The sequence below is a fragment of the Macaca nemestrina genome, chromosome 12 (genome assembly GCF_043159975.1).
Source record: "Macaca nemestrina isolate mMacNem1 chromosome 12, mMacNem.hap1, whole genome shotgun sequence".
Lineage (NCBI taxonomy): Eukaryota > Metazoa > Chordata > Mammalia > Primates > Cercopithecidae > Macaca > Macaca nemestrina.
Window position 1 is genome coordinate 38,016,261 of NC_092136.1, and position 120,718 is coordinate 38,136,978.

The following is a 120,718-nucleotide window of genomic DNA, read 5'->3' on the forward strand; positions in this document are numbered from 1 at the left end:
TTTACAGAACATGGAGTCTTCCCTCCACATCCTACCCAGTATTTCTCCTTGGGTCTACATTTAATTTCCTCTTTCTTTTCTAGATTTCTTTCACAACATGTTCCTGTAGACAAAGAAGAGCTTTTCAGAACATTTTAGCACCACCACCACCACAGCCCCCTACTCCACCCTGAGTGCTGGTTTTCTGATTACACATCAGCGTGGTATGCGCAGATTTTGCATGTAGTTTCTTGAAATAATTGTGTCATGCTAATATCTTTCTAAAATGTTCAAAGTTTCATTTGGGATTCTGAGGGAGTGAAAACTACCCAATTCCATGGCTAAACTTTGTGTTGGTATTTCGGTCTTAACAAATTATCAGTTTGACCAGCTGGTAGTGTTCCTGCCTTTCTATTCTGATTTTTTTACCTTTACTTTTCTATCTCTTATAACATCTGGTTTCTTGAACAATCATTTAATTTTTGACTACTTCTATTTCTCACCAGTAGTTTATGCATTCAGACTTTGGAACCCACACGTGGTTCTGTAATTCAGAAGTTGCTCCCTTGAGTCTCATTTTCCTCTTGTGTTAGAATTGAAAGGGAAAGATCAGGAAAAGAAAATCAGATTTAGAAAAGATTAGGCGGCCAGGCGCGGGGAGCTCACGCCTGTAATCCCAACACTTTGGGAGGCGGAGACGCGCGGATCACGAGGTCAGAAGATCGAGACCATCCTGGCTAACACGGTGAAACCCTGTCTCTACTAAAAATACAAAAAATTAGCCAGGCGCCGTGGCAGGCGTCTGTAGTCCCAGCTACTCAGTAGGCTGAGGCAGGAGAATGGCGTGACCACGGGAGGCCAGAGTTTGCAGTGAGCTAAGATCGCACCACTGCACTCCAGCCTGGGCGACAGAGCGAGACTCCGTCTCGAAAAAAAAAAAAAAAAAAGGAAAAGAAAAGATTAGGTATGGCCGGGCACGGTGGCTCACGCCTGTAATCCCAGCACTTTGGAAAGCTGAAGTGGGCAGATCATCACCTGAGGTCGGGAGTTTGGGACCAAACTAACCAACAAGAAGAAACCCCGTCTCTACTAAAATTACAAAATTAGCCGGGTGTGGTGGCACACGCCTGTAATCCCAGCTGCTAGGGAAGCTGAGGCAGGAAAATCACTGGAACCTGGGAGGCAGAGGTTGCGGTGAGCCGAGATAGCGCCATTGCACTCCAGCCTGGGCAACAAGAGCAAAACTCTGTCTCGGAGGGAGGGAGGGAGGGAGGGAGGGAGGGAGGGAGGGAGGGAGGGAAGGAAGGAAGGAAGGAAGGAAGGAAGGAAGGAAGGAAGGAAGGAAGGAAGGAAGGAAGGAAGGAAGGAAGGATTAGGCATTTCCATATTTCTGATATGTATCCAAATGTTTTGACATTTTGGGTCAATATGGGAGGAAGGAAGGAAGGAAGGAAGGAAGGAAGGAAGGAAGGAAGGAAGGAAGGAAGGAAGGAAGGAAGGATTAGGTATTTCCATATTTCTGAAATGTATCCAAAGGTTTTGACATTTTGGGTCAATATGGGTCTTCAGAAGTATTGAAAGGCTATCTGACCCCGTAATATCCAACCAGCTCAAGAGAGTAAGATTCCTTTAGGTGATGTTTTGAAAAAGGGCTGGCTTCAAGAGTGGCCTTCAGCCAGTCCTGCCAGAAGCCTCACTACCAGCCCTCACTTCCCAAAGGTCCCATCAGTTCTACACAAATGGCATGTGCTGCTGTCAGCCATCTTTCACCCTCGCTCCAGCTCTAGGTACAGTTAAAGAGGGCCAAGAAGCCCAAATTTGGTCACATGTGTAGCTTAAAAGGATGTTTAAAATTTGTTAACAATTTTACATTGTTATTTTTTGTTCAAAAAAATCATTGTTTTCAATTAGCCCAAAAAATTAGATGCTGTTTCCTGTGCGTAATAGGACCACTCTAGGAATGTTGATAAGGTGGGTAAAAGTACCTTGAGACCATGATAGAATGACTGCAAGCCTCTGGGGCCTAATGTGAAAGCTCTTCCATCCCAAAGCTCCCCATGCAAATATGGAGGCATCAGAGCCTAGAAACTATGCACTACCTTGAAGATTTACTCACTAGAGTAGGTGCATATCAGATATCTGATCAGTAGGGATTAGACTTGATATTCTCTCCTTTATTCCCTAATCCTATCATGTTTTGAAATATGTATGTATGTATATTTATGTATTTCTGTATACAAACCTATATACACACACATAGTTTTGTTTTGTTTTTAGACAGAGTCTCACTCTATTGCCCAGGCTGGAGTGCAGTGGCATGATCTCGGCTCACTGCAACCTCTGCCTCCCGGGTTCAAGCGATTCTTCTGCCTCAGCCTCCCAAGTAGCTTGGACTACAGGGGCACGTTGCCACACCTGGCTAATTTTTGTATTTTTAGTAGAGACGGGGTTTCACCATGTTGGTCAGGCTGGTCTGGTTTTAAACTCCTGACCTCGTGATCTGCCCGTCTCTGCCTCCCAAAGTACTGGGATTATAGGCATGAACCACCACGCCCAGCCAACACAGGTATATTTTTAATGTATAGCCAGCTTCTCACTTCAGGTAGCTTTTTTGCACTTATGCTTTTATTTAAGCTCTGTAACTATTTCTCACAGGTTATGTTATTATTTGGGTCAAAAATATTTAGGGTGCCTTTTACACAAAGGGTAAGGTAAACTCTAAGTTCCCAGGACTCCCTCTGTGTCCTTCATTCTAGAAAGCAGGGCATTTTAAAGCTTGCACTCTTCATGGCTCAGTCTTCAATATAATCTTCAGCATGAGGTCACCATGGAGACTGCAATTTTGAAAGTGCTTGATCTTAACTTGCAATAAAAGATCGTTACCTTTGAGGTGTGTCCCTCTGAATTTTACATAATCATGTAAATTGTTTCCAAAACAATCAGTAGGCTGGGCGTGGTGGCTCACTCCTATAACCCTAGCACTTTGGGAGGCTGAGGTGGGAGGCTCCCTTGAAGCCAGGAATTTGAGACCAGTCTGGGCAACATAGCAATACTAGGTCTCTACAAAAAAAGATAGTAATAATGATAATTAGCTGGCATGGCGGTGCGAGCCTACAGTCCTAGCTACTCTGGAGGCTGAGAAGGATGGATCCCTTGAGCCCAGGAGTTTGAGGCTGCAATGAGCTAAGATCATGGCATGCAATTGGGTGACACAGGAAGAGCCTGTCCTTTAAAAACAAGCAAGCAAACAAAAACAAACAGAAATAATGAGTATATTTTAATAAAGGATTAACATCCTATAAAACAGGGTTAGCAAACTATGACCTATGGGCCAGAACTAGTCCAACACCTGTTTTTGTCAAAGAAGTGTTACAGGAATACAATGACATCTATTTTGTATTATGGTTGCTTTTGTGCTGCATGGCAGAGTTGAATAGTTGTGACAGAGACCATATGGCCCACAAAGTCCAAAATATTTACTACTGGGCCCTTAACAGAAAACCTTTGCTGATCCCCACTATAAAACCATAAAAGCAAATATAAACAACTCAACGGAAAACAAACAGGCAAAGGAAATGAATGGGCAATGCATAGAACAGCACACAAGAATGTCCAATAAATACATGAAAATACGCAGTTGGAATCAGGGGAACTCAAATTTAAACCACACAGATTTCATTTCCTATGCATTAGATTCGTAAACTTTTAAGCCTTACAATATCAGGTATTGGTAAGATGTTGAGTAATAGGGGTTGTTATTCTCTTCTGAGGGAAACATAACTAACTGCAGTCACTTTTGAGAACAATTTAGCAACATCTAATAATGGTAAATGCACATAATCTACAACCTAACAATTCTGCTTTTTTTTTTTTTTTTTTTTTTTTTTAAGACCGGGTCTTGCTCTTGTCCTAGGCTGGCGGGCAATTGTCCAATCATGTACTCCCAAGCTAGAGTGCAGTGGTACAACCTTGACCTACCGGACTCAAGCCATCCTCCCACCTCAGCCTCCTAAGTAGGTGGTACTACAAGTGTGGACCACCAAGCTTGGCCAATTTTAAAAATTTTTTGTAGAGATGGGGTCTTGCTATGTTGCCCAGGCTGGTCTCGAACTCCTGGACTCAAGTGATCCTCCCATTTTGGTCTTTCAAAGTATTGGGATTACATGCATGAGCCACAGTGCCCAGCAGCATTCCACCTCTAGACACACACACATACACACATATACACATGAGTATTTAAAGAAAATATACACATTTTAGAGAAACTGTTACATGTATGAACAAACAAATATATACAAAAATATCCATAGTCGAATTGTTATTAGAAAAAATAAAAATAAACAATATTAACCCAGAGGATGGATAAATAAATACTGAGAATAATGATGAATTTTATGTGTCAACTTGACTGGGCAAAGAATGGCCAGATAGCTGGTAAAACATTACATCTTGGGTGTGTCTGTGAGGGTGTTTCTGGAAGAGATTCAGTAGACTGAGTAAGAAGATGCCCTCGTGTCGGTTGGGCACGGTGGCTCACGCCTATAATCCCAGCACTTTGGAAGGCCAAGGCAGGCGGATTACCTGAGGTCGGAAGTTTGAGACCAGCCTGACCAACATAGAGAAACCCCGTCTTTACTAAAAACACAAAATTAGCCAGGCATGGTGGCACATGCCTGTAATCCCAGCTACTAGGGAGGCTGAGGCAGGAGAATCGCTTGAACCTGGGAGGCGGAGGTTGCAGTGAGCCAAGATCATGACATTGCACTCCAGCCTGGGCAACAAGAGTGCAACTCCATCTCAAAAAAAAAAAGAAGATGCCCTCGTGCAATCCATTGAGGGCCTGAATAGAACAAAAAGACAATGGAAGGCTGGGCGCAGTGGGTCACACCTGTAATGCCAGCACTTTGGGAGGCTGAGGTGGGTGGATCACTTAGGCCAGGAGTTCAAGACCAGCCTGGCCAACATGGCGAAAACCCTCGTCTACTAAAAATACAAAAATTAGTTTGGTGTGGTGGTGCATGCCTGTGGTCCCAGCTACTTGAGAGCCTGAGGCAGGAAAATCACTTGAACCCAGGAGGCGGAGGCTGCAGTGAGCTGAGGTCATACCACTACACTCCGTCCTGGACCACAGAGAGAGACTCCATCTCAAAAACAAAACAAAACTCCGTTAAAAAAATAATAAAAAATAAAAATAAAAAAACAGTGGAAGGATGAAAAGGTAAATTTGCTTTCTGCTTGAGCTGGGACATCTGTCTTCAGCTCAGACTTCACTGCTCCTGATTCTCAGGCCTTCAGACTTGGACCAAAACACCATTGATTCCCTTGGGTCTTAGGCCTTCGAGTTTGGACTAGAACAAATCCACCAGCTTTCCTGGGCCTTCAGCATGTAGATGGAAGATTGTCACTTAGTCTCCATAATTGTGTGAGTCAATGCCTCACAATAAATCTCTTTCTGTATTTCTATATATATCCTATCGGTTCTGTTCTTTGGAGAACCCTAACACACTGGGCATATTCATTAAGTGGAATATTATATAGTAATGAAAATGAAGTTACAATAGCCATGTAGTTCATGAACATCGATTATGCTCACAGGTTGAGTGAAAAAGCAGGTTGCAGAACAGTATACAATGATGTTGATTTATATATGCAAAACAATAGTGTTTATTGTTTAGGGATACATGCATAGGAAAAGCATGAAAATATGCATGGGAATTAATTACAAAGTTTAGGAAAGTGCTTCTCAGGGAGAGGAAGAAAAGGAATATGATTGGGGAGTGGTACAAAGGGAATATAAACTACATTTGTAACATTATTTCTTAAGCTGATTGCCATTAACAATTTCTAAGTTGAAATATTTCATAAAAAGTGAAATTCTACATGTTTGAGGACTTTTATCCAGTCAATCATGATAGCACTTCCTGAGAGCCCCCACTGTCTCTGAGCTGTTATTGCTGTAACAGAGCACCTGGAACCATTCACCCAACAGGTAGGGACTCTGCATATACTTGTTCAGGTTCTATGTTTATAAGAGTTCTCGGGTAAAGGGGTGATAGAAGGGAAGTCCAGCTTATCCACCAGTCAACAAGCCCTGTGTGCTCTGCCCAAAGACACCAAGGCAAGCATCACTACCATAGGGTACTTTCTTCATGGCCCAAAAGCTCCATGCCACGTATACAGAGGGGTTGCAGCCCAGTTCTACTTTTTATCTAGCCTGTGGATGCTGCAAATTTACTTATCCCAAACCAGCGAAAACTTTTTTTTTTCTTTTTTTCTTTTTTTTTTTTTGAGACGGAGTCTCGCTCTGTTGCCCAGGCTGGAGTGCAGTGGCCAGATCTCAGCTCACTGCAAGCTCCGCCTCCCGGGTTTATGCCATTCTCCTGCCTCAGCCTCCCGAGTAGCTGGGACTACAGGCGCCTGCCACCGCGCCCGGCTAGTTTTTTGTATTTTTAGTGGAGACGGGGTTTCACCGCGTTAGCCAGGATGGTCTTGATCTCCTGACCTCGTGCTCCGCCCGTCTCGGCCTCCCAAAGTGCTGGGATTACAGGCTTGAGCCACCGCGACCGCGCCCGGCCAACCAGTGAAAACTTTAAGAGGAACTAGTCTGTAGACAGAGACCATATTATTTTTTGCTTGCCATCAATTTTTATTTGATTTATTTCAGTATCTTTTCAGTCCTTATGGTTTATTTAAGAGCCGATCATTTTTCTCTAGTTATCTGAGGTAGTATCTTAATCATTAGTTTTTTGTTTTTTGTCTTTATGCTCTCTTGGGACATCTTATTCAAGAGATGGAGACTAATTGACCAATTGATCTTTAATGCAAAGCACACAAAATGTAGCAAATAAGAAATACAAACACTTTAATATATCGTATCTTTTCTGTTCCCTACCCAAGTCTTTTGTTCCTGATCTTTTATCTTCCTGGCTAAGCTGCAAATTTGAATCTTCCTTTCTTACAATTGTCATCTAATAGACAATAGGAATTTATTCTTTAGTAAAATCTGCATCTTTCCTTTTTTCAAAATCTGAAACTCTCCTTTCACCTAAGTTTTCAGCCATAAGACTTTATTATTTGAAGACAAAGAATAAAGTTCTCCAAGTGTGGTTCATGAATCACCTGTGTCACTTTCACTTGCTGTGCAAAAAAATGCTGGTTTCTGGGCCCCACTTAGGCCTACTAAATCATTCTCCATTTTTAATCAAGATTTGCATGTAAGCCAGGCTCCATGGCTCCTGACTATAATCCCAGCACTTTGGGAGGCTGAGGCAAGTGGATCACTTGCGGTGAGGAGTTCGAGACCAGCCTGGCCAACATGAGAAACCCTGTCTCTAGTAAAAAAAAAAAAAAAAAAAAAAAAAAAAAAAAGGAGCTAAACACGGTGGTGGGCACCTGTAATCCCAGCTACTGGTGAGGCTAAGACAGGAGAATCACTTGAACCTGGGAGGTGGAGGTTGCAGTGAGCTAAACTGTGCCACTGGACACACTGAGACTCAGTCTCAAAAAAAAAAAAAGGCCGGGCGCGGTGGCTCAAGCCTGTAATCCCAGCACTTTGGGAGGCCGAGGCGGGCGGATCACAAGGTCAGGAGATCGAGACCACAGTGAAACCCCGTCTCTACTAAAAATACAAAAAATTAGCCGGGCGCGGTGGCGGGCGCCTGTAGTCCCAGCTACTCAGGAGGCTGAGGCAGGAGAATGGCGGGAACCCGGGAGGCGGAGCTTGCAGTGAGCCGAGATCGCGCCACTGCACTCCAGCCTGGGCAACAGCGTGAGACTCCGTCTCAAAAAAAAAAAAAAAAAAAAAAAAAGAGACATCTTAAAGAACCGATTACAGAAACTAACTTTACAATTTCTTCCTTATTTCATTTGTTCATGAAATTTGCTAGAAAATAATGGAAATGATTTAGACGATGAAAGCCAACTTAGGGAAGGCTCCAAGAGCACCAGATTGGGAGCCAGGAGCCAGGAGCCCAGGAGCTGTTCCGTGACGATGATGGGCAGAACACACTCTCTTGAGAGCCTCAGATTTCTTATCTATAAAACCAGAGTTGTCCGGGGATCTTTAAGTTGTCTTTCAGCCCTACAGTGAGAGGAGGTATGTCATTCCTAAAACTTGAAATGAAGGCATATTAAACTCTCTAGCTTCTACACATATTTACTGTATGTGACTTGTGTGTCCAACTTGACATTATCTTTTAGATAAACTCCCAAATACAAAGATGATAGAAGTTTTTCATTTTAAATTTATAGGTCTGCATCAACCTGTTTCCATTGTTCTAAGTTTTATTTATATACGATGGCTAGTCAACTTTATATGATAATTATTTTTAAATCCTGCTTTTTTTTGTTTTGTTTTGAGACGGAGTTTTGCTCTTGTTGCCCAGGCTGAGTGCAATGGCGCCATCTCCAGCTCACCGCAACCTCCGCCTCCCGGGTTCAAGCAATTCTCCTGCCTCAGCCTCCTGAGTAGCTGGGATTACAGGCATCTGCCACCACACCCGGCTAATTTTGTATTTTTAGTAGAGATGGGGTTTCTCCATGTTGGTCAGGGTGGTCTAGAACTCCCAACCTCAGGTGATCTGCCCGCCTCGGCCTCCCAAAGTGCTGGGATTACAGGCGTGAGCCACTGGGCTCGGCCCGGCGAATCCTGCTTGTTTTAATGTATTCATTAAAAATGTCTCCATTATAGAGTAAAACAATGCCACAGCAGAGAGCAAGAAAGGAAGTACCCCTAAAGCAGTAGTTGGTACAGATAATGTGGGGTCCACAGATTCTGTGGGGTCTATTAGGCCACAGGGACTCAAAATCCAGCAGAGGAGGGAATGCTGATAATTACCTAACACCAATGTTGCTGCCGGCTTCTCAGCCGTAGTCACCTCCCACTCAGATGTTTTGGAAATTGTCCAGTGTTCAGAAACATCATTTTCTCTGACCTTTACAACATTCCTGTGTTTCAGGATTTTAAAGTGTGTGCGAAAGGAGTCTGATTTGCAGTCACCAAAAACACCAAATACAGAGAGAGAACTGGGGAGAATGAATTGCTAAGTAAGACTTAGCTACCAAATGCATATCAAGATAGGTGTAAAGATCCCAGGTGAAGTGACGCACTGGAGAGGGTACACTTTTAGCTTAGTGTATAGCTAAAATCCAAAGATGTGTGTCACATCGAGGGAAACTTTTTTCCTCCTCTTCAAAATCTTTTTTCCGTTTACAGAGCTCCAGACGTCCTCGCCCTTTGGAACAGCAGAGAGTCATTTGAAACTTAACTGAACGCTGAAGGGAAGTTCTCCTTTCCAGGTCATCCAATTTAGGAGATCCAATTTCTGCGGAGGGAAGAAAAAGATGGCTGGGGGAGGGAAAAACTAGACCCCTTGTCCGCTTATCCTTCTACCTTCAATCCACAACCTGCCACACAAATCCAGCCAAGTCAGGGATTTTGCCTTGAACCACTACCACCACCACCACAACCACCACCACCTTGTCACTCACACCCGAGAAACACGCCCCTCTGGTCCTACTCTTGGCCAATGGCGGCTCTCTTCTCTGCATACTAATGAGCTCGAGACCTCCCCGGGCCAATGGCGCTCCGGGAGAAGGGGTAGTTTTGCATGTACCTAAGTGATTTGCATAAGCCAGCGGCCGGGGGCTTGGGAACCAGAGCGTGCAACCCTAGAAGGGAAAAGGACGGGAAGAGATTGATCCGCGGCGGGGAGAGAGCGAGTCAGAGTCTGGGTGTTTGTGCGAGAGCCGCGGCGGGGGCTGGGGCGAGTGGCCGGCATGGCTGAAGGCTGCGCTCTGCAACCTTGAAGAGCCGCTGCATTGGGAGGCCGGGGACAGGGAGGCGGGTGCGATGGCAGAGTGCGGCCCCCGCCGCTGCGCCGGGCCGGCCCTGCTGGCCTGAGCCGCCGGAGGAGCGGGGCTGCCTCTGCGCGTCCATGGAGCAGCGGGAAGGGCGAAACTCCGGAGCTCCGCGTCCCTGCGCCGCTGCGGCGGACTGCTGAAGGGGCCGAGCCTGCGCGGACCGCCGAGGAAGAGACCCCTGCCCCAGCCCGCAGGCCGGCTGCCCAGGGGCGGAGGGGGGCGTCGGAGGGCAGCGGAGCAAGCGGCGCCGCGGGAGAGGCCGGCGCGGGAGGCGGCCGCAGCAATGCCGGGCCCGCTGGGGCTGCTCTGCTTCCTCGCCCTGGGGCTGCTCGGCTCTGCCGGGCCCAGCGGCGCGGCGCCGCCTCTCTGCGCGGCGCCCTGCAGCTGCGACGGCGACCGTCGGGTGGACTGCTCCGGGAAGGGGCTGACGGCCGTGCCCGAGGGGCTCAGCGCCTTCACCCAAGCGCTGTGAGTGCGGGCGGCGGGGACGCGGGGGAGGGGGCCCAGCGGGGGGCGCCGCGGGGCGGAGCCAGGGGTCAGTCCCACCCCACCCCGCCCCGCCGCCGCCCGGGCCTGGGAAGGGGGTCCGCCGGTCACCTGCGTGCGGGCTGACTGGCACCCACTCCTGCGCCACGGGCTTTCCGCACTTTGCCAGTCCGTGTTCGAGCCAGCAGTAGCTTTCGTTCCCAGACTTTTTGGGCACAAGCACCCTCCCACCCCACCGCGCACACCCCCAACTCACAAGGGCATCTGGGGCCAAGGAGGAGGAAGGAATCTAAACACGCTTGCCCCGGACAGCCTGTCCACGCGACCTTCCCTTCTCTTGCGGGCCCTCGCTCAGCTAGCAGGAGTTCCGCCACCGGCGGGGCTGAGGGCGCCGAGAACTTGGCCTCAGTCTGCAGACTGAGGCACGTCTCGTGGGGAAGCACCTGGAGCCTCCTGGGTTCCAGCATGTGAGGAGAAGAAACACCTGTACCTCAGTCAGGGCGAATCTCCTTCCAATTTGGCCCCATCCAGGTAGTGCGTCCTGGCACCTACTTCCCCCCAGTTCCACTCGGGACTACCCCTCTAACGCCCAGGCTTCTGCAGCACGCAGGGGAGTCCGAGAAAACAAGGGAGAATTACAGGGTTCTCTTGGTGGAAATGATGTTACCCAACAAGGTCTTTTAAAGAAGGAATGCTGACTTGAGGTGCAGGATGTTGGAAGAGAAGCAAGTTCCGGAGCATATGCTCAACCCAGGCTGCAAGGTAGCAGCCGGTTTCTAATGCACCTTCGCGCAACCAACAGATCTTTTCTTTTGAGCTGTCTGAGATCGAAAGACACTCAAATGTTTCAGACTTCCAAAATCTCCCTGTTCAAACGGGGACTTGAGAGCTTTAGATGTTCCCTTGAGAAAAGAAGAGGAATCTGAACTAGGTTGTGAGGTGGTGGCAAAGGCCACGGATAGAGGAGGAAGAGGGTGACTGAGGGCAGGGCTTGCGTGTTCTTATTGCTTCTTATGTTGCGTGGCCAGCTGAATGCTTAAATCAGGAGCAGTCAAAGAAACGTGTGAGAGAGGAAGGGCTCCTGAGGGGCCCTCGGGTAGACGGAATTTCCTTTTACCTATTGTGGAAGGGACCTCTTAGAAACAGAAAGTTTTAAAGGACCCTGTGAAGAAATCTTTATGCAGGCAGGAGCATTGCTGTATTTCCAGGTCGGTGGTGGCAAAGGCGTTCTCCCTGCCCTCTCAGAATGGACTTTTAGTGAGCATCGAGACCTGTTGTCTTGGAACCTGTTTCATTCTTTCACCTTCAGCCTTCCCCTCCCCATTTGTTATTTTTCCTGTCTCAGGTTAGTTTTAGTTATGTATTTGAGGTCTTTTTTTTTTTTTTTTTTTTTTCAGTATAGTGAAGTTTAACTTATATTGAAAAACAAAAGTTAACTTTGCGGTGAAGAGCATTTTGTTCACAAAGTTACATTAAGTGGGAAAGTTTGAGCAGGAATGAATTGAATCAAGAGAAAGAAGACCTGTGGAGAGGAAATGGGGCTAATTTTTCCCCAAGTTTTCTACAAACGTTTAGGGAATTTGTGCAGAAAGAAAGGTCCCTCTACCTGAACCTCTTGCAAGGCTCTGCATAGAACAGAAAAGCATGATTTTACTATTTTGACTAGTTGTAAAGACCTTGTTTAGCAGATTCCTCACATTTTAGTGAGTAGACTTGTCCTATAAGGAAAAGGGCTGTTTTACATTAGTATCTAAAACCACAAAGAAATAATCACATTTTTATAGGAACATACTCCTCTCTCCAAAGCATCTTCTGGTAGAACTCACTGAAGGTAGTGAAATGCTGTATCTTCAACTTTGGGCCTTAGATTAAGTTAGTGTTCATGGCTTAGGAAACAAAAATAATTGGTACCAGTCTAAATTGGAGTGCCTAAACTAGCATTATTTTAGCACTTTCTGAGCTTTGGTGCTGTGAAAATGTGTTTTATTTTCTTAGATTTGTGACCCATAGGTAGAGTGATCATACATTCTGGTGACTCCTTATTTCTCCCTACTACTCATTTCACCCTCAAAAATATATATAACCACCCTCTCTAAAAGGGTTTTCAAGAGCAGCATATTTGCGTTTTACTCATGGGGACACTAGCTCATTCAGTGATTCTCAAAAGCCATGTGTGAAGCGAGGCCAGCGCTGCAGGTCTGCACACTCCAGTCGATCGTATATAGGACATGTTGTGATCAGCTAGGGTCTTTTTCCAAGTACTTCCAGTCTGTTCTCCCATCGCAGCTTTACTTAGCTACAGTTACACATCAGGAGACTAGTTCCGTGGTCTCTAAGCGTTTGTTCACCTATTCTTAATTTCTGGAGCATGTGAACCAAAAACCTCTGTAGTTATACAGAAAATTACAATCATGAAAGTAGAAGTTAAAAAGATGAGACTATAATTACTAATCAGAGTTCTTCATTTTCTTCTCATTGCTCAATGGCTTGTCCTGGAGTAGTGCTTTCACCTCCCCTGGGGACAGGGGTGGAGGGTGCATTCCACTTTAGAGATCCTGGGACTGACAGAGCAGTGATTTTATTTTACTCAACTTGGGGTCCCCAGAGCCTGGTATATAGGAGGCACTTAAAAATGCTGGAGTGAATAAATAAGGATGCAAGGCCACACTGAGAGCAGAACCATGGCATGGAATTCAGACACCATTCCTACAGGGGATTTTCAGATGCAACATTCTCAGCACTTAGCCTTTTGTCCAGATTTGAGAAGGTCCCAGAGAGAGAATACCTGCTTCTTCTCCTTGAGGCTCGTTGAAACTTGTTCAGTCTAACAGTGTCTATTTCCTGGTGAAAGCTGCTTTACCGGAGTCTGGGGACAGCGTCAGATGTAATCCTCAGTACTGTGAATGGGATTCCTGTGTTCACACCATTTGCTGCCCCTGTAGTGACTATTTATGTTTTTGAACGACAGTGTTCAATCTTGTGTCACAATGGACTGACCTGTCACAATTCACCCTGAAGAGTGTTCAAGGCCGTAATCTTACTAATATTAAAATTCCAAAGTTTAATCAGAAGGATTCAAGGTTATTACCGTATTTGTGGTAATAACTCAATCACCTACATTCCAAGATTGGGAGAAAGAGATGAAGTCATGGGGAGGGGAATGTATATGTGAGTCCTCTCATTTGTGTGTTATTGCTATGGTGTTTGAGAAATGTAGACCTTGAGCACAAATTTGCACGTCCTAGGTTATGTTTGGCATATAGTTTTAAGATTAGCAAGGCTATTTCTGTGACTTCGTGAAGAAAGTGGTGGACCTGAGTACTTGATCACAGCCTTACTATGCCACTGAATAATTGTATGGCCTTGGGCAAGTCATTCACTTTTTTTTCTTTTTTTTTTTTGTGACAATATCCTCATCTGAAAAATGAAGCAATTCACTGACAATTTCCTCATCTGAAAAGTGAAGCAATTGGATTCACTTGATCACCTCTAAGGCTGCTGCTTACTTCCAGAAGTTTTATGACTTTATATTTTTTATGCAATTTTAGGATGGCAAGGTGACAATAAGGTTATGATCCTCTCATAAAAGTATCCCAGGAGTAGCAGAATATCCTTTTAGTTGAACTCACACGAACCTGTTTATTACTTGGAGGAGTTCTTTGTGTTTAGAAGTGTGTGTTAGGAAATTTGCCATGGAGACTTGTTGCAGAATGCATGACTAGCTAAGGCACTCTGCTAGGGTAGAATAGCCTTGGTTGTTTCCTGTGGGTAGGCTTAACACTTGGAAAAGAAAATCACTCTGTTTCAGTAATTTGGATACTGTACAAAAAGTTACTCAACATCTTCACTTCCATATAATTAGTCATAATCTCTCAAACCTTCACAGTATGTATCCTGTACATGAGCAGGTTGTCCAGCTTTTTATATAGAATTGAGTTACCTGAAGGGCTTTAGAGTGTTTTTAAAGAATCTCCTTTTGCAAAGATCATCTCAGATTCTTCCCTAAGGTGTATTTTTTTTTTCACTATTCCAAGCACCTTTCTTCTTTTTACTAATACCATTTGAAAGTATTTTTTTAAACATATTTTCTGATATCTACTGTATATTCTCTGGCAGGTCTGGTTAGTAATCAGTGGCTACATGTTTGTATTTATTGATGGTAGAGTTTTGTCATCTTTTGATTTCTGAATTACAGAAATCAATTGTTGGCTTAGTTTGTGTTGTGTGTCTTTCTAGAGATGCGTTAGTTTATTTATATACAAGTGAACTTTGTTCAAAACAAGAACGATATATGAATATCTTTAAGTATAGGTCCTTTATTTTCTGAACTAGTGAACCATGGATTCTCTTTAAATATAAGCGAGGAAAAAATATTCTGCCAGGCATAGGGAGAGCTGGGTTCCAGATCTGTCAATAATTCACAGGAGTGACCTTGAATGAATCACATGCTTAACCCTTCAGGACCTTATTTTCCTCATCTGTAAAACAAGCCAACAACTCTCACTGCCAAAAGTTTTTTTGTTGTTGTTCTCTATTTAATTAAATTAATTAATTAATTTTTTGAGATGGACTCTTGCTCTGTTGACCAGGCTGGAGTGCAGTGGCACGACCTCGGCTCACTGCAACCTCCGCCTCCCAGGTTCAAGCAATTCTCTGCCTCAGCCTCCCAAGTAGCTGGGATTACAGGCACCTGCCACCACACCTGGCTAATTTTTTTGTGTCTTTAGTAGAGTCGGGGTTTTACCATCTTGACCAGGCTGGTCTTGAATTCCTGACCTTGTGATCCACCGGCCTCGGCCTCCCAAAGTGCTGGGATTACAGGTATGAGCCATCATGCCCGGCCTTAATTTGATGTTTATACATTCTTTGGGTCCTCTGTATTGTCTTAAGTGAAGTATAGGTGTCTAAATTGTAGACTGTCTCACCTACCCAGGAGACTCCTCCAGTTGTCCAGTACACCTGAAACATTTCCACTGAATGGGGAACTCATGCCTCACAGGCAAAAGTGTACTGGATATGACCTGAGCAATTCTTAAGACTTGAGGCCAGGCGTGGTGGTTCACGCCTGTAATCCCAACACTTTGGGAGGCCAAAGTGTGTAGATCCCTTGAAGTCAGGAGTTCAAGACCAGCCTGGCCAACATGGTGAAACCCGTGTCTACTTAAAATTTTAAAAGTTAGCTAGGCATGGTGGTGCACGCCTGTGGTCCCAGCTACTTGGGAGGCTGAGGCAGGAGAATCTCTTGAACCCAGGAGGCAGAGGTTGCAGTGAACTGAGATTGTGCCACTGCACTCCAGCCTGGGCAACAGAGCGAGACTCCTCTCAAGAAAAAAAAAAAAAAAGAGAGACATGAACCAGTAATTCCCTCACTTAGGGGTCCTTAAGGCTTATAGTAACCAATAATGTTTTATAATTTCCAGTCAAACTAAATGCTGTGCCGGTCATGGTATCATAAGTGATTTTTAATGTCCAGGCCCTTGGCTCTTAACATTAGGATTGTAAGGTAACATTTGACAACTTAATCTCTTAGGAAAGATCAAAGTTCTGTATTAGTAGGTGGATCCAGGCAAGTTTAGGCATATTCTTGGCCTCTGTCTCTGTCAAGTCTATCTGTCAGCTTCTTATTTTAGTCATCTTTATAATAATGGAAAGTACTGGCAGCTTGCAAGTTTGGAGTTTAGTTTCTGGTCTCCTTGATGGTGCCGTTTATTCTCATTCTTCTAATCAATAAATAATGGACATTTGACTAGATGATGGCTAACGCCTCTCTCTTTGCTTTGAATTTCTGTGAATCTGAGTAGAATATTAAGTAAAGTTGTAAGAATCGTTTAGTAATTCATGGAAATATTTTTAAGACTGTCTCCCACCTTTTCTCTATTAAAAAATGATAATTATCTTTAAAAGTACAGTATTTGTTGATATACTTGGGTTAAAAGTTAAAACCCTGCAAAATGTGCCTTTAACTCTGAAAAATAAAAGTAATGTAACTTAGAGTATTCTTTATAAGACAGCTTTGCTCTTTTAATGTTTTAAACTTGATCTCAAGGTTTTGGATTGAGAAATATGTTACCCAGCTTGCTATTTAACCACCCTGTGCGGCCTTCAAGTTGTTGGCAAGGTTAAAGCTTGTTTTCCTATATATAAAAGAATATGGATGACTTTTTTCTTTTTTCGCCCAACTTTGTTCGGTGAAGTGTGGTTTTTTAAAAGCTTGATTGAAGATGATAAAATGCTGTAATTGTAAATCCTGTCAGTGAAAAAAAAAAAAAATCTAGGACATTTAGCAAATCAGTACTCTTACACAATGGCTAATTTGTCTGCCTCTCTTGACATTTCTTTTGTGCCTTTCAGCACCTGATGGTCACACTGTATGCTAGGTGTCAACTCTATTGTCTACAATTGGGTGAGTTAAAAATTGAGTTTAGAAATCAGTCTTAGCATGAGACAGATCATGATTTTTAGCTCATGTACAGTTAATAACTTCTCAATTTTCCAAAGACTAACAAGTTAGTATTCAAACACTTCTTTTAAATTGCAAGATGTAATTGTGTGGTAGTATACTCTCAGTTCACTCACACATAGACAAATATTTGTTATTAAACTTTGTGTATGGCTGAGCTATTTTTAGCAAGATTTTTAAAGCATACTAAAATATTCTGTGTCGTGTCCAGGCAATTAAAACTCTGAATAATTGGGTTGGTTGATTTTAATCTCTAAAATGTGTTTTTTATACCATTACATATTTTAATTGTCAAAAAAGCTCACCAGCCTGGTCTTTCCCCAACCACAAGATTTGGCATTATGCACCTCTTATTTTAGATGCAAGTGACCGAGGTTCAGTAATACCCTTGTAATAGTCCAGGTCCCAGAAATGAATATTTAAAAAATATATACTTCGGCCGGGCACGGTGGCTCAAGCCTGTAATCCCAGCACTTTGGGAGGCCGAGACGGGCGGATCACGAGTTCAAGAGATCGAGACCATCCTGGCTAACACGGTGAAACCCCGTCTCTACTAAAATACAAAAAAAAATTAGCCGGGCGAGGTGGCGGGTGCCTGTACTCCCAGCTACTCGGGAGGCTGAGGCAGGAGAATGGCGTGAACTCGGGAGGCGGGGCTTGCAGTGAGCTGAGATCCGGCCACTGCACTCCAGCCTGGGCAACAGAGCCAGACTCCGTCTCAAAAAAAAAAATAAAATAAATAAAAATAAATAAAAAATATATACTTCTTAGCTTTCTGTCATGAAAGATCTTATGGGTAAGGCATTGAACCACCCTCCTGTGGCAACATGTTGGTACATAAGTATATAAGCATATCCTTGTAAGGAAATGTAAACCATAGATATTTTGGGAGGCAGCTGGGCCAAGATTGGGTATACGTTTAGATCCCAGGCTGGCCTGCTGTTTGTGCTAGTGAGAAAATGTGCAGAGGAAGCATATTTAATATGTTACAAGACATTTAGTGGTTCTTTATTCTTTATATTTAATTTGTAATTAAGTATTCTGAATCAAGATAAGCCTTTTTAAAAGGCCATGTAAACCCCTTTAGCTGGTTGTATTTTCTAGATTTACACTAAGAGAATGTAGTTTTTTTTTTTTTCAAAGTTTTAAAAACAAAATTGACCCTTGAAAGAGTGAAAATCTCATTGTACCCTGGCAGCAAAGTATTTTTGGTATTTGAATCAGGATGTAGAACCCAATATCCAGAAAAAATAACAAGTTAGATTCTCTCTATCCCCTTATATTTTTAAAGTTCTATTTGGGGAAATTTTTCTTCCCAAGAAGAGTGACATAAATTTGGCAGGGAGATAGCTCCTTACCTTGGAGCTGTAATAGGCATAGCTAAGGAATGTGCCTGGGATTGCTTCAGGTCGCACTTCTCCACTCCCCTCAGGCTTTGAGGTTCCTTGTGTAGCTCTTAGTGTAAACAGCAGAGTCATTTAGTACAAGTGGTGACATCAAAACTCCCCTAAAGAGCTTTATTAGAGCTGTTTTCATGTGAGGGGTGATGAATTTTATAATTCTCACTCTTCAAGTGTCTGGTTTTGAAGTTGCTGAATGGGAGGTGTGTTTGCAAACTGGCAATCTCTTCTCTGAAACTCTAGGGAGTAAGGCGTGGGCTATACCATGGCTAACTTCCTGGTTTTTCCCATTTCCGTAAGGGATCAGCTTTATGTTTAGAAGCCCTTGAAGAAACCATAAGGGTCATATATGAAGGGCTTGGCAGACCAGATATTTTCAGGAGGGAGGAAATTCATGGTTGCCACTCCATTCTAGATTATCAGCCTTCTTCTGTGTGCAAACCATCTCAGAGAGCTGGATTTTTGCAGAATAATTCTCCAGAGAAGGAGAGAACACTCTTGAGTAACTTAACAGGAACTCTTAGGCTAGCCTATCAACTCTTTTCTGTAGTAGGGGAGAGAAAGCAGATATGTTAACTGTGGACCTTCAGATTTCAGTTCGTGGAAACTGTTCATGTGCTCTTCAGCCTTCTGTTTTAGATACTAAATTAATCCAGTCTTTGCATATTTTAAATGTGATAATTGCTCTTTAGTTGCCCTTCAGGATCTCCTTCTCTCACACAAGTTGAAGTGTACACAGAATTCTTACGTAATTTAATCTGAGTTCATGAGAAGGGAATATTAAATGAATTTAATACATTTCAAATATCTTTCTGTCCTGTTTTTGTTTTGTTTTGTTTTGAGGTGGAGTTTCATTCTTGTTGCCCAGGCTGGAGTGCAGTGGCACGATCTCAGTTCACTGCAACCTCCGCCTCCTGGGTTTAAGTGATTCTCCAGCCTCAGCCTCCCAAGTAGCTGGGATTACAGGCACCTGATACCACACTTGACTGGTTTTTGTATTTTTAGTAGAGACAGGGTTTCACCATGTTGGCCAGGCTGCTGTCGAACTCCTGAGCTCAGGTGATCTGCCCGCCTCAGCCTCCCAAAGTGCTGGGATTACAGGTGTGAGCCACTGCGCCCAGCCAAGTGTCATGTTTTAAATATTCTACATTATAGGTTTATTAACTGATATTTAGCAGTTTATCATAATCTCGGTTTTCATCCCTTCTCTGCTATTTCTGCTATTTATTTCATTTGATTAATTTTTAAACATCTTAATGTTTTTCTACAAAGAAAAATTTTCTGGTTGGCCTTCCATTCTCCAAGTTCATTTTGAGTCCATGGTCATGTCATCTAGCTTTTTAAGTTACTATCAACTCCCCATTCTTTTTATTTTTGAGACAGGATCTCACTGTGTCACCCAGGCTGAAGTGCAGTGGTGCAGTCACGGCTCACTGCAGCCTTGACCTCCCAGGCTAAGGGCATCCTCGTACCTCAGTCTCCGAAGTAGCTGGGACTACAGGTGAGCGCCACCTTGCCTGGCTAAGTTTTGTATTTTTTTTTTCCTTTTTTAGAGACAGGGTCTCACCGTGTTGCCCAGGCTGGTCTCCAACTCCTGGGCTCAAGTGATCTGACTGCCTTGGCCTCCCAAAATGCTGGGATTACAGTTGTGAGCCACTGTGCCAGGCCCTCAGGCTTCTTTTATAGGCGTATTTTTATGAATAGATTTTCCAAAACGGTTTTTTTTCTTTTTTCTTTTCTTTCTTTCTTTCTTTTTTTTTTTTTTTTTTGAGGAGTCTGAAACAGGACATGAAGACCTCTGAGTTCAGAAAGGCATTGTAGAGCTTGGGCAAGTCACTTAACCACTTTGGACTTAGCATTTCCCTTGTGCAAGAAGAGGGAGCTTGCATTATCTTTAGGGTTGCACCAAGGAAACGCTTCAGCATTACTTTTTTTTTTTTTGAAACAGAGTCTTGCTCAGTCGCTGGGCTGGAGTGCAGTGGCGCCATCTTGGCTCACTGCAAGCTCCACCTCCCGGGTTTTACACCGTTCTCCTGCCTCAGCCTCCCGAGTAGCTGGGACTACAGGCGCCCGCCACCACGCCCAGCTAATTTTTTGTATTTTTAGTAGAGACGGGGTTTCACCATGTTAGCCAGGATGGTCTCGATCTCTTGACCTCGTGATCCGCCCATCTCGGCCTCCCAAAGTGCTGGGATTACGGGCGTGAGCAACCACACCTGGCCGCAGCATGACTTTTTTGAGTGACACCGAGTGAAAACTCAATTTGTTATCATTTCTTGTGGGAGTGACTAAGCCGTTTTGTGTGTGTGTGTTATAACAGTGACTTAAAATTCTAACCGTGTTTCTTTGGTTCTTTGAATATATATTAGGTTCAAAGCCCATAGACTTCACAGGTGAGCCACTGTGCTAATGGAAAAAGGCTACTCATCTGGTAGATTTTTCGTGCAAAAATCCATAAAGACCCTGTTAGAGAAACAGTAGTACATCTGATTTTATAAAGATACCTTCTTGTAGATGGTGCTACTTCCCTCTAACAGGAAAGCCTTATGGAGGAGAGGTACGGTTTATCTGGAGGAGGGAGCTCAAGGGAAATCTTACATTTTTTGCCTGGGTCTCTGTGACTTGTTGCTGCTTTCCTGAGACGGCTGGTCAAGTAGAAAGTGCTGTCCTAACAGGCGAATGTAGGGTTTCTCTTCAGAGCAAATGGGTGTGTGATAGCCCATCCTTTAAAGACAGTGTCAAAGTGATCTGTAGATACTGACTTTCTACTTCCAGACTTTGTGACAATGAGGACTTTCATTAAAAATCCTAACTCAGTGGCTGGGGGCGGTGGTTCACGCCTGTAATCCCAGCACTTTGGGAGCCAAGGCGGGTAGATTACCTGAGGTCAGGCGTTCAAGACCAGCCAGGCCAATGTGGTGAAACCCTGTCTCTACTAAAAATACAAAAAAGAAGTTAGCTTGGCATGGCAACGGGCGCCTGTAGTCCCAGCTACTTGGGAGACTGAGGCAGGAGAATTGCTTGAATTCGGGAGGCGGAGGTTGCAGTGAGCCAAGATCCGGTCTGGACGACAGAGTGAGATTCTCTCTCAAAAAAAAAAAAAAAAAAAAAAAATCCCAACTCAGTCTTTGGGAACCTTCATGCCAATGAGAGCCCACTGTAGTTTTTCAGATCACTTTCTTTCTTTCCATGTGGACGTAAGGAGCACGGGTGTCCAATCTTTTGGCTTCCCTGGGCCACACTGGAAGAAAAATTGTCTTTGGCCACACATAAAATATACTAACAGTAACGATAGTTGATGAGCTAAAAAAAAAAAAAAAAAAAAAAAAAGTGCAGAAAAATCTCATAATGTTTTTAGAAAGTTTATGAATTTGTGTTGTGCTGCATTCAAAGCTGTCCTAGGCTGCATGTGGCCTGTGGACTGTGGGTTGGACAAGCTTGATGTAGAAGGTGGGTAAGATTTACTTATCATGGACAATTTGGCTGCATTCTTATTTTTCACATCACTTTGTTCTAGAAATGTGCAGATTACAAAAGAACTTTTTAAGTATTTTGAAAGTATTTCTTTTACGATTTTACTGGTTATTGGATACCTGTGTGTTTTTTATTTTTATTTTTTTAATTTATGGAGATATGTTCTCATTTTGCTGTCCAGGTTGGCCTCGAACTCCTGGCCTCAAACGATCCTCTTGCCTCAGCCTCTGAAAGTGCTGGGTTTACAGGTGTCAGCCAGCGTGCTCCTATTTTTTTTTTTTTTTTTTACATTTGCAATTAATGCTTGGTTTTGTGGCTAAAGAAAAGCTTATTATCTTAAAAGTAAATTTAAAACTAAAATCCTTTCTTTAAAGTATTACATATTTTTAAAAAGTTATCTGACATTCTTAAGCACAGTTAAATCTTTCTCAGAAACTTTAAAAACTTTTCTGAGTTTTGATTCAGACCTGATTTGAACATGAATTATAAAGCCAGAATAGTAGCTAACATATGCAGTAGCACTCACAACCTATTTAGATTGGCTGAGTGTTTCAAATACAGTTGTGCATTTTCTACCCTGGGTCTCTTTCTTAAAAAAAAAAAAAAAAAAAAAATGTTTGAGATGTTTTTCCCATTACCATCTTGACATCTGCCTGGTTACACATGAATAGCTTGACCCAGTCCCTCAGCAGGGAGACTACCGTGGCCTTGCTTTCAATAGCCATGTCACTGACAAAGAAAACATATGGAATATTTCATTCCAATCCTTCACACACAGAGTCTGGGGCTGTGAGGGCATGCAGCAGAATGTTTCATACTTTATGGTAGGTTGGCAAATCTGTGCACAAACCACAGGCTCTGCTGTTAGTAATCAAACTGTGTTTTCCAGAGCCTCATTATATTCTGTGGAAAGAAAATCCCTTGTTTTGGATAAATCAATTTCTAATATCAATTTGAATTAACTTAGGATGGCCTGCTTCCATAATGGGTTTTCTACCTAATCATGTATTTCACCAAAGGGCATTTGGGTATTGCTGTCCCACATTTGATATGTGGTGTGTGTTGGGATCACAGATGCTTGAATTCCCAGTAGGATAGACCTTGAAGACTGCCTGCCTTTATGTTTATCTTCTTGTCAGTCCACAGAAAGAGATCAATTGATCATTGTCCTGCTAGCCAAACACTGCTGCAATGACCTTTAAAAGTTTCTGTTGCATATAGTACTAGCCTTCTACTTGGGGGCTCGATTTCAGCTCAGCTAGCATTGAGGACTTTTGTCTGTGGCATCTAAATCTATAGTATTGAGGCTCATCAGCAGGTGTGATAGGAGACGGTCAAGAACATAAAATTGAAGAGTAAGTTAATTCCTGTCTTTCTCAGCTCTTATTCTTTTGTTTGAGACGGAGTCTTGTTCTGTTGCCCAGGCTTAAGCATAGTGGCACCATCTCGGCTTACTGCAGCCTCTGCCTCCCAGTTCAAGTGATTCTCGTGCTTCAGCCTCTCGAGTAGCTGGGACCACAGGCACATGTCACCATGCTTGGCTGATTTTTATCTTTTTTAGTAGAGATGGGGTTTCACTATGTTGGCCCCGCTGGTCTCGAACTCCTGACCTCAGGTAATCCACCTGCCTTGGCCTCTCAAAGTACTGGGATTACAGGAGTGAGCCATTGCACTCAGCCTCTCAGCACTTATTCTGTGTTAAAAGAATTTGCCAGCCAGGCACTGTGGCTCATGCCTGTAATCTCAGCACTTTGGGAGGCCGAGGTGGGTGGATCATGAGATCCGGAGTTTGAGACCAGCCTGGCCAAGATAGTGAAACCCCGTCTCTACTAAAAATACAAAAATTTGGTGGGTGCGGTGGTGGGTGCCTGTAATCTCAGCTATTTGGGAGGATGAGGCAGGAGAATCACTTGAACCCAGGAGGTGGAGGTTGCAGTGAGCCGAGATCGCGCCAGTGCACTCTAGCCAGCGTGACAGCAAGACTGTCTCAAAAAAAAAAAAAAAAAAAAAAAGAATTTGCCCTTCACACCATCCTGGCTGAGGTGGCATTCCAGAAGTAGGAAAAAACGCCCGCTGTGACATCCAAGGATAAGAAGATTTATGATGTTGGCAGAGGAAGTAATGACATCCATTTCATCAGGGTCCTTCCCAACCCTCAAGTTACTCCAGCCTGAATTTCTAGTTTCATTGTTTTTCAGACATGTAGACTGGTTTTGACAGAAGTTGATGATTTATCTAAAAGGCAGTGAGCTCCCATTGATTATTTTATCCCTGATATAGCCAAATATTTAAATTTATATAGACATCTCTTCTAGAAGTTATTTCTGATGGTTCTTGGTATCATTACTGAACATAAGCTGAATAACAATATGCTAATAGAAATGATTGGCCTTCACGTTTTCTCATAAGAGTGATTCCTTTTGTAGTTCTTGATTATAATAGATTTCCTTTAAATTTATTGGCTCTTTTAAGGTTAAATTTTTAAAAGTTTCTGTTTTATGGTTCTTCATAAATGAATCTATTTGTGGTTCCCTTTTTATTTATTGCCTCCGTATTTTTATCCTAAAATAAATGGTTAATCTTAGATGTTCCATCTTCCTTACTTTGACTGCTTCCTTGACTTTCAAAACTATAAATTAAAGGCCTGGCATGGTAGCTCACACTTGTAGTCCCAGCACTTTGGGAGGCCGCAGTGGGTGGATCACCTGACATCAGGAGTTTGAGACCAGCCTGGCCAACATGGTGAAACCCCATCTCTACTAAAAACACAAAAATTAGCCGGGCATAGTGGCAGGCGCCTATAGTCCTAGCTACTTGGAGGCTGAGACAGGAGAATCGCTTGAACCCAGGAGGCAGAGGTTGTAGTGAGCTGAGATCGTGCCGTTGCATTCCAGCCTGGGTAAAAAGAGCGAAATTCCATCTCAAAAAAAAAAAAAAAAATTAAAAAAACAAAACTATGAATTCATAGAGAAAACTTCCCCAAGCTCCTCAAGTTTAAAATGCCTCCTTTTTAGTGTTCAGTTCTGTGAGTTTCAAAATGTATACAGTCATATGACCACAGTCACTGTGAATATATAGAGCATTTCTTCACTAGCTGAATTTCCATGCCTCTCTGTAGTTATCTCCTCTCTTCACCTCCAACCTCTGACAACTGCTGAACTGTTTTCTACCTTGGTTTCCTCACATTATGTAGTTTTGCCTTTATTAGGATGCCATAAAAATGTAATAGAACAATGTAGCCTTTTGTGTCTGGCCTCTTTTACTCACCGTACTGCATTTGAGATTGTAACATGTTGTTACATATATTAATATGTAATACTCACTTTCTTTTCTTTTTCTTCTTTTTCTTTTTGAGATAGGGACTTGCTTTGTTGCCCAAGCTGGAGCACGGTAGCATGATCACAGCTCACTGCAGCCTCTAACTCCTGGGCTCAAGCAGTCCTCCTACCTCAGCCATCCAAATAGTTGGGACTACAGGCATGTGCCACCATGCCTGCCTGATTTTTTTATTTTTTTGCAGAGATGGGGTCTTGCTGTTTTTCCCAGACTAGTCTTGAACTCCTGGCCTCAAATGAGCCTCCTGCCCTGGCTCCCAAAGTGCTGGGATTACAGGTGTGAGCCACTGTGCCTGGCTAGTACTCATTTTCATTGCTAAGGAGTGTTCCATTGTATACATATACTATAATTTGTTTCTCCATTCGCCGGTTGAGGGACATTTGCCCTATTTCTAGATTTTTGGCAATTATAAATAAAGCTACCGTAAATATTCACATAGAGGCTTTTGTACGAACTTAGGTTTTTATTTCATTTGCGTAAATACTAGAGTGAGATCCTGGGTCATATGCTAAATGTATGTTTATAAGAAAATCTCAATTTTAATGTCTTGGACTGTGGTGAGGTTTGTTATCACCAATTCCTTATAGTCACAATATATTGTTAGCATGGTGTGTAGTATTAGCAAAAGCTGTTAAAAACTGATTTTGTTTAGATGTCTGCTTTCTTTTTTTAAGTTCTTTAAACTCTTCTAAACTGAGAATGTCTGCTTTTAAAATAATTCTTAGCTTGCTTTATGATACCTAGCAGTTACTATAATACCCGCCAGAGACTCCTGTAGAAATTACCCTAACGTGAAGCATTTTGCTTACAGTGAAAAAAGTTTGAATTATTAATATATTCATATTTGGAATGTCTGATTTTTTTAAAAACGGAAATTTAATGAAGAATTGCAGGGCCTATTATGCATCTTACATGTGCTAATGGGAATTTCCACAGTAACCATCTTGGTCCATGGCAGGATTCCCATTTTGTCACTGAGCAAACTGGGATTTAAAAGGATTAGGTAACTTGGTCAAATATCCCACAGTTAGTGGATGGTAGTTTGTGAAGCTCAGGTGTTCCATATTTAAGTTTGTTCATCCCTGTAGTTTGCTTAGATATTTGACAATTTATCAGAAGAGGAAAAGGTGAAATGAGAAACAAAATGGTGAGAAGCTACAGGTTATTACAGGAAAAAAAAATAAGAACAGAAAAAAATGTGCATCCAAAAAGCACACACACATCTGTATGTCTGTATACACTGGGAGACTATGACTTGATTTAGATTCAAAATCTATTGTGTAAAATGAAGTTATCTGTTATTCGTAGCAGAACTTTTAAAAAGTATCTCTAACTTAGTCTTTTTGCTTTTTATACATACTTGTTTAAAAACTTTCACATCATTTCCCATGTTAATAGTGTTTTTTTGTGTGTGTCTGGAAAGTATCAGTCATACGCTTTTTGACTTGCTTTTTCTTTCTTGCATGAACTTCACTTACATGGTATATGAGGATCAGATCTGTTAGTGGACTCACTGTTCTGTTTCTAAAGAAGCAAATTTCTGAATATGCTGCTTTAAACCAAAACCTTGCAGTCGATTAAAAAGCAAAATGTGCAGTATGATGGTTTCCATATAGCTGCCCCCATTCACTCACTGGAATTTCCTGCCTCTCCTGTTGAAGATGTTTTTATAGGGAAGTCAGCATAAAAGTGAATCACCCATGAGCCTTTTTTTCCCCCAAGGCATTCATTTAGTCAACTTGGTATTAATTTAGTTGGTACTCTTTCATTGACTCGAACACCGTGTGTGTTGATGGTGTGAGCTGATGTTTATTAAGCTGTTAATGTTTTACAGACTTGATGGGTTTCCATTTGGATCTGTGTGCTCTTTCCTTTAGCAGCAGGGCTATTATTCATGATTGAATCTGTGGCCACAGTTTTAATTTTGAATGTACTAGTGATAGCCAGCCTCATCCTAAACAGTCATTTGCTTGGTGATTCTAAAGGTTGTCTTCTTCCCCTGGAAGCATTTTGCTTTCTCATTTCACTTATGTTGCATTCTTACTCATGAAGAGCTCTCCGGTCTGTCCTGCCATTCAGATAATATCATCACCATCCTCTTGTTATTAACTTAGATGCTCATAATAATGTTATTGAGTGCCAGGTACTAAGGGAAATGCTTAACACATATTATCTATTTAAGCCTCCCAATAGGCCTCTAAAGCAATGCTGTTATTATTCTCCCCATTTTAGAGATGGAAAAACCATGGCAAGTGAGGACTTACTACCACTAGTAATGAGAGGTTTTGCAGGCAGGGTGTTGGATCTTGCTTTTATAGACTAGGGTTATTTGGTTGAGTGGGTTGTATAACAGTGTCTTTCAGTGCTCTTCCTAAATGTAGGCGTTCATCCATTGTACATGTCTTAGGTATCGTAAACTTCTCATTATGTAGATGGGGAATTAATTCTGGAGAGGTTTTGTTTTGTTCTGTGCTTGAAGTGTTCTCAGCTCCTTAGAATGTAGATTTGGAAAGGATCTAGTCATCTAGTGCAGTGGAGCTAAAACTCTTGTGTATTATGGTCCACCCATCAAAAAGGCTATGTCGTTCCATGGGGAAAGCAAAAAATCAATTTCTTCCAATGGCGTATATTTGTTTATAGACATGGTAGTTATTATTTGCTAAACTTTTCAGCCACGTAAATCGTAACACCAAATTCTCCTGTTGATTTTTGTTTTTAGACTTTTCCTCCCTTCTCAGTATACTTCTGTTAGGAGCTGGCAGTTGCTCTGGCCCAAATTCCCCATTGAATAGGGGAGAAATTCAGTTACATTTAGTTGTACAACATGACCAGAAACATTTATAGTGCTCCAGGGTATGTTAAAAATGAAACACCCCATCTCTACAAAAAATAAATTAGCCTGGCATGGTGGCACACACTTGTAGTCTCAGCTACTCAGAAGGCTGAGGCAGGAGGATCACTTAGAGACCAGGAATTTGAGGCTGCAGGGAACTATGATGTTGTCCCTGCACTCCAGCCTGGGCGACAAAGTGAGACTTGGAAAAAAAAAAAAAGAAAGAAAGAAAGACAAACAAGGCAAGTGGAAGAGCATTATCAGAAGAGATGGTCCTTTGACTGTGTTAATCTTTAACATTTAATTTAATATTAACATTTAGTGAGACTTTTGACTTGTATTGCTGTGGCTTGTGTCTGTTGGATGACAATATAAAATTTCCTGTGTGTCTTCCTTGTCTTCCCAGTTTTCCATGGGCTCGGTACTTTGTTGAAATTGTTGGAGATAATTTGTGGAGGTAAATAAAAATGTTTAATGCAAATAATTTTACTTTTTTTTTTGAGACAGAGTCTTGCTCTGTCATCCAGGCTAGGGTGCAGTGGCACGATCTCGGCTCACTGCAACCACTACCTCGCTGGTTCAAGCAATTCCCCTGCCTCAGCCCCCTGAGTAGCTGGGATTACAGGTGCATACCACCACATCAGGCTAAGTTTTAGTATTTTTAGTGGAGACGGGGTTTCACCATGTTGGCCAGACTGGTCTCGAACTCCTGACCTCAGGCAATCTATCTGCCTTGGCCCCCCAAAGTTCTGGGATTACAGGCATGAGCCACCATGCCCAGCCAATAATTTTATTTATTCAAACTATTCTTTGAGAGCTACAAATATTTGTATAATGGTTCATGGAATTGTCAGCCCAAAAGTATCTGTGACAGATCTCAGTCAATTTAGAAAGTTGATTTTGCCAAGGCTAAGGACTTGCCCATGACACAGCCACAGGCAGTCTTGAAGATGTGGTTGGGGTACAGCTTGCTTTTATACTTTTTAGGGAGATGTAATATATCAATCAATACCTGTAAGATGTACATGGGTTTGACCTGGAAAGGCGGGACAACTTGAAGCCAGGGAACTTCCAGGTTATAGTTAGATTTAAAAATTTTCTGATTGGCAGTTGGCTGAAAGAGTTTAGTTATTATCTAAACGCCTGGAATCAAGAGAAAGGAATGTCCAGGTTTCAATGATAAGGGTTGTGGAGACCAAAGTTTTATCATGCAGATGAAGTCTCCAGGTAGCAGGCTTCTAAGAGAATAGATTGTATTATAAATGTTTCGTATAAGTCTTCAGGTCTGTGTTGATGCTCATGCTGGTTGACTCTTACTGAATTCCAAAAAGGTGTATGTAGGATATAATGAGGCATGTCCAACTTCCCCTTCCCATCATGGTCTGAACTAGTTTTTCAGGTTAACTTTGGAATGCCTTTGGCCAAGAGGAGGGTTCCATTCAGAAGGTTGGGGCCCTTAGAATTTTATTTTTGGTTTACAGAATCAGTACTCTTTCAACTTTAAAGTAATAATTACTGAGATAATAAGTTGGAACTTTAAAAATTAATTTGTTCAACATTTGTTTATTAAGTGTCTGATGTGTTAGGGACTGTTTTTGGTCCTGGGGACACAGAATTGAACAATATCTGACGCCATCCTTGCACTGCTATAACTTACCTGGTGGGGGGGTGGAGCGGGGAGTTTTGGTAGACAGTAAATAAGCACAATGAATATAAAAGGTCAGGTAATATTAAATACTGTCAAGGAGAATAAAACAAGATGAAGGTGGTTTGCTGTTAAAGTAGGGTAGTCAGGGAAGGCTGCAATGAAATTTAGATATTAAGATAATTAGTCAATATCTATCAGAATATGAATCCATCTTAAGCAATGGCAAAACAAAGTTTAAAAAGTTCCTCCTGGCCGGGTGCGGTGGCTCACGTTTGTAATCCCAGCACTTTGGGAGGCCAAGGTGGGCAGATCATGAGGTCGGGAGTTCGAGACCAGCCTGGCCAACACAGTGAAACCCCATCTCTACTAAAAATACAAACATTAGCTGGGCGTGGTGGCGGGTGCCTGTAATCCCAGCTACTTGGGAGGCTAAGGCAGGAGATTGGCTTGAACCCGGGAGGTGGAGGTTGTGGTGAGCCAAGATCGCACCATTGCACTCCAGCCTGGGTGACAGAGCTAGACTCCATCTCAAAGAAAAAAAAAAAAAAGTGTCTCCCTACCCCATAGTGACAACTTAATTAAACATAAAAGTCACTGTGCGTGTAGGAGCATTAAAAAAGAAAATAAAAGAAAAAAGAAAAAAACATAAAAAGGTTTAAAATCAATGTGGCAGAGTAAATTGGTATGTCAATACAACAGGCTCATGTCTGTAAACCCAGGACTTTGGGGGGCCAAGGCGGGAAGACAGCCTGAGCCCAGAAGTTCAAGAACAGTCTGGGCAACAGGGCAAATCCCTGTCTGTACAAAAAAAATACAAAAGTAATACAAACTATTGATACACATGACTATGGATAGTTTTCAATGGTATTAAGGCTGAATGATTAAAACCAAACTCAAAAAGTTGTATACTGTATGATTCCAGGTTTACTATAAATGACAAAATTATAGTGTTGGAGAACAGAGCAGTGGTTGCTAGGGTTGGAGATAGGAAAATGATGCGAGAGAAAGGTGTTGCAGGAGGGCATTTCTTTGCAGTGATGGAGCAGTTCCTTATCATGATTGTAGTGATAGTTACATGAATCCATCTAAGTAGGGTCTGTAGTGTTAGTAGTGTTGCATCAAAGTAAATTTCCTGGTTTAGCTAATATATTATGATTATGTAAGATGTTGCCATTGGGAAAAGCTGTATGAAGGGTATGCAGGAACTGTCTGTACTATTTTTGCAACTTCTGGTGAGTCTTATTTAAAAAACAACAACAACAAGTATACCAGATCTGTTGAGAGTCCTGAGAAGTCTTAGTCATGGCCTTACCCCTTAAAGAAGATGAGGAAACTGAGTCTCTGAGGCAAGATGACAGCCTGGGGTTGCAAAGCCAGAGTCTCAATCTAGATCTTTTAACTTTCACATCAACATTACTTTGCTCCCTGAGAGCATAACCAGTTTTAATTTGCTATTGAGCAATTGTTGGAAGATTATGTGGGTGTCCATTTTTCTCCCCAGCTTCATGCCCACATTCCCCCCAGCTATGTGTGTATGTGAATTCTCTTTTATGTTCTGAAGCAGAGAAAGTACAATATACAAATTATGCATTAGGTTTATAATTTAAATGGTTTGAATCATAATTTGGAATGGAATGGACATGGATCTCCTATTATGAAAGTATTTCATTACTGAGTGCTTGGTACAGTCTAAGTAGTATGAGGAATGACCTTGGATCTCTGCCTGTGAATTAGTAGCTGAATGGTGTTTTACTTCTGATGATTCAGTATATTTGCCTTAATTGCTGGATTAACCAATTTCTTGCCTCCCACTAAAAGCACACACAGTTATCTAAACAGAGGATGAATGAATGAAGTTTTAGGGACTAATTTTTGTGGTATTTAAGCAACAATAGTCTAGATTACCCACAACCTTAATTTCCTTTCATGAGTCCTATAGATGGGCTTTGTCACCATTTACACTTGATTACTTCATTGTTAACCCCAGTGATGTGATTTAGCATGCAAAGACTTAATTATTCCTTTCTGGCCTAGTGAGAAATTTCCTTCCAATAATTGCCTCCACTGCCCTTTAGCCTCTTTAAAACATTTAGTTTGTTTGAAACAACATGGTTGCTCAGTAAGCAATTCCAAGCTCAGCAGTGCCTGGCGCTGTCTTTGGACCATAATTTGTACCTTTGACATGGTGACTTAGGCCTCAGTTCTTAAGTGATGTCTGGTCGGTACTCTTCATTAAAGTAGTGGTGTGAAGCATTTGTCTGAAGTTATGGTTCCTAACTAAATGGTCCTAAACAGTTCTCTGGTAGTCTCTTTAAATTTAACATTACCTTATTTTAAGTGAAAAATTGTGCCAACTTTGAAAATCAAAGTAGACTCTTTAAACTTTAGTTTTAAGTATTGAAAAGTACCATTCATTTAGTTGTGAATACTAAAAACTGTAGTATTTTTAAGAAGTATTTTTGTAAGGAGTCCTAGAAATAGTATAGATCCTTACATAACCTAGAAATAGTAATCCTGGAAGTAGTATATAGATCATTACATAACCTGCCACTGGACATTATTCTGTCCCAGGGTATCAGACTTGTTGGAGAAATTGAAACATTTATGAAGAGTTGGCAAAGAGATGGTTTTGTTTTGTTTTTAAATACAGGTGCATTGCATCTAGCACCCCAAAGCAAGGAATAGATGTGAGAGTACAATTTTCTTTCTTTCTCTCTCTCTTTCTCCTTCCTTCCTTCCTTCCTTCCTTCCTTCCTTCCTTCCTTCCTTCCTTCCTTCCTTCCTCCCTCCCTCCCTCCCTCCCTCCCTCCCTCCCTCCCTCCCTCCCTCCCTTCCCTCCCTCCCTCCCTTCTCCCTTTTTTCGCAGTTTCACTCTTGTTGCCCAGGCTGGAGTGCAATGGCATGATCTCAGCTCACCGCAACCTCTGCCTCCCAGGTTCAAGCGATTCTCCTGCCTCAGCCTCCCAAGTAGCTGGGATTACAGGCATGTGCCACCACCCCCAGCTAATTTTGTATTTTTAGTAGAGATGGGGTTTCTCCATGTTGCTCAGGCCGGTCTCAAACTCCCTAACTCAGGTGATCCACCCACCTCAGCCTCTCAAAGTACTGGGATTCACAGACGTCAGCCACCGCGCCTGGTCTGAGAGCACAATTTTCTGTGAGAGTATTTTTTATTATACAGCAAAAACATTATGGGAAGTTCCGTTTCATTTTCCAAGTGGAAGTTTGTGGAATTGAAAGTGTCTATTTTCTACCAGGAGAAATTGAAGATATTCTGCCAGAAGGAAAGTATTCTGCCAGGAGGAGTTGAAAAGTATTAATTGTACCATGTTTCAAGTAGAGGAATATACCCGTGTCTCTACTGACAATGTATAAGGCTTGTTGAATGTTGCTTTTTAAATTTTTTTGGTAGCATAGGTTTAGAGCTTTAGTCTTAAGGCCCTATTGTCCATCTTCAAAATTCTGTCCCTTCCCATGTCCTTAATATTAACAGCTTCATTTTGCTCAGAGGATCTAGAATAACAATAGCATATAGGGAATTGGATATTCTACATTAAAAATACTAGCATGCCAGTCTTTTGGAAAGCAGAATATTACATTTATCAGACATAATGAAAGCGTTTTTCAGGGAAATGTAGCCAAGTTCCACCTTTCAGTTTGCATGTCGTACAAGGCATTTTTGCCTTAAATCATCAGCTTTTAGGGGAACCAACTTTTAGGTAACCTAGAAATAAGTCAAAGGAACACTCACTGAAGAGATATTGATAATAAAGCAGTTCTAATTATTAAAATACTGATCAGGAAGCATAGCAGAAACAATTGAAGCTCATCCTGTTTTATTTTCTGGAGTGTTTTTAAAGAGTTTAGACTATTTAACTTATTATAGACATATGTCATTTGAATTCTGTAAGTGATATCTCCTACAGAATTTTTCTCAGAAATTATATAATTGTCAACATTTTAAACTTTATTTTTATTTAATTTACTTTTTAATTTATTGGTCTTTTTTTTTTCTTTCTTTTTTTAGTAATAGTAAATAACCAAGCAAGTTTTTGAATTTTTTAAGAGACAGCGTCTCACTTTGTCACCCAGGCTGGTGTGCAGTGGCATGATCATGGGTCACTGCACGCTGAAGCTCTTAGGCTCAAGTCACCCTCCTGCCTCAGCTTTCTGAGTAGCTGGGACCACAGGCACAGACCACCATACCTGGCTAATTTTTTATGTTTTGTAGAGATGGTGTCTCGCTGAGTTGCCCAGGCTGGTCTTGAACTCCTGAGCTCAAATGATCATCTTACCTCAGCCTCCTGAAGTGCTGGGATTATAGGCATGAGCCATCTCGCCTGGCCGACATTTGACAAAATGATTGAAATAGATTTTTGTTAAACTTTAATTATTATGATACTGTACATTCAATATCAAAAAATATCTTAGGCATGTCTTGAGGATTCACTCATTATACTTCAGTAGGTATTGGTTATTTTATAGCAGCTGATAAGTATCTGGACAGTTTTGATGATAGGCATCATGTTCTCTTGGATGAAGGTAATACAAATAATATTCTTTACTTTTGATAGTTTTATTATTATAGTTTAGCTAACTTGTGATAGTTAGATATTGTCAACTAGGTGAGTTTTACCTCCATTTGCATACTTCCATAGAAAAATAAGAAAAGATGTAAAAATTTATTATAGTATGTGTTTATTATGTTTTATTTAGTTTTTATGAAGTATCAGTGAGTGAATGAGAAAGGCATTTGTTGGTAGTCTTAATCTAGTGAGAGTAGAGGTGAAAGGCAGTACTCCTGCCCTCAGGGGGCTTGCTCCAGTGGTTGATTTAAGGAGCTCATTTTTGTTAGTCTCATGACTATCTTCTAGAAAAATGGAATACAGTAAACCTGCCTGATATTTTCAAATGCAAATACATATCTGTAGCTTTAATGCTTTATTCAGACTCATGAAATTAGTGTTTCATGACAAAATAATTTGGATTATGAACAAATGTATAGCAAAATCATTTTGTTTCCATACATTCTTTTCAGCTAAAGAACAACTGAGGTGGGGTGTGGTGGCTCACGCCTGTAATCCTAGCACTTTGGGAGGCTGAGGCGGGTGGATCACCTGAGGTCGGGAGTTCGAGACCAGCCTGACCAACATGGCGAAACCCCATGTCTACTAAAAATACAAAATTAGCTGGTTGTGGAGGCGCATGCCTGTAGTCCCAGCTACTTGGGAGGCTGAGGCAGGAGAATCGCTTGAACCCGGGAGGTGGAGGTTGCGGTGAGCCGAGATCGCGCCATTGCACTCTAACCTGGGCAACAAGAGCAAAAGCTCTGTCTCAAAAAGAAAAGAAAAAAAGAACAACTGAAACTCTGGATGATTTATTCTAATTTAAAAATGATTCTAACTTACTGATGATTTTATTAAACTAGGTCTTACTAGATTGCTACATTTAAGCCAGTGATCCTGTATTTCATGGTAAGGTCTTTGAAAAGAGCATTATGGAAACAAAATGATTTTACCACACATTTGTTCATGATCCAAATTCTTTAATTTCATGCATAAGTAGTTTTGACTCTTACGGTGCTACAGAGAGCAATAACTGTAATCATAGAACCACAGGATATAGACCTGGAACGCATACACGGTGCTATGTTAACATGAAGCGTTAGTGAGAATTATAAGGTTCATTGAAGTATATTAAATATAACATACATAAACCCTATTACTTTCTATTCCTTTAGTGAAATGCGATACTTTGATTGTACATATATTTTTAAAATATTTAAAGACTTAAAATATTTTAAAATATTTAAAGACTTTAAAAATATTTAAAGTCTAATGAGAAAATGCACATTAGACAAACATATTGTGAAAGCATAGTGTCAGCCATGAATACAATAGACATATAGTTCTAGATGCTTTGTCATAGGATGAACCCCAAAATTGGGGTTCAACCTACGAGACCATGGGAATTCTTGGCTTTGCACAGGAAGGAATTCAAGAATGAGTGACGAAGTTAAGTGAAAACAAATTTATTAAGAATGTAAAGGAATAAATTGGCAGAGCAACCCCAAGGGCTGCTGGTCAGCTATTTTTATGGTTATTTCTTTATCATATGCAAAACAAAGGGTGGATTGTTCATGAGTTTTCCAGGAAAGGGGCAGGGAGTTCCCCAGAACTGAGGGTTCCTCCCCCTTTTCAGACCAAATAGGGTAACTTCTGGACGTTGCCATGACATTTGTAAACTCTCATGGCACTGGTGGGAGGTTCCTTTAGTATGTTAATATATTATAATTAGCATATAACGAGCAGTGAGGATGTCCAGAGGACGCTCATGCCACCTTGGTTTTGGCAGGTTTTGGCCAGCTTCTTTATTGCATCCTGTTTTATCAGAGGGGTCTTTACGACCTGTATCTTGTGCAACCACTCCTGCTGACCTCCTATCAGCTTCATGCTCAGAATCATTTGTAGGCTCTCTCTCTCTCTTTTTTTTTTTTTTTTTATTATACTTTAAGTTCTAGGGTACATGTGTACAACATGTAGGTTTGTTACATAGGTATACATGTGTCATGTTGGTGTGCTGCACCCATTAACTCATCATTTACATTAGGTATATCTCCTAATTCTATCCCTCCCCACTCCTACCCCACGACTGGCCCTGGTGTGTGATGTTCCCCACCCTGTGTCTAAGTGCTCTCATTGTTCAATTCCCACCTATGAATGAGAACATGTGGTGTTTGGTTTTCTGTTCTTGAGATAGTTTGCTCAGAATGATGGTTTCCAGCTTCATCCATGTCCCTACAAAGGACATGAACTCATCCTTTTTTATGGCTGCATAGTATTCCATGGTGTATATGTGCCACATTTTCTTAATCCAGTCTATCATTGATGGGTATTTGGGTTGTTTCCAAGTCTTTACTATTGTGAATAGTGCCGCAATAAACATACGTGTGCATGTGTCTTTATAGCAGCATGATTTATAATCCTTTGGGTATATACCCAGTAATGGGATGACTGGGTCAAATGGTATTTCTAGTTCTAGATCCTTGAGGAATTGCCACACTGTCTTCCACAGTGGTTGAACTAGTTTACACTCCCACCAACAGTGTAAAAGCGTTCCTATTTCTCCACATCCTTTCCAGCACCTGTTGTTTCCTGACTTTTTAATGGTTGCCATTCTAACTGGTGTGAGATGGTATCTCATTGTGGTTTTGATTTGCATTTCTCTGATGGCCAGTGATGATGAGCATTTTTTCATGTGTCTGTTGGTTGCATAATGTCTTCTTTTGAGAAGTGTCTGTTCATATCCTTTGCCCACTTTTTGATGGGGTTGTTGCATGACTAAAACACCAAAAGCAATGGCAACAAAAGCCAAAATTGACGAATGGGATCTAATTTAACTAAAGAGCTTCTGCACAGCAAAAGAAACTACCATCAGAGTGAACAGACAACCTACAGAATGGGAGAAAATTTTTATAATCTACCCATCTGCCAAAGGGCTAATATCCAGATTCTACAAAAAACTTAAACAAATTTACAAGAAAAAAATCAAACAACCCCGTTTGTAAGCTCTCTAAGGGCAGGAATCAACTCTCACTCAGTATCTTTTTAGTTCTTCCCTTGCTTATATTTGTGCCTTGCATGTAACATACTCTTAAATGTTGAATAGTTTGAAGGACATAGACAGATTGTCTTTCAATATTCTATTATATTTTACTGGCAACATTTTATTAATTAACTTGCTTAGCCAAAGTTTATACCGTGAACATCAAATGTGTGCTTACTGCACTTTTTTTTTTTTTTTTTAATTTTTTTTTATTTTTTATTTTTTTTGAGACGGAGTCTCGCTTTATCGCCCAGGCTGGAGTGCAGTGGCCGGATCTCAGCTCACTGCAAGCTCCGCCTCCCGGGTTTACGCCATTCTCCTGCCTCAGCCTCCCGAGTAGCTGGGACTACAGGCGCCCACCACCTCTCCCGGCTAGTTTTTTTTTTTGTATTTTTAGTAGAGACGGGGTTTCACCATATTAGCCAGGATGGTCTCAATCTCCTGACCTCGTGCTCCGCGCGTCTTGGCCTCCCAAAGTGCTGGGATTACAGGCTTTAGCCACCGCGCCCGGCCATGCACTTTTTTTTTGAGACAGGGTCTCACTCTGTTGCCCAGCCTGGAGTACAGTGGCACCATCTCAGCTCACTGCAACCTTTGCCTCCAGACTCAAGTGATCTACCGGCCTCTGCCTTCAGAGTAGCTGGGACTGCAGGCATGCACCACGAGGCTTGAATAATTTTTAAATTTTTCTGTGGAGACGAAGTCTTACTGTCTTGCCTAGCTGGACTCAAACTTTACCTCACACCATCCTTCTACCTCGGCCTCCCAAAATGCTTGGATTACAGGTGTGAGCCACTGAAACCAGCCTCTATTGTACTTCTAAGTGTGCTGCTGTATTCATGGGGGGAGGAGGGACAATATAAACTCTTCTTCCTGTTTTAACATTTATGAAGCCCTTCATGTGTACCAGATATCATGCTGAGAGCTTTATATATGTGAGTTTACTTGATCATCATAACAGCTGTGTAAGAGGTATTCTTTATCTCCATTTTAAGCTCAGAAAACTGAAGTACAAAATGTTTAAATACGCATTAGTCAAATATATTGAAAATATATATCCAAGGTCATGATTTATAATCTCTAACCAGAATTTGAACCCACATAGTCTGACTCCAGAGCTTGTGCCGTCCAGTCTCTCACACTGGCCCGCACGTGTCCGTAGGTGATAGGGTTTGGTGGAAAAGATAGACATAAACAAATAAAATACAGTATGAGAGTACCCTAAAGGAGGGATGAACAAAGGGCTGTGGGAGCAAAGAGGAGGGGAATTTACTCTGCCTTGGGGATTGGAAGGCTTCGCAGCAGAGGTGACATTTGAGCTGGGTCATTTAGTCTTCTGTAGGGCAGCTGCCCGAGTTCTGCCTTGTTTGAAATAAGCACATTTACAAGAGAATAGTGGAGCACATTCCACTTGATGGATTGGATTGACAGATTGAAAGTAACTCCCCAGAATGATGGCTTTGTTAGGTATTTGTTCTCTGAGAACCCTACCTGCCACTCCCCTTTGGTGAATTGTGGCAAGAAAGCTGTCACATTAAGCTGTCACTCAGGATACTTGTGAGAGGGGGAGGGAAGAACAAATTATGGGCAGAACTAGGTATTTTCAGAACAGTCTAAAACCCGGAAAGATTATATTTCAGAGCATTTAAAAATGAACACAACAGCCTTTTTTTAAGTTGTGCAAAAAGAAAATTGAATAATGAAAACTTAATTAGGCTATGGATATTTTTAAAGCTGGACATTCTGATTCTTATCCACCCTAATTATATGAAGCTTTTTAAAGGCCAAGATAGAAAAAGAAATCAATTATAGACCTACACAAAGTTCTTATAGAGATTGTTTAATTGTAAAAATATCTTTTTTGTGTGTGGTTTTTAAGGAGTGTTTCAGAAGCAGATTCAATTCCAATTTGTATTACCTTTTGTCTCGGTTGACTAGTTGTTTGCTCTAAGAATATTTCATGTTTTGCTGTTTCTTTCAGTTTGTAGGTGCTAAGCTATTGAAAGGTCTAGAGACTAATCTAGGTCTTTCTAAATTATGGCCGCTTGCAGTTTTATTCCTGGCGAAATGGTTTAACAGCACTTCTTTGAGTTGGCACTCTTCTGCCTGTCTCAGCTTTAACTTTCCCGCCTCCTTCTCAGTAGTCCGTCTTTCACCCTCCACTCCCCAAGCCTGAAATGGAAAGAACTTGCTTTGTTACTGATGATAATATTTAAGCTCTAAAATTTTAACAGTATTTCAGTTGCAAATAAATGGAAATTGTGTATTCTGTTTAATGTGTTTCAGAAAATCCCTGCTATTTTTTTTTCTTTAAATACAAGAAAACAGGCGTGTAATGCCTCATTGAAAAAAGCCTGTAGGGGTGCTTTGTGCAGGTCTTAATTAAGGGCTTTGAAAGACCAAACAAAAGGAAAAAGGAAAATGCTACAGGGTTATTGTTATTCCACCCCATTGGCTCAGCTAGCTGACCATCCATTGGAGCATTTTGTCCATTTTGAAACTGAATGACACTTTTGTTCGTGATTAACAGAGGTGAAAGAAGCCAATTATTGGGCCGTCTTTTTCCATAGAGCAGCTGCTGTTGGATTTAACTGCAGGCAAATATGGCCTTTTACTACCACAAGGATGTTGTGATGACAGTTTATTTTTATAGAACTCTGGTAGAAAACAAAATCTGTCTGACTCCTGTTATGAATATGCCCTGGAATTTTCATGAAAAGGGTCATTTTAATGTTCTAGCTGTCCCAGAGGTCTCTTTAAAAAACAACATATATGTATATAAATACCTATGTACATATTTTTAACAGCTCCTTGTGTATGGATTCAGCCTTAAAGTTATGTAAAGATTTTTAAAATTTGTACATTTGTAAGCTGCTTCAGCCTTCCCCCATTTCCATTTTAATAAAATCCTCCAAAGCTTGTTAAAGTGACCAAGTAATTAGGGGAAAACAGAGTAGTCTTGCTCAAGCTGTTTTGATATACAGGCTACTTAGGTGGGACGTATGAGTCTCAGAGACCACCTACCCATTAGTTCAGACTTCTAGCCTCTCTGGTGTTCAGTGGTAGGAATGAGCTTGGGGAGGAATTTCCCATTGTGCGATGATACTACATGAGTGTGTAATAACAGGTGTAGCTGGGAGAGGGGCACATGGTTCAGTTCTCAGGATCCACCCAACTCTGATATGCCCTTAGACAATGGAGTAGGAGATGGGGTTCGGGGACCAGCGATCTGCCAGGATTTCTTTCAGTGAGACTCCAGGCCTTCCATTTTTGAGGCATCCTTGTGCTGTGGATAAAGTGCCCTGTCCAGTGTTTCCTTGGGCAAGTTTCTTAACCTTTCCGAGTCTCAGTTTCATCCTCCAGTTGGAGTTAATAATACCTGTCTCTTAGAAGGCTTCTGAGAATTAAATGAGTTGAGCATGATATGTGTCTATCACAGTCCCTGTTATATAGGAAATATTTGATGAATACTAACTTCCTTTATTTCTCTTTTGCTGTGAATATTCCTTATACCAAAATCTGAAACCAAACTCTGCTTCTTACCCAGTTAGTTTTCTTCCTCTCAGATTTTCAAGTAGCAGAGGATTCAGTTTTCAGGGATAATTTAATGAAAATAAATGGCTTCTCTCTATAGCCCTCTCTTCTTCATTTGTCTAGAACAGAACCAACACAGCTCTGTGTACAATGTGAAGAACATGGAATATTGACTCTTTGTTTGTGATTGATTGTCATAATTCATTTGAGAGTCTTCTCAGGCCTGGTGCTGTTGTGCTCTGTAGTCTTTTGAAAATCACCTGTGTTTTTTTGTTTTCGTTGTTGTTGACAACATAGTGGTAACAACATTTAACTCACTACCCCTCAGATGTGTTTTGAAGATGATTATAAGTGGTTTATAAGCCCTCTGTAGATATCATTACATTAAAATGGAAGGATGAGGCCCCTAAAATTGTAAAATAAAACAAAATAAAGTTTTCTGGCAAGGTAGGTAACGTAGTTGTGTAGCTGCATGAGACTAAGTTATTAGTTGAACAAGGTGTTTAATGGTGAGGTTCATCTTGTCGCCTCTCAGGTTCTTTGGATGGCACTTTCACCCCCACAAAAGAGTGAGTAGTTCTATTTGTAGACCTCTCACAAAAGGTGGTATTGGAGCTGCGTTGCTTGTCTCTTCTTCTCTGGTTTAATTTCCTACTCTTCTTCTTAATCCCAAGCCCTTGCTTGCCCCATTCGTTCTAACCCTCTTCCATGGTCGATACACTTTTCTCCGTCGCAGCCTGTTCACTGGCTCTTCCCTGAGGAACTGCTTCCCTTGCAGACTTTTGGTTAGAGGCTGCTCATCTTCCTACACTGTTAAGAGAATAGCATTGATTCTCACCACTCCTCCTTGCTGCCCATAGGTCACTGGGCTTTCATCTTCACTCACGACCTCTGTTCTGTCTGTGGTCCATGACCTTTAGTTCTCATCCCTCGCAAATACTGTCATCTACTGGCTCCTCTGTTGGTCCCCTTTAAAGGAGAATTGGGTGCCAAGTTCATGATCTTATGGTTTCTGCTATGCTCTCCCCTGCCTAAGTTCTGTCATTCACCCAACATGAACAATCCTTCCAACACTTTTGCCTCTCATTTCATTTATCTCCATCACATTGGTGAGCCCTGTCTTAACTCCACTTCAGCCTTTTCCTCCCATGACTACTTCTTGGACCTTGTGAACACAGAACTGCTAAAGCACTCTGACTACAACCTCTCTTGCTCTCTTCTTAAGAAAAATTTTAGCTCAGTGTATACAACTTTTTCCGCCTCATTAAACCCTCATGCCCCTTGAACTTTTACTTTCTATCATTCATTTCTTTCTCTGGTTAGATTAAGATCTACTGTCCATTCCTTTAACCTCAGTGTCCTTAACCCTCTTACCCTGTTGTCTTATCAAAGACATTCAAAGACATTCATTTTTATGTAATGATGAAATCAGTCTTATTTAATCACCCATGCCACTTTTTTTGTGTGTGAAATACTTAGTAGGTCCCAAACTAAGTACTTATCACACACAAGTCATCATTTGAGGAGGTAGTTAACTAGTAGAGGCTGACTGCTTAGATGGAATGGTTTGATTGAGAGTGAGGATGGCACTTTGGCAGGAGAAGAGGCTTTCCATTTGGGCATGTGTGATCTTGTTCATATCATTGAGGCTCTGGGTTCTAGTCGCCTTACCTGTGCATTGAGGCTACTTGGTTACGTGATCCCCAGTATTTCTCTAGTTCTATGAATTTCTTATTCTAGCTGTTTGTTTAACTATGTCACTTTAGGTAAGTCAGGGGACTCCTCTGGGCCTCAATTTCCCCATTTGTAAAAGGGGACACTCTCCCAGCTCTACCTGCCTTGTAAAGTTACTGTGAAGTCCAAATAATTTCACGAGCATAAAAGTGCTTTGTGAGAGCTGGGCAGTGGTTCCCCATTGTGCCGCCATAATGTGTATTCAGATCACTGGGAGGACTGTGTAAAACACATTGCTGGGCCCCACCTCTAGGATTTTTGATTCTGTCAGCCTGGGTGGGGACCCAGTTACTTGTATTTCTGGCAGATTTCCAGGTGATATTGGTGCTGCTAGTTCTGAGAGCACAATTTGAGAACCCCTACTTTAAGGAGTTCTGGATATGTGAGGTACTACCTTACCCTTTCAGACAGTTCCATGCGTGTATGTTAACCATACTTCTTAGTCAAAAGTAAAGACAAGCCTCCGGGTCTTTGTGGGAACAAAGTTACAAATTAATTGAAATCCATACTCTTCCTAAGCAGCTTGGACCTACTATTGTCCCACATGTAAGTATGCAAAACTACATTTTGCCAAGAATTAACTCGTGAAAACCATTGAACTTGTATTTAAAGTCAGCTTAACAGTGGTACTGTGCTCTGTAAAACCAGAATCTTTTCCGACAAGATGCATGTAAATAAGAGACCTCAAAAATAGAAAGACTCTGTTTTTCAAAGAATACAAACAGGTGTCCCATAGAAAACTTGAGATGACATGGGGATTATTTTTCTCAGGTTTCACAGACTGCGGTCTCGGGTGGCTTTCAGGATTGGTTTGGAGAAGGGTCCATCTGCTGGGTGGGCAGGTGTCTTCCTTCCCATGTGCTCTGTGCCTCTCCATACCCCTCCACTGTGGTCAAGATGCATTGTAGAAATCCTACCTCAAGGCCAGGCGCAGTGACTCACGCCTGTAATCCCAGTACTTTGGGAGGCTGAGGAGGGCAGGTCACCTGAAGTCAGGAGTTCAAGACCATCTTGACCAACATGGTGAAACCACGTCTCTACTAAAAATACAAAAACTAGCTGGGCGTGGTGGTGGGTGCCTATAATCTCAGCTACTTGGGAGGCTGAGGTGGGAGAATCGCTTGAACCTGAGAGGCGGAAGTTGCAGTGAGCCGAGATCGCGCCACTGCACTCCAGTCTAAGCAACAGAGCGAGACTCTGTCTCAAAAAAAAAAAAAAAAAAAAAAAAAAAAGACATCCGCCTCAAGGAAAACCAGAGAGTGACAATTCATATTTAAAAAAATCACTCCCTAGGGTGTCTTTAAGAGTGCCCCAGTTTTTAAAGTATTGGCTCACTACCTGCTTCATAAAATGGCCAGGGTACAGGGAGGGAAGTGGAGCAGAGAGAGGTAGACAGAAGAACACTTCTGCTATTGAGAGCATTGCTGATTAAAAATGCACCCAAGGGAATGTAAAATGGCATAACTTCTGTGGAAAACAGTGTGGTGGTTCCTCAAAAAATTAAAATAGAGTTTCCATATGGCCCAGCATTTTCACTCCTGGGTATATGTATTCCCCTCAAATTGAAAGCAGGATTTTAAAAGAAATATTTGCACACCTGTGCTCATAGCAGCATTATTCACAGTAGTCAAAACGTAGAAGCACCCCATGTGTCCATTGATGGGTAATTGGACGAACAAAATATGGTATATACACACATACAATGGAATATCGTTTAGCCTTAAAAAGGAAGGCAATCCATCCTGACACATGCTACAAAATGGATGAACTTTGAAGACATGCTAAGTGAAAGAAGCCAGTCACAAAAGGAGAAACACTGTATAATTCCCATTCATATAGGTACTTAGAGTAGTCAAATTCATAGAGACAGAAAGTAGCATGGTGGATGCCAAGGGCTAGAGGGAGTGGGGAATAGGGAGTTACTGATTAATGGGTAGAGTTTCAGTTTTGCAAGATGAAAAAAGTTCTGTGTGGATGGATGGTAGTGATGGATGCTACTGAACTGTACATTTAAAATGGTAAATCTCCGTTTACCATCATGACATCTCCATTATGAAAATGTCAATATTCTTATACATCAGGGTTTTTTAACCTTGGCATTGACATTTTGTGCTGGGTAATTCTTGTTGTAGGGGCCAGTATTAGCATGGGTTTTCCAGAGAAATAGGACCAGTGGAATATATATAGGATATATGTATATATGTTTACTGAGATTGATTAAAAGGAATTGGCTCAGGTGGTTATTAGAGGTATAGTTCCAGTCCACGACTGAAGGCCTGGGACCCAGGAGAGCTGATGAGATAAGTTTCAGTTAGAATCTGAAGGCCTGAGAGCCAAGAGAGTCAATGATGTAAGTTCTAGTTCGAGTATGAGTTGGAACGCCAATGTCTTAGCTCAAAGACAGTTAGGCAGAGAGAGCAAATTCTCCTTTACTTTACCTTTTAATTGTTTTCTAACCTTCAACAGATTGGATGAGGCCCACCCATATTAAGGAGTGCAATCTGGTTTACTCAGTTTACTGATTAAAATGATAATCTCATCCAGAAACACCCTTACATATATACCAAGAATAATGTTTAACCAAATATGTGGGAACTCCATGGCTTAGTAAGTTGACACATAAAATTAACCATCACAGGGCCTGTCCTATGCATTGTAGGAGGCTTAACACCATCCCTGGCCCCTACTCATTAGATACCAGTGACCTCCCAGCTTCTGCCTGCCAAGTGGTGGCAACCAAAAATATCCTCAGACATTGCCAAATGTCTCCAATGCCAAATCACCCCTGGTTGAGAACTATTGCTAAACATTCTTCAGAAGAGTATAAATGTTTTAGGTAAGGAAAGTAGATATTCATTCTAGACTTGCATTTGTTTTGCCATCCCTTGCAATTTTTAGATTCTGATATTTTTATATAATACATGCTAGTTATCAGGTTGTATTGGGAGAAATGTGGGAAATGCACAGACCAAAATTTGGGTCTTGATTCTGGTTGTGTGGCCTTGAAAAAAGAAATGGCCTTTGATTTACTCGTCAGTACAAGTTCCAAAGGTGGGGGTGAGAATGACTTGAACTAGGTCATCTCTATGGTTTCTTTCTTTCTTTTTTTTCCTGGGGCAGGCAGAGAGTCTTGCTGTGTTGCTCAGGCTGGAGTGCTGTGGAGCAATCATAGCTTACTGCAATCTCAATCTCCCAAGTTCAAGTGGTCCTTCCATCTCAGCCCCTTCGCCCCTGTCTTGAGTATCTGGGACTACAGGGGCACGCCACCACTCCTGGCTGTATTTTTAATCTTTTTTGTAGAGACAGAATCTCACTGTGTTATCCAGGCTGATTTCAAACTCCTGGACTCAGGAGCTCCTCCTGCCTGGACCTCCCAAAGTGCTGGAATTATAAGCTTGAGCCATTGCACCTAGCTTTATGGTTTCTTTTTAGCATAAACACACGCACACACACCACTAGCCCTTTAAAAGACATTCAAGTAAAAATCCATAAAGACTTTAGAAATAGGACCCCCTTCTTTTCATGCCTAGCATTACAAGGATTTGAAGGACGGATCTGGTCCCTGTTCTTGCAGGAAATACCTGACCAGGTGACATGCAATAAAAATAGCCACTCCTTCTCAATTTTGACTCGCTATTTATTTTTAAAGCACTTGATAAAAAGTGCATTTTATGGAGGTACGTTAGTTTTAATGATTGCTTCTAGGTAGCACTTTGAAACTTTTCTCAACACTAGAAAATAGTAGCATGTCTTTGGTCTGTTCAACACACATGGATAATTATAATTTCTTTTCAAAATAGCAATTTATAAAAAAAAAATGGCCAAAACAGTAGGGTTCCTTGACTATTTTTAGGGAAGAAATTACTAAGATGCAAAATAAGTTTTAAAATATAAACAAGTGTGTGTATATTTGGACTAACTTACATGTTTACGTTGGTTGTCCTGACTCAGCCACATAAGTGGCAGTTTGCATTCTGGGCCAAGCTTTTTAGCCTGCTGGCCCCCAAATTTAAGACCCATCCCAACTTTTTTGGCTCATGTTTCTATCTAAATATTGGGTGGAAACAGCAGAAGAACCAAAGTAAAATGGAAGGGGGGATTATTTGAAATTAAAACTAGTTAGTAACCAAGCAGGCAGATATATGCCAGATTTTTTAGGGCCATTCCCACCCCCTCAAATCCCTCCATCTCCCTTCACCCCTTCCTATTCCCACGATGCAGTGCAAAGACTGGTATAGCTAAGGGCCTATCTATCAAACAGATTCAGGATTTGCAAGCATAAGACATGTAGGGTTAGAGTTACCTACAGCTGTGTGATAGGTGCGTGATAACATTATGAACAAACCTGTGATGACTGAGTGGTCCAATAGCTATTTTTATTGCCATGTTGTAAACTATAATGACAAAAATTGTAGGGCTTGTAGAAAATATCTTTACTGCTATCATGATTTATTTTCCTGGGATTTTGTTCTTTTTCCTCTCCATATACATGATAAATATGATGAAAACACTATTACATATATATATTTTAGTTATATAAGTGTTGTCTTCACTTTTCACCAAACCAAGTGAAACATCCATCCTTATAATTTATTCATCCAGGATAAATTTCCTGGATAAATAAGTAGTTTTAGAACATTTCTTTTTTTTTTTTTTTTTTTTGAGACGGAGTCTCGCTTTGTGGTCCAGGCTGGAGTGCAGTGGCCGGATCTCAGCTCACTGCAAGCTCCGCCTCCCGGGTTTACGCCATTCTCCTGCCTCAGCCTCCCGAGTAGCTGGGACTACAGGCACCCGCCACCTCGCCCGGCTAGTTTTTTGTATTTTTTAGTAGAGACGGGGTTTCACCGTGTTAGCCAGGATGGTCTCGATCTCCTGACCTCGTGATCCGCCCGTCTCGGCCTCCCAAAGTGCTGGGATTACAGGCTTGAGCCACCGCGCCCGGCCGTTTTAGAACATTTCTTAAAATCATTTGTTAGTGCCTGACAGTTTCCTTCCTTCCCTCCCTCCCTCCCTCCCTCCCTCCCTCCCTTCCTTCCTTCCTTCCTTCCTTCCTTCCTTCCTTCCTTCCTTCCTTCCTTCCTTCCTCCTTCCTCCCTCCCCTCCCCTCTCCTCCCCTCCCCTCCCCTCCCCCTTCCCTCCTCTCCCCTCCCCTACCCCCCTTTCTTTCTTAGCATTATGGTGTAGTGATTAGGGAGACAGGATTTTGAAGATGGTCTGGATATTCAGATCCTGGCTTGACATCATTGTGAGGTAACTTTAAAAAGTTCCATTTGGCCGGGCACGGTGGCTCACACCTGTAATCTCAGCACTTTGGGAGGCCGAGGTGGGCGAATCACGAGGTCAGGAGATCGAGACCATCCTGGCTAACACGGTGAAACCCCGTCTCTTCTAAAAATACGAAAAATTAGCCGGGCTTGGTGGCGGGCGCCTGTAGTCCCAGCTACTCAGGAGGCTGAGGCAGGAGAATGGCGTGAACTCAGGAGGTAGAGCTTGCAGTGAGCTGAGATCGGGCCACTGCACTCCAGCCTGGGGACTCTGCCTCAAAAAAAAAAAAAAAACAAAGAAGTTCCATTTCCAGTTCTGTAAAATGAGAATAGTGATAGGACCTACCTCTTAGGATTATTGTGAGGTTAAGGTATGTGGAATCATTTGAATGCATTCAAAGTAGTTGATGAGCTGGACACAGTGGCTCACACCTGTAATCACAACACTTTGGGAGGTTGAAGTGGGAGGATCACTTGAGGTCAGAAGTTCAAGACCAGCCTGGCCAACATGATGAAACCTCATTTCTACTAAAAATACAAAAATTAGCTGGCTGTGGTGGCGGGTGCCTGTAATCCCAGCTACTCGGGAGGCTGAGGCAGGAGAATAGCTTGAACCTAGGAGGCGGAGGTTGCAGTGAACCAAGATTGCTCCACTGTACTCCAGTCTGGGCAACAGAGTGAGACTCCATCTCAAAAAAAAAAAAAGTAGTTGATGAACAGAAGAGGCACTTGGTCAAATAAGTGTTATCTAGAAAGGATAATACCATTATTAGAATTTGATCATTTAAGAGACTCTGTCTAGTAGCATTGTTATCTCTGAGTTTTTTTTGTTGTTGTTTGTTGTTTGTTTTTTGAGACAGAGCCTCACCCTGTTGCCCAGGCTCGAGTGTAGTGGCACAATCTCAGCTCACTGCAGCCTCTGCCTCCTGGGTTCAAGCTATTCTCCTTCCTCAGCCTCCCAAGTAACTGGGATTACAGGCGTGCGTCACCATGCCCAGCTAATCTGTATTTTTAGTAGACGCGGGGTTTCACTATATTGGCCAGGCTGGTCTTGAACTCCTGATCTCAAGGGATCTCCTGCCTTGGCCTCCCAAAGTGCTGGGATTACAGGCATGAGCCATCGCATCTGGCCGAGTTTTAATATATAAGTAGCTCGTCAGGAAGGTCATCTGGTGTAATGATGTGGATTTCCAGCTACCTGTTTGACAAATTGCATGGCAAAATATGAAAACTAGGGGTATTGTCTTGATTTTTAAGTGAATCTATTCTTATTCTATTTAATTTCTTATTAAATAGAATAAGAATTTAAAGGGCCGTCTTTTATTCTAAGATCATACCCTTTGGCTCTTTAGATTGATGGAGTTGTTTTATAAATGTGCTTACAAGTCAAGTCAAAATAAAAAGTTGACAACCTTGAATTGGTCTCTCCAGTTGTGTGGTATTTCAGGGGGTATGGGTAGGCATTGTATTGATTTAAGGTACCAGAACTCCAGGAGTCACATTCATGGTAGGAAGCTTTTCTCCAGTGTCCTTGACAGATTGTCTTTAGCCACTGCCTTTAGTATCTCTGGCAAGGCAGGGGCTTCTCTTACTGAACAGCTCAAGACATTAACAGTAATCTTTTTTGTTATATTTTGTAACAATTAGCTTCCCAGTTCAGTATAGTGGACAGACCATGGACCTCTCCTTCACCAAAAATTATTTTACTTTGGGTATGTAAGACCAGAGTTGTGAATATTAAATGGGGAAATGAGATGGAAACACTAAGCTATATTAAACATTTTGGAATTACTAGTTCCTTTCTTCCTTCCTTTCCCATCGAAAGCATCTATTGATTGTACTTAATTCACATATCTAGAGCAATGGAGATATTCTTCTCTTATTTACATGAGAGCTCTTCAAGTTTCTTCCTCAATCTTACCTTCTCCAGACTAAATAGCCTCTCTTTTCAGTGGCTGCCCTCGTCAGGTTCCAGATCCCTCACTGTCCTAGCGTTCAGTTTTGGAGGCTGAATACGTGAAGTTTCTATGTTTGGTTCATGAATTCTGCATGGGCATCTAGTATATGTAGAATAGTAATAAAAATGCCTTAAGTTCCCAGAAGACTGTAGTTTTAATGGTGCTTTCCAATCTTCCCAGCCCTGTGGTAGGGGAGATATTTTCCCTTTTGACTGTGAGGAACCTGAGAGCCTTTCTAAGAACAAACAGACATCATTTAATTTTAGAGTTGGGAAGGCTTTGCATGCCAAGCCGACCTCACATCCCAGAAGAGAAACTAGAAGCTCAGAAGAGTTAAGGGACTTGCGTCAGGTCACATGGCCAAAGCTTGGCTGTGGCCCATGGGAATTGGACTCCATTTTTAAGTCCCATTTTAACCCAGAAATTGAACCACCGCACTGTGCTGCCTCTGTGTTGTGCAAAGGATGAGAGAAGCATAAGGCAAATAACAGGCTCCTTAGTGCAAAGAACTTGCACAGGAATAGAGTGAATTATTTGTTTTGACTTTCTGTTTAATTCATTAAAAAAATTCCAGCAGCTTACATGATGATAGGGTACAAACTATAGGAGAAACCTTCACATTGGGTGAGATTGTTCGTGGAGGATAGTTTAGAGCACACTCTGAAGAACATTAGGTTATGGGAGAAAAGAATAGAAGAGTGGGCCTGGCGTGGTGGCCCATGCCTGTAATCCCAGCACTTTGGGAGGCTGAGGCAGGCAGATCACGAGGTCAGGAGATTGAGACCATCCTGGCTAATATGGTGAAACCCCATCTCTACTTAAAAAAAAAAAAATTAGCTGGGCGTGGTGGCGGGCGCCTGTGGTCCCAGCTACTCGGGAGGCTGAGGCAAGAGAATGGCGTGAACCCAGGAGGCGGAGCTTGCAGTGAGCCGAGATGGCACCACTGCACTCCAGTCTGGGCGACAGAGCAAGACTCTGTCTCAAAAAAAAAAAAAAGAATAGAAGAGTGTTCCCTGTGAGTGATCTAGGGTAGTGTTCCTTAACATTCCTGTGCTGAGGTGCCAGTTTTGTTTTGTTTGTTTGTTTTTTTAATTTCCAATCCAATATGGTTCATGTTTTTATAAAATATAAAGATTAATTTTCAGGAAAATAAAATGGAACAAAGAAAGTCTACATAATACAAACCCAAAGTTCTTATTGTTGATTCAAAGTCATAAAATTTGTCCTGTTGCCATGATGTGAACTTTCAGTAGCTCTGCTTGTCTCATTGTGGAATGTTAACAGTTTACAGACTACTCAGGTTTTGAGTAGCATTGGTGTAGTGGGAACAAAAGTGGGAAGAAACCAGCTGTTGTGGTGGGGAGGATATAGGGGTAAGGAGATCTAGGGGAAGAGGACCTGGCCAGAGCAGAAGAGTATAGGTAAAGCATACAAAGGAAAAGGTTAAGGCAGTGTAACTGATGGAGAATCTCAGTTTCTTCCAGTGGGTGGAGAGGAATTTGAATTTGCCTCTAGAAGCACAATGGGGGGCCTCTATAAGATCTTTAGACAGCTATGCTTTAGACACTCTTGAGTGTTCCTAGTAATTCTAAGATATTTACTGCTGTCTGTAAGTTCTGTGTATATCCAGAACTTCTTTGTTATATGTCAATTGTTCTTCCACGATTTCTTTTCTCTTAATTTTCCTCTGTTATTTGAAGGGCAGAAATAGGCTGCTTTTTCTGTGTCTTCCTCTTTGAATTTTGCCATTGGGTCTTCTCTGGGACAAGCACTTTGTAGGTCAGCCAGTCTCCTGTACTCCTTGTCCTGTGGCTTGACCACCTCTGGGCGATTTCATTCAACTGCAGTCATCTTCCAGGAAATGTCTAATTTGTTAAACAAATACTTGTTTTATTTCTGAGCATTTTGAGAGCAAGGTCAAAGATGGTGGCTGGGGAGAGAAGGTGTTCAAGTGGAAAAGGCTACTAGTGTACAGTAGGAAACTGTGAGAAGGAGGACTTAGGGAATTATAAAGACTAGCTCATCTTAAGTAGGGTTAGTGCTCCTGGTATGTGGAATGCCTTTTTATTCCTTGCCTAGGAGTGAGTGGTAATGCTCTGCTATATAGATCAGTATTTCAGTCCTGAACCATCAGGGCCAAGAATTTGCCATCCTACTAGGGATAATAACCAGCAGGATGTGACATATTACAGTCAATGTGCATAGAGTACTTTCCTTATGTCAGCATGATCCAAACACTTTACATGATGAATTACTTTATTCTCACAGCAACCTTGTGAGGTGGATGCCATGATTCATTATTTATAGATGAGGAAGCTAAAGCACAGAATTTAATCCATCTGTTGAAGATTACACAGCTAATACATGGTAGAACTTGGATTTGAAATCAGGCAGCCTTGCTGAAAGTCATGTTCTACTTCTTGAGACTGAAATAATGTTGTATGGATGTAGTACTCTTGAAGATTGGTCATCTTGCATGGATTAGTAAGTTCTTTGGATGGACAATCCTTTTGTCCTGAGCATCAAGAAATATGGAAGAAAAATATCGTGACCCAAGAGTCATGGAAGAAGAAAAACAGAAGGAAGAGCAAACCCAGGCTAGGCAATGTCTTTGGGGGATGATGAAAAACAACAGACCATTTAAACGTCCGTGATGTTTACATAGCTTTAGTTTAGTAACACAAATATTGGTTATGGAATAGGATATCTCCTCCTCGTGAATGTTTATAGTATGTTAGGTGTTGGGCTAGGGGTTAGAAAATTGGTGGTGAACAAGGCAGACTAGATCTTTGTCCTCATAAATGTTATTTTCTAGTGGGGAAGACCATGAACACATAAGGGGCCACTGTAATATACTGCAGTGGTTCTCACATGTGAACGTGCATCAAAATCACATGGAAAGTTTATTAATACCCCTAGAGTATTTGATTAGTTGGTCTGGAGAGGGCACAAGAAAGTGCCTTTCTATCAAATTATCATTCCCAGGTGACATAGGACAACTTTCTGAGAACCCCTAGCTCAGTGGTTAATGCTGAAGAAAGTTTGTTTTCGAATAAAGTAAAAGGAAACAAGATAAATCCAATGATAACTAGACAGAGGAAATAAACTGGTTGGTAATATAGCGTTAACTGGTGGCCATTTTAGGGGGGCTAAGGAGAGACTGTGAAGGGGTGACATTTGAGATAAAACCAGGATGTAAGAAGGAGATGCTATGGGAAGAGCTAGGGAAGAGTAGACCAGGCAGAGAACAAGTGCAAAGGTGGAAGGAGGAGAGGTTTGCGTTCTTGTGGGAGTTGGGGGAGCTGGGAGTGGGGTGAGGATGATTTGAGATGATGTTGGGGAGGATGCAGGAGCAAGTTCAGGTAGGGCCTTGATATAGAACAAAGAGAGTGCTAAGCACTGGATGGGCATGAATTGTCTTCTTGTTTTAAAAAGATTGCTTTGACTGCCATGTGTAGGTTGAATTCAGAGGGGCAAGCATGGAAAGAGGGAGACCAGACAGAAGGCTACTGTCGTGGTCCTGGGAGAGATGGTGATGGCTTGGATTGAGGCAAGGGGTCGAGGGGTGGAGAAACAAGATAGAAGTGAGCTGGAGGAATGCACTGTTTTTGTTTCTACTGGCTTATCACCGCCTGGGGATGTTCATAATGGAGGCCCGTGAAAAGCTTAAATTATATTTCCTATGTGCTGTTTTAGAAAGCAGAGAAGCACAAATAACATATTAGAAAAATAGTCATTATCAAGTTATTTAAGTGTCTGTGTCTCCACCTCCTCCATTCCCCTGAAGGTAAACCTCAGCTATCTGGAAAGCTTGGCTGTCTAGGGCAACTTGTTCTCTGAGATCTCTGATTGAGCCCTATTAACATGGAGTATAATCTGTGTGTGTGTCATTGCTTAATTGTTGGCATGTAGTGACTCAACTGGTAATTTAAATTAAAAGACTGCATATAAGCATACTATTGTTCTTCTTGGATCTCGATGGAGATTTGATTGGCACTTAAGTGATGGCGTCTTTGAATTAATTACTATAGCTGGGGAAGAGCTGGGAAAACACTAGGAAAAAAATACATAGTTGTGATGTAGGAGTGAGAGGAGTACGTTCAACGTGAAAGTGAGCCTAGAATGAACCATACTGGAGTCAGAGAATAAAGGAATAGATGCCAAGTACTCACAGATGTCTGGGGCCCCATCTACACCACTGCACCCTGCTGAGGTGTGGTCAGGAGGTAGCCCCACCTGCTCACTGATGGGGGAACTTCCCCCTGCCCTGCAGGGCTGCAGGGGGAACAGTCACATGGAGGTCCCCCCTCTTCCTGTCTCTCAGGATCCCAGCCCAGGAAGATCCACCTCAGGCAGTCTCTTTCTCACATGTTTACACACATCCTCTTCAAACTTTGTGTTTCTTTTCCTTTGCTCTTTTAAATCTTGCCCAGTCACCTCAGGAAATTCTCTCCTTTTCTTTGTTCTGCTCCAGAGCCAAAATAAGGGAAAAAAAATTTTGGTCATAGTTAATATGCGTGAGATTCATGCTATGATAAACATATAGACAAATGATCTAATTACTAAATCCTGTGGCTCCTCTATTTACAGATTCCTTTGCAACCTTGGACAGCAGAACACTTTCTGTCCTGGAAGCTTTTCTTTTAGGTTCCTTCTCCGTTTCCTGATCACTCCTGCTTCCCACCTCCCCACCTCCCCTTCCTGTTTCTATTCCTTTTTTTTTTTGAGAGGGAATCTTGTTCTGTCGCCCAGGCTAGAGTGCAGTGGTGCAATCTCAACCCAACTGCAACCTCCACCTCCGGGGTTTGTGATTCTCCTGCCTCAGCCTCTTGAGCAGCTGGGACTACAGGCGCCTGCCACCATGCCCAGCTAATTTTTGTATTTTCACTAGAGACGAGGTCTCACCATGTTGGCCAGGCTGATCTTGAACTCCTGACCTCAAGTGATCTGCCCACCTCAGCCTCCCAAAGTGCTGGGATTACAGGCGTGAGCCACTGTGCCTGCTCTGTTTCTATTCCTCAACTTTGGTTATGTCTAGAAATGTTTTTCTCAGCCGTTTTCTTTATTTTTCTCCTCTTTATCTCTAAGTGATGCCATCCACTTCTGCAGTTTTAATGCTCCATGTTGCCCACTCCCTCACCTTTACCTCCTCTTTGACATTTCTTCTCAATTCTAGGCTTGAATTTACAACTCCCTGCTGGATAACAACACATGACCCAACAGACCCAACACACAGTTTCCTCCTGTTGTGTCTCCAGGTGACGGCAGCATCACTGTACCGGACACATGGACAAAAAAACCAACATGTCATCTTCAGAGTTTGCCTTTAAGCTGGGCACAGTGGTACGTGCCTGTAGTTCCAGCTACTTGGGAGGCCAAAGCAGGAGGATCCCTTGAGCCCAGGAGTTTGAGTCCAGCCTGGGCAACATAGCAAGAGCCTGTCTCTTAAAAAGAAAAAAAGAAAAAAAAGAAAAGTTCACCTTTTTTTCCAACCTCTAATCAGTAACATTCAGTAACAAAGTTCTACTGGTTCTGCGCCCTGAGGGGGCTCTTATCTATCTATCCCTTTCTGTCCCTTGTGCTGCTCTTTTGGCTCAGGATCTCATTTATCCCTCAGAGTTGATCTTTCCTTCTTGACTCTGCAATCACCTTTTTATACTTCCAAGCAAGACATGTTTGGGCATTTGTTGGCGTATGCATGCCAGGCACATGGAGGCTGCTCACAAGATACTAATATAATCCATTTTATTTCAAAAAGAGTGCAAGATAAGCCGGGTGCAGTGGCTCATGCCTGTAATCCCAGTACTTTGGGAGGCCAAGGCAGGCAGATCACTTAAGGTCAGGAGTTTGAGACCAGCCTGGCCAACATGGTGAAACAGTCTCTACTAAAAATACCAAAAAATTAGCCAGATGTGATGGATGCCTGTAATCCCAGCTACTCGGGAGGCTGGAGGAGGAGAATCACTTGAACCTGGGAGGCGGAGGTTGCAGTGAGCTGAGATTGTGCCACTGCACTCCAGCCTGGGTGACTGCATCTCACAAAAAAAAAAAAAGAAAAAAAGAAAAAGAATGCAAGATAGCTTATCAAAAAAAATGAGTAAGATAAAATGCAAAATAAGTTGATGAGATGACCAGGAACCACCCCCAACCCCCAACTCTTGCCAAACAGGGCGAGAAAATACGAATCCAAGACAGGAATTACTGAAGCTGCTCACCTAATGTATGCATTTGTAAACATCGGGTTACAATTTTGGCTCACAGAATCTTTAGCTGATAGGGAAAGAGGGTCCATTTCTGTGATTCCACGTTGTCCATAAGATAAAAAAGATGAGTCGTGAAGGAGAAATGCAGCTATTCTTGGAATTGAGGTCAGAGAGAACTTTTTTCCCAAGGGCTCTGATAAAGGGAATTCGGTGTAGCTTCCTGAATAGTAACCTCATTGGCATTCTTGGAATATGCATAGCAATCAGTTTCTTGAAGCTGCTACTTCTAACATCACTCATTGTGGGCCAGGAGAAGAGTGCCAATGTGCTGTTTCAATAAAAGTGGTTGCAAAGGTGTAGGGAATGTAAAAATTGTGCCTACCCACCAGAATTTCTTTGTAAAGCAAACTTGTTTATGTTCCTTAAAAAATATTTCATACCTTCTTGTTCCATTCTCAAACTCTATATTATATGGAACTTCCCTGGCAACTGTAATATGAGCCTGGGTTATCTTTCTAGGTTGTTCAGAGACCCCAGCCTCCATCTGCCAATGTGCAGCCCCATAACCCAGCCATACTTGTCTACTTGCAGTTTCCTGAATGGCTCTGTCCTCTAGACTCTACCTTCGTGCCAGCTGTTCTTTCGTTTCAGAGGCCCTTCCCTGTACTCCTTTACTTGGCTGTCTTCCCCACTTGCATACAGCTGCTCTTTTTCCCCTTAAGATCAGAGGGAATGTTTTGCTCATCACGCCAATAAAGATATGTTGATCAACAACCAGAAAAGCTGTGAGTTTTTTAAGTAAAACTGAACATATTACCATCAATAGCACATCCACTCCTTTTAAAGGTACCCAGAATTCCATGTTATAAATTTTGCCTCATTTTAAATTTATTAAACTTCTACAAGGACCATTATTCTTAATAAGCAAGAAGAGACTTTTCCTGCATTTCCTTGGTTAGGTACTGGTAGTACTGTTTTTCTCTTTGTTTTGATGTTTTGTTTTAACATTAGGTCATTAGTTTAGCTACAGGGAGGGACTCACCCCGCTCTGACCCATTAACCTCATAGTCTAAGCACCATTTGACCATTGTTTCTGGGGAAATTATTTTCCCAAATTCCAAAGCATATTTTTAAAACATAACTGCAACACAATCCAGCTTAAGGTAGTGGAAAGAATCATGGACCAGGGTTTATCATTTGGAGTCTGATCTTGGTGCTTTAATTAATTATTTAACCCCTCTGGGTCTCAGTTCCCTCATTATTAAAATGAGATGGTTAGATTAGATGGTGTTGCATGTTGGTGGTAATAGAAAAATAATAATAACTGACTCTTTGCTATGAGCTGGGCATTCGCCAGAGGTCATGTCATCTAATCTTTATAGCAGTGTTCTAAAGTCAGAATCGTTATCCCCATTTACACTTGCAGAAACTGAGGCACAGAGATTAAGGGACTTGCCCAGGGTTATACATCTAGTAAGAGTTATACAGCAGGCTCTTGGGCTGGCTTGGGGAAATTGGTAACCACTATGCTTTCTAGTTGAGTGGTTCTGTGAGATACTATTTATAGGATAAAGCATGTATTTTGAAATTTTGAGGAAGAAAAATTAGTTTTACTGAAATCCAGTTTTACATCATTCCCCCCAAGCTATTTTTAACGCAGTAACTTGTATTTAAATGAAAACCTTACTCTCTTCCCTGCTTTTTCCCCAATGTGTTTGCATGTAAAATTATTTGGTTGTAGCAATAGACAGGGAGGAAATCTGTTGTTAATGCTCTGTCCATAGGAAATATTAGTCTTTCCCAGAAACTTATTAGGTGTCACATGTAAAGAAGATATTTTATATGTCTTCCCTTTCTTTCCTCCTGCAACCAGCCCTTTGATTTAGATGGTTGGAAAACTGTTAGGCCTGTTTTTCTTTGGAAGTGCCAAGTAACTACTTGCTACTATTACTATGTAAAGCATTTAATGCAATGTCTGGCACATCATTCACTCAGCAGTTGCTATGACCACACATGGTACTAGAGGCTTGGCATACAACAGTGAGCAAAACACAGACCCTACCCTAACAGAGGAGCATAGGGGTCCAGGAAGAAGAGCAGGGGATCGATCAAAGAGACATTGATAAACTTTACAGATTCTCCATAAGTTTAAGTTTTTCTTAATATTATAATATTGTACAGATGAGGAATTAGCCTTTTATTCAAGCTCTTTTCCCAAGGCAGTCCAAACCAAAAATTTTACCTCTTCCCATCACAACCCACCCAACTTCATTCAGCCATATCTACTGCTATTAGTGGGATGGTCAGTTCATTTACTGTCCATAGTAGGATACCTTTGAGAGTGAAAGGGTGTACTATTAATATTTATGATGGAGGCTGGTTATGGTGGCTCCTTCTTATAATTCCAGCACTTTGGGATGCTGAGGTGGGATCTTCACTGAGGCCAAGAGTTCCAGACCAGCCTGGGCAACAAAGCAAGATCCTGTCTCTACAAAAAAATTTAAAAAATTAGCCCTGCATGCCTGTAGTCCTAGCTACTGAGGAGGCTGAGGTGGGATAATCTCTTGAGACCAGGAGGTCGAGGCTGCAGTGAGCTCTGATTGTGCCACATGTATTCCAGCCTGAGTGACAGAGTGAGACTCTGTCTCCAAAAAAAAAAAAAAAAAAAAAAAGAACTATGCTGAGACAATAACTATAAACTGGAATTGTACCAGGCCAACCAGAATATATTATTGTTGTCACCTACTTCATGGTATCTGAGTTGATCCTCCAACTTACATTCTTTATTTTTTATTTTTTTAATGTATATATTTTTTTTGAGAGACAGGGCCTCACTTTATCGCCTAGGCTGGAGTGCAGTGGTGCCATCTTGGCTCACTGCAGCCTCACCCTCCCAGGTTTAAGCAGTCATCCCACCTCAGCCTCTGAGTAGCTTCCCTCAGGCTCCTGAGCGGCCTCACTATGTTGCTGAGGCTTGTCTCGAACTCCTGGGCTCAAGCAATCTTACTTCCTCGGCCTCCTAAAGTGCTGGAATTGCAGGGGTGAGCCACTGTGCCTGGCCTTATATTCTTTAAGATTATTCTCTTTATAATGTGTATGTGTGTGTGTAGGTATGTGAATCAGAGGTGTGTGGCTGGTTTTGCTGGAGGTTAGAGGAATTAGGTATTCTCTTCCTTGTAGGAGCTTATTTTCTAAGACATTCGTTTTTCTGCTTACTAATTTAGTAACAGAAGCTGCTTCAGTAAAAAAACCAGATCAGTGGCAGAATTGAGAAATTTTCTCAGGTAAATGTCATAAAGCAGTAACTCTCAGTCATCTTTCTCTGGACAGAAAACTATGTTCTGCTGTGAAATTTGTGTTTGAGTCTGGGTGTGTGTATGCCTCGTTCTCTATTATTTCTTATTAAGCAAATTTCATGGCAGCACGTTGTTTTCTCCCTAGAGAAAGAAACAAGGGACCATATTATTCATATTGATTGCAGAAATTAAAAATAATTTAAACTTTTTGTTTCTGGGACTTTTAGAACTTAAAGACTTGTCACAAGTGGAGCTGTCCAGGAGTATTACAAACCAGGTTTAAGAATATTTGCTCCCCAAGATTCAGGACCTTGTCATGCTCTGATGGCACAGCCTCTTCTATACTGAATAAATCATTGGTGATTTTAATGAGTTATAAGTCATTCCCAAGGGAATATCTCTAGTGACATTTTATAAATCATCATTATCAATGTCTGTTGTCTTACAGTTAATAGAAACAATTGAGTCATTCCAGTTATAATTTTGAGTCATTTCTTTAAGGATAGAATACATTTTTATAAGCCTTTAAAAAATGGCCATCAGAGCAGAGGGGAGAAAGGAGAGAGAGAGTGTGTGTGGGGTATGTGTTTGGGAGGGGAGTCTGCATGCCTCATCCCCTGAAGGGAAGTGATTGCTCCACAAGCCTGCATTACAGGGATGGTGAAATCCCAGGGAGCCTGCCTTTGGGTTCAGGCCCTGACGGTTGGCAGCTGGTCTTCAGGGTATATAGATTGCCTCATCATTTAGAATTCTTCTCTTGCCTCAACATAATGAGGTCAGTGCCTTAGTGTCTTAGAAACTGGAGCTGCTCTTGCCTAGGTCACTTATTGGATGTACAAACGGTGCTTATTGGAAGGCCCCTTTCAGACTGGGGGCATTAGGAGGGATTTACTGGAGTGTAGGTTTTTTGTGGTTTTTCCCCCTTGTTTTGTTTTTTTAATCTTAAAATCAAAATACGTAGGGATGGTTTTATCAAGGTTGTGTATAAACATTTTATGCACAGGAAGTGAAAAAAATGTCACAATGTTACTGTATACTTATAAAAACTCAATAGAACCCAGGGGTAGCAGAGTGAAAATAGAGCTATCTCAGTTTATCACCAGTTCTATAGAAACAGTGGAAAATAGACACTGCACTCCAGCCCGGGCGACAGAGCGAGACTCCGTCTTAAAAAAAAAAAAAAAAAAAAAAAAAAAAAAAAAAAAAAAAGAAACAGTGGAAAGTAGAAGTGTAAGAAATTCTCTTAAATACCCCATGGGATCTCATTGGCATTCTCTCATACTGTTACTGTCAGTTTTAGAGAGCCCATGTCACTAAAATATTAAAGATTAGGATGTGGACAAAGAAAAGGGAAACTTTAAAGGTTTTTAAAATCACTGGGCCAAGCTTGTGGTACTAGGAAGGCAGCTATAATTTTGATTCAGTTTAAGTGGAGGAATAAGAAATATTTGACTTGAGTAGGCAATTCCTTGAACTCATGGTTTTAACTCTGTTTCATGGACAATATATTCGAACTTGGGGCTAAACCAGGGCATTCAGAGTTTGCAATCAGGAAGAGAGAAGCAGGTACATGCTGAAACAAATTTTCCTGAATTGATAGTTACCTTTACAGCATTTGATGCATTCTGGCATTTTTCTGTTCTATTCTTTCCTATTTCAATTTTTTAAAAAAGTTGGCTCTGACCCATTGAAGTGATTTCACAATCCATTACTTGTTGTGAGCCGAAGTTTAAAAAATACGCGTCTAAACAGAAGTTTTCGTGGGCGTGCATGTTTGAAGGCAAGGATGGTGAAGTAATGTTTTCCTATCAGTCGTGTTAATAAGTGTAGCCATAATAAAACATAAACCATTTAGTTAATTAGAATATTTACCATACTAAATGATGTTGGATTGTTTTCTTTATGAATAGTGCATTTTGTCTGCTAGGATGAAGTAATTGAGTATTTCCAATTTGCCCAGACGATAATCTTTATAATGCTTCTTGTTGATGTTAAATGGACTACTGAAATAGTATTTTGTCTGTGTGTCTTGGCTGGTAATAAACACTGTTTTGTCATCGTAAGGTTACCAGAACAGCTGTTGACACCCAAAGAATGCCTGGGAACACCAGTTAGGTAGGAAGAAAACAAGGAATATTGTAGTTTTAACCCTTATTTATTCCCTGTGATGCCAGATGGTAGGGTTCTTGATCAAATTAGAGACAGGAGAATAATTTTTTTTTTGTCTTTGGCATTTATTTTTCTTTGCCATTTAATAGACATTACTCCAGAATTAGAGCATTTTATATTTTTCTCTTTACAACATATCCCACACTTGTGAAAACTAACCTGTTTAAAAAGACCAAAAGAAAAACAGACAAAAAAACACAAAAGAAGCTGAAACTTGTTTTAAAGCTAGAAAATATTGAATTAGTCTAATTAGTTTTATTTGTTTTATTTTATTTTATTTATTTCTTTGTAGGTGGGCACCATCCAATAGTTTTATTTTTTAGTTACCCTTTAAGAATTTGTAATTTAAGCCACACATACGTTTTGTTGTGTTGTGATATTTACACACCAGTGTTTTATCCTCACTCTTTTCTACCTTCTAGTGTTAGCATCCTCTTGAAGAACACACCCTTAAATGTCTCCTAGGCTGTATTGCTTCATCAAGAGTGTAAACAATTACAGCATAAAATAGTACCTTTGGAAATGAAGTCATGCATCTTTCTTAATTGCTAAACTCTTATAATTCTGAAAGGGGTCTATTTTAGCCTGTACTTACTCCCATACTTGCTAACACAAGCAAATGGGCCTACACATACAGATAGAAAAAGCATGAATCTAAGGGTTTCTTAGGGTTCCATAATTATGCATGGAATGTGCAGGAGCAGGAATGTCGAAGTAGGAGTAATAATGATAGATTTAGAAAGGGTCTTAGAGGTTAGTTGGTATACAATATTTTACAGTGAAGGAAGCTGGAATTGAGCAGGTCTGGGTTTCTTCTTCCTAGCTTCCCCTCCCTTCGTCCCATTGTAATATGTGGCTGTCAGGATGACGTTTCTACAGCAAACTTGATGTGCATAAACTTTGCTGGCAGCTTTCTACACTTTTAGAATAAAGTTCTGATTTCTGAAGGTCACATATGAAGACCTTTTGGGATGTAGTTTTTGCTTGTCTGGGTAGCTTTTCTCACCACTTGTACACATACTGCCTATAATGATCAAATTCCTTGGTGGTCTTATCTTTTTTGACCATACTGCTTGTAATTCTCTAATTCCTTCATGGTTTTATCTCTCTGACCACTGTGGTTTTATCTCATTTGACCATGTTTTCACACATGATATTCTTTCTGACAGGAAGGCACCCTCCACCTTCCCCCAAGACACACATTATCTAGTTCAGAGGCTTCCAAAAATAAATTTATTTTAGTATAAACCCAGTGTGGATTACGTTTATATTATGACCGTATACATATACAGGCGTGTGTGTATGAATGTACATGTGTGTATGTATATTATATGTAATATATATTTTATATGTAAATCTAAATAATTGTCATGAACATGCTTATTTTTATATGTGATATACTTAACTTTATATTAGTGAGATCTGCCCTTTGTAACTGCACAGCAGCTTTGGTGTTGGAAGGCTTTTTTGATCTCCAGGTCTGATTCGATCATCTTCACTTGCTGGGTCACACATGTCATAGTATTTACTTGTTTTGTTCCTCTCACTGCCTCAGACAGCTCTTGAGGGTAGAGACTATGTCTCACTCATCCTAGCACACAGGCACAGACCTAATAGGTGCTTAGTAAAGAGATAATGAAGAAACTGAGCCCAGTGTTCTGCTACAAATTGATAGCCAAAATCGCAAAGACAGAAAAGAGCCCCCATGTTTCTCGATTCTCAAGACAGAGCTATGCATCGCAATTTTTCATTTGGAGTAGGACTTGCAGAATGGTTAGACATAGGATGAATTTTTTTTTTCTTGAAGGAGAAATGTGAGGAGACACTATCATATATGCCTTAGTTATAAAGGAAAAACCCCACAAAATACAGGTATTAAGGCTTAATTACATACAGCCAAATTCACACTTTTTAATATATAGTTGTTTTGAAAAACTGTACAGTTGTGTTACTGCTATCAAAATCAAGATATAGATCATTTCTATCACGACATAAATGTTTTTAATGCCTCTTTGTAGCCAGTCTTTTCTCCACCCCCCAGCTGTTACCACCTCTGATCAATTTTCTGTGTCTATAAGTTCACGTTTTCCAGAATGCTGTATAAATAGAATCATGCAATATGTAACCTGTTGCATCTAGCCTCTTTGTCTTAGTATAAGGTGTTTGAAATCATCCATGTTGTTGCTTATATCAGTAGTCTGCTCCTTTTTGTGCTGGATAATATTCCATTGTATAGATATACCAGAATTTCTTTATCCATTCACTAATTCAGGTTGTTTCCAGTTTGGGGCAAATATATATAATTTATGTCTAGGATTCCTGGGTCATATAGTCATTAGTATATGTTTAATTTTATGAGAAATTACCAAACTGTTTTCCAAAGTGGTTGTACCATCTTGCTTATTGCCAACAGCAGATGAGAGTTCCAGTTGTTCTACATCTTTATCAGTACTTGATATTGTCAGCTGCTATTTAAAAAAATTTTAGCTGCTATTTAAAAAAATTTTAGCCATTCTAATAGTTGTAAGATGTCTCATTGTGGTCTGATTTGCATTTCCTTATTAACTACTATGCACATCTTTTCCTGTGCTTATTTGCCATTTGTGTATCTTATTTGGTGAAGTATCTGTTCAAATCTTTTGCCCATTTTAAAATCAGACTTTTCTTATTATTGATTGTAAGAGTTCTTTATACATTGTAATAGAAATTATTTATATTTTTGTAAATATTTCTTCCCAATCTTTTTTGTGTTGTTTCATTTTCTTAACAATGGCAGCACAGCTTTGAAAGTCTTTGAAGGGAATATCCTAAAAGGTACTAAAATAGAGGTTTTATCAGCCTGGGCAACATAGTGAGACCTGGTCTACAAATAATAAAAAAATAATTAGCCGAGTAAGGTGGTGCTTGCCTGTAGTCCCGGCTACTTGGGAAGCTGAGGTGGGAGAATTGCTTGAGCCTGGGCAGTTGAGGCTGCAGTGAGCCATGATTGTGCCACTGCATTCTAGCCTGGGCAACAAAGTGAGACTCCAGTCTCAAAAAAAAAAAAAAAGAAAAAGAAAAAAAAGAAAAATATTTCAATCCACTAAAGTAGATGATCATAAAATGAATTAAATGTTTTTCTGATAGAAACAAGTTTTTTAAATTCATTTCTAAGATTTGAAGGTGACATTTTCTCTAGCCTTTCCAAGTTGTTAAGAAAGATTATACTTAGGATGTTGAAGTACCTTAAATAGATGACTTTACAAGTTGATAACTTGTCTCTGCCATAATTAATGTTTATTTTTAAGTGTCAATATGGGTGTTGTGGCATCTGTCCCCTTAAGAATTCCAAGGCTGTAGAGAAGCATGTTTTGGATTCCTCTTGCTGGGAAGTACTGAGCCTTGGTACCTGAAAAAAACAGAGAAGATGTCAGACAGCATGGAGCCAGTTTATCCTACTGCTCAAAACTGTTTGTAGTAGAAATGGTGCACAGACATTAGAAGGGTGTCTATTGTGACACTTGGTTGGATTCTAGTCATGCTAAAACATGTAGGGTCAACAAAAAATATCTTTGGAGCAAAATCTAACATGGCACATACACTGTTTTGGCCGCATTTCTACAGTTTAAATAGCCATATCTTCATGTAGCTGTTCTTGTTTTCAAAATGAAATAATGCAATTTTAAAACAGTTAAATTTAATTGAATGTTGCAACAATATCTTCAACAGTAATAGCAAGTTAAGAATAGAGTGGACTGATGGAGTTTAATACAAAAAAAAAAAACCCTATTGATAACATCTTTTTGCATAAAAGCCTTACTATCCTCGCACAGTACCTTGCACGTATGTGCATAATGGATATTTTGTAAATATTTGTTAAATGGATGACAGGATATCTCCTTTTCCTCTTGTAAAGGAAAGCCCTTAATTAACCTCTATTCCTTTTGACATGGTGGGTTTCAGTAGCAAAGATGTTCCAATCCCATGATGTATGGGCTGCTAAAAATAGATTGATATATATTAGACTTCAGTGTTTACACTTTCATTTGAAGGTATTTTCGAGGAAGATTTTTTTCATTTTGCAAATGAAGAATCTTTTTGGTGTCAAGAGATGAACATGTTCAGAACTATACGATTTCAGATTTGTAAAAATATGTACCATACATAGAAAAAATACGTAATGAAATTCATGAAATATGGCAGTGGTACCAGCGGGTGTTGATATTGTGGATGGTTTTCTCTGTATTTCAATTTTTTAAAAACAATTAACAGTGGTTACTTTGGTTATTATAAAAAGGTGGGGAGAAAATGAGATTACTTGCCCAAAGATATGGAATAGTGTCAGAAATCAAATCCTTAATGAACTTTGATTAGAACTTCTGTGTTATGTGTGTCTTTACTACTTGTGGTTGAGAGAGACCTTCCCTTCAAATTTGTTCCACCGGAGGCATTTTGCAAAGTTCATTTTTAGTTTTTAGTTTTTGGTCATACTATACACCCTGGAAAAGTCATTGGGAGAGTTGTTTTTTTTTTAAATTTATTTTTAAGATTTGAAGGTGACCTTCTTGGTCATTATCAACATGTGTTTTTTGAGTTTATGGACAGCACCATCATTTTTTTTTTCTTTTCCGAGAGAACACTTTAGAGAACCCTGTGTTCTCTTGAACCTGTATATAATTCAGTGACTTTTTAAACTGCCAGGTAATATTTGAGATAAAATCAACAATATAGTAGTAGCAGTACAGTTTTATCTAATACAAATAGGAGGGCTTGTTCAAATTTAGATAACATTGGGTCAATCACAGTATATTTAAAATTAAATAATTCTGTGGCAGAAGGCCCAGACCCAATAAGGATGCAGTGTTAGAGTCCACAGTGGTACATGCTTAGCCATCAGCAAACTGGTTGGGCTCGCTTAGGGATCATTTTACAGGGATCTTAAAAGGTACCTTGTTGAAACATGATATTCTTTACTCTGTAGATACTTTAGCATTAGTGAATTTTATGGGGGAAAAAAGATGAGAGTTTAACCACTGGAGAGATTTGGCAGTTTCAATTAAACAATTGCACCCTTTAAATTTTAATTTTGAAATCAATGACTGCTGGTATTTGGGAGTTCATGTTTATTTTTCGGGGAAGGTGGTGTGCTTTTGTATTTCTAATCTTTCGTTTAAATGAAGTATTTGATCTCGAAGGGTTCTCCCAGCTTAAAATCTTTGTCTCCTGGGGTTCTGGAGTTTAGTTTTGTGTTTAGGAACAACCACTCCAAGTTTTAGGCCTTCTGCAACATTTAGTGTCTTCTGTAAAAGTGATTTCTTTCTGAGAAGGCCAACAAAGGCAATGTGGTGTCTCCTTTTAGTCTGGTCTTGGTCCATTGTATTCAGATGGCTTCCAGGAGCAGCAAAAACAGGGGATGATGATGAGATAACAGCTTTTTCTTGTTGAACTTATTACACATGACCTGACATTTTCTGATCTTCACAGCAGTCTATAAGGTTCAGTTATTACTGCCTCCATTTTACAAACGAAGAAACCAGGGCACAGAAAAGATGAACAATTTGCAAAGATCACACAGCTAGTGGTAGTAAATTCATATGTAAACCTTGGTCTGTCTGGCGCCAAAGCCTGTATTCAATGCTGGCTCCAAGTAAGGCCATCAGCTCTCTGGAAATTGCCCTTCTGAGATATTTGTGAGTTGGTGGTGCTTTGACCTCATATGATACATATTTATATTTAGTTCTGTATCCCAGAAGGTGAATTCCTGGGATTTATTACTGATGCCACTGGTAAGATTGTGCTACTCATGTGAATTTGAAGGTACTAATCTGTGGGAGCATCTTCTGGCTGAAAATTCTTTAAACAACTTCCTTTTATTTCCTTTTATTTATGTATCATAGTAATTTATATGGCTTTTGAGCCTCATATATTTGTAATTATTGTCATAGGTCATCATTTCTAACCTCTTATTTATAAAGTCTCTTTATGGTGTTGGTAATGTCAGGTCTAGAATTTACTCTTAAGACTATCCATAGGTTGTTTATCACCATCAGCCCTCATTATTTTAAATGGATACCCACGCATCTATACTCTGTCACCACAGGTTTCCAGAGCTTCTCCAGAGATAGCATCTTGTAGCTCACCACTGCCCCCACCCCCAACTTTTTACTTCATAAATGTTGTAACTGAATCCCAGAAAGTATGAGAGAAAACATCTCTAAAGAGGGAACCTCTCCGGGTGTGTGAAATTAAGAAAAATTTAGAAATAAGTATTGCTCCTGAATCTGAAGCTTTGAAAGAAAAACTCACTGTGTGTTTTACATATATTAGTTTGTAAATATGGAGTCTCACTAATTGCATTAACAGCTCACAGCAAAACTACATGTTATGTCTTGTTACTATAAGGAAAAAAATGAGAGCTGCGTGTGTGTGTGTGTGTGTGTGTGTGTGTATGCATGTTTTAAAAAACTGGAATAGTGTGGTGTAAATTGTCTCTAATTATGTGTCTTTTTCTGGTGAGGCAATTAATTGGTTCTCTCCCAGACCTTTTTCTGATGAGGAAATTAATCAGTTTTTCTGTTACAGTGATATCTCACCTGAATTCAGGTGTGCCAAGCTTAGAGGAAACTGTACAGAATGCCTCATTTTGTAAAGCAGTTATTGTCGTCCTTTCTCTTTTTATTGGAATGACTAAAAAGCACCACAACTGTCTGATATTTTACAGAATGATTGTTTACTCATATCGGATCATTATTTTGCTTTCAATATGATTAAATGTTTTGTTGTATTCTTGAGAAGGATTTTACTGGTTAAGGCCAAACGTATCTCCCATGAGAGTGACTTAGTAATTTAACAATGACAGAGGGATAGTCTTTAAACTTTGCGTCGTGATAAATTTTTCAGAAACATTCTATAAAATGAATCTCATCTGTTTTTATCTGAAAAGGTGGACTCCTCCATGAAGAAACTACAGAAAAGTGTGAATCAGCATATAATGTCAGTATAAAGGCGACAGTATATCATGTCAGGCCAGGAAGCCACCCAACCAATCAGCTTCAATTTACTGATGAGCAGATGGAGGCCCAGTATCACACAATGGCTATGTGGCAGGGTGGGAGTTGCGCCTGCCTTTTCTGACCCCTGTTTTGATGCCATTTCTCCAGTATCTTGCTAGAGTGTTTATGAAAAACAAAGCATTTCCTCTCCCCTTCCCCCAGGGCTAATGATCACTGACTAAAGTAGTATTGAGGCCTGGGTTTTAAAATAGTAATTCCTAGAGAAGCATAGTAATTTGACTTTTCTTATAAGTTTCTTTAGTAGGACTTGAGTTGTTTTCAGTGATATAAAATTTTAGAGTGCACTTATGTCTCTATGGTCATAAGATTCATCTAAAGGGAAATTTCTTGTGCTAAGAAATGTATATTAGTATTGGTTAATGTTGGTTCCTTAATTGCTAAAGCTATTCCTGGTCCTCCTTTTTTTTTTTTTTTTTTTTTTTTTAAACCCCAGTTGTCAAGCAAAAGTGCTCTTCCAGAGATTCATGGATAGTTATGTGAAGGTGTTAGGGGCATTATTCTTCCCAGTTTTTAAGCTTGATGGGACTCAATTATTTGTTTTACATTTTGACTACCACTGGAGAAAAGTATTAATAACAGGATTCAAATAATACTTAAGAAGACTCATGATTTGCACTTAACGTCATAGGCTCTGGTGTTTTCTGTTATACCGCTTGTTGAATGGTCTTGGGGAAGCTTTTTTAACCTCAGTAAGCCTCAGTTTCCCCATTTGTAAAGTAAGATTTTCTGTCTAGTCTTACCATGTTACAAGCATGCACTGCATCTTAGCTGCTGCTCCTGCCGTTTTTGTTGCTGCTACTGTTACTGTTATTCCCAAGCCAAAAACTTTTCCAAACCTGCATTGGGAAAGTCTAGTAAGAAAGGATGTGGATTCCATTTCTAAATTTTAGTGAGAGGAAAGATGGGGAGAAAGGTTGTACCTAGCATGATACTGAAGGTGTTGCCTCCTTTAAAAGAAAATTTTACCTGATGGAATGGATGTAATAACACAGTGTTAGTATTGTTAGCTGACTTTGGTATGCTTCATTTCTCCTTCCTCATACCAATATATGTACTGTACTAATGGGCATGTCTCACATGTGAACTTTCATGCCAGGTTCTCGAGAGGGGAGACCCAAGGGCTCAGCCACAGAATTAAACACCATGGAACTGAAGGGAGGCAGCTCCACTGCCCCAGCGCATGCTGGGACTTTCCCTTATGGGGCTGTTTTAACCTGTCTTTCACGGTGCTGACCTCAAGTGGAGTGTGGCAGAGAAAGCCAGTTCAAAAGGCAGCTGCCAGGGAAGAGGGAAATGGTTAATAAAGTATTTTTTAGCTGTTTGAACTAGTGAATTGTTGAGTTATATTGTTGGGTGAGTTTTCTTTCTGTGGACGCTCTTAAGGGAAAACTGGAAATGGACCGCATACCTATCATGTATGCACTTGTCCTTAGCCTGCATCTATTCATAGGCGGAACATGAAATCCACTGACAACTGTTACCTGGAGGACTTTTATAGGTTTTGAAGAAAATATGACTAGGGTAGAGCTAGGACATGCTTTTATTGTCCTTGAGTGACTCCAGAAGCCACCCTCACCTGCAAATTCTATGTATCGTTCCTAGAGTATTCATTGGTTTATTTTGATAGGTATGTGTACTGCCATGAATACCAGAGCACAGGGAAGTCACCCTGGCCCACTTATTGTAGGTAGTTTGAGACTTTTTTTCCAATGATACTTAAGAGGGGAAAATACAGGATCTGAGTATATTTCTAAATTATGTGACATAATTTATAACAAAACATTTAGCTTTTCTGTGTTTTCTGAATTTTGCATTCTGAAGCCAAATTGTGACTGTTTCTATGTGTCTTCTATGCCCTTTCACAAAATTGTAGCACCTAGTTCGTTTTCTGTTGGATTAAATGCTTTAAGCTTCATGCCACTTAATTAACAATATTCTTAACTTTATGTTTTCCAGGGATATCAGTATGAACAACATTACTCAGTTGCCAGAAGATGCATTTAAGAACTTTCCTTTTCTAGAAGAGCTGTAAGTATTACTTTGAGAAATGTGTGTGTATGACTTTTTCCCCAATTCATTATGGAAGCTTTTGCTACAGAGAATGTCTGATGTTTTCTGTTAGGAGACATTCTGATAGCTTAGTTTCAGTGGGCTTTGTGAGGAGGAAATCATGTTTCTTGGAGGAAATAAACTTGGTTTTCTAAGTAGCGTAGTTGCCGAAGCTATTTTTGAAAGCTGTAACTTAAAAAATGCTACTTCCACAGGACTTTTTTGCTGCAATTATTATAACTGCAAATGCTGCAGTGACACCAGTTAATTACAGTGTTATTCTGAGATAACAAGGCTGCTGTATAATTACCATTGTTGCCAAGGAGTTGCTATATGGGTAACAGAACCACAAAAAATAACACAAGGTGTTTCAGGGTCATTGAGCAACAATCTCAACAGCAAGCCAGCAGAAAACTGAGGGTAGGACCCCTTGGACAATTGCAGATGACCTTTGGAAATGGGGTGAAGGCATGAAACACTGTCCAGGTCTCTATGAGCACCTTTAACTTTGAGAACGTTTCTGAACTTGTCAGTTGCATCTTACATTTCCAATTTAACAGTTTGCACTGTGGAAATATTTTCTCCTTGTTTCAACCTCCTTTTTGTTGTGCTCTCCACACTTTTTCGAAATCCATAATCAAAATAGGCACTTTGGGTTTTAAAAGAATTGGGAACTGTATATTATATTTTAAGAATCCCAGTGAAAAAATAAAATCGACTTGAATTAAGTTAATATAGGCTTCTAAAGGCCAAGCTAATGGATTATATAATATATAGAGGTAGGAAGGTGACAGTTTGATACTAAGAACATCAAAGAGATATAGCCCTGAAGGAATCTAAATTCATATTACAGATTGTGTCATACAGCCCAGCTGTTGAGTATTAGATCCAAGTCAGCGAATGTCCTCCATCTTTTAGCTTGGCCCCTCCCCTAGAGAATGGGGAACAGGAGTCAAATAAGATACCCAGGTTGTGTTCTCTCATAGAATATTGAAATAGTAGTTAAAGATTTAATACAGAGAAATGTTTCCTCCCACACTAGTTAGTCGAACATAATGCTCCCACAGCAAAAGTTGAACAGAGATTATTCGCCACTTACAAGTTTATGAGCTAGGTCAAATTATTCTTTCTGCTCAGTTTCTTTGTCTGAAAGGTGCAGCTAATAATGGTCCCTCCCTCATAGTGTTCTAGTGAAGACAGAGTGAATTCATTTATGTTAAATGCTTAGGACAGTACATGAAACAGAATGAATGTTACATAAATGCTGGCTAATGTTTATTTTACTATTTTCAAAGTGCATAAGAAAAAAAAGCAGAAGAGTATATACCAAATGTTATCTTTGGGTAAAAGTATATGTTTTATTTTTGCCTCCTATGTTTTTTTTTCCTATAGTGAACATTAATTATTTTGTAATAAATTTATTTTTAATTAATATTTTTCAATTGAGTTTAAAAGAAGCAAACCATTAAATTTTCCACCTCCATCCCCCTTATCCAGCCTTAAGATGCTTTACCTCTTCCTTTTTATTTCACATACAATTTGATACTATAGGATTAGTCTCTCTTTACAGAAGTAATTATGCAATGGAAGGACATTAACAAATGGTTTTTCAGCCATTGTATAATTTAATCACTATGGGATAGGTAATGTACCAGGCCAGCAATGGAGAAGCTCCCCTCATTCTGGATGGGGCCATTGTGTGCAGACCATCTTTGTTGATGCCTTTGATTGCCGGTTATCTTTAAGGAATTTGGAAGTGAGGACCTGGATGTGGAGTCAAACCTGGTTAATCTGCTTAGCGAAGTTCACGTCTTGGATTTCTTAAAATCTCAAATGACCAACCATATGCCAACCACATGAATTCTGCCAACCAGGACTTTTAATTGGAATCAAATTGAATTTGGCTGCTCATTCTTTGTAGCAAGGTCATATTCTCTCCATATTCTCCTATCATAGTAATGAAACCCATCAAATCAAGTCCGTATACTCTCTCTAAATGTTGTATGGTATTTCAAAAATGAATTCAGTTAGGAGAGCAGAATGTTATTTTTATTTTTTTATTTTTTACTTTATTTTTTTTTTATTTTTATTTTTTTTTTTTTTGAGACAGAGTCTCGCTCTGTCGCCCAGGCTGGAGTGCAGTGGCGCAATCTCAGCTCACTGCAAGCTCCGCCTCCCGGGTTCACGCCATTCTCCTGCCTCAGCCTCCTGAGTAGCTGGGACTACAGGCGCCCGCCACCGCACCCGGCTAATTTTTTGTATTTTTAGTAGAAACGGGGTTTCACCGTGGTCTCGATCTCCTGACCTTGTGATCCGCCCGCCTCGGCCTCCCAAAGTGCTGGGATTACAGGCGTGAGCCACCGCGCCCGGCTCAGAATGTTATTTTTAAAGAATACTTCAAAATAGTCTTTAATAACTTTTACAGTACTGTAGGCATTCAAGGGAATTTATTTTTCACATTAATATAAATACTAAAATAAATATAAAAAGCCTATGCTTTTTCCTTATTAAACAATGTAGTTGATTTTGACATTCCAAAATGATGCTGCCATGACTATTGTAATATTTCATAAACAGCATAACTTTGTCTTGGAGTCATCTGGAAGTCATTTAAGAGTGATCATGAAGCCAAATGCCCTGAGTAGAAATTATTTGCTGAGGGTTTTTTCCATGTTAGTTAATGAGGTGTGCTTTACAGGATGTGACTGGGTTTGGCAAAATTTGATGTGGTGAATGTTTGAATGTGATAGAATGCTTGGGGTATTGGGAGAAATCACTTCCCAAGAATACAAAAGTATGTATGAATACTTATACATTTCCTTATTCTTTCAATAAACTCTGAATCCTACACTATGCAAGGTGGCAGGTGCTGGGAATACAGATACAAGCATGACCCATCTTCAGAGTTGACAGACCCTCTAGAGTTGTGCTGTCCAGCATCGTAGCCACTAGCCACAGGTAGCTATTATGTTTAGATTTAAAATAAATAAAATTAAATAAAATGAAAAATTCAGTTCCCTAGTTGAACTAGCCACATTTCAAGTACTCGTATAGTTGCCTGTCGTTAGTTGCTACTATATTAGACAGTACAGATGTGGATCATTTCCATCATTGCAGAAAGTTCTATTGGACAACATTGATCTAGAGGGAGAAATGAAACTAACACTTGTTGCATCATGGTGAAGACGCGTGTGCAGGGACAGAGGCCTAAAACAGTGTATTTTCTTAAGACTGTAGCATTTGGGAAAGTCGTCCACAATAGCCTCTGCTGAGTGTTGAAGGACATGTAGGAATTAACCAAATGAGGGTAGTAGTAAGGGTGTTCTAGGAAGAACTTCATAGCATGTGGAAGGCATGGAGATGGAAAATTTCAGAAGTTTTAGGACACATAAAGTTGTGTCTTGTTATGGCAAGACTAAAGGGTACATATGGAAAAATGTCAGGAGATGAGGCCAGATAATGAAGGGTCATTTTAAGATAAGAAATTTAGACTTGTCCTAAAGGAGTTTAATTTGATATTTGGGTGAGTAATAGGAATGAGACTAGGGTTTTTGCCCCAAATAACTGGGTGCCGTTTGCTGAGACTGAGAACACAGAGAGCTGATCTATTTGGGGCCCAAAGAATTCCATTTTATAAAGATAGGATCGTAAATAGTATTGTGTCTAGAGCTTTACAATGAACAGAAGTCCATTCCCATAACTCTGAAAGGAAAGTCAGTTTCACAAAGGTAGACATTGAGCTGATGAGGTTAATGGCCTATTGGAGTTCATGAGCCTGGTATGTTGTTTTGCTGGGACTTGAAGTCAGGTCCCTAGAGCCCAGTTCTTTCTGGAACACTGTGAGTGATAATATATTTGTTCTTAGGAAAATATTCCATCCAACTTTTTCAGTGAAATGTACTTTAGATACTATTGTTGCCAGTTGTTTTGTTTTCACATTTAACCTACTTTTTTTCTCACTCTTTTTCCAATCCTGCTCCTTCTGTATATTTAACCTACTTTCTGAAAGATTTATAGTTCATAAATAGTGTTACCTAGTGATTCCTGCTCTCCCCCAACACCTTTTGGGAATATAGAAACATAGATTGTGGCCCCAAATTCCGTACATGCAAGGTTCTGAAATCTTTGCACTTTACTTTCCTATTCTTTACAATGGAACTTCTCACAGAAGTACTGTAAAGGGAATATGGGATAATTGATGTAAAAGTGATTTGTGACCATAAAGTGCTATGTCGCCGTGAGAAATTTCACTAATCATCTTAAACATTGCAGTCTTCCTTAAAGTTATTTGGAAGAGAGATGGTTTTGCTTGGGGATAGAAGTTGCAGTTTCTGTTTGCATTGTAAAAGGAAAGCCAGATTAAAGAAAACATTCACTTAGCGTTGACAGGCTCTGCTGCCTGACCTGATGTTGTCAGACATGGCTTTGGCTCTCCTTTAGGCTTGTTGGGTATCAGTAGTCATTTGGGGGATGGCTGAAATTTGGAGCTGTGAAAATGATTGAGTTAGAAACAGTAGAAGGAATATCCAGCTAATTTTCCATAGTCTGTCACTGAAAAAATTGCTGTGGCTGTTACTTTGATGTGGCAAAGCAGTAGAAGCCATTGCCAGCTTTGGCACTTGGACAGTTACTGTTTAATGCACACTATATGACTAGGATAATTCCAGTCGTTTCAAAACATGATTTGACTTTGGAAGACTTCACGATGCTAAAGTGAAACTTACGTCTCTTCACAAGATCTAAAGTGAAACTTAGGTCTCTCAATACTAATTGAAGATTACCTGTCATTTTATTTCACCTATAGGACAGTTATTTCTAAATGGAATTACTGCTTTACAGAAGGGGACTGGTAAATAATTTAGACAGAAAGTTTTAAAATCAAATAAAAACAGGGGTGGGTCAAATTAAATAGTTTAAAATAATTGAATTACATATTTATACACACACATAACATATGTCAAATACAGCTATTCAATTCATATATGTAATTCAACTCATGATAATAGCATATACAAAACATATTTAAAAACATTCTGCACACACATCAATATAATATTCTGTACCAAGGTATTTTCAGACTTAGAAAGTATTGCAAGCATAATTTTTCATATACCCTTCACTCCGATTTCTGAAATGTTAACTTTCTCTCTCTGTTTCTCTCCACACACATACAAAACATATGTACATATTTTTCGGAACCATTTGAGAGTAAATTGTAGATAAATCTTTAAATATTGCATTGTGTAGTCCAGAAATGCAAGGATATTCTCTTGAATAACTGCAAGACAATTGTCAAACTCAGAAAACTAGCTTTGATATATAGTATCATCTGATCTACAATTCTTATTCAAATTTCAACAGCTGTCCCACTGATATCCTTTAGAGAAAAAGAAAAAAAAAATCTGGTCCAGGATATTATCCAGAATAATAAATTATATCTGGTTCCTGTGTTTCAATAATTCATTTTAAATTTCTAAAACTATTTTTTCATAGTCTTTACCAAAGTTAATACTAAAAATTATGTGCTAAAAATATATTCTACTGCATTTAATACTCTTGAGACCCCTATGAGGAGTTTATTATTACTTATTTACAGATGATGACATGGAGGCTTTAAAGAGGTGGAAAACCTAACTGTGCTCATAGAATAAAAGCACAGCCAGGAATTGAATCTATGTTAATCTGATTCAAGTCATTGCTCTTAATTTCTAAGCTATAATGTTGCCTCAAAAGGCACAGAATTGGAGGGAAGCTAAAGGGACCATCCACTCACTATTACCTGCAACTCTAAGTAGGTCAACATCTAACTGTCAAAGGTGATCAGCTGCCCAGTATTTCCTGTAGTAAGTTTACTGAACAAATTTGTGAACAAGGAGTTCTTCCCAGAATAAAATTTCCTTATCTAGCCATACCATTTTACAGATGGGAATATCAAGACCCAATAGTAGATAAGTAGCTTGTCCGCAGTAACACAGTTAATATGTAACTGAGCCAGAATTAGACCTTACAGAGTTCAATGCCATCTCTTCTATATCTTACCAATTTTTGTATCTCTGAGATGCCTAGTCTCAAAATAGTCTTTCTGGGTTGTTCAGAGCTGTACAAAGTAGCTATTGTTCTCTTCTAATACAAGGAATTCCCTTTGCTTCCAAACTAAAGTTTGACTCACTTAACGTTTACTCCCCTGATGTAGCCTTCTCAGATAAGCTCTATTGACTGCAGTAATGTCCCAGAAAAAGCAAAATAATTCCTCAGTTGCTCTGGTGATGTTTCACAGTTAAAAATATTAGCAAAGATCACTGCCCTTATTGTTGCGAAGCACATACAGAAGTCATATAGGAGTGTTACTTATCTTACTCAAGCCATTCCCTATAGTGTGTCATTTGGGGAGCTCTCAGAGTAGAGATTAAGGGTGAAAACAGAGAAATCATGAGGGAGCTTGTACTAATACGCCACATAGGCTCTTCTGGAAAACATTGTTTTGTTTTAACTCATAAAACTCTGTGAGCTATCTTTATTCCCATTTTGCTGATGGATAGCCTGAGCTTTTCATCAGAGAGGTTAAGTGACTGACCCAAGTTTACATAGCTCATTATAAGCTAGGTGTCAATCCCAGATCTGACTATGCCCCTATAGATGTGGAAAGGGGAATGAGGAAGGACTTGCTAGACAATGTATAATACATTCAACAAACTTTTGTTGGCTGAACCACTACATTCAGTGCACCAAATGGGATTCTTGCCTTCAAGGGAGAGGGATGGTATACTTGTTATGGGAGTTCAGATCAGAAGGGAAATTACTTCTAGCAAGAAGGAACAATGGCATTTCTGGAGAGCTTTGAGGGATAGGAGGAGTTATTCAAGAGAACATGTGCAAGGATCTGCAGAGGAGTGTGAGCAAAGATGGGGACAGAGACTGGGATAGGTGGTAAAAATGGTTGGTTTGGTTGCAATTTTGAATTATTGAAAGGAAGTTATGGAAAAGATACATAGAGTTTGGGGCTAGACTAAGGACATTTTGGCAGACTGACAGAGTTTAAACTCTTGAGTGACTCTTGAAGTTTTTTTGAGCTAGGGAATGATTTGTTCAATATGACCTTCGATAAATGTAGTCTCATAGCAGAGAGTTTGAAATTGAGAGAGTTCAGGGAGAAATGAAAATGCCAATGGCAATCATCTAGGTGAGAATTATGAGAATCCGAATTAGGGCAGATGGGAGGCAGGGAGAAGGAGGAGGGCACCTATTCAAAAGATGTTATGGAAACAGAATCAGGAGAATGTCTTGGCTGGGATGATAGGGGTAACATCATTAACACTGAATTTTAAGATTACCAGGAGTCACTGGGCATGGTGGCTCATGCCTGTAATCCTACCACTTTGGGAGGCCGAGGCAGGTGGATCACCTGAGGTCGAGAGTTCAAGACCAGCCTGACCATGATGGAGAAACCCTGTCTTTACTAAAAATACAAAATTAGCCGGGGTGGTGGCGCATGCCTGTAATCCCAGCTACTCGGGAGGCTGAGGCAGGAGAATTGCTTAAACCTGGGAGGCGGAGGTTGCGGCGAGCCGAGATCACGCCATTGCACTCCAGCCTAGGCAAAAAGAGCGAAACTCCATCTCAAAAAAAAAAAAAAAAAAAAAAAAAGGATTACCAGGAGTCTGCTGGTGCTTTGACAAAATTAGCAACAATGCAGAAAGAGAAAATTTTTTAGAAGAGAAGATAATTAAATGCTGTTTTTAACATACATGTGGAGTTCAGGTGGGATATGGGTGGAGGCAACTGGAAATTCAGGAGTAGAGTCCAGGATAGAGATTGAAGGGCATAGATTATAGAATAGTATATCATGGGTATAGATTTTGGAGTCTTTTATTTTGAGGTCATTACTGGAAACATTAGACTGAAAGAGCTTGCCAAGGGAAAGAGGGTAGAAGAAAAGGGAAGAAGGCCAAAGACAACTCCTTGGGAAACACTTGAATCAGGCTGTGGGAAGAAGACCGAGTGCCAGAGGAGCAGGAGAACTGGGGCAGAACTCTGCCCCAGGAGCTGTGGGAGGAGAGGTTTTTCACAAAGAAATGAGGGATCAACACTGACATGCTGGAGAAAGATGCCCATGACTAGATACTGAGAAAGGGCCTTGACTTCTTTAAGTATTTTGGAATCATTTCAGTAAGTTGGTGAAAGTGACTTTTGGGTAAAGAAGCTCATCAAGAAACAGGCATTTGGGGACTTCTTATAGGTGGTTTTTGGAGAGTGGCTAAAACTTAGAAGCTGTACTGCATTTGACTGGACTCTATTGGGTTTAAGAGACAGAAACCCAGCTGAGGCATAGTAGAGGATTTATTGTTGCATGTAGATAGAACTAGACAGTCCAGAAGTGGAGTTGGCTTCAGATGTTATTGGATCTTGAGGCTTAAAGCTACAAGAGTTTTCTCATGCTTTCCATTTCTTAGCTTCAGTTGTCTCTACTTTTGTGTTTTGGCTTCATTCTTTCCTGTTGCAAACAGCCTGTCTCCATAGAGTGGGAAATACACCTTTCAGTACATTGTTGCATCTAGGCACCCAAAATAAATATCTAAAAGTGTTCTTCACTGCAAAACTCCTAGGGGGATCCTGATTGGCCAGACTGACCTCATATGCCTATCCTTGCAGTCTGTTTGGGATGGTATGGTGCCACCTGGGTTTTGGACTCATCCTGGTAGGACTGCTTGGAGTTGAGAAGTCCCCAAAGGAAGCAGAAGAAAAGAGAAAGGAAGACCTGCTGGGCAGAAGGAAACCGTAGTTATTCACAGGACACTAAGATCTAGGGACTAGGCATACTGTGGGAAACATTTGTTTAATTGGGTCAGTCTGAAATGAAGAAAGTATTATTGAAGAATTGTAAGGACCGAGTTGGGCTTAGATAATATAAATTTGCAGTGAAACCAACTAGATCTTTCATTTTGTCCCATAGTGCTTAGCAGCCAGGAATGAAGGTGATGAAAGATGTGATGGAATCAGAGTTTGGATTTGATTAATCAGAACTTCATAGGGGACTAGTGGAAATCAAGCAGGAGAATCAAGTAGTTCAGTATCACAGTGTTTGGCATGGGGTTCCAAAAGTGTAGAGAGGCAAATGAAACCATGATTTGCTGGTTCATTTATTTATTTTAATCAATACTGACTATTCTTTGGCTAAATATAGTAGTGACTATAAGTAAATGAAAATGTGTTTGATTTTCTACTAGTGGGATTCAATTTTCCAGCAAGAAAATAGGCCAAGTCATTTCTTTCATACATTGACCACTCTTAGTCAAGCCATGCTTATTCAACGCAATAAATATGTGCTTTAGTGGGACCTTTGACTTAGAATTTGTTCATCATTTTCCCCTGTTCACTACCTGTTAGTCTGGACTATATGCATACTTCAAAGATGATCATTTTAGATATGCTAGAATATTTGTATCACAGATACATTCAGCTTTTTAAAAAAATTGTAGTTATAAAAATGCTTAATAAAAACTGGACTTAATAAAAAATGCTTAATAAAAAATTGTTTTTAAAAACAATTACAAAAAATAAGTGGATACTCAGTTTTTTAAATCTTGAAGATTTATCGTATTTGAAAGATATGGAGCCATTATCCTACCATGGAGAGATAACTATGGTTAATATTTTGTACATCCTTCCAAACTTTTCTCCGAGTATATGTATACAATTTCCTTTAAAAATAGACTCCTACTATATTTGCCATTTATACTATATCTGCCATATTATAATATTTACATATTAATGCATCTAGTTTTTACCATCATCTAATAAATGCATAGTGCTTTATCATTTGGATGATTCACATTTTATGTAACAAATCTCTTGCTTTGTGGTGGTGTTATGAACAGCAGTTTTGGACAGGGCCTCACTCTATTGTCCAGCCTGGAGTGCAATGCAGCTTACTGCAACCTTGACCTCGTGGGCTCAGGTGATCCTCCCACCTCAGCTTCCCGAGTAGCTGGTGCATGCCACCGTGCCCAGCTAATTTTTGTATTTTTTGTAGAGATGGGGTTGCCCTGGCTGGTCTCTAACTCCTGGGATCAAGCAATCCTCCTGCCTTGGCCTCCCAAAGTGTTGGGACTACAGGCATGAGCCATCGCACCCAGCTGTGAAACATTCTTATCCTATCTAGTCTTTGTTTATTAGATGTACTGTCTTTAATTGTGCTGCTTTTATTACAGTGTGGCTTGCCAAATTTAGGTCTTTTCCTAAATTCTTGTATTACAATTAGATTTAATTGTTTATAATGGAAAACTCCAAGTAACAGTGTCTTTAAACACACCAGGCTGTATTTTATTTACCTGAATATGAAATCTGCAGCCTGGTGACCTGGAGCTACTATGATGTGCCACAAAGTTGGCAGAGATGTAGGCCCTGATATTCTGCTCTGTAGTTCTTCGTGTATTCGCTTACATGTCAAGATCACTAGATGACTGTGTACTGGAGCTGTAGCCATCAAGACCCTATCCTCAGCAGTAGATAGGATGAAGTAGGGAATAAAGAGGGGCATAGTTCCCAGTAGCCAGCTTCCTTTAAGAAGCCATCTTGAACATACCACACAATGCATCTGTTCACATCTCACATGGCCAAACAGCAGGGGATGCTGGGAAACAGGACTTTTGGGCTGGGTATATCATTGTCTGGACTAAAATCAGCATTCTATTACTAGGTAAGAAAAGAAGAATAGTTATCATTTAGGCAGTTAACATGCTTTTGGCAGCAAGTGACAAAACTCAATTAAAAGTAACTTAAACATTAAGGAAGTGTATTATCGTACATGACAAGGTGGTAGAACTATTCCAGGGCTGATTCATGGAGTTTCTCAGCCACGTCATCAAGAACCCAGGCTCTCTCCTACTTCCTAGTGTGCTCTCCCCAGGAGGGGCTGTACCATCCTGTTATCACTCCACATAGAATACTTAGACAGGAAAGCACCTAGAAGGAGAAAAGGGTCATCCTTCTAATGTATTCTCATTTAGGAGTAGAACTGTCTTTCTCAGATACCCCTGGTAGACTTCCTGTCACTTCATTAACCAGAGCTGGGGTCACAGGTCTATCCCTAAACCAGTTACTGGAATGGGACCAGCAGGATGGGTTAAGGTCAGTTGGTATTTACTCATGGAGCTGAGTCATGTGGACGAGAGGATATTTGAACAAATATAGGCTCTGCCAGGAAGGCGTGAATGGGTGTTAGGCAGGCAACGAACAGGGTCTGCCAGCGTACCTCTCTATATTCACATTTTACCCATGTTTATACAGCCATTTGAGCCCTTTCTGCCATGTGAAGCCTTCTCTGATCTTCCTTTTCCAAGCCCCTCTTGCACTCTCTCTACTCCTCACCACTTAGCAGCGTATTGCATGCCTTGTTCTTTCGTGCGTCAAGTGTGTCAGTGTGTACTTGTCTCCTCAACTCTATTGACTTTTCTCTAAGGAAGGGCAGGGCCTGTTGTCACACTTCTATATGACCTTGGTGGCAGTTACCACATTCTTGAACTTGAAATGGAGGGAGGGATTAAGATAAAGGATTTCTTCTCATTTTGAATTGATTGATGTAAGAAACCTTATCTGTCTATATAAAAATGGAATTCCATTGAAGTTTGTGATTAATGAACTGTCCTTATTTAAAAGAAATGAAACAAGAAATGTCATGGGAAAACACAGTACCTCCTTTGCCATACCTAGGGTACTTGGCCTGTAGTAGAAACTCAATAAATATTTGTTGGTTGACGTTGGCTGTAAATTTTTTTAAAGCTGGAACATATTATTTCCTCGCATGGGCGGATATTGCATGTGCTTATTTCCAGAGGGTAAATGACTAGGTTGTCAGGATAACTTTGCTCAGGAAGTGTAACTGTTGCCTGGGTTTTTACTGATTTACCTATAAAATAAAGTATTCCATGGGTTCCTGTAAGAAGTGGGAGACACAAGGCCAATTTGGTGCGGGTGGAACTTAAAGTTTCCTTGAATTGAATATAAAGCTCTTTAGTAGGTAGAAGAGTTCTAGATGGCCTGTAAACCAAGTTTTAGCAGAAACATACTTATTTTTTGTTAAGCATTACGGCTTTCATTGTCGTGCATTTAAATAGAAATATATAATATGAAATATATGTGAAATAACTTCTCCCTTCTCGGCAAAGGAAAGCTATCCTAAAACCTTGAGAATTTCCATAATAAGGGTTTCTTAATTCATGTACATTCTTAAAACATAAAATTTTTACATATACTTTCATAAGAGTTATATGAAGATGCAAAAGTCTTCCCTAGTATGTGAAGAAATGGGGTAGTACATCGTTAGTTGATGTAGAACTATTCTGATGTGCTGTCTCAGATGAGGATTATACTGATAGCAACAGTGTCGAAGCAGAACTATAAAGGATGCTGTTAGTCGTTAGCCCTCTTTATTCACTAAGTAACCATATCCTCTGGTCCTCTTGAAGTCAATGGTAGAAAATAACACAAAACAGGCCAGGTGCGGTGACTCACGCCTGTAATCCCAGCACTTTGGGAGGCCAAGGTGGGTGGATCATTTGAGGCCAGAAGTTCAAGGCCAGCCTGGCCAACATGGTGAAACTCCATCTCTACTAAAAATACAAAAATTAGCTAGGCATAGTGGCGGGCGTCTGTAATCCCAGCTAGTCGGGAGGCTGAGGCAAGGGAATCGCTTGAACCTGGGAGGTAGAGGTTGCAGTGAGCCGAGATTGCACCACTGCACTCCAGCCTGGGTTGACAGAGTGAGACTCCTTCTCAAAAAAAAAAAAAGAAAAAAAAGAAAGAAAAGGAATAAAATAACACAAAACAACACTTTTCTGTTTCTAGGATTTACATTAGTTTATTTACATTGTTTTATTCCTGGGATTTACATTATTTAGGTGCTGTAGGTCTTTGGGGAAGGCACGTAGGAAATAGGCTCATATTCCTTATCTTTAAAAAAAAGAAAAACGAAAAAACAGGAGGACTGAGGGGGCGATAAGCTTGCTTGGCCCATGTCACAGGGTGGTTTTGAGGGCCAGGAGGTTCAGTATCCCTTATTTGAAATACTTGGGACCAGAAGTGTTTTGGATTTCACATTTTTTCAGATTTTAGAATATTTCCATTGCTTGAGCATCATAAATCTGAATATCTGAAATTCAAAATACCCAATGAACATTTCCTTTGAGTGTCATGCATGTCAGCCCTCAAAAAGCTTCGAACTTTGAAGCATTTCAGATTTTACATTTTCAGATTAGGGATGCTCAACCTGTATAATAATAGGACAAGGAAAATGAAAAGTACTACACAAATGATAGTTTTTTGTTATGTATATTGATACCAAATGCTCCTACATGGGAACCAGTATACCTCTTTCAGTCTTTATTTCTCACAGGAGCCAACATAGTTCTGAACACATAGCCCATGACATATTAATAAATATATGGCCCAGGACTTTAAGAAGTATGTATTTTGCTTTTTAAAACAGTTGCCACCCGGGTGTGGTGGCTCATACCTGTAATCCCAGCACTTTGGGAGGCTGAGGCAGGTGGATTACCTGAGGTCAGGAGTTTGAGAGCAGCCTGGCCACCATGGTGAAACCCCGTCTCTACTAAAAATACAAAAATTAGCTGGGCATAGTGGTGGGCGCCTGTAATCCCAGCTACTCCAGAGGCTGAGGCAGGAGACTTGTTTTAACCCAGGAGGCGGAGTTTGCAGTGAGCTGAGATCATGCCACTGTACTCCAACCTGGAAGACAGCACAAAACTCCACTGCATCTCAAAAAGAAAAAAAAAAAAAAGGCAGTTGCCAAAATTTTGGATCTTGATGATTTCAAATTATATTTAATAAAAGAATGTCACTCGCATCCTGTTAAATGCTTTAGTTCAGTTTTGAACTAGAAATGCCTTCTCTAGAGGCAGTGTCATGGGCTGGTGGTTGTGCCTAGTGTGCTTCACACATACGCGGCACTGCGGTGATCCACCCACTTGAGGGAATAGAATGGCATCCCAGGAGAAGCAGCCTGGCTATGTTTGAGTACCACCTGTGATACTTCCTATGTGTGGTTTCAAAAATAGGTGTAGAACAGTGAAACCCCATCTCTACTAAAAATACAAAAAATTAGCCGGGCGTGGTGGCGGGAACCTGTAGTCCCAGCTACTTGGGAGGCTGAGGCAGGAGAACGGTGTGAACCTGGGAGGTGGAGCTTGCAGTGAGCTGAGATTGCGCCACTGTACTCCAGTCTGGGCGACAGAACGAGACTCTGTCTCAAAAAAAAAAAAAAAAAAAGGTAGGTGTAAAAATAAACAAGGAGAGCCAGGCCCGGTGACTCAGACTCACACCTGTAATCCTAGGGCTTTGGCAGGCTGAGGGGGGTGGATCACCTGAGGTCAGGAGTTTGAGACCAGCCTGACCAACTTGGTGAAACCCCAGTCTCTACTGAAAATACAGAATTAGCCGAGTGTGGTGGGGCACGCCTGTAATCCCAGCTACTTGGGAGGCTGAGGCAGGAGGAGAATTGCTTGAACCTGGGAGGTGGAGGTTGCAGTGAGCTGAGATCCTGCTGTTGCACTCCAGCCTGGGCAATAAGGACGAAACTCCATGTCAAAAAAAAGAAAGAAATAGAGAAAGAGAGAGAGAAAGAAAGAGGAAGAGGAGAAACGTTGCTGAGGGGTAGATAAATGTTGCTCAGAAGGGAATGGTGGTGCTCAAAGTACTTTTCAGGCAGGACTTGACGGGAGCAAAATACCAGGCCATCTGGTAACCACCTCTGCATAGGGAAGGTAGGAACATAGTGAATGGGAGGCTGTGGTCACTCTCTTCTGGCTTTATCATCTACTCTCCAACCTCTCCATAAGGGGAAAGGGAAATTGCCATTAGTAAGAAAGTACTCTATTATTTGTGTGCACAGTTGCTGTAGCCTCCCTCTGCTTTTTCTGCCTGACGTCTCCTCACAACAGCTGCTAAAAGCCACTGAATCCTCATGTGCCCTCCCTGCTGCTCAGTCCATATGTCTAATCAGTGTGTATATGGTATTTCTTACTCTACTAATTCTTGGCTAGATTTCCAGCCAAATGGCTACAATGAAATTTCTGTAATAGACCACAAGAAACCTAGTCACAGCATTTCTCAGAGAAATAACACCAATTGGTAAATTCTGTATTTCACACTTGCCTCTCATGTTTTTAAAGTTGCTTCCCAAGGGAAGAAACTAGTGTAGCTCAGTGCATTTCATGAAGAAATTAACTTTGGCCCAGGTTACCATCTGAAATGTGGCCTAGTCCTTCACACACACCCTTGACCAGTGCCCCATATTTAGACAGCACAGTTTCTACTTCTTCCCCCCACTGGAAGGGAGAGCAGATAGCAAATTTCAGGTCATATATGCATTAAGAGTCAAGGATATTATTGAAAACTTGCTTTCCAAAAAGCTTTCCCTGGAAGGAGCCCCTAATGTCAATCCATGGTCTTTATGAATAATAAATGCACACAAAACAGATTCACAGAGACATTACACACTGAGTCACTTGTATGCCGCTTCCTGGAATGGTTCCAAATCCAATGGGAAAGCGGAAATCTAGAGGATTGCTTTTTGCCTCTCCTCTGCCCTTTCTCTTTCTCTCCATTCTCTGTCTTTGCTCTCTTTGCTTCTGGGACTGTTGTAGCAAACAGAGTAAGTGGGAGTTGCCTTAAGGTAAACGGTGTCCCCTTTGAAATCCTGCTAGACTTGTTTTAATTCTGTGTGATCATGTGCACAACACAGCGTGTGTTGAGATACTACTGTGGACCAGTGGACTGATGTTCCCATGTTTAAAGTTCCTCCCCACCTTTCCTTAAGAAAATATACTTCCAGCATATGTCAAGAAAGAAAATGTCTGCCCTGGCACTTGACACTTTAGCCACGTAGTTCTTTCTTTCCTGTTAGGAGACTTAGGGAGTAGAAATGAAATGAGAAAAGCTGCAGAAAAGGGAAGATAATCAGGAAGCTTTCTCACCCTTTCAGTAGTAATATTAGCTTTGCAAATCCAGAGTCTTACAATGGGGCTTAGTGGAGACATTACAGCAAATACCAAGTGTCTTCTCTTTTTAAGGGATCATACAAAGGAATACAGAATAAAGATGACCTAGTCCCTGCTCATGAGGGACATGTAAGATCATTGAAGAAGATCAGAGCAGTACAAAGGAACTAAAGGCAGACTAAGATGCACCCAATGAGACAGCTTTGTCTAAGGTACCTGTGGAATCAAAGGAAGGTGGTATCATAATGAGTTCATACCGGTGGTAGTGTACCCTACTTGGACAACTTGAACAAGGCTTCAGTTTGCAGAGGGCAGAGTTGTGGGTATTTCAGGTGAAGGAGATGGTATGAGCAATGAGGCAGAGGTGGCAATGCATTGTGTGTTTGGACGTAGTAACAGTGCTAAGTTGCAGTAGGGGAAAAGAGAGCCTTTGGGAAAATGCTTAGAATTGTGCTTTTTCAGATTAAGTGGTTTGAGGCAGGAATACTGTGGAAGTTCATGGCAGTAGTCCAGGAGGAAAAAACATCAGGTGATAACAGGAGGAGTCAAAGAGTGGATGGGGTTGAAGCCTTGCAGAGAGACACTCTGTGGTTTTTGGAAACAGAACACAAAGGGGAAAGAACTGGGGCCTGGGACCGTCCACCTTTACAGACAGAAAACCATACCACTTTTACCCTGATTTTTTCACCCTGATTGTTATTTTTTTTCTTTAGTATTTCACAGGCTCTGGAAAATAGTAAAAGAATATTGTTTGTGGGGCAAAAAGAAAAATATAAATAACATGATTTAGTCAATGAAAAAGGTTTTCTGGGAGTAACCAATAGGTTCTGAAGTAGTGAGAAACTAAGAAAACTGTTGGCTATAGCACTGAAGTGCAAACCCAGGCATGGAATGGGAAGTGGCTGGTCTTTGCTAATAGAGGGCCAAATTCCTCCTCAGGATCAGCCACCTCTTTTTCCTTGTGAGTTGCCTAAAAAAATAAAAAAAATAAAAATAAAAAAACAAACAACAGAGAATGCTGTATATCCTTAACCAAGTCTCACTGAGTTTAGGACATAACCTACCTTTGGGCACTCAGGTAATCCCATTCTCAGCCCCTCTTGCTGGTCATCTTTGGCTGTGGGAAGGATGGCACTGTAGGTCTGTTGGAAACTTCTCTGTAATTGCAGTTCCGAGCTCCTAATGCATAGTCTCTCCTTACTAGCTTTATTCTGCTAGGTGACAGCTATTGATACTCAGACAAGGCTATGAACTTGCCCAAGTCCACTCTGCCCCATGTTTTCTGAGAATTATTTCCTAATCTTTTGGTGACTACCAGAGGCATCACAATACAGGTAGAAGTGGATACGCATTTCAGCCAGCCAGGCAAGAGAACTTGAATGCTGGCTCCTTTATGTACCAGCTGTGTGACTTAGGCCAAGTCACCTAACCACTCAGGGACTCAGAAAAGCAGGGCGGTTGTCTTGAGATGATTAAAATGAAAGAATGTTTGTGTACCATCTGTCACTATCACAGTGTCTGCAACTACTGTAGGCTTATAGTTTTTTTCTTCCAAAGAATTTGGGATTTTGTTCCTAACCCTGCTATTTATTTACTTTGCACTTTTCTGAATCTGAGCTTTTAGACATGAAGCATCCCTAAGGTTTGCTATAAGAAATACTAGCTCATAAAATAAGCAACATGTGAAGAGCTTCTGGAGGGTGCAATTACCGAAGCTGCAGAGCTTTACCAAGCTGCTGTGCTTGTTACTCATTAACACAGCAGCTCAGTAAACTTAGGTAGATGCATTCCTGAAGGCTCCACAGGATATGTTTACTCTTCTAACAAACTAAGTAATCAAAGTAGGGTGTCCTCTTGGAAGGCATTATCACTGTCCACCACATACCAGCAGTGTTTATTTCTTCAGATCGTTGGCTTGTATTTCAGGATAAGCCTCATGCAGAGCTCATTTTGTCATTTATATAAAGATAGAGGAGAAAGAGAATGCTTTTTGAAGTTACGTGACTTTAGTTTTCTCATGGTTTATAAAAGGGGCAGAGATTTGGGAAAAGGAAGCAAATATTTTGGCTAATGTGGTCAAACACTCTTTTCTGTTGACAAGTTAAGATAATCAGGTGTTCTGCATTTTGCTACTTTTCTTTGTTACTTTATAAAATACTTTTTTTTTTTTTTTTTTTAATGAGCCCAGCACAATAGGCTGAACTCAAGGAAAGCCCCATAGATACAAGGACATTCAAGACTCGTATTAGAGACAAAAGAATAATAAGAATCCTGCAACAGCCTTAGTCTGTTTATAGTGTTTCTTTTTTGGAGGACTCTAGCTTTTTAACACTTGGAAGAGCAATCACAGGGCTATCTGAGGCCCTGGGGAAAGATGACTACTGCCTCTTATGGCTCTTATGGTGCAATTTGATCTTTTAAAATGTGACCTTTTAGACACTTTGCATTACAGCTGTGAGCATTATCAGTTGAATTTAATGAGTGAGACAGGTCCCTTTGAGATTGCTTGTACCAAGCTTGCACTAAGGTAGACTTTGGGATGCTATGGCGTCGGAATGGTGAGCATTTTCAAGGAGGAGCTTCTGAGAAAGCAGTTTCTAGCTAATGAATTGGCATGTTGGTGGGTGGTAACAGAAGTTTGAGATGCACACCCTGCTCTTGAAGGCATTTGTACTTGGCCCACAAGACTAATATACAAGAAGCAACCAGTAGACGGTAGCTTGTGACCAAGTTTATGAGCTCTGAGTGTTCATGCATAGGGCACATTTATAAGAACTGAAGCTTTCAAGAGAAGCAGCATTGCAGTTGAGTGTTTAAGGGGGTACGAATGAGGTTGCTAGGTGAAACATTTAAAAGATGTAGTGCTTTGGGAGGCCGAGGCAGGCGGATCATTTGAGGTCAGGATTTCGAAACCAGCCTGGCCAACATGGTGAAACCCCGTCTCTACTAAAAATACAAAAATTAGCTGGGCGTGGTGGTGGGCGTCTGTAATCCCAGCTACTCTGGAGGCTGAGGTAGGAGAATCGCTTGAAGCCAGGAGGTGGAGATTGCAGTGAGCCAAGATTGCACCACTGCACTCCAGCCTGGGCGACAGAGTGAGACTCCATCTCAAAAAAATAAATAAATAAAATAAATAAATAAGTAAAAAATGTAGTGGTACAGCTGGCTAGTCTAGAACCAACAGGATTTGCTAAAGAGAAATATTTTAAAATGGAAGCAACTTAAGAGGCCTTAAAACCATCTTCTTCAGTCCCTTGTTTTACTTCTGGTGGGCCCTGAGAGGTGAAGGGCTACAAGGCTGACGGCACAAAGCAAGCTGTTGTGAGCCTGGGTTATGGAGAAATGTTGAAAGGCAATGCAGTGTAGAATGTAGGTGCTTGGATGCCTTGTGAGAAACAAAGTGCATGGTGGAAGGACTTTTTAGGAAGAATTTAGTTTAGGAGCAAGAACTGTGCTAAACTTGGTGGTATTGCCTGAGAATCCAGCATTGTTATTCTTGCCATTGAAGAAATAATTCTTCATACTTACCCCTTTTCTGGGTCTTTTGGCTGTTTGCTTTCCTGTCCCCTTGCTGCCCCCTATCTTCAGTGCAATCGCCTGTGTGTTAATGTTACGTAAGGATTACACTTCCCAGGCCAATTTGCATTTTATTAATAAGTGGAACACCACTTCAAGAGAAAACAATGCATCTAAAAGTAGAGCTTCAGGCCACAGTGACTTCAGATTTTAAGGCCGGTAAAGTATCTTTCTTGTATCCCTAAAATCAGGATATATAAGTGGAATAGATTAGAAGAGGAGAGGGGGGAACCTAAAGATGTTGTGTGTCTGGCACTTACTAGGTACTCATTTTTAAATGAATGAATAAATTGATGAATAAGGCTTAGGGATGCAGAGGTTTTAGGGAGGGAATAGGAAGAATAGTGGAAATGCATACCTTTTAAAGGAGGGATTATAAACATTAAGTTTTATAAATTTTTAAACTTAAAAAAATTAATTATAAATTTTAACAGAGGAATTTTAAAGGAGGACTTGGTGACTATGTGATCCTGAGACATGTGTGGAAAAGAGCATTAAAAATATATATATACATAGTTACAGAATCTAGCTGTTTAGGAGAGTATCCCTGACAGAACCAGGAACCCGGAGTGTCCTGTGTTTGATCATATGAACACACAATCATCATTTTTGAGTACACATTTGAAAACTTTCCTTCACTTCACCTGTCTACAAGTTAACTTACGTGAATCACTGCCCTGCATCCTGATTCTTCTCCCTAATATCCTCTGTTCAACTTTTTCTTCTATTTCTCTATGCACAGGGAAATGGGAGGAAAAGTAGGGCTCAGAATGAATTGGGTGCCCAGATTTCTTACAAAAGGATCCAAAGAATTCTTATAATTTCCTTATTCTACTTTTATCCCCACTTGAATTTGTCATGTCAATATTTCTTTAGGAAAACCTGTTTACTTCAGAAAAAAATATATAGGCCATTGTTTGGAAAGTTATGCTTTCAATGACTCACTTTTTGCCTCTCTTTTGCACTGGATATGCTGCCCTTGGTTATGCAGAGATAACAGGCTGACTTGCCTCCCAAAAGCATTCTTCCTTGACAGACTGGTTTGCTCTAATCTGTATAAACACTCTTGCCTGCTGACCAGTAGTCTTGTGTTTATGAGGCCCTTAGAAAACACTGCAAGCTGCAGAGTGACCATGAATAGCAAACTTAATTTGGTTTAATGTGTTTTGGCTTGCTTGACCTCACCAGAATAAAAATGTGCCTGCTTAAATTATTGTATTGGGACTTAAAAAAAAAATTCTAGAGACATTTATCTCATTGGAAGACTCGCAGGATCATTTTAGCAAGGGTTTAAGTCCACGTTTAATGTCAGATAGACTTGAGAAATGTTTAACGTAGAGCTTTAATTACAGATTAGGTTTTTGTAAATTCGGAATTTTAAGTCTGAATCACTATCTTTTTTTCTTGCTACTTTTTTTTTTTTTTTTCCTCTAGACAATTGGCGGGCAACGACCTTTCTTTTATCCACCCAAAGGCCTTGTCTGGGTTGAAAGAACTCAAAGTTCTGTAAGTAATGCAATTTTAGAGTTTCACAGCTGGCTGTGTATTTTCTTTCTGCATAGTCAACATGCTTGGAACTAGGTTAAGCACAGTTTCTTTTAGTTCAGGATTAAAAGATTTAAGGAGTGGCCAGTGGGGAGTGTGGGAGGCTAGAGGCTGATTTGGGCAACCCTGCATCTAGATAACAAAAGTTAAAACTCTAACTAATAGGTATTCTGACCTCCAGCATATTACAGTTGAATGTTAGGCTTTTTGGGTGCCTAATGCATTGAAGCAAACCCATACTTAAGTTTTACTGGTAGGGTTTTGTTTCTACTTATAGCTGTAAGAACTTTGAATTACCTGACCGTAAAAGGGAAAAAGGCTTACAAGCACTCCAAATGTTAAAATAATTTTAGAGCTCAAGGGAATTCAGATGCCTACAATTTATATAGCCAGCGAACAGTGAGGAAGTAAATTCCTGGCAATGGTCAGGAGCCTGGAGTGTGGCAGATTAGGAAACAGGGGAACTGACTGTCCCCACTTCTGCCACTACCATGCTGGATGCCCTTCAGCAGGTCATTAGACCTCTCTGGTTCAGTGAGCTAGGTGGGACCTTTATCTCTTCTATTCTGTGGTTATGATTCATGTCAGGCAGTCATTTTATTAATGTGACAGGAATGGCTTCAGGCAAAAAATCAAAAGGATTTCATTTTCAGTATGGATCTATGCATCTATTCGGCAGGCCCTAACTAGTAGATGATCAAAGCTCTATTTCTCTCCTGGCCCCACATGCATTGAGGACATTGCTGCTGTTCCTTAAGAGCTTGGGATCTGCCATCCGCTTGGAAAAATTGGCTTTACCTGATGTCCGCGTTTCCGGGCTCTGCTTTATTCCAATTTGAAAAGGCATTAGGCATTCCAACGGATTTGCTTATTATACCTCCCAGTTAACTTGTTATAGCTCCTAATTAACATTAACTGATAGTACCCAGGGTGATGAACATTAACTAGAGTGCCTTAATTACCAGAAACAAAACCACCCTTGGAAACGTGGATTACCCAGCAAGTCTGTGTTAGGGCATGACTTGGGATAGCAGTATAGGTTTCCTTTCTGGCTTTACAGCAAGTGCTTCCTAGAGTTTTGCAATTCTCTTGTCTTAGATGCTTTCCACCTCCGCCTCCCCCCACATTTTCCCATTGGAAATATTTTTTTGGAAAAAAAAAAAAAGGCTCTGAATTTTTCTAAGAAAAAATGGTAACTATCACTTGTTACTCACTAACCAAAAATTTTCTTTCAGAACGCTCCAGAATAATCAGTTGAAAACAGTACCCAGTGAAGCCATTCGAGGGCTGAGTGCTTTGCAGTCTTTGTAAGTAACTTCTTGATTTCTTGACTCACCAAGAGACTACTCTGGCTGTTAAAGGTGTAAAGAACTGGAATCCTAAGGAAAGACGAGATTTATCCTTTCATCTGAGATAAAAACAGAGATAGCTAGTCGATGTTATCAAAATGCCCTTTGGTGAGGGAGAAGGAGGTGGTTGTGTTTACCTCCTCTCTTGTCCTAGAGGCTGAGAGAAAGCTACTGGGTATTCACTGCTGGGTGTACTTCCATGAACTTGTGCACAGCCGGTGATCAGCACCTCTTTGGAACCAGTTATATGTGTACAGAAGTTTTAGTGTCTTGTGCCTTGACTGTCAAGAAACAGCCACAAAGAGGTTTCTGTTTCGTGTAGTAATGATAATCAGAACAAATCGATTGTAATTCCTCAATGTGGTCAAGGGAACTTCTCGGAAAAAATGAAAAAGTATTCTTCAAAACAGGGAACTTCATTAGCTTCTACTAGAATAATGAATACAAATTTGCGTTGCTTCACTTCATGTCCTAAATACCAAATACAATGGGACTCTGGGGCATAGTTTCTCTAAGTGTGGTACTTTGACCACGCTTTGCAACAGACTCACTAGGGGGAAATTGCTAAAATGCAGATCCCTAGGCTGTAACATAGAAGTAATGCTGGTTTTCTTTTTAAAGGTAGAATTCAGAAGTCTAATTTTAAATAGCAACCTCCCCAGAAGCACTCTGAATAAAAAATGTTAATAGTTATCACCCTTATGTGTGCTGGTATAAAATTGCATTTTAGCGACACAACGTATTTGTATATGAATTTGTCTCTTAGGTTTTGTATTATACTTTGAAATAACCGCAAATAGTAGGAAATACGCGCAAGTTAGAAAATGTACGGTGAAAATGATTGAGCTGCTTGTCCCATCAGTTTGCGAACATAAAGCCATTTTTAACTGCACCAAAGAGACATCCCTGGAAATTATAAATTATAGCTTACTATTTGATTTTAGGTTAGATATTCTAGTAGTTAATGAGCAATGAATGTGAAAATAAAAATATATGCTGTAAAGTTAAACTTTAAACTGTATCTAACCCATAAACAAGGAATATCCACGGTGTTGGCCATTTAATTCTTAGTTTAAATGGAAGTTTAATTTAAGGTGGTCTGTATTAAGTGGCTCCCTTCACTAAAATGGTAAGTTATGGAATATAAGGATTTGTTTTTCACCACAGCTAATTGAGTAGGTTCTAGGTAGACACTTAAAATGAATCCATGGGAATGAGTTCCCTTATAGAAATGTTACTTGCTGACTTCACACACTCTCTCACCTCGGATGGATGTACACAGGGCAAGTCATCTAACCTCTGTTGGACCTGAATTCATCAGACATTTTAAATAGTTATATTTTCTTTTGCTTCTTAAGAATGTATTTTACTTCAAGACCTTCATATTGAATTGTCATTTTGTAAGATCTAATAATCAAAATACTCAATTATTTTGTCTAGTTTAAAGGGTAATAAAGAGAAGACTAAAATCTTACTTTCAACTGTAGAACAGAAAAATTACCAAGAAAACATGCAAATATTCTCTCTAATTTGTGGTCAATAAGTACATTAAAGTACATGAGACATTTATTGGTAATGTAGATGATTTAAAGTGGTGTTTTTCACAGAAATCATAGGTTTCTCTTTCATGTTTTAAAAAAGCATACTGTGCTTATCATTCATGGAGCAAGTTGCTTAGTTTAAATTATCTCCAAAATTGGGATGAGTGTATGGAGTGCCTTTTTTTTTAAAGGCATTGAGATGTTTTCATATATATCAGAAACACGAGGATCTGCTATGTGTCAGGCCTGTTTTCTTTAAGAAGGAAATGTTCATGCATTTGTTAGTAGAGTGGGTGCAGTGGTGAAGTTAGATACAGTTGAAGTTCTCTCATGGTGTAAAACAGTCTTATCAGCACTTGAGTCATTTTGAAAATCTGTTCTTCAGATCTGAATTACATGAAAGATTTCATTGTGGTTTTGAATAGTGCTTAAAAGAAGCAAAGTTCATTAGGGATTGAAATTGATCAGAAGTGGTTTGATGCAAGTGTATGTTTGATAATGACTATAAAATCTGAAAGCCAATTGTTGATACTAATAAAAAGGTAGCATAATTCCCTCCCATAAAACTAAAATGACTAAAGCATTACCTCAGCAGAATATTAAAATGACATGTCATAATTATCTCCTCTAGAAATTTTTTAACATCAGATTACATTTTTATTGACTATTAAAATATCTCAAAGATTAAATTTCCTAGGTTTTTCTCAGTTTTAAAATATGTTTATAATACTTACATTATTGGTAAGTTAGAATAGAGAGAAAGGAGATCTTTTGATTATACAGGTGTTTATTGATAACAAAGACTTTCAGCAGTTAAATATCTGCATTTAATATTATTTTGTTACTGTAGTTTGTTTAGACAAGAAATTTAAAAATACATGAGTCTCAGTCAATTGTAAAATTGGCTTTTGAGAATAGAAAATAGAAACATGTTTTCCAGACAAAAATAACAAAGAAATTGAGTGAATAAATATGTTATTCACCGTTAAACAAGAAAGCTAAACAAAGCAATAGTTTATCTCTTACCACATGGAGTTTAAATAGAAAAATACCTTGAATAAACCTTCATATTCTTTCCATTTTGTGAGATAGCTGATGCTTTTCAGCATCTACTTAAAGAATTATAGTATTTTCTTCATCTGTTAGTTAGGATGAATACTAATAGCATAGATCATTGCTACAAAGCCACACTGAGACAGTGCTCTGAAGCACTGGTCTCAGTATAAGTACAGACTCTTCACTTTTATGGGTGCCTCACCACACCTACATGTGAATTGAGGGATAAGGATTAACCATGTGAGTCACCACAAATTGTTTTTCTCGTTTAACCTCTTATTTAAGAGTTTCATTTTTCCATAGTTCTTTTTAATCTCTACTTATGTGTGACTTCACAATTTTTGGAAATTTTTAGTACAGAGGAAATTGTGTCCGTGCTTTTATTGTTGTATTAGGCTATTTTATTGTTGTACCTATGCTATTTTGTATAGAAGATAGTTTTATTACTGTCTTAGCTCAAAACTCACCTAGTTTTCTAGCAGTAAGTTAAGGCCATCTTTTTTCCTTGATGACACAGAATTCACAAGAGTTTAAAGGTTCTATACAGTACTGAATTTATATTAAAAAGGCACTGACAGCTTTCCTTATTATACTATTTTCTGAATCAGTAGAGGCATTGTAGGTATTTGGAGGTGCATTACATACTATTTTATTGAATAGGAATATATATCATCAATATGATAAAATAAACAATTTAAACTTTTCAACTGCAGTAACACTAAGGAACTTCAAATTGTAACGAAAATACAACCCAAACCCCTTACCTGGCCTATAGGGACATATGGAATGTGGACCCTGTTTGCATCTACAGCTGTATCTCCCTGGTCCCTCTACTCCCTTCCTCCTGTGTTTTAATCACTCATACCTTCGGGGAGTTGCTGGATCATACCAGCAACCATTCTGCTATTGGGTCTCTGCCTTGGCTCTTTCCTTTGCCTAAAACACTCCTTGCCCAGCTCCTACTTTGACTCATTCTTGCTTTTTCTTTAGGTCTCACTTTAAATGTCACCTTCTTAGAAATGCTTTTCTTGAGTAACTACCCTCCTCCTCAGAGTCCATCAGTCTGTAACCTCAGTGCCCTGTTTATCTACTCCAGAGGTACTTTTTAAAGAACTTCGTTACCATTTTGTGACTTGTTTATTATGTTGTATGCCACCTCCGCCACTGGAATGTCAGTCTCTTGAGGACAGGCCTCATGCCTGTTGTGTTCACTATCTTATCCTTTGTACCTAACAGGATGCTCAATTTAACTGTGTTGAGTGAACTGCAGGTAATTAAGTTACCTACAAGTATAATTTAGCTACATTAATTATTTATTTATATAATATGCTTAATTGTATGATTATGTGTTTAAATCTTTTTCTTCCTAAGAATGGAAAAGTTCCACAAGGGGTGTGTGTGTGTGTGTGTGTGCGCGCACACGTGCACGCGTGCACACGTTTGAACACATTCCTATCTGCTCATTAAAGCAAATCTCCTAAACAGCTCTGTAGGCAGTACTTTGCCACTCTGTAGCCAATACTTTGCCAGTCTGTTATGTAAAAGTTACCTGTCTCAGGGCAAGTTCTAGAAAGTCCAAAAAATAAACAAGTCTAAAAATGTGTGTTTTTAGATAGATTCTTAAGGCAGCTGCTCAGTGTCCTAAGCTCTCCCTTTTCAAGTGTTCTTTCAGATATCTTGACTATTAGAAAGAAAGCTTTCATCAGATACTCACCAGGACCAACGGTCTTTAACCCATGCTATTCCGTCATTAGGAAGGGAAAATGCATCTGGGGCTGGGAGCAGTTAATTGGGACCAGGGGCCCAGAACTTGACTGTGGTGGAAACGGACAATTATGGCAGGAACTGAAGTTGGAACAGCATAAGGAAACAGGAGGCACAAAAACCACTCTAAAACTCAGAATTTCCTCAACTTGAAAGTTGTCAAACTATTTCTTTAAAAAGATGCTGTCATTTTGAATTTTTAACCAGTGTTTTTGTGTGTGTGTGTTCTGTAATTTTCACAAAGAGGTTCAAGGCTGTGAGGCATGAATATAAGTAATGAAGATGCATCAACAAGGGATTTGTGAGGAAAGCTGTGATTTGCCTGGCACATAGTGTCCGTCATCATATTAATAGCAGATTGTCTTTGTGTTGAAAAGCAGTTATTCCAACAATTACATCTTGTTGTGCCAACAATAATACGTAGGACTTAGTTTCCTGATTTTCAGATGGGGACTTAATTTTAAATATTAGTAATCCTATTAGTAAGGTGTTCTTAATTCCAAAATTTTTGGAAAAATTGAAGAAGCTTTTAAGCCACAGTAACATTGATTTGAGGAGCTGCTTGATTTTTCCAACAGATAATTTGACCTTTTCTTAATAACTGTTAATTTTAGCACACTGATTTTTCAAAAGCACTTAACTGCTAAGAGAAGAGGAAAAAGTTGCTTTGCCTGTACATGGCACTTACATTTTTAACTTGCCTAGAGGTAATAAGGATGATTGAAAATCTATTTAGATTCTTTATTGCTATACAAAAATTTTAAGTATTTTCTAATATTTCCCTTTGGTATAGAATCAGAGTAGCAACTAAATTTAATGTCTAATAGTAGTTTTAATGTAACATTGGAAGTAAAGTAGCTTATTTGGTCAGCTTAGTTTCTTCTCTTTTTTTGTATGTTTGATAATTATGCTCTAAAACATAATTTCAATAAGAACTTTGCAAGTTTTTTTTTTTTTTTAATATATCTTTCTGCTATAAAGTTACTTCTTAGCCAAAGATAGTTGAAGAATATAGATTTGGATACATGCCATTCTTACGAAGGAAGAGAAAGAACTGACTTTCATATACAATACTGATCATGAAAAAGTTATTAGATTTTATGAGGACTTCTAGTAAAATTAAAGATGATCATTTTTATAAGTCCTTTTTGTTTTGAAAGCTTTGAGTTGTGAGACTTGAACTGACTCATTTCACTAGAATTTGTTACTGAACATGGTTGTTTCTGTTTCTGTTAGGCGTTTAGATGCCAACCATATTACCTCAGTCCCCGAGGACAGTTTTGAAGGACTTGTTCAGTTACGGCATCTGTGGCTGGATGACAACAGCTTGACAGAGGTGCCCGTGCACCCCCTCAGCAATCTGCCCACCCTACAGGCACTGACCCTGGCTCTCAATAAGATCTCAAGCATCCCTGACTTTGCATTTACCAACCTTTCAAGCCTGGTAGTTCTGTAAGTATCTAACCCTTTTAATTCCATATATTTGTGTTAATTGGGGTGCAAAAACAGGCTTCTTCTGACAGATTATTATCAAAGCACCTCGCTGAATATGCTCCTGAATAGTTAGTGCTTGAGGGAGCTGCTTTTGTACAAGATTAAACAGAATGGGAGAATTTAAAAAATTAATAGCTGGTGATAATTGTTTAATCTCCCTAAGATAAATGACCAGTTGTAATCATGAGAATAAATTAGGTCATTCAGCACACATTCATACAGCTTTTACTTGTGTCCCAGCAGCGTATTCAATGTTAAAAGAAGGGAAATCATTTCAAGGTGGCCATAGAAGTTAGTCCCAGGGATGTTTCGTGTTTTCCACTTGTTCAGAGAGTATGGGATGCAGTGCTTTTTAAATCTTCCAAGACATAACAAAGTAGCACTTCTTTTAAAATCTGTTAGAGATCTCACTGGTGTAAACTACACTTCCTCCACACTGTTACCCTCATGTCCTCAGTAGGAGAGCTCATCAAATTTTGCTTCATATAATTAAGAGCTAATCAAAACTTTATTTTGATGAGTAAATATTAAATAATCTTCCATGTACATACCACATTTCCATTAGAGATACTCTCTCTTTCCATGGGGTATTCTATGTTTAGTGAGTCTGTGCAGTGTACATAGCAAGAGATAACTACCCAATGCCACTTGTTTTCTGTGGTCAACTGTTGATATGTTTAGCTACATCATTCCTTTATACACCAATTCAGACATATAAAACAACGATAATAGTTGCCAATGGGAAATTGAAAAGTCATTTTATGCTTTTTTTTCCTCCATAGGCATCTTCATAACAATAAAATTAAAAGCCTGAGTCAACACTGTTTTGATGGACTAGATAACCTGGAGACCTTGTAAGTATATTCATATTTTAGGCAACTGCATTGTGATATTGAAAGTGCAGTTTTGTACTCCATTACAGAAAAAGAAAAAAATGTTGGCCTTGAGTTCAGCTTCTTATTCACTTTGATACTTGACTAAATTCTTGCTATCAAATAACCCAATTATGAATACTAGTCTAAGTCCATGGCTAAAAATGGCAAAGGATGAATTGCATATTTCCCCCCAAAGAATGCACATTCAAAACAGCTCAATCTACACATTCAAAACAGCTCAATCTACAAAGATGTATACCTTTCCAGAAATGTTGGTTTTGTTAAATGTATGACAGTTTTGGAAGTTAGAAATTTCTAAAATGAATTCTGGATAGTTTTGTTTTTTTCTATGACCTCAGTTGCCTTCTAATTGTTAACACTGGGTTTGAATACTATATCTGCTTTTACATGTAACAAACGGAGATTTTATATTTTGCTGTGATACTTTTGTTGTTGTTTCCACTAGCTAAAGTGTTTGAGACCTCTGGCTGTTTCAACTGTACATTGCACCACTATATAAGTAAAAGGCATTGTGCAGCTGTGTATAATTGAGAGAAGGATCTTTATTTTTGTTCTTTTAGCCTATATTAGTTGCCTTTATTGCCTTTATTCAAAGATAATGTAATGTTTGCTGTTGTGATGAGTAAATGATTCAGAGAAGGTCTCAATTACATGGGTGAGTAAAACCTGATTGGAATGCTCAGGGTTTGTAGTATTTTATTTGATGAATTTTCTGGTTAACTGTCAATTAATGAGAAGTCTTAAAACCTTTTAGGACTCTATTAATTCACTTTCCTATCTAAATTAGAGGATAGGAAACTTCAATGGATATATGAAAGTTGAAAATCTTGTAGAAGGTAGTTCCAAACTCAGATCTCCTTTGCTAAGTGTGTGAGTTTCAGTGTTACAAATAAAAGATTGAAGAGGTTTCCTAATCCTAGGCTGTGTACACTATTTCAATTATGTTAAAATTAAACCTCTTCCCAGTTAAATTTTTATTTGCCATTTTTTTCTTCTATGTTACAAAAAGGAAAAGGAAAACAAAATAGGTCTCAAAGGAGCTGAGCTTTTTAAATTTTACTTTCATTCTGAAGTCAATCATGCTAATCATATGCCAATGTGCTCTTTATGTTAAAAGAAATTAAACTTTAAACACTCTCAGAACTAAGACGACTTTTTTAGTGCAGATCACTATGGCTTATCTGTCCCCTAACTAATATAAAATTCCCAATAATTCATAACCTATATGAGGACAACAATTGTGTGAATCTACCCTTGTCGTTCTGATTATTCTTTTTTTCTTTTTTTTGAGACGGAGTCTTGCTCTGTCACCAGGCTACAGTGCAGTGGCATGATCTCGGCTTATTGCAACCTCTGCCTCCCAGGTTCAAGAGATTCTCTGTCTCAGCTTCCTGAGTAGCTGGGACTACAGGCACGTGCCGCCATGCCCTGCTAATTTTGGTATTTTTAGTAGAGACGGGGTTTCACCATGTTGGCCAGGATGGTCTCAATTTCTTGACCTCATGATCTGCCCGCCTCAGCCTCCCAAAGTGTTGGGATTACAGGCGTGAGCCACTGCGCCTAGCCTCCTTCTGATTATTCTTATCTCAGGTCATCATGCTGATGGTGGAACTGAGGTCAGCTGCTCTTATACCAGAATTTCAGGAAGCCACTGTGAACTCCAAATGGAAACTTCAGTTTCATGCTGTCATTTACAAATGGATATTCAATGAATTATTTTCTATAATGAATTTTCAGAGAAATACCATTCAGATGGTTTATGTATTTAATGCATCAGTAATACATGATTCTGAAAATTCTTTGAACTTGTAAGTTTGTTGACCTAAAAACATCATGGAAGAAGAATGATTTATCTCTGTTCAGTATTGTAAGAAAAGGTGTAAATTCAGTTAAACTCCTACATGGTTTTGGTTTTGAATGATGATATGGTTGGTAAAGAAAGATTACCATACAGAGGATGTGATTAAAAAATATATATCTGTAACAAAATGCCTTATGAATTATGACCACTATTTAATATTTTGATATATTTTCACCCATTTTTTTTCCTAGAGACTTGAATTATAATAACTTGGGGGAATTTCCTCAGGCTATTAAAGCCCTTCCTAGCCTAAAAGAGCTGTGAGTATTGCTTCATTCTCTTTATGTCTTCATATCCCTGAAACTCACCATTTAATGTTCCGACAATGAGATTTTAGCACATCTTGTTCCATTGCATATAATTGTAATACATGCACACAAACACACAAATAATCATACAATTGGATTGTGTTTGATGGCACAGACAATTTTGAGTATAGATCGCTGTATAGGGTTAGATGCTGGTAAAACAAGAAGGCCTGATATACAGTGTCTGCCTTTAAGGAGCTTGCAGTCTTAGTCTCACTGGGGAAACTGATCATGTTAAGACAGATAGCTGTTTCTAGGTAGAAATAAATGCTGAATGAATAGGATAAATAAATCATTCCAGAAGAATACCTAATTGAAGTTTGGAGTTACTGCAGAAAGCATCACCAAAGGGAAGGAGTTTGACTGAACTTGAAAGAATAAAAATATTTAAACACAGGAATGAGGGAGCATTTTTGTTTTTATTTCTTTCTTTTTATTTGTTTGTTTGTTTGTTTGTTTTGAGACAGGGTCTCACTCTGTCGCCTAGGCTGGGGTGCCACGGTGCAGTGGCGTGATCACAGCTCACTGCAGCCTTGACCTCCCAGGCTCAGGTGATCCTCCCACCTTAGCTTCCTGGATAGCTGGGACTGCAGGCATGCACCACCACGCCCAGCTAATTTTTAAATTTTTTCTAGAGATAGGATTTCATCATGTTGCCCAGGCTGGTCTCAAACTCCTGGGCTCAAGTGATCCCCTCAGAGTGCTGGGATTACAGGCATGAGTCACTGTGCCCAGCCTGAGGGAACATTTTGGACGTTGGGTTTGTCATGGGTAGAGATAGTGACTGTATATGGCACAACAGGGACTGTGTGTCATGAGCTAGTTAATGGTTAACATTCTAAGATGCCTTGCCAAGAGACTAAATACAGGCTACAGTGAGAGAGATTTGGAGGTTAGAACACCTGTTTCTCATAGTCTAAAGCTTTTTTCTATATTGAAGCAACAGATAAATGCATATGAGGGATCTGATAGATACCAGGCTAAGCAGTGGGTTAAAAAAGAATTAGGTATGATACTGAAAAAGATTAGATAAAATTAAAATTTGAGATTTCCTATGTTTTTGAAAATTTTCATGTAGTCATTATCAGTTGTATTTTATATAATGCTGAATTGCAGTAGATACTTGGATTTTATTTCACAAGAGGCTAATGTATTTCAAAATACTTTTCTCCTATCTTTCTAGAGGATTTCATAGTAATTCTATTTCTGTTATTCCTGATGGAGCATTTGATGGTAACCCACTCTTAAGAACTATGTAAGTATTTTTGAAAGTTTCTTTTAACGTATAATTATGTGAAGCTATGTCTTTACAATGCCAAACATCCAGATAAAGAATGAAAATTCAGACTTTTAGATATATGTACATTGTGAACATAGATTTAATATTAGATTGCCTGTGAACATATGAACATGTTACTTTTTTTGGGTATTTTCACAGACATTTGTATGATAATCCTCTATCTTATGTGGGGAACTCAGCATTTCACAATTTATCTGATCTTCATTCCCTGTAAGTATGTGAATTTAAAAACAAACCTGGATATTTATACAGTTGTTTTAGTGGAAAACAATAATTTGTTACTGGAACTCCAGAAAACAAAATCTTTAAAATTTTTTTCTCCCTTGGGCAGAATTTATAATGGTTCTTATTTTTGTGAATACTTGGCCACGTTATCACACTTTCAAGTACATTCAAGAGATGAAACTAGTTTTATTTTTAGTTATAGTTGCACTGTAATTTTAAACTGTTTAAAAGATAAAATATGAAAAAAATTAAAATTACTTTGTCTTTCTCAATTTCTTAAAGAGTCATTCGTGGTGCAAGCATGGTGCAGCAGTTCCCCAATCTTACAGGAACCGCCCACCTGGAAAGTCTGTAAGTATGGCCCTTTGAAGAGGGCTTGTATAAAGATAACACTACTGGACTGCTAGCAGGGTGCCAGGGTCTGTTAGTGACAGTTTATGTTGATTCCTTCAGTTTCCCTTTGTACATTTCATGCATGGAAAAGAATATATTGGGTTTGGGGTCAGTGAGCTTAGACAGAGTAGAGCTGATTATGTGGATAAGATCTGAGAAGTTCACAGAAAATACAAAGCAGCAACGAAGTGGCAAATTAGAAGCAGTGCTTTCAGAATTTAGAAGTGGGAGCAATCGATGTAGACTATCACAGAAGGTTTCACGAAGGAGGTGGAATGTTTGAATACTGTCAGGTTTCCCAGAGCTGACTCTTTTATTTAAGGCAGGATTAGTAAAACTGGAAATACCAAAAGTATTCTCAGAGATGGCATATAGATGAGCAAATATAGCTAGAATTACATGTTTATAATAGGATGGGGGTGGTATGGAGACATCGGAGAATTGTTTGTGATTAGACTTTACAATGACAGGCCTTGAACATTGGACATTTGGTTGTGGCAGTTTCCCAGTGAGTGGTCTGTGCCTGGGTTTACAGGTGCACTTAAGATCTTGATGACCTCAGCCCTTCAGACAGTCAGGTGGGGCCTGAGGCAGTTAGGGCCTCTAGCCACAGGAGTCTTACTTCAGCGTGCCATTTAAATGTTACAATGGTCACATGTGACAAGATTTTTTTTAAAAAGAACTTGGGAAGCACTGAGGTAAGGAGTTTAAACTTGACTCTTAAGGCAGTTGGAGATGTTGAGAATGTTCGAGCAGGTAATGTGAGGAGGGTAAGGAGAAAGAGACTAGAGATGGGGAGAACAGTGAGGCAGCCATGGGAATAGTCCGCCTGACCAGATGAACACACTGAATTATGAGAGCTCCAGATCTTTAATCCATCACTGGATTTGCACCAGGACAAATAGTGTGGTCTGTCTGAGATTCCTCCATCCCTCTCTGCCTCACTTCACTCTTTTTCTGAAAGAATTAGATGCTAGAAACACAACAGAGGAAAAAATAACAGGAACTGGTGATAGACTAGAGAAGGGAGAGGAATAAGAGAACATTTGCAAATGCTGACCCAGGTTGACTGAAAGACAAGACAGAAACAAGGTTTGGGGGCAGAATGCAAGTTGGTTTCAAAGGTCTTGGGTGTAAGAAGGTGACAACTTGCAATTAACTGTGATCAGACCGTGTGACTGTAGATTAGTGTTTTCCTCCTGGTCCATGTGGAGAATCAAGCCCGTCATCTGGACAATATCAGCATCTAATGTCACAAGTGTTTTTGAGTTCCTGTGGACATGATATCACATTGGGGTTCAGTTCACTTTCCTGCATGTCTAACTTTATGGAATAATTAGGCCATGGGATGTATAGAATCTAGTCCATATGTAAATATGTGAGCACTTTTTTTCTATCATTTTTCTATATGGGAATAAATTTTGCTTACTATTCTTGAGTTGAATTATTACATGAATAATGTTTTTCCACAGGACTTTGACAGGTACAAAGATAAGCAGCATACCTAATAATTTGTGTCAAGAACAAAAGATGCTTAGGACTTTGTAAGTTGGATTCTTCTTCCGTTCCCCTCATACCTTTTGTTTATATAGTCACACATGTTTATTTTTAAGGATCTACTTTCCATAAGGTGGTTTTGAGGTATAATTACTACTTTGTTGTTCCCTTTCTGTAAAGGAGCAGATATTTGAGTCATCTCCATGGTGGGCAATATGCATTTGAATTAGGTTTTAGGATTATGAATATATCATATACTTGTGACTTTATTTGAACAAAGTAAAACCAAGCTAGGTTCTTTCTTAATTTTTTCTCATCCTGACTCTTTGTCTTTATTCTAGTTTGTCCAGGGGTGTATCTCCTCATATTCTCCTCTCTGTCATCTGCAACCTAAGCAGAGCCTAAATCTTTATTCAATCAGGAATGAACTAAAGCTTGTAGCTTTCTAAAAACTTTAGGCTGACCTAGAAACTAAAAGTAAATAAAGGATGTAAAAATGTCACCAGAATAAACAATTAAGTTATTAAGTTGTTAATAAGTATTCAGTGGTGGGAGATAGTAACAAGATAAATGACTGATTGATTAAGCAAGTAAAGTCACACATCCACTTGACAATATGAATACATTCTAAGAAATGTGTCATGGGGCAATTTTGTCATTGTGTGAAAATCATAGAGTATGCTTACACAAACCTTGGTGGTTTCTTCTACATACCTGGGCTATATATAATCTGTTGCTTCTAGCCTACAAACCTGTATAGCATAATACTGTACTGAATACTGTAGGCAATTGTAACACAATGGTAAATATTTGTATGTCTAAACATAGAAAAGTTGGAGCAGAAATATGGTATTATACTCTTATGGGACCATATCATTGTATATGGTGTCTGTTATTGACCAAAACTGTTATGTAGGTCATGACTATAATTTAGTGATGTAGTGGTGTATCAAACACAATGATCACTGTTGAGGAAAAACTGCAGTGGGACTGAAAGTTAAATAGTTCTGGTGTTTGATGTAATATAAATGTTTTTTAAAATGTTGATAAGCATACCATTTCTCTTAGAGCTTTTCAATAAAAGAACATATAAGTTATTTATGGGATAAACAATATTGAAAAAATACAAATTTTTAAACTGTATAAATACAAATTTTAAAAAATGTAGCTTTACCAACAAATTTTATATGTTTTCTATATTTTTCTATATTTACATATTTAATTTTATATATTTATGTTATATACTTTATATATATACTTTATATAAATGTATTTTTACATATTTTATAGTGTCTATGCTCAAAAATATATTCTTGAACTTTCATCAGTCTTAGGCTTATTGTATCACAGAGGTATTTGAAAAGTTGACAAGTCTTAGGAAAAAATAATTGCTTTTCTTATTCAGGCATATCTCTTTATTAGTTATCTTAACTCTGCTTTCAATGCTTCTGAGTACCACTCTTTTAATATAATATTCTGATAACATAGCATTAATTTGTTAATTTCCGTTGTTTTAAGGGACTTGTCTTACAACAATATAAGAGACCTTCCAAGTTTTAATGGTTGCCATGCTCTGGAAGAAATGTGAGTTGGTCTTTGACTTACTCCTTTTGCTGTGGTATATTGTTAGTTTGTTGAGCATTTCCTATTTTTAATAGATGGCTTTAATAGTAAGAAATTAGAAATTCCTGTAATCAGATGTTCCCATACATAACATGTCAAATTGAACCAGATGTATTCATGCAACCAGCATGTATTAGGCACTTACCTATCAGGCATCCCATGAAACACTATGCGGGGGAAGTTGGTGTTTTTTAAAAGAAATAGAAAATGAAAACTTGTCCAGCTATTGAGGGAAACCAGACATGAATGCCAGTTCCCATCATATCCTGTGTTGGACAGTACTGGTGGAAGTTGGCTGGGAGACAGGAAGAGGGAGGCATTAATTCTCCCATTTTCACTCTATTTAGTCCTGTAACTTTATTCCTATGATATTTGTCATAGTTGTGTTGTCTTTGTTCCTTTTCTCCCTGCATCATCTTCCTTCTCTTATGCCTGAGTGGGGTTGATGGGGAAGTTTAGATAGCATACCAATTAATTCCCAGTATAATATGGGATGAAATACCAATTAATCTCTTTCATTTTATAGATGAGAAAAGGGCAGTTCTCTTTCAACAAGATCACTGTTACATAAGAATAGTTATTTAAACTTAGAAAAAACTCAACTAAGAAATGTTATAATGTTATTTTTCAAAATAGAGCATAACTTTTTTCTCTCTCTATCTCTTTCTCTTTCCTCCTCCTCCTGCTCTCTTCTTCGTCTTTGTCTTCATCTTCATCTTCTTTCTTCTTTTTTTCTTTAGTTCTTTACAGCGTAATCAGATCTACCAAATAAAGGAAGGCACCTTTCAAGGCCTGATATCCCTAAGGATTCTGTAAGTTTGTCTATGATTATTAAAGACAATAAGTTTTTTCCAAACTATGTTAGTATGTTGTTATGATTTCCATGTTACTAGATATACTTAAAGATATAATTTTAATTTCAGCCTGAACAACATGGTGAAACCCTATCTACTTAATATAAAAAATTAGCCAGGCGTGGTGGTGAATGTCTGTAATCCCAGTTACTTGGGAGGCTGAGGCAGGAGAATCGCTTGAACCCTGGAGGCAGAGGTTGCAGTGAGCTGAGATTGCGCCATTGCACTCCAGCCTGGACAAGAAGAGTGAACTCCGCCTCAAAAAAAAAAAAAAAGATATATATAAATATAATTTGTGTTCAGTAAATATTATTTTTAGACTTTTCCTAAAATATTATTTTACGCATTGCAAGATTTTTAGACTTGCAACTTTATAAATAATCTACTTTCAATATTTTTTACTTTAGCTAATTGTTCATTGGCAAATAGAAAAATGTGTAATGTGTATAACTGAAGTGATGTAGCTTGTTTGTTTTCAAGTTATAATAGTGAGGTTTGCCAATTCCTTAGGGCAAGGGTAGGCTGACTACAGCCTGTGGACCAAATCCAGTCTGCTTCCTGGCTCATCAATTAAGTTTAATTGAACACTGCCAGGTCTTTATTATTAAAGTGCTGTCTAAAGCTGCTCTCACCCCACTATAGCAGAATGGGGTAGTTGCAGCAGAGAGTATATGACCCACAAAGGTGAAAATATTTACTATCTGGCCCTCTACAGAAGAAGTTTGCTGACCCCTGCACTGGAGTATCTGTCATGGCAAATAGAGTTCATAAGCCACAGAAGCACTTATTTAAAAAATCATTTGTATTTGACTACATATTTGTTCCGGGTACTCTCATAAGTACTTGGGAATATAGAGGTGACTGAGACAAAGCTTGCCACTCATTATATTCCTAGAACTTTAGTGCAGAAACATAGTACACTAAATTAGTGAACATTTTTCTTTTTTTTTGAGACAGGGTCTCTCACTCTGTCACTCAGGCTAGAATGCAATGGTGTAATCACAGCTCACTGCAGCCTCCAACTCCTGAGCTCAAGCAATCCTCCTGCCTCAACCTCCTGAATAGCTGAGGGACTACAGGTGCACACCACAATGTCAGCTAATTTTTTTCTTTTCTTTTTTTCCTTTCTTTCTTTTTTTTTTTTTTTTTTTGTAGAGATGGGGTCTCCCTATGTTGCCCAGGCTTGTCTCAAACTCCTGGGCTCAAGTGATCCACCCACCTTGGCCTCCCCAAAGTTGTTTGGATTACAGGTGTGAGCTACCTTGCCCAGCACAACATTTTTCTATTATAGAAAAAGTTTGAAAAATTGACAGTGAAGTGAAATTATATGTATTGAATATGGTTTTTTAGTATATCCCCTTTAAGAAATATGACACACACTCTACTAGAAAATATTTAATTGGTAGTTGGGTTGCTGGATCATCGCAAGTCGTAGACTAACTTTCTGGAAGCCTGGGCAGTCATAGGGAAGAAGACTGGCTTCTAGTTGCCATCACTTCTAGAACACTGATAAGTGACAGTAAGAAGCTGGTCTTTTCGTAATTTGGAACCAAGTGTGTTGAGTTTCCTTGTTATCTATGAAATGTGTCTCAGAATGAATTTATTCAGTGTTTAAATTTCCTTTAAGGTTCAGTGTAAGTGTGTTTGTAGATTATTTCTGTTTTATTAATTCTATAATATCAGAATTTCTCAGGGTATGTTCCTGAATACGGAGCTGGCTCTACTGTTGATGCAATGTTTATTTCCTGCTTAGGAAAAGAAGGGTATCTGCAGCCCTCCTGGAATGCTCTTGTTTGCATATTGATTGTTTGTCTTCTCTCAGGGCCTTATCAATAACCTTTGAGAAGGCAAATAATATGAAGTCTGTTTTTATTTTCAGCTTTTTCAGAAACTGGGCTTTTCCTCACTGAGTTAGCAGTACCAAAGGTTATATCATATCATTTATATTTTTGAATTGGTATCAGAATGATAAAGTGGGAAAATTCACAACTGTTTTGAAACAGATGCCAGCTAGAATTACTGCTGTACGGAACATATTCCAAGAAATACATTGTTGTGAAGGAGAGGCATTCAACATAAACATGAAAAAAATATTGCTGGGCGAGATTGAAGATATTTGTTATCTTATCAGCAATATTGTGTTACTGCCTCTAATTCTAAAGTATAGTCTAAGTGGCATTTTGAGTGTTTATTTGAAAGATTAACATGTTACTCTTATAATTGCAGAGATCTGAGTAGAAACCTGATACATGAAATTCACAGTAAAGCTTTTGCCACACTTGGGCCAATAACTAACCTGTAAGTAGATGATTACACAATAATGTCATGAAAGTAGTAACTAGTGCTGTAGAAACATCTGTTTTAACATTGTCAAATCAAAATATTTTTCTATTTAGTTATTCCCTTGTATAAATACTAAGCTGTATTTATAGTAAAATCTTCTCAAATGGCAAGATACATGCTAGAATTATCATTTTAGCACCCTACTTGAACTTCATCTTAGGGATCTAATATTCATGATGTTAATACATGTACAGATGTTTTCATGTGATTTCTATCTTGGGCATTAACTTGAAGTCTCATTCATATTTTAGAGATGTAAGTTTCAATGAATTAACTTCCTTTCCTACGGAAGGCCTGAATGGGCTAAATCAACTGAAACTTGTGGGCAACTTCAAGCTGAAAGAAGCCTTAGCAGCAAAAGACTTTGTTAACCTCAGGTGTGTTTTGTTTATTTTTCTTTTTTGTTGAAGTTATGGTAGGCTCCAAAATTATAGAGTGTCCTGGTTTTTTGTTGTGGTTCTCAGATTTAATGATAGGCTATAATTTAAGGGTATTTTCTTTTCTACCTCAATCTTTGCAAATTTGGTAAAAAATAGAACATGAACATTATTCCATAGTTTTTAAGAACGTGAACTGGAGCCCTTGATGGGGGCTATTAGAATGGTTTTTTAATACAGTGGACTTTTCATTAGCAATAAGATGGCAGAAACCATGTAAATGTGAGCCTACAGAAAACGGATACAATGCTATAGTACTTCATGAAAATTTTAGAGTTATGGGGGACTACATTAAATATAATAGAGGGAGAATATTGTTAGGAGGCCGAGCATGGTGGCTCACACCTGTAGTCCCAGCACTTTGGGGAAGGCCAAGGTGGGCGGATCACTTGACACCAGGAGTTCAAGACCAGCCTGGGCAACATGCTGAGACCCTGTCTGTACAAAAAGTACAAAACTTAGCTGGATGTGGTGGCACGTGCCTGTAGTCCCAGGTACTCAGGGGGCTGAAATGGGAGGATCACTTGAGCCTGGGAGTTCTAGGCTCCACTGAGCTGTGATTGCACCATTACACTATAGCCTGGGTGACAAGAGCAAGACCTTGTCTCTAAAAAAAGAGAGAGAATATTATTGTTGCAGAAGAAAATAAATATTTTCATTACATTTATTTAAACAAAGTAAATGTATTTAATGGTATAAATTCACAAATGACCTGGGGCATTAATTTTAAGTGAAACTATCAGTTTCATATGATAAATTGAGCATAGTTAATACATTTATAAAAGGAGTCATAAGATATTACTTTAAATTGCAGTACTGCTGTTAAATTTTAAACAGTTTGATTTACATCCAACTGTTAAGAGAGATCTTACAGAAAGGGAGAAAGTCTCGGTGTCATCTGATATCAGAGCTGTTTTCACAGATAAGGAAACTGAAGCCCAGAGAGGATGAATGACCAGCGTAAAGCACATGGCAGATCTTTCTGACTCCTAGGCTGGGATTCTCAAAGTTTAAAATACTTTTACAGAACAAAACTGTATCTGTGGAGTTGCTATTCAGTGTAGATTTTACAATTTTTTTTTCCAGGTCTTTATCAGTACCATATGCTTATCAGTGCTGTGCATTTTGGGGTTGTGACTCTTATGCAAATTTAAACACAGAAGATAACAGCCTCCAGGACCACAGTGTGGCACAGGAGAAAGGCAAGTGCATGAGTTTTGAAAAACAGAACACTCCTTTAAGGCATTGATTAAAGTTTCTGTTATTATAATCCCTTTGTGAATGATCAATAGGAAATCTGTGAGAAAAATGGCATTCTCTGGCCAGGCGCAATGGTTCATGCCTGTAATTTCAGCACTTAGGGAGGCCAAGACGGGAGGGTCATTTGAGCCTAAGAGTTCGAGACCAGTCTGGGCAACAAAGCAAGACTCTGTCTCTATAAAAAATTTTAAAACTAGCTGAGTATAGTGGCATGTGCCTGTATTTCCCACTACTTGGGAGGCTGAGGTGGGAGAATCCCTTGAGCAGAGCCCAGGAGTTCGAGGTTGCAGTGAGCTATGATTGTGCCATTGCATTCCAGACTGAGCAACAGAGCAAGACCTTGTCTCTAAGAAAAACCAAAACCAAAAAAAAATGGCATTCGCTATGCTACCAGCATCTTCAATATGCTACTGAACCTTCTATAAGGAGAACTCACACTTATATACAGAGAAAATCGCAGGAAAATATGGTTCTTTTGAGTTGCGTAAGGTTTTAATTAAACATGCTTTGTGTTATATGTTTAGGTACTGCTGATGCAGCAAATGTCACAAGCACTGTTGAAAATGAAGAACATAGTCAAATAATTATCCATTGTACACCTTCAACAGGTATGCCCAGCCTTTTTCTTCACAGTTACTCATGTTAAACAAACATTAGGCAAATATATCTAAATATCCTGGGTATAGATGTAATTTCTGTAATAGGGATGGTACTAGAGGATCCCGTGAAGCCTTCTGATTTGTGCTTTGTGTACCAACCAGCAGCTTAGGAATCTTTTGCAGAATCTCAGGCCCAGACCTACTGAATCAGAATCTGTATGTTAACAAGCTCCCCCAGGTGAGGGTTATACACATTAGAATTTCAGAGGCACTTTCTTAAGAAAGTGCTCCTTTAACTCTGGGACTAATTCTATCAGTTAGTAGTCTGTGAAGATTGTATGTGTGTACTTAATGTAGCCTTGCCTTTCCTTATTTCCCCTCATTTACGTCATTGAACTTTGTAGTTTTGGGAAAGTTATAAAACTGACACCACATATTTGGTCATGATTGTCATAGTCTGCCTAATCTACTAGAGAAGATGTATTTATAATTTTACTGTAAAAGGGAGGCTTAAATATTTTAGTTAAATTGTGTGCTACAAAATAGATTCCTTTGTTAGTATAATATCATAGGATCATCTGGACATTAATTTTATGACTCGGAATTATAAGTATTATGGATTCACTAGTGATTGCTGCAGAATCGTGAGCTTCTTAAAGGGTTGCATATGTATTTTATGAATACTTTCTTCTGTAGAGAATAAGCTCTAAGTTTACCAGATAAGTGACTGCGATTGGCAAGAATCATCTAAGTTTATGTAATTTATTTTATTATGTGTTAGTGTCTATACTAATTTTTAAAGGTTGGGGTGCAGCTTGCTTACTTGTCTCCCTGGAGTTCATGTGCCAGAGAATGTACATAAAGAACTGATGATCCAATGAGAAGGGAACAGGTTTCTTAAAGGGGAAGCTGGACTTGAACGTGAGGCATTTCCATTTCTTCCACCCCGAATCTAAACTTGGAGATTGGCCAGGAGGAAAGCTGGTCTGAGCTCATCTCCTTGGGCTGCCATGGAATGAAATGCAGGCCTGCCTCCCCCTACTCAGTTGTAGCAACACACAGACACGATGTGCTTGCTGCAGAAGCTGGAAGTGCTGGAAGTGGAGGAGAGCTGGGATCCTTCTGTTAGCACCAGAGGAGGCAGCAGGCTTCCAAAGACAGGGATTGGGTGGAGGCTGCTTCCCAGGCTTTTTTGGAGAAGTAACCTTTCTCACCCATAAAAGTGTTCTCAAAAGGTCTCCTGTTCTCTCAGATGGATGAGCTACCCCTCCTTCCATGAAGGATGAGTTTAGATAACAGAGATAAAGATGATAATGAGCTTTCTCTTAGCACTTCCTGAAGGGTTAGTAAAAAGGAAATTAAAATAAGAGTTTCTTACGTTATTTGGAAGTCAGATAAATGGTGCAGAACTGGCTTTTGAGGTCTGTGAATATTCTAACAATTTAAAATATTTTATTGGATATATGGTTTTCATGACAGTTCATATAACATGTTTTTTAGACAATTGTAATACATAGTTTTCTTGTGTTTCATAGTCAAAATCTTGTTTCTCTTTTCTAATTTTTCAGTAAAACAGTTGTAATTCGTGTCATAACTAACATGTGAAAGTCAGTTACTGGAACATACAGTTCAGTGACTGAATGAGTTCTTGCAATGCTAGTTTGTATTATGTAGGATTTTATTGTACATAGCTTTGTATGAATAGTTAACATCACCGAGGTATAGTCCTAGCTATATTATCTTACTGAATGGCGTTTGTCAGGCCAATCAAATGATTTGAAATATCAGTTTCTCTGGATGAAAAATGGGGATAATTATACTATCTTAACCTGCTTCATCAGGTTGCTTTTGAAAGCCATAAGAAAATGTATAAAAAATATGTGAGGGGCCAGGCGCGGTGGCTCACGCCTGTAATCCCAGCACTTTGGGAGGCCGAGGCGGGCGGATCACAAGGTCAGGAGATCGAGACCACGGTGAAACCCCGTCTCTACTAAAAATACAAAAAATTAGGCGGGCGCGGTTGTGGGCGCCTGTAGTCCCAGCTACTCGGGAGGCTGAGGCAGGAGAATGGCGTGAACCCGGGAGGCGGAGCTTGCAGTGAGCCGAGATCGCGCCACTGCACTCCAGCCTGGGCGACAGAGCGAGACTCCGTCTCAAAAAAAAAAAAAAAAAAAAAAAAAAAAAATATGTGAGGATACATCCATATACATACATGATTATAAAGTATATTGGGGCTAGAAAGGAAGAAGAAAAGGGAGCTAATGTTTATTGAAGTCTAACTGTATATCCAGCATCCTGCTTAGTTCCTTATGTGTATAATTTTACTTAAGCTGCATAAGTGTATGAAACAGGCATTATTATTCACAAGTGAGAAAATTAATACAGGTTAAAATTTATACAATTTTAAGTTGCTTTCTTAAGGTAAGAGTAGCAAGTTATGAACCATCTCATTCCAGACCCTCAGTTTATCAAATACCTCTTATGCCCTAGACTTTGTGCTATGTAAATTAGCTTAGATGCAAGAAAAAATGAAAAATTTCACCTAAATATCACTGTTTATCAAATATTTAATATAAAAGAAATATTTATAGCCTTATCAAATATTTAATAAAAGAAATTAAAGTCAGTGTATTTTAAAAATAGCCTGGTCCATGACCAGACTATCTTAGAAGTCGTAATCAGTTCAGTTTTGGTCAAGTAGAGAGCAGATTTAATTAGTCTATATCATTAGTTTTTCTATCAAGCCATATCATTTTCTAAATTGTTTTCTAAGTTATCTTTTGTTTCTCTCTCTCTCTCTGTGTTTTGTTTTAGGTGCTTTTAAGCCCTGTGAATATTTACTGGGAAGCTGGATGATTCGTCTTACTGTGTGGTTCATTTTCTTGGTTGCATTATTTTTCAACCTACTTGTTATTTTAACAACATTTGCATCTTGTACATCACTGCCTTCGTCCAAATTGTTTATAGGCTTGATTTCTGTGTCTAACTTATTCATGGGAATCTATACTGGCATCCTAACTTTTCTTGATGCTGTGTCCTGGGGCAGATTCGCTGAATTTGGCATTTGGTGGGAAACTGGCAGTGGCTGCAAAGTAGCTGGGTTTCTTGCAGTTTTCTCCTCAGAAAGTGCCATATTTTTATTAATGCTAGCAACTGTTGAAAGAAGCTTATCTGCAAAAGATGTAATGAAAAATGGGAAGAGCAATCATCTCAAACAGTTCCGGGTTGCTGCCCTTTTGGCTTTCCTAGGTGCTACAGTAGCAGGCTGTTTTCCCCTTTTCCACAGAGGGGAATATTCTGCATCACCCCTTTGTTTGCCATTTCCTACAGGTGAAACGCCATCATTAGGATTCACTGTAACCTTAGTGCTATTAAACTCACTAGCATTTTTATTAATGGCCATTATCTACACTAAGCTATACTGCAACTTGGAAAAAGAGGACCTCTCAGAAAACTCACAATCTAGCATGATTAAGCATGTTGCTTGGCTAATCTTCACCAATTGCATCTTTTTCTGCCCTGTGGCATTTTTTTCATTTGCACCATTGATCACTGCAATCTCTATCAGCCCCGAAATAATGAAGTCTGTTACTCTGATATTTTTTCCATTGCCTGCTTGCCTAAATCCAGTCCTGTATGTTTTCTTCAACCCAAAGTTTAAAGAAGACTGGAAGTTACTGAAGCGACGTGTTACCAAGAAAAGTGGATCAGTTTCAGTTTCCATCAGTAGCCAAGGTGGTTGTCTGGAACAGGATTTCTACTACGACTGTGGCATGTACTCACATTTGCAGGGTAACCTGACTGTTTGCGACTGCTGCGAATCGTTTCTTTTAACAAAGCCAGTATCATGCAAACACTTGATAAAATCACACAGCTGTCCTGCATTGGCAGTGGCTTCTTGCCAAAGACCGGAGGGCTATTGGTCTGACTGTGGCACACAGTCGGCCCACTCTGATTACGCAGATGAAGAAGATTCCTTTGTCTCAGACAGTTCTGACCAGGTGCAGGCCTGTGGACGAGCCTGCTTCTACCAGAGTAGAGGATTCCCTTTGGTGCGCTATGCTTACAATCTACCAAGAGTTAAAGACTGAACTACTATGTGTGTAACTGTTTCCCCCGTCAACCAAAATCAGTGTTTATAGAGTGAACCCTATTCTGATCTTTCATCTGGGAAGCACTTCTATAATCACTGCCTGGTGTCACTTAGAAGAAGGAGAGGTGGCAGTTTATTTCTCAAACCAGTCATTTTCAAAGAACAGGTGCCTAAATTATAAATTGGTGAAAAATGCAATGTCCAAGCAATGTATGGTCTGTTTGAAACAAATGCATGACTTGAAAAGGATCTTAGGTGTAGTATAGCAATATAATGTTAGGTTTTTCTGATCCGTAAGAAGCAAATTTATACCTATTTGTGAATTAAGCACAAGATAAAGAATAGCTGTTAATATTTTAAAAAAATATATTTTAAAATGTGATTTTCTATAACTGAAGAAAATATCTTGCTAATTTTACCTAATGTTTCATCATTAATCTCAGGACAACTTACTGCAGGGCCAAAAAAGGGACTGTCCCAGCTAGAACTGTGAGAGTATACATAGGTATTACCTTATTATGTTTTCAATTGCCATCCTTGACATAAGAGAATCATAAATTTTGTTTAAACAGTTTATAAATCTAAAACCTGAAGATGTTTTTAAAACAATATTAACAGCTGTTAGGTTAAAAAAAAAGCTGGACATTTGTTTTCAGTCATTATACATTGCTTTGGTCCAATCAGTAATATTTTCTTAAGTGTGTTGTGATTACACTACTAGGAAAAAAGTAAAAGACTAATTGCTGTGTGGGTTTAGTTGATTTGGCTAAACCACTAACTAATGTGGGGGTTTAATAGTATCTGAGGGATTTGGTGGCTCCATGTAACGTTCTCATTAATGAATACTTCCTAATATCATTGGCTCTACTGATATTTTCCAATTTGTTGGTATGTCACCTAGTAATAGTTTAGATTATATAGAAAGTAAACTGTGGTCAATACTGCATTTAATTAGAAGAAACGGGGAGTAATTACGACACAAAGTACTTATGTTTATTTCTTAGTGAGCTGGATTATCTTGAACCTGTGCTATTATGTGGAAACTTCTATACATCTTCCCCATACTATTTTTTACAAAAGAGCCTATTCAATAGCTCAGAGGTTGAACTCTGGTTAAACGAGATAATGTGTTATTAATAAAAATAGAAGAAGAAGGAATAAAGCTTAGTCCTGTGTCTTCAAAAATTAAAAATTTTACTTGATTCCCATCTATGGGCTTTAGACCTATTACTGTGTGGAGTCTTAAAGTTATACTTGTTCAATATGTTTTTTGAACAGTGTGCTAAATCAGTAGCAAACCCACTGCCATATTAGTTATTCTGAATATACTAAAACAGTCCAGCTAGATTGCAGTTTAATAATTAAACTGTACATACTGTGCATATAATGAATTTTTATCTTATGTAAATTATTTTTAGAACACAAGTTGGGAAATGTGGCTTCTGTTCATTTCGTTTAATTAAAGCTACCTCCTAAACTATAGTGGCTGCCAGTAGCAGACTGTTAAATTGTGGTTTATATACTTTTTGCATTGTAAATAGTCTTTGTTGTACATTGTCAATGTAATAAAAACAGAATCTTTGTATATCAAAATCATGTAGTTTGTATAAAATGTGGGAAGGATTTATTTACAGTGTGTTGTAATTTTGTAAGGCCAACTATTTACAAGTTTTAAAAATTGCTATCATGTTTGTATATTTACACATCTGATAAATATTAAATCATAACTTGGTAAGAAACTCCTAATTAAAAGGTTTTTTCCAAAATTCAAGTTATTGAAAATTTTTCATTTTATTCATTTAAAATCTAGAATAACAGATATATAAAATGTGTTAATCTTTGTGCTATATGGTATGAAATACAATATGTACTCAGTGTTTTGAATTATTAAAGTTTTTAGAAAGCAATCTATTTTGCCTTAATTTAAAACAAGGTATACTAATGAATTTAGTTTTAAAGTAAGCAAATTAAGTATTTTTAAGTGGACAGTATTAGAAGAAATGTTGGAAGTAACCATTAGAAAACACCATTTTGATGTTTATTTGTAAATATATAAGAACATTTTGCTGAAATTTAGAAAAAGGCTTTTATCCTAAGTCTGAACTATACTCATGGAAAACAGATTATGAAATTTCAGAAAAACCATTGATTCAATCTTTATCTAAAAAGCAAATGATTAAAAAGTCTGTATGATACTAAATGTAGTCAGTTGCCCAGATGCTTAGAAATACTTCAGTATTTACAATCACTAAGTCCTCATTTTACAGATGAGAAAACAAAAGGCTTAATGAAATTTAAGTGAGTCCCTGAGTCACAGCAAATTAGACCCCAAACCAGAACCCAGTGCCTCTTCATTCGGGACATAATTTTGTGTGTGTGTTTGTTTTACACTTCATATATGCTTGAAATTTCCATAACAGAAAGTAGAGTAGTATAATTACCTCACCTCCCCACCCTTCACCCCATACCTGTCACTGCTTTGACAATTATCTGCAGCACGTAGTGAACCTTGTTTCATCTTCATCCTATTCACTGACCCCCTCCAATCCCTCCGCCCCTTGCATTATTTTGAAGCAAATTTAAGACATCATATTGTTTCATCTGTAAATACTAATGTCTACGGATAAATTTTTACAGTTGCATAATATATTGCCACAGGGCTAACTGGTGATGGAATTATTTAAGCAAAAGTCCCTCTTATACAAGTTTCCAGAGCTAGCAAAACATAATTATCTCAAATATACCATAGTCAAAGTACCAATTGTATGAAAAGATGTCACTAAGTGAATACCCTAAAACTTAAGGGGAGAGACACTCTTTTACACATTTGTACATTTATATATAATTCTACCCATCTCGATTATGGCTTCTCAGCTCCAGTAATGAAAAGGCACTGTAAGAAATGAGACCGCTGGAGTTAATTATGTTCAAACACCAGCACCAGCACCATCTGACTCTGCCTTATAGCCTTGGGGGTTCCAGCATTGCTAGTGCATAATGTCACCGTTGGTCATAATGATGACCCTGGCGCATCAAGAAAAGGGTATACTTTGTTTAGGAAAACATTTTAAGGGGACAAAGAAGTATATGACATTTAGATTCCTATGCGAAGAGGTTAAAGTGAAGAAGTTCTGGAGTTTACACACAATTTTTCATTGTATCTGTCTGATCCTGAGCTTAGAAACTTTGAGAATTAATGAGATAATATGACCCTGTGAGGTAAATTTTTTCCCCCATTTTCAGAGGAGTGTTAGGAATGGAAAACCTATCAAGTACCAGGGAAACCACTGATTCCAGGTCCCTTTCATACTAGTGTTTTTTCCCACTACAGTTATGTTTGGTTATATCTATTGGCAAACAGCTTCTCAAGCTTACCTCTTTATGAGGCCCTCACACAGCCCAGTGCCTTTTGGTGTTACTGATTCTAGAGATGTTCTGATAAAAGGTTTTTAAATGCCAATATTGAATAACTAGGGTCGACAACGAAAACTCCATTAGGTCAGTGTAATTCCTTGATCAACTTTTATTAATTATTTGGAGTGCTCCAATTTTCTTCCATTTTCATTTTGTTTTCACCGAAATTTTGAACAAAATATTCCATTTAGATTTAACCAAGTCATATTTTATTAATTATAGCTCTGCCTTCTGAATTGTCTTTGGTGGCTATTACTTCTACCAAAGCTAATTCTCCTGTGTTAAATTTTGTAGATCTAGATTTCGTCAAAGAGTTTTGTATCACTGTGGTCCCTAAAGAGTTTTGTGTGCTGTAGTAGCCATGGTCAGTTTTCATTTGATATTTCTACCGGTAATATACATTATGAACTGGACAAAAACCCTATTTATTTACAAATGTACAGTTTTGTCAGCATGAATAAAGCATCCACCTCTCCTTTACTACCTTTATCCCCATTCCCGAGTGACCCTAAGATCCCATATAAAATGCACATCAGCATATTTACTGAGGTGATTTTTCGCCACAAAAGGATGAGGAACTTAAGGGAGAGACTTTTAATAATCTATCCCTTGTGCTTTACGCAGACCCTACCGTACACTAGAGGCTTCGAAGACGTCAAAAATTCATACGTGTAGACAAATTATGTCCCTTAACGTGCCAGGCAAACGAAGTGCTACCAAACACGCAAAGACTGTCCTAAAAGTGCGTTCTGGAATACACCTGTAAACTTGGATCTAGTTCGCTCCCCTCTCCTCAAAATATATCGGCTTGTGCTGAAAGAAATCAGACCGATGCTCATAATTCTGACCCCTTATATAGGGGGTAGTTTTGGTTTCTGCTACTTTCCCTGATTCAGTGACAGGTAACATATTTCATGTACCAAATGAACTGCAACA

The 120,718-nt window shown here is 39.5% G+C and overlaps 1 protein-coding gene across 1 annotated transcript; it reads left to right on the forward strand.

Moving 5' to 3' along the window:
- The first annotated feature begins 9,597 nt into the window (after nt 1-9,597).
- LOC105463286 (leucine rich repeat containing G protein-coupled receptor 4) lies at nt 9,598-118,275 on the forward strand. Its single transcript, XM_071074946.1, has 18 exons — nt 9,598-10,308; nt 70,249-70,320; nt 91,365-91,436; nt 92,711-92,782; nt 98,422-98,637; nt 99,462-99,533; nt 101,628-101,696; nt 102,928-102,999; nt 103,183-103,254; nt 103,552-103,620; nt 105,135-105,206; nt 106,678-106,743; nt 107,523-107,594; nt 109,863-109,934; nt 110,231-110,356; nt 111,503-111,618; nt 112,201-112,284; nt 115,090-118,275. Exons 1-18 carry the CDS (start codon nt 10,124-10,126, stop codon nt 116,364-116,366), a joined length of 2,856 nt encoding a protein of 951 aa, XP_070931047.1. The 5' UTR covers nt 9,598-10,123; the 3' UTR covers nt 116,367-118,275.
- Nucleotides 118,276-120,718: the final 2,443 nt, after the last annotated feature.

What these genes read in the sequence shown, in the direction of transcription:
- LOC105463286 (XM_071074946.1), top strand. Translation starts at nt 10,124, where the DNA reads ATGCCGGGCCCGCTGGGGCTGCTCTGCTTCCTCGCCCTGGGGCTGCTC. An exon ending in TTGAAAGAACTCAAAGTTCT is followed by an intron (nt 91,437 to 92,710) that starts GTAAGTAATGCA and finishes ATTTTCTTTCAG; the next exon opens with AACGCTCCAGAATAATCAGT. An exon ending in CTGATATCCCTAAGGATTCT is followed by an intron (nt 107,595 to 109,862) that starts GTAAGTTTGTCT and finishes TTATAATTGCAG; the next exon opens with AGATCTGAGTAGAAACCTGA.